The sequence below is a fragment of the Lithobates pipiens genome, unplaced genomic scaffold, assembly GCF_037356315.1.
Source record: "Lithobates pipiens isolate NorthernLeopardFrog02 unplaced genomic scaffold, aLitPip1_a1.2 Scaffold_28, whole genome shotgun sequence".
NCBI lineage: Eukaryota > Metazoa > Chordata > Amphibia > Anura > Ranidae > Lithobates > Lithobates pipiens.
In genome coordinates, this window is record NW_027507789.1 from 58392726 (window position 1) to 58536904 (window position 144179).

Here is a 144179-nt window from a genome sequence, read left to right on the forward strand (position 1 = left end):
TTGAAGCAGTTATAGCTGTAAAGGGTGGGCCAACTCAATATTGAAGGAGGGGGGAGGGAGAGGGAGGGAGGGGGAGGGGGGGAGGGAGAGGGAGGGAGGGAGGGAGAGAGAGGGGGAGGGGGGGAGAGAGAGAGAGAGAGAGAGAGAGAGAGAGAGAGAGAGGGGGGGGAGGGGGAGAGAGAGAGAGAGAGAGAGAGAGAGAGAGAGAGAGAGAGAGAGAGAGAGAGAGAGAGAGGGGGGGGAGGGGGAGAGGGGGAGAGGGGGAGAGGGGGAGAGGGGGAGAGGGGGAGAGGGGGAGAGGGGGAGAGGGGGAGAGGGGGAGAGGGGGAGAGAGAGAGAGAGAGAGAGAGAGGGGAGAGAGAATCAGGAAAACCGAGTAAGAGGCATAAAGAAGGAGCAGCTAGAAGCTTCATACCCAGTGGTGTGGCTGGTGCTTAAAATTTGGGGGGGGGGGTGTAAACAAACTGAATTTTTTTTGAAAAAAATCCTATTCATTTCAGCCACTGTGCCATCAAACGCAGCTACTGTGGCTAACGCTGCCAGTGTTCCCAACTGCCCATCATATGCTGCCATTGTGCCCATTAAATGCTGCCATTGTGCCCCCCGTCTGCTCGGTGTCTTTCCGGCATTTACCCTATGTCTGTGTGGCAGCAGGTGACGGGCGACGAGCGGGGTCCTTCATGCCTCTCCTACCTCATCTCCCGTCCTCTCCTCCTGATAGGCGTCCAATAGCAGAGCCTGTCATTTCAGCCAATCAGGTTACAGGTAACAGACCTGAGCACCTGATTGGCAGAGAGGCGGTTCAGTGTTAGGAAAGTGAATAGTCATTCGCTTTCCTAACACATGTGAGTAGACTGTGAGCACCAAGCATGACGCTCGCAGTTCACCTATTTTTCAGCCTATTTGAGCCTTACTTACCAGCTCCACTCGCGTTGTGCGTTCCACGAAGCTTCTGACGTCACTTCTGGTTTACCTCAGGCACAGGTAAACTGGAAGAAACATCTTAATTCAGAGAACAAAGTGCCTCTGAGTTAAGTGGTACTACAGGCAAGCGGAAGTTGTCCGGCGTGATAGACTGCGCCACAAGCCAACTCAAAAGCCTGCAAATGAAGCGCCTCGTCTTCAATCTCGTGATTGCATTGACTTGGCGCTTCCCATTGACTTGGCGCTTCCCATTGACTTGGCGCCCGAACACAGTGCACTTAGAGGACAATCTTTTCTATTTTTTTTTTTTTTTTAAAGGGCCTTTTTTTTTTTTGTTTTTTTTTGTGACTGTTGGATGGGCTGCCTCTGCTCATACCCTTCACCATCCTCAGCTTGGTTTAGCTGAAGACACCCTAAAATGTGCCTTTACAGCAGCCTCTTGGATTCCAGGATGATTTTAAAGGTATTGAGTGAGTAACTCTTACTTCTACCTACCCCAGGCCTGTATAGGGAGGAGTAAGCCTTTAATACTGTACATGTCCAGGTCCAGGGGACAGCTTAATACAAGCAACCCTATTTCTCTAGCTTGGGACAACAGCAGCCTGGTGCTTTGACATTCCTGCAGCACCTCCACCTCCAGTTTTGGAAATCACTATTCCTTATCCAAGTTATCCCTTAACGGAGCTCCACCCAAAAAGGGATGCTTGCTTATCTGCACCTTTCGGGGGGAGGGGGGGACGAGTACCTGGCTGGGGTCCCCCCACTCACTGTGGTGAGATCCCCCAGAAGTTTGCCCCCCCCTCCTTCCCCCATCACTGGGCCAATCACAAGGCTTCACTGTTGCTTCCCTTACAGGCAATGCGGCAGCAGCACCAGCTACAGTATTTGTAGCTGCTGAATTTTTCTATTTTTTTTTCAAAACAACATCCCCTGGACTGTTTATTGAGCCTTTGAGAAAGTGTGGAAATGCCTGTTGCTTGGCTGTGTGAAAGGGAAAGCTCAAAAAAAAAAACAGTGGCTCCTACGGCAGTGAGCGCTACACATGCACTATATGGTACATTATACTTAACCATTCTCTGCATTTGCTATGTTGTACATTATACTTCTAACAAATGCACCTTATGTGCAAAGATGTACGTTATACTTCTGACCCCTGCAATGCATTCACGATTTTATACATTTTATTAAGCTGCGTGACTAAGTTCTAACTAGTTTGGTTACACAGGATTTCTGCCACTCGTATAAAACCTTTGACCCGTCAGCAGCCAAAACTGGTGTCGCAGTATCAGCAGAAGTATACAAATAGTAAAATGATTTTGGCAAATGTGTTTGTAATTGGTGCATATCACTGTATTCTCTACAAGAGCTGTTGGGTTGCTGCACAATATAAATAGACTGCACTGACTAAAAGTTGTAGCTAGCTAAACAAATACATAAATCATTTTACTAATAAATAATACCTTCTTGGCCATTTTTCTGTCCTTGAAAATGCAAAGTATTCTCCGAATGGTGCCCGTGCTCAGCTGGCGACTTCTTGGGTTCACAATGCAGCAGGGCAGTCACAAGAGTCCTATGTATAAACTACATCCAACGAAACAACTATAAAGTTAAATATATGTATATTATTTATTTTTATTTTTTTAATTGGTTGAACTAGATGGAATTATTTTTAGGCACGCTGTGTGAACATGAACACAAAACATATTGTGGGGTTTCCTCAAATATAACTGCACAACTGGAAGTATACTTGTTGAGTAGATGGGAAGCTTGCTTCAGGTGCATTGTGCATGAACTTGAGCTGAGTTTGAGATACTTTAGAATTGATTGACAGGTGCATTGCAGCTGTAATTGACCGCGTTCTGTCCTTGCATTCATATAGAAAAAGAGTTCTGATGTGAGCAAAAGACCATCAACGCTGGCCCTAAAGCAATCCTGTGATGTCCACACAAAGCAAAGCAACAGGTTTCTTTTAACCACAGCATATACTTATCTTTTTCTTTGCAGTTTGTTACAGCTGCTGAAAGTATAGAAAATACCCAGTACTTTGGGAACATGTAACCTATACAATGTAACAGAGCTGACCCCATCACCAGTGTGTTACATGGAGAGAATCCATAGGGATGTGGGAATTTCATACATTAAAAAATAAATAAAAAGCCCTGTGTAAAAGAAAAAAGTCCACAACTGAACATAGAAGCTTCTTCAAATTCTCTGCAGCCAGCAGAGGCTCCACCATGAGTTATTGTAGGGATGGACCAGCCATTGGAACCAGTGCCCCCTAGTGCCATGGGAGGGGAGTATTGTTCTTTGTGGCTCACATGCGCAGTGTGTACTCTCTCCTGTTGCAGCCAAATGAGTTCATAGGTGATAGAATAAAGTACATACTGAGCATGTGTGATCCAAAAGAACAGGATGGAGCTTTTCACCCATGGCAGTAGGGGGGTGCTGTTCCCAATGGCTGCTCCATGCCTACAATAATTTGGGATGGGGTGGAAGGAGTTTCTTCTAAATGTGGTTGTGGATTTCACTGTTTACATTGAATGTGAGCCCCTGCTATACACATATGGTACAGCATAGTGCATTTTCTGGTAAAGGTGAACTTATACTTTAAATCTATAGTCAGCCAAAGATACAGTAGTGGTGATTTAATGAAGTATTTGCAACACTTTTAGCTATAGGGGCATATTAGAATGTCCTGCACCAAATTCATCAAAGCCATGCAACAGTTTTCTTGCTATTTCTGATATGTGTGAAAAATTCAGGGAGTTCTTATAGGTATTGACACTTTTATATTCTGTTACTATGGCTACAACAAATAAATTAAGAAATCCCACCATATTGTTCTTCAGAAAAATTAAGACCTCTTCCATGTTGGCGTAAAATTGTGTTGCATGAGAAAATTTGGTCTCAGATACAATATTTAATCTGGCACAATTCTACAACAGAGTCTTATACACCTTACCGACATGTGCACGATACTGTTGCACGGACCGGAGACAGATTTTTAAAAAGGTATTTTTATTTTTTATGAATTCCAGGTAATACGTGCCATACAGGGTGCTGTCCTCTGGGACAACGCAACACATTATTAGCTCATTACAATAATAATTTTCCTGATTAGCATCATCATATCAACATTTTACACGGCGCTTTATAGTATCTAAAGCTATCCCTGCACGAAATGCTATGTCCAGCCTAGAGGTAAATGCAGTTTCCATGGTAACGAATTATATCTTCATTTCAGTAATAACAAGTAGGAATACCAGACAATTTTTTTTTCATTTTTAAAGAAACCTCTCATGAGATAGATATATGTAACTGTCCTTGCTGACCACCTTCTGAAAAATAGCTGGTTGCCTGCCTGTCTCTGGCTTCAATACGTTCAGAGTCACTGGCCTAGATCCAGAACTCCGATAAAGCACGTACAACAGAGGTCAGAACTCCTAACCTGGATGCTTGTTCCAGATCAGAGACTAGGCTTGGACGCTACTGAATCATGACAGCCAGGAAACTAGCATTTTTCAAAAGGAAGGCTTAGCCATGGCAGCTTTGTTGTTACTTCACTACAGGTATCCTTTAAACGCCTAACATTCCTAGTTATGTTTATCTGTAACCATTACTGTATATCTATGAAGCCTGATACAGATATGTGTTGAATTGCTGCCCATAGCAAATATTCAGGTTTTCTTTTCCATTCCTTAACGTAGAAATAAAGGAAAAACATCATTTATTTTGGATAGAGTAAAGGAGGGTTATAACCCCAGTCAGTTTTGTTTTGTTTTTCCATCTGTGTACGATTGGAGATATTTCCCTTCATTTCCTGTCCCATAGACAAAACAGGAAGTGAGAGGAAATCCTTCCAAAGTGAGGGAATCCTTGTGTGTAACCAGAACTAGTATCCCCATTGGAAGATAATCTCTATTGCTGTTCTGATGTCAGGCCAAATGTTGGGGTTTTCTTTTACTTTCAGAACAAATAGGGTTTATCTCCTACGCAGACAGCACACAGGCGCAGACAGCAATAAACATACTAAAAAAAAAGAACTTGACTTGGTTGAGAAAATAGTACCCATGTATTATCTGTATAATAGAAACCGTCCGCAAATTTAATTTAAACCCCCACCAAAAAAAAAAACTTCACTGCAACAGTTAAATGCTATTTATGTATACCAACCAGTTCCACGCAGCCTCATCTCTAAGTTTGTACAGGCCACGGTTGCATGCTCACCCCTACCATGTACAATGAAGGGTTAAAATGCCTGCATTGTACAAGATGACCTCAAGGGATCTCTCCCAGACTCAATCTTTGGGGTGGGGGAGGAGATGGCACTGGAGTCAGCTGGAGCGAGGGGATAGGGTAAATAATGTAGCCATTGTTTGGCTGGCAAAGGACAGATTCAGAAACACTGTGCTGCTGTTGCTCAATGTGTCCACACGGGACCTCTATGCTGATCTAGCCAGTGCGGTTCCCCTTCCATTTCTTGTACTTCGTGTGGGACATGAAGTACAAGAGAGCTTGATGCAAGATCATGATGAATTGTGGGAAGTTGAGTTCACATGAAGGATTTGACTGTTCCTGGAGATGGGCTGAAGGACTAGTTTCCAACGGTTGGACATAATGGGGAGGAGCAGATATAGTTTTTTCCTGGGCTAAGAAAGGAAAAACTCACTCCTTCTGCAGGAAGACTGGGACAGTGTGCACCATCACCTACTTGTGTGCAGTTGAAGTGGAGGGATACTATCCTTAGGCTTGAGGCTGCAACCTAGACTGTTGGGAGCCAGTTGTGCAGAGAGGAGACCTGTGCTGACAATATTGACAGAGAAACTCCCTTGTTGCCAAACATCTCGAGTGGAGGTTGCTGTGAACACAGCGGCTGCTCACCAGTCCTGTCTGACTTTACACTACCGCAGCTATCAGGGTGAGACTGTTATTTAGGAACAGTGTACCACTGCATGCAGAATCCTTAATATGACATTATTTTAAGTGCACCAACAAAAAGTTTGGGCCCCTACAAAATAGCAGGCAGCATTTTTTCTCCTGTATTACCTGGCAAATTCACCTGTAAGTAGTAGTGCTGACACTCCTGGTACAGGTTTTTATACTGTCATCACAAAATGTGAGGATAAAGTTTAACTGTGTCTGCTTGTGGCTGGTGACACTTGGAAGCTAGCCCCACCAGGCACAGTTTTCATACTCCATACTTTGAGGACGTCCACAATAGTAGATCCAATAAGCACAGACTTACCATAGATGTAATATATGTGATCACTTCAGATGAAATATTCACTATAACTTTACAAACGTGAAGGCCATTATAGATTCCAGGAAATGGCTATAATGATTTTTTCTGCAAAAACATTAATGGAGTCAGTTTTTCCAATGATTTAGAAATGTCTGGTTAAAAGGAAATGTCCAAGGTGACCTCTGTAAATGAATTTGATTAACAAAGTAAATAGACAGTAAAACCCAACCCAAAGCCTGCAAACTCCAGGATTAACCATATTCCGACTTATTTACCTCCCCTCCATATGTACAGTAAAAATAAAAGTGTTTGAAATATCTTATTTCTGAGACCAGTTACACAATATTTTACTTAATCTAGGTCTATATTGACTGGATGCTGGAAAGAAGCATCCTACCATCCTATTCCATAGATGCAGTCATGCTTTGAAGAACTACAATTCCATGCTCCAAGTCAACATCCACCCACTATAGCAGGAGTCTCCAAACTGTGGCCCAAGGGGCCAAATGCAGCCCTTGGGTCACTATTCTGCCCATTGACACCAACAATGGGGAATTCATGCCCCTGACAATAGGGCGCTATTGCTCTCACTGACACAAACAATGGGGAACTATTCCTCCCCCTACTACCAAAGGTGGGGTGCGGTTTACTCCCACTGATGCCAAAAAAATGTTCTAGTCCAACTCCCCAAAAGTCTGCTGGACAGTAAATTGGCCCTTTGTTTAGAAAGTTAGAGACCCCTGCACTATAGGAAGCAATGATGTAAGGGCAGCAGCACTGCCAACTGACTACCAGGGGGCAGTAACCTGAATGGCTGCCTATCGCATCGAGAGGGAGAGCAGTCCTACATCTATAGTCAGGTAAAAGGGTAAAGAAAAAAAAAACTGAAAAACAAAAAAGGGGCAGACTCAAAGATGGATCGCTAGATCTGTTTTCTATAGTCATGCTATATCTCTGTTTATTGAAAGCTGCTACCTAAAGCTAAAAATGTATGTATTTTCTTTTTAAATGAGCAGCAGTGATGGTACTTACCATAATGGGGGATTTTAATTATCCAGAGACTGGGCGGGGGGAACCACGCATTCATCTAAGGCTCGCCAGTTCCTAAATGTCTTGCAGGACAATTTCAGGGGTCAGATGGAAGACGCGACTAGAAATAAAGCGTTACTAGACCTACTGATTACCAACAAAACAGACCTGATCACGGATGTGTAAATACGGGGAAATTTAGGAAACAGCGATCACAGGTCAATTGGCTTCAGTATAAATCACACAAATAGGAAGCATAAGGGAAATACAAAGACTGAATTTCAAAAGAGCCAACTTCCCTAAACTACGAACCTTGCTAGAAGATATAAATTGGGATAAAATCTTAGGAACAAAGAACACAGAGGTGAGATGGGTTCTCTTTAAGAGCATAATAAATAAGGGCATTAGCCAGCGCATCCCATTGGGTAATACATTTAAAAGAGCCAACAAAAGTCCTGGATGGCTTAATGCCAATGTAAAAATGCATATAAAAGCAAAAGAGAAGGCCTTCAAAAAATACAGGGCTGAGGAATCATCATCCGCATTCAAACTTTATAAAGAATGCAACAAAAAAAACGTAAGGGTGCAATCAGGGCAGCAAGATTACAAGAAATTCTTTAAGTATGTAAACAGTAAAAAAGGGAGGACAGACCATATTGGCCCCATAAATAATGAAGAAGGACATCTGGGCACAAAGGATGGGAGGATGGTTAAAGTATTGAATTTATTCTTCTCCTCAGTCTTCACAGGGGAATGGGAGGGTTTCAGTAACCAAAACTGCAGCGTTTATCCTCGTGACACATCACAGGAAGAACCCTCATGGCCAACAGAGGATAGAATTAGACTTCGGAAACTGAACATTAATAAATCACCGGGATCGGATGGCTTGCACCCGAGGGTACTTGGGGAACTCAGTCAAGTAATTGCCAGAATATTGTTCCTAATTTTTACTAACAGTCAACTGACTGGAATGGTACCAGCAGATTGGAGAAAAGCCAATATAGCACCAATTTTTAAAAAGGGGCCCAAAATACATTCCTAGGAATTACATAAAAGTTAGCCTAACATCAATAGCATGCAAGCTTTTTAAGGGGATGATAAGGGACTATAGATAAGATTTTAGTAATGAAAACGGTATCATTAGCAGTAATCAGCATGGATTCATGAAGACTCGTTCTTGCTAAGCCAATCTATTAACCTTCTAGGAGGAGGTTAGTTGCCATCAACATAAAGGAAGGCCCGTAGACGTGGTGTATGGCTACAAGGGCGAGTTCAGAGGGTTGTGATAAATGGGGAATACCCTGAATGGTCAGGGGTGGGTAATGGGGTCCCACTGGGTTCTGTGCTGGGACCAAGCCTATTTAATTTGTTCATAAACGACCTGGAGGATGGGGTAAACAGTTCAATCTCTGTATTTTCAGATGATACTAAGCTAAGCAGGGCGATAACTTCTCCGCAGGATATGGAAACCTCGCAAGAAGATCTGAATTAATGGGGTGGGCAACTACATGGCAAATGAGTTTTAATGTAGAAAAATTTAAAATAATGCATTTGGGTGGCAAAAATATGAATGCAATCTATACATTAGGGGGAGAACCTCTGGGGGAATCGAGGATGGAAAAGGACCTAGTAGATGATAGGCTCAGCAATGGCATGCAATGCCAAGCTGTTGCTAACTAAGCAAACAGAATATTGGCATGCATTCAAAAAGGGATCAACTCCAGGGATAATGCAATATTTCTCCCACTCTACAAGACTCTGGTCTGGCTACACCTGGAGTATGCTGTCCAGTTCTGGGCACCAGTCCTCAGGCAGGATGTACTAGAAATGGAGCGAGTACAAAGAAGGGCAACAAAGCTAATAAAGGGTTCGGAGGACATTAGTTATGAAGAAAGGTTGCGAGCACTGAACTTATTCTCTGTGGAGAAGAGATGCTTGAGAGGGAATATTATTTAAATTTACAAATACCGTACTGGTGACCCCACAATTGGGATAAAACTTTTTTGCGGGAGGGAGTTTCACAAGACTCGTGGCCACTCATTAAAATTAGCAGAAAAGAGGTTTAACCTTAAACTACATAGAGGGTCCTTTACTGTAAGAGTGGCAAGGATGCAGAATTCACTTTTTACAGTTTTATCCCTATTGTGGGGTCACCAATATGGTATTTGAATGCACTGATTATGTTTATTTTTTCAGCCTTGTAAACATCCCTCCTCTAATACGCCTTCAAATGCCTATGTGTGCATGAACACATAGGCTAACAAAGATGCATTTACAGGCAGAAAAAAAAAAATCTGTAAAAAGTGTTTTTGCTTTTTTATGCGTAATGTGAATTAGGCCTTAAGGTAGAATTTAAAACTCACAAAATAATATACTGCAATTTGTATTGTAGAGCATGCTATGAGTACAACTGGATTGCATTATTTTTTTTTGTTACAAAAAAAAAAAGTTTTCCTCTACATTTTTTTTTCTATTCTTGTGCCATGCACCTCCTCAACACTTTGCATGAATTTCCCATGGACATGCTCCAGCAACAATGTGCCAGCTCGCTGTGTGACAACTTGTAGTCCAACTAGGAGGATTTATGAAAGGGGGGGGGGAAGCAACCTGCAAGGCAAAGGCATAATGAGCTAGTATGCATAGCATAGCATAGCATACTAGCTCATCATGAATAACTTACCTGAAAACGAAGCCCCCGAAGCGGTCCTCCGTCTTCATGTCTGCCGCTGCCATGGATCCCGGAGTGACTTCCGGGTCTTGCTGCTCCGGCGCTGTGATTCACCGGAGCAGCAATGACCTCACTCACGCGCATGCACACGGGAGCCGACACTCGCGGCACATCGCGCGATCTGCGGCCTGCCCAGTGCGACTGCACGCTGCTGTCTACGGCGCGCAGTGGCTGTCTTTTTGGAAATATCTCCTAAACCGTGTAGGTTTAGGAGATATTTCTTGGACCTACAGGTAAGCCTTAATCTAGGCTTACCTGTAGGTCAAAGTGGTTTGTAAGGGTTACAACCACTTTAAAAATTTCTGGCTGGATTCTTGTCAGGTTATTATTATTATTTAAAGGCCGTGGCCTACATTAAGAATCAAGAAGACACCAGAAGTTGCACTGCTGCATGTTTCAGCCCTGTCAGCCCTCCCTATCCCACGTATCGAAAATGGGCAGATGGACTGTCTCAGTCACTGGTGTCTAGTTCTAGGAATGGGCTCTCCATCTTGAGGTGCTCTGGTGATCCCATGGGATCAGTTCCTCAGGATCTACACCTCTCCAGCCTATCCCTTTATCTGCTCCGCAGGATCAAGATGAAAGAAATTTCAGTGCTTCTCCTCGTACCAAACTGGCCCAGGAGGACTTAGTACTCAGACTCCTGGCAAACTCTATGATCTCTCCAGATTGTCTGGACTTGTCTGGAGTCTCAGAGCCTGGTGCACTATCCTGCTACTTTTTTGCTTGCTTTATTGGCATGGCTTTTGAAGCCCAGTGCCTATCAGATTTGGTCATTCCTACCCTCTTGAAGGCTAGAAAGTCACCTTCTCACAAATTCTACCATTGCACATAGCCTATTTTGCATGGTGCGAGCTCAGGAAATTCCATCCTGAAGTATTTTGTGGTATTGGCTGTCCTGAAATCATCAGCCTCATTTCTTGCTTGGAGCATTTGCATGAGGTGACACATCCCTTCCCCTTCTGGGACTCCATAGAACCTCAACTTTGTTTTTATGACCCTTCAGAGGCTACCCTTCAAACTTATTAGGGATATTCTTTTTTGTTGCTCAACTCTTTAAAAAAAAAAAAAAAAAAAGGGGGGGGGGGTGTTTCTGAGGCTACAGGCTTAGGCTGGGCCATACATGGTTTGAATTTCCGCCAGTTTAGCAGGACCAGCTGAGATCTGAACTATTAATGGGCAGGCTGTATGTACCAAGTTGACTGATCAATCAACTTGGGTACAACCAGCCTGTCGGATTCTCTTGCAATAATCACTGTCTTCTCCCCACCCACCCCCGCTGAGGGAAGACAATTGCCAATTCCCTTGTCAGCACTGCCTGGTTTCCTGTGACCTTAGCCTTAAGTCTAGTACACACAGGCAGAATGTCGGGCAACATTCAGCCTGTGTATGGCAGCCAGTCAGACAGAAGTCAGCCCTGCCTGCTGGAAAACCAGTGACCGACCGGCTTCCAATCAGCACTCTAAGCCAATGCCTAGAGTTTTCTGGCTGGGGAGGGGGGGGGGGGAGAGAAAGAGAAACACAATAGTTCAGAGGGGGCGTTCGCTGTACTAACATCGGATTGTCATTGGAGCGTTTTTTTTTTTTTCTTTTTCATTCAACCCCCAAAAAAACAAGTGGTGTGTACTACACTTAACCTAGTGTTACACAAGGAAGATGTTATCCTGAGGCCAAAAGCTTCTTTTTTTTCCCTCTCCTTATGTCCTGCATCATAAAATATCAAGTAAATTTCTCCTTGTTGTGTTAACTGTTTTTTTTATGCACCAAGAGATTCCACCTCTTGACTACAGCTTGATTAGGCAACCAAATTCCCTCTTTACACTTCCAGAGGGTTCCTGCAGGGGCCTAACTGCTTCTCACTTCACCATTTGTTAAGGGGATTGGACAAGTCATCATTCAACTCTATGGTCTAAAGCAGCCTTTGTCTACATTTTTAACACGGAGAAACCCTATAAATAACTTTTATGTCTCAAGGAAATCTTGATTATAATTACTACAGTTCAGGGTACATTAGTATGTACAGTTAGCATATAGTAATAAATACAAACATTATTTTCAATAATCTAGATGAAACCAACCAAAACAAATAATGACCAGAAAAGAAAAAACTGTAGAAATCCCATAGGTCAGGGAGGTCTTCCTCAGACCACCAAAGTAGTCAGTGGGAGTGCTACTTGTATATTGGCGATCAGTGGGAAAGGACCCCCCTTATACTGGTGGCCAGCAGGAGAAGAACCCCAATGCACTATCAAGCCCTTCTTGAGGTTTTTATTTTTATTTTATTTTGTCTTGTCCACCCCTCAAAGTAAAAAGGATGTCTTACTTATTAGAAAAATATGTTTTCCTTTAAGTAGACACTAGTTCTTCTGTAGCAAGCCAAAATAAAATCATAAAACAGCAAACTGATGATAGCTAGGTATCCTATCTATGCCTATATTCCCTGTAAATTATTTTCTCTTCATTCATTAAAAGACGTGGCACCCTTCCCTCATGTTTCGGTTTCTGTGTGACCAATTGTTCTCCATATACCGCTTTGTGGCCAATTGAGCTGCCTGTAGTAGACCAGGGTTTGGCTTTGATTTTGTTAAGTGTCCTACTCCTGAAGGTGGCACTATAACCAAACTATCAAAGCTCTAAAGATCTTCACTGATGGCACCCAGGAGACTGTGCCACTAGCAATCTTGGCGCTGATAATTTTTTAAACTGTCTCCAGATCAGTGGCACCTCTATGGGGGTGTGGACTGCACCAGAGTGACACCTACCAAAAGGGTGACACCTCACCATCCATAGGGGTGCGACAGTGACACCATGTTTTACCACACCAGGTGAAACCAACCCTAGAAATGGCACTGCTCTAGCTCAACTCCTTTAACCACTTAACAACCGGCCCATAGCCCAATGACAGCTACAGGGCGGTTGCTTAACTCTGGGAGGCCGTCATGACGTCCTCCCAGAATTCCGCTCTCGTGTGCACCCTGGGGCGCGCACTCGAGAGCTTCCATGAACACCGGCTCATAGCGGCCGTTTACCACGTGATCTCTCCATCAAATGACGGAGCGATCACTTGTAATCAAACCGGCATGATGTTATGACTCAGATTCCTCCCTCCCCTCTCTGTACCGATCGGTACAGTGAGGGGGGAGAGATCGGTGTCAGCAACGCTGTGGGCTGTATCGGCAGTGCCCACCACGCTGCTCACCTACAATTAACCCCTCAATTCCCTGCAATAAATTGCCATACCTAGCCATATTTGGTGATACCCTGCAATACCCAGCCATAGTCGGTGATATTCTGCAATACCCAGCGATACTCGGCCATGCTCAGCCATACTCGGTGATACCCTGCAATACTCGGTGATACCCAGCCATGCTTGGCTGTGCTCAACCTCTGTATGTTGTCAGGCTGTGGAAGTCTCACACATGTGGTATCGCTGTACTCAGGAGGAGTAGGCAAATCTATTTTGGGGTGTCATTTTTGCTATGTACGTGCTATGTGTTAGAAATATTGTATAAATGGACAACTTTGTGTTAAAAAAATAAAATAATGCATTTTAACCACTTCCCACCCGCTGGCCATCATATGACGTCCTTGACTTTGTGCGGGGATATCTGAATGATGCCTATAGCTACAGGCATCATTCAGATATCAGCTTTTTCAGTCGGCAATTCCCTACACCATAAGAATGATCATAGTGGCTGTTCCGCTGCTTGATCGTTCCTACAGGAGGCGAGAGGGGACGCCAAAACGATCAAAGCCAGAATCTTTTTTTTTTTTTTTTTTTTTTTTAGGCTTCCCAGCCTAGAGGTGAGATGTTGGGTCTTATTGACCCCATATTTCACTGTAAAGAGGACCTGTCATGCCATATTCCTATTACAAGGGATGTTTACATTCCTTGTAATTGGAATAAAAGTGATCAAAAAAATTCTTTTTGGGGAAAAAAATGTCAAACTAAAATAAAGTAAAATGAACAATAATAAAAATTTTTTTTTTTTAAAGCGCCCCTGTCCCCATGTGCTCGCATGCAGAAGTGAACGCATACGTAAGTCCTGCCCACGTATGAAAATGGTGTTCAAACCACACATGTGAGGTATCGCTGCGAACATTAGAGTGAGAGTAATAATTTTGGCTCTAGACCTCCTCTGTAACTCAAAACATGTAACCATTAAAAAAATTTAAAGTGTCACCTATGGGGATTTTTAAGTAGCGAAGTTTGGCGCCATTCCACGAGCCTGTGCAATTTTGAAGGGTGACATGTTAGGTATCTATTTACTCAGCGTAACTTCATTTTTTACATTATGCAAAAACATTGGGCTAACTTTGTAATTTTCTAGCAAATAAATGATGATTTTTACATGTAGAAGAGAAATGTCAGAATTGGCCTGGGTGCTCCAGAACGCCTGATGGTGCTCCCTGCCTGTAGGGCCTCTGTATGCCATCATCATGCCTCTTACTAAATACCTTGGAATGTCTTCTTTCCAAAAGGGGTCATTTGGGTGGTATTTGTACTTTTCTAGCATGTTCGAGTCTCAAGAAATGAGATAGGCCGTCAGTACTTCAGGTGTGATCAATTTTCAGATATTGGCACCATAGCTTGTGGACTCTATAACTTTCACAAAGACCAAATAATATCCACCAATTTGTACTTATTTTTACCAAAGATATGTAGTGGTATAAATTCTGTACAAAATTTATGAAGAAAAATTACTAATCTGCTAAATTTTATAACAGAAACGAAGAAAATTTTTTATTTTTATTTATTTATTTTTACAGAATTTTCTGTCTTTTTTCTTTTATAGTACAAAAAAAAAAAAAAAAAACCCAGCGGTGATTAAATACCACCAAAAGAAAGCTCTATTTGTGTGAAAAAAAAAAAAAAGGACAAAAATTTCAAATGGGTACAGTGTTGCATGACTAAGTAATTCAGGGTCGCTTTAACCGACAATTTCGCGGTCATGCAATGTTGCATCCAAACAAAATTGTGTCCTTTTTTTCCCCGACAAATAGAGCTTTTTTTGCTGCGTTTTTTGTTTTTTTTGCACTATAAGCAAAAAAAAGCGACAATTTTGAAAAAAAAAATATTTTGCTACAATAGCCCCAAAAATGTTTTTAAAAATTGAAAATTCCTTCATAAGTTTAGGCCAATATATATTGTTCTACATTATTTTGGTAAGAAAAAAAAAATGATTGGTTTGTGCAAAAGTTATAGCGTCTACAAACTATGGGAAAGATTTATGGCATTTTTTTTGTTTTTTTAACTAGTAATGGAGGTTAATTGCACTTTTTTGCGGTACTGTGACATTGTGATGGACAGATCGGACACTTGACATTTTTGGGACCAGTGACATATTTATACAGTGATCAGAGATAAAAAAATAAATAAAAAATAGCCACTGATTACTGTATAAATGTCAATGGCAGGGAAGTGGTTAACACTAGGGGGCGATAAAGGGGTTAACTGTTCCCTAGTTAGTGTTTCTAACTGTATGGGGATAGGACTGACTGGGGGAGGAGACATATCGTTGTTCCTACTTAGTAGAACCAACGATGTCTCCTCTCCCCTGACAGAACAGGGATTTGTGTGTTTAAAATACCCAAAAATTTTTTTTTCAAAAAAGTAAATTTAGTCTGCTACATTTCTTTGGTAAAAAAAAATATATATAACCCAAATCAGTGTATACTTAGTATGTGTGTAAGTTATAAAGGCTACAAACTATGATATATATATATATAAAAAAAAGTTACTATCGTAAACCTAATGTACTGACACCTAATTTCTTGAGGCCCTAAAATGGCAGGACATTTTATGCCAGGAAATACCCAAATGCCCCCTTTTTTATACTCTCACCAGATTAGTTCACAATGGTGACACCGTACTACTCTTGTGGGTGATCAGGTTTTTTTTTTTGTTTTTTTAACAGTATTATTGGTTATAAAACAGTGATGATCACTGTTATAAGCAATAGTTTTAGCTGTCCTGAATGGCTCTTGCTCACTATTGTGATCTGTGATTGACTACAGCTAATGACATGGTACAGGGTGCTCAGATTGACCCACAGCTATCATTTGGTGCTTGGGCCAATCACAGCATCACAAAAATATAATTTGTGTAGTGTTGCATGACCGAGCAATGGCCAGGTAAATGTAGCACTGTGCTGAAATGCAAAAAAAATGCCCTGGTTATGAAGGGGATAATACTTTCTGGTCATTAATAGATATAGGACAATGAGTGAGTTAGGGCGGAATTTGTGTTACTGGCAGGATAACTAGGTATAAAGGAAAAAAGGCAGACATCACATCTAGGGACTGCTAAGCTGCAATATGAACTTTTTTTGTTTTCAAATGCAGCTCAACTTTAACTGGTTGCTGACCACCGGCCATCAAATGACGGCCAGGCGGCGCACCTATTGTGGCTGGAGGCAGTCATATGACGTCCTCCAGTTTAAACAGGGAATGCGCTCGATCGTGCGCAAGCATCCCTGTTTCTTCGATGGAGGCGTGTCACGGAGACACCGCTTGCACCGAGGGGGGTGAACAGCCATTGGGCACCACGTGATCTGCCATGATGAAGTCACGGCCGAACACAGATGGTTACACCCCCCACTGTGCTCGGCGCGTGCACGTCGGTGCACGCGCCGAGCACAGTGCGTGCACGTCGGTGGCGGCATGTTCCCGAGAACACTGCTCGTCACCGATGCTGGTAAACAGCCATTGGCTGGCTGTTTACCCACATGATCAGCTGTGATCCTTTCACAGCCGATCACTAAATGTAATCAAGCCACGGTTAACGAGATGTTACCGGGTTCTCCTCCTCACACCGATCGTGTGTGAGGAGGAAATTGCGGTAACATCTCGTACAGTACACACCAATCACACTGATTTGCGCCCCCCCCCCCCCCCCCCCCCATAAAGAGGACCTGTCACCACCCATCATAGTACCTGTCACTCACAGTCCATCAGAGTACCCAAGTACCTGTTACCAGGCCATCAGAGTACCTGTCACAGCCCTTCAGAGTACCCGAGTACTTGTCACCAGGCCATCAGAGTACCTATTTGCAGCCCATGCATCATAGAATATACTTTGGGGGTTTTCTTTTCAAAATGGGGTCATTTTGTGGGTAATTACACTGTCCTGGTGCTCCAGGACCTTCAAAAGTGTGAAGGGTAGGAATGAAATGATATGTGTCGTTTTTGCTCCTAGAACGCCTGAACATACTACTTCAATGTTCGGCCTCTGTATGTGGCCAGGCTGTTTAAAGTCCTACACATGTGGTATCACCATACTCGGGAGGAGCAGCAGAATGTGTTTTGGGGTGTAATTTTTGCTATATACATGCTATGTGTTAGAAATATCTTATAAATTGACAACTTTGTGTAAAAAGATAAAAATAAATGCGTTTTCATTTTTTTTCCACATTTTCCAAAAACTTCTGGGAAAAAATGAACCGTTCAAAAGACTCATTCTGCCTCAGAGATTATACGTTGGGGTGTTTGCTTTCCAAAATGGGGTAATTTTATGGGCAATTCCATTGTCTTGGTACTCCAGGGCCTTCAAAAGTGTAATAGGTGGCTGTGAAATGAGGTGTCATTTTTGCTCGTAGAATGTCTGAAAGTGCCACTTCAATGTTGGTGCTCTGTATGTGGCCAGGCTGTGTAAAAGTCTCACACATGTGGCATCGCCATACTCGAGAAGAGTAGCAGAATGTATTTTGGGGTGTAATTTGTTGTATGCATATGCTGTGTGTGAGAAATAACCTGATATGACAATTTTGTAAAAAAACAAAACAAAAAAATCTTAATTTTGCAAAGAATTATGGGAAAAAATTACAACTTAAAAAAACTCACCATGCCATACCTTGGAATGTCTACTTTCTAAAAAGGGGTCATTTGGGTATTTTTACTTTCCTGATTTGTTAGTGTCTCAAGAAATGAGATACACCTGATGTACTGAAGGCCTGATCAGATGTGATCAATTTTCAGTGGCGGTTATCAGCAGTGGGACTTGCGGTGAGCAATCTGACACTAACTGACTAACCGCCACCACCAGTGACACTAATACAGTGATCAGATACTATATACGGTCACTTACTAGTGATATTGGCCAGGATGGGGTTAACAGCTAGGGTGATCAAGGGGTTAAATGTGTAGTGTGTGCATTATGCGTGGCTTTTTACTAAATATCCCTGCTTTGCAGGGAGAAGAAACAGATTGTTCCCTCTGTACAGAGCTCTGGGCTATGAATGGAAACGGCCAATCAGCAGGTCCCGGGCCATAAATCATTGGCTGGGACTTGCTAACAGAGTCCTGTTGTGTACAATCACAGTGGGTGTTGGCGGGTAAAAGCAAGCAGCGACATATCAGTGCCGCCCATCTGTAGTAAATTGCGAATGGGTGGAGATCACTATAGTAGGAGTGTTTATTACATTGCTTTCCAGCTTCCACAGAGATCAACCAGGTATGACACATACATACCTAACATTGGTCCAAAGCTGCATGTAATTATGAAAAAATATTCATACCAAAACTTCAGCTTTAGTACATCTACAACTGCAGAATACACTGAAGTTATTTAATAAACGAGGGTAACGTTTTCTCCATCATACACATGAGCTGGCAATGTAAAATAAAGAGACATCACACATGGCTGTTTTACTGCAATGTTTATTATAGTTAACATTTTAAAAAATGCTTTGAAAAGCTACATACATGTATGTTAAATTAACTGTTAGAACATATTCCGAGGTCATGTCATTCCAAAATACTATGGTCACACACATTCACACCCTCCCCTGCAAGAAACTCAGAACTGATATGTTTAAGACAATGCAGAATATTGGTGCAATAGAGAAAACACAAATGGGATATATCAGAGAGAAAAATGTGTGCAAATGATCTTTGCAAGGTTTTGACCTATAAGATGAGCTACCTCTGGCACTGAGGCTGGACATGTCCTAAGATTGCTAGGTCTTACACTAGCCTGCAAAGCTGTCACCAATGTGTGCTTTGATACAGATGCCAGTCTTAATGCCTGGTGGTATGAAAAAGTGGGGGAGGGAGGGGGGGGGGGGGGGGGGGGGGGGTCTACACAGTATCCAAGTAACAAGGCACAGCCCTGCCACCTGGGAAATCAGCCCTTATTTCTAGAAGATTAGGAAAGCCTCATAATTGTAAAAGGAGTGGAAAAAAAATATAAACAGGTGAAGGGGTTTTCATTCATATTTTCATGCATACAAAACAACAGACCACGCAATGACAGTCCAAGAAATTAAAAATAATGAACGTGCAGTGATAATCTGGAATAAAAATATGGAATTGTGCATTTCTGTCCCATCAGTTGTCACACTTACAAAACACGTTTATAACAAATAAGATCTATGTCTCCTAGGACCAGCGCCCTTCTGCCAATCATTTGTCCTGTGCAAATTTGTCCCCTATGTCAAAGTAGAAGTTTTCATTACAAATAGTAGCCAGTGTACACTACTAACTTTACCTGGACAGGGATCATATACACTTGAATGTAAAGATGAAATACTAGATGTGAGTAAATGTTCTCTTTGGTGCAAATGGCATATCGTTCTAAGATCTAACCTCTATAGGTGTGCAGACCCGTCCTATCTACAAGGCTGTAGAGTGAACATCAGCTACTAGCTCAGTGCATGCAAAGACTTTGGCAAAGCAGGCAGGAGATTATGTGAAGTATAGGATCTGCATCCTACCCCACTTCAATTAGGTTTCCTGCTCTTGTAATGCTCCTTACACACACTTAAACATTTTATATGGCAGGTATATGTTGGCCATAGCATCCAATCAGCTATTGTATTAAAATCTGCTCCATAAAAATGACAGACGAGTTGCTATAGCCAACAGCTAAAGTGACAATTCCCTGCACATATAGCGAAAACTATAAGCTGCCAAGAGGGTGTCTGGTGCCCAGTGGCCCGCCTCCCAGCCTATGCATCACACGCCTCCACAATAGATTTACTAACCAAATGCCAGCACTGTCGGTAAGTGATAAGTTATGGAGTTTGAAAATCGTTTTACTTAGGAATTTCCTCCCCTGATATGCAATAATTAGTACAAGATATCTTCTAAAAACACAAAACATTTATGTGGTCGTTTAAGTCAGTGAAATAGAAGTCAAGGTCCTGTGTTGCAATTCTGAAGGTCTCTCTGTACAAAGTTGGATCTATAATATAGAGTGCAATGTCTAGGTGGCTTGAGCTCCCTTGCACTGACGTGTCCAAGGATAGGAAGCTTCAGCTGGGATCCAAGCTGAACAGAAAAGACAAAGTGCCACAGCACTGATTTAGGGTCCAAAATGGGTTTATGTTCTCATAGAAGATAATCCAACATGTTTGAGGAGTTTTAAATTGCCCCCTTCATCAGGAACAAGCAATTGATTCTATTGAGATATAGGCTTCTGCAATTGGTTGTTGCAGCCTGATGAAGGAAGATGTATGCAGCCCAAAATTAATTGGCTTTGTATGGAGAAAGTACATTTTAGACTCCCAATTAATGGTGTAGCGTTTTCTCTCTTCTGTATCTTGTGTCCCTGCAGGCATTGAATGGATTAATATTTTTGTTTGGATTCCTGTCTTGATCTAGTCCTATTTCTAAATCAGACTTTAGAGCCTTAACATTTCACTACGCAAATGGGGACCATTATCCAGTCAACTAAGTTTCATAAGCAAGAGAACCTGTCTAAACATGAAGGGATAATGGTCTTGTAAATTTTCCTCAACTAAAGTGGCCTTAGAGGATTGCTCTTTTATAGCCCGATGTAAAGGATTTTAACTGATGAATATGAAAATGGAGATTGTAAAAATTTCAGTCATTTAACCTTCATATATTAGAGTAAGAAGCAATGTTTTTAAATATACAGATGACTTCTGTCAATTACCATGTCGGTGCCTGTTTTGATCTACCATGATAGCTAGCTTAGGGCAATAGGATACACAGGGTCCCATAAATATCAAAGCTCTCCCGGATATGGGGATTCTTACGTGGAAAGTTGTGAGCGTTTGCTCTTTCTCATAAGGTAACTTGAATTTTCGGTAGAGTGGTCCTTTAAGCGGTTGTTTATTAGACCACACAAAGTCACTGTGAGCATGTAGTTAAATGCATATAGTCCACTAGCTCATGCAGTTGTATCATTAAAAAACACCATTGTCTATTTCTATAATTTCATATACAATAGCTAAAAATCCAGGTGATGCAGTTTGCATGATTAAAAAAGTGCAATTTCTGCTTCTTGTGTGTTAAGAAAAAAAAAAAAAAAAAAAAGTTTTAAATCCTAGTCCCACCTCTGACAGTGATAACAGTGGAAGGGCATGGCTAAGAGAAGTATATGGCTAGTCCTGTAGATAACGTTAAGCAAAGCACTCCCCATATGACAAAGCCAGCCACTCTGCAACATCTAATCAAAATAGACTCTCATGGGCATGTAAATGTACAACTTCGTTTTGCTGACCCAACCTCTCCAGCAGGTGGTTGCAAGATTTCACGTGCCTATTGCGTATGAATATCACAGTTCCTATTGCACTGGGAAATATATACTGAAACAGTTGTGCGAGCGACACATGCCAACTCTTCCACAAGTACAGATGTCCAAGGCCAAGTGCTTTAACGTGGTGTTGTCCGAGCTGGCAGGGAGCAGAATGCCATGGATGCCAACCCTACCTGTAATCTATCGCAAACCATCCAATACCCTAGCGCTTTATGCATGCCCTCAGGAGGAGTCGGTGCTCTCTGTCTCAATAGCAGCTGTTCCCACAGCCTCCCGGATGAATGGGAGGCGCCAGGATGTGGGCCATCGCAGGAAGACGGGGGGTCTGAGAGTGTAGAGTGTGGAAAAGTGCTGGCCCCAGAAGGATGGGGAGAGTCGCAGGAGCCCATCTGGATTAGCCTTAAGGTCTTGGGGGTGAGTGAAAGAGGGGAGCACAGACTCGGACAGAGGGAGGGGTTCTCTGTAACAACCAAAAGGAACGAAAGGGAATTAAAAAAAATGGGAGGGGGGAACAAAGAAAAATTAAAAGTTATACAGGTTCTCAATAGTAGGGGATAAAATGGAGATGGGAAATTAATGCTTAAAAATGGAAATGCAAGAACTCAAATGACCATGGACAGACACACAGGAATGACTGTGAGGTGGTTAAATGGAAGGCATAAGTGATGTTTGGAAAGAGAACAAAGAGAGTATTAGTTCCCTAAATCATAAAGGATGACAGCAAGATAAACATAGAAATACACTGCAGCACAGGTGACATTGATTTGACTACACGATTAAAAAATGGGCATAAGGTCCTGGCTGCTTTTAATATTAAAGTTTTCAAAAGAACACCCAATTTACTCTAGCTATACCTCCGACATAAGTGGCTATGTTTAATATATAATCACTCAAGCAGACAGTTTGCCATCAAGAAGGTGACGCATGAGAGCACAGCTCTAATTACATTTTTTTGCACATACTATCGGACATGGTCTTAGAGAGTGTTAAAGGGTGAATCCTTGAAACTTATCAGGGAGGCAGAATAATAAATGGTAAATGATTTAGAATTTGATACACAAGTGGGATTAGGTCTATCAGTTGAGGGAAGGTGAAGTATCTGCTTTGCCAGCTGTACTGATGCAGATAAAAGTTCAAGAACCAGCTACCTGGACACCATGGAACTGGAATGAGACTGGCTCGAGGATGTGGTGGCAGCACTGAGTTGGGAGAATCCACTGTGGCTTGATTCCAGGCTAGTCATGGAACCCCTAAAGACAAGCATAGAGAAAAGATTAAAATCTGCAAAGAAAAGATGCCTGTTTATTCATGTGGCATTAAAGTAGATGTAAACCAAATTACTTAAACCTCAGATCAGGTTTTAAACAGGTTAAAGGTGATTTTCAAGGTTTTAAATCTGCAATTTCCATTAAAATAATACCAGGTTGGAGGTCCTTAGATGAAGATCCTTGTTCGGGCACTTCCTGTGCCTCTCTCTGGTGTCGTCTCCTGTCATAAACTCTCTCAATGGGAACTACCAGTAGCCATTTTACCACTCATTACACAGGCATGTTTCACTTTTCTTATTAAGAAGCCACCCCCCCCTTGAGAAAAGCCAGGCAGGAAGTGGCAGCAAAGAGGGATCAATATTACAGTAATGCAACAAAGGATGTGGGAGGGGAAAAAAAAAAAAGGTAAAAACTAAATTTTATCTAAAGTACTGTACAAGTAAAACCTAACTCAAGTTCTAAAGCATGGTGTATCAAATGGTTGTGTTTTTTTCAGCTGCTTTTATTGTTTGTTGCATCTCAGTGTTGCCGATCTCCTACAGCTATTCCTGTCTACATACATGCAACTCAGCGATGGCTGTTTTTTTTTTTTTGTGAAAAAATAAAAGGGGGACCAGGCCTGCATAATCTGTGTTTTAATAGCCACTTGTAATCTCCATTGCCAGAATGTGTGACAGGGTAAACCTGTATACACACGATCTGAATATCAACTGGTTCAGCAGGAACCAGCCGACATTCAGACAGCATGTATAGTTTCTGTCAATTGGGCATGCAGAAAAACTAGCATCCTATCTGCAAAGGCCAATGGCTGCCAGTGCGTTCTGGTGTGGGGGGGGGGGGGGGGGGGGGGTGTGTGTTAGTACGACGATCTGTACGTTTTTCTCTGCATTGAGCACGCTGGGTACCCCGCATTACAACGCAGAAGACACACTGGGAAACAGACAGTGTTTTCGCCCTACCAAGAGAGTGCCTGAAAAAAAGACCTTTATGCAGGTGTTATTTTAATGAAAGCTGCAGATTTCCAAATATTAAAAATTACTTGAAAATGAATGTGAAAGCATATATCTGATTTTAGTAATCGGGTTATCATCTACTATAATGGCAATGTTTATTATACACAGTACTTTAAAAGTAATAAGCTTCAAAATGCAGCTCTGAATTAACTGTACCTGAAATCCTCAGAGCCAATGATCTCGGTGTAGTACATTACTTTGCATTTGTGGGAGGAGACTTGTAAGGATGCAAGAACATCATCCACACGTGGCAGGCTGCTGGTGGCACAAGCTGGCATGCTGTGGAATTTCCATTGCAGGATGTAGAAACCCGGCCAGCGGGTCACATGAGAACCCTGTTGAAAAAATATGCATTTGCAACTGTGGCAACACACACAATAAATGAAAGACACCCACATTTATAGCGTAAATAATCCCAGCAGAAATATACCAGTCCCTTAGATGTGGTGTCTGCATTTGTTTTATTTTTTATACCATTTTCCTTTACTGTCACCTGGTAACCCTGTGAATATTCTCCCTGCCCCGTGGCGGCTAGACATACTCCTCCACTAGATCTATAGTGGTCACCAGGGCTGGACTTTAAACATGTCTGCTTTTTGCTCATCTCCATTACAGGAGGGGGAGGGGATTTGTAGTACACAAGGAGGATAACAATGTTTTGGCTTCCAGTTCATCTCCCAGGAAGTGACAAAAACACTGCATTTGTCAAGATTAATGGCGTTAAAGAAAATGAGTGAAGCCACCATACCTTTGGACTGGTAAACTGCAATGTGTTTGTCCTTGGGTTTAGTTATCCTTTAATAAAGAATGTTACCTGCACGCTCTCTCCCTCCTTGCAGGTCAGCGAAGACTCCACCATACTGTAATCTCGGCCCAGCTGCCAAGCCTTGTCAATTAACTGCACATTGTTGCACACAGGAGATGTAATGCCGTGAGCTCCAAGAGTATCTCGTTTGGGCACTTGTGGCGACCTCTTTGAGTGGTAAATGTTAAAAACAATGTCCCCTTTACAAACGTCAAAGTCCCAAGTGATAACAGAAGAGGCATCCACTATTTGGATGAATATCTGCAAAGGTAAAATTAAAGTTTAAATAATATCACACAATTTTCAAGAAAATATACACTGTGCTATTACAAAGCATTTACAGTTTATTCATTTCTTAATTTTTCTTTAGATTTTATTGAAAGGGACAGCAATAGAGCTTAATAAGGAGGGGGGGGGGGTCCCCATCAGCATAGCCACATGAAACAACTCACCCAAGATCAGCTGTTAAATCATGTGAGCATCAATAGCAGCTAGCCATACAAATAGTAAAAACTGGAATATTCCTCTCAAGTTTCTGCAATGGAAGCAGATTACCTTTTTAGCTGCACAAAGAGAAGGTTGCTGTTGTAGCCACAGAGGAAAATTATACATCATGCAAAGTAGACTACCCAAAAGGAAGCCATACCATGGGAGGAGCCAGCTTCAATTACATCATAGGTGGCGAAGAGCAGGTGCTGATCCCCTAGAAGCATATGGGGACATGAAAGTATGCCTCCTTGATGTCCAGGGGTGACAGAAAATCCCCCTGATGGAGTGCAGCAACCACTGAGCGAACTGATTCCATCCTGAACCTTTGTACTTTCACAAAGCTGTTGAGGGCCTTGAGGTCCAGGACCAGACGGACCCTTTCCTCCTTTGGGACTACAAACAGATTGGAGTAGAAACCCTGAAACTTTTCCGGCGTTGGTACAGGTACTATCATCCTGCGCAGCAGCAGGCCCTGTACTGCCCCAAACAGGGCCTTCCGACAAGCCAGAAGATGCAGGTTGGAGGGAAGAAAAATCAGTTCGGCGGACAAGAAACTCCATCTTGTACGCTGAGGAAACCAGTTCACAAACCCACTGGTCGGAAAGTAGGGAGGTCCACCGGGCTGCAAACTCCCGAAGATAACCCCCCCCACCCGAGAGTCGGGCGAGGGCAAACCTTCATGTGGTAACACATTTGCTCGCAGGCTTGTTTGGCTTGGGAAACCAGGGACGGCTTTTGTCCCTCAGCAGTCACCTTGTCGGACTGGGAACACTTACCTGCCGACCCGGGCGGACAAAATATCTGCTTCTGAGCGGAAAAGGAGGACCCTTGCCTACGGGGTGGCTCCTTCCCTTTTCTGGACTGTGGGAGTAACGTACTCTTAATCCCAGTAACATTCTTAATAATGTCGCCCAGCGAGGCTCCAAATAGCCTCTCTCCCTGGAAGGGCAAATCCGCCAGTGCTTTCTTAGATGCCTGGTCCGCAGACCAGCATTTCTGCCGAGTCAGGCGATGTAGTACTACTGCCGATACTGAGGCTCTAGCGAGCAAGGGGGGCCGTATCACAGACATACTTAAGGACCTGCACCAACTGGTCCGCCAGCTCCCCGCACACTGGGGAAGCCTGTTGCTTCTCCAATTCACTGTGCAACAATTTAGCCCATTCTGTAAGTGTCTGCGATACCAGGACCGTGGCTAATAGTGGCCGCAGTGCTGACCCCACCACGGTAAACATGGACTGGGCAACCGTCTCAGCCCTTCTGTCAGCCAGGTCCTTGAAAGCAGGAGTCCCTTCCACCGGAATCGTGGTTACCTTATTTAACCTGGATCCCGGGGGGGTCAACAATCGGAGATGTCCATTTCTTCAGGAGACTCTTCTTCTCAAAGGGGCAACGCACCGCCATGCGTTTTGGGACTGAAAAGGCCCGCTGCGGTTTTCCCCATTCCTTGTAAATAAACTTATCAAAATAAGTTGGGTAAGGAAACACCTTAGCCATGCAGGCATGCTTGTGGGACCCAAAAGGGACAGACACCTCTGTAGATGACCCAGCCGTATCCTCCATTTTTAGGGTATCCCGCACCGCTGTAATAAATGCTCCTACAAGTGTCTTTTCCTGCTCTGACCTGGTCACTGAGTCATCCTCACTGTCCGAACAGACCTGGTCTGCATCCTATGATACATCAGAACAGGGGACGCCTGTCACAGCGGGGCCCCGAGTCCGCTCTCCCCTGTGCCATCCACGAGGTGTCTGTGTGGAAAGCAAGCTGTTCTAGAAAGAAACAAGCACCCAGCACTAGAGGCAAAACTACCTGAGGCTACTAGAAAATGGCTGCCTCAGCAAAAACATCTGAGGGCGCTAAGAAAATGCCCGCCAAACTACTAGAAAATGGCTGAAAAGCATAAAACTGTCTGAAGCTACAACAAAATGGCCGCGGAGACCCCACCATGGCCCAGAAACAAGAAAGAGGACAAGCAGACGCCCAACACCCAGCGCAACCACCTGCCAGGACCCAGAGCCCCCATGGAGGACCCCCAGCCAGGTACATGCACCGTACTCCCATGTGCCCAGTCAAACAGCGGCCCATAGCATGGGGAGGAGGAAAAGGACAGGAAGAGAAGAAAGGGAGAGTGAGAGACCCCCTAGTCGACCTCGCAGGGAATGCCCAGCTGCTCCATCCTGCCGAGACAGGTGGAACCATTCTTGCCCCTCCTGCAGGGAATTGCTGGACACATTCCACAAACAGACCCATCACCCAAGCAGTACGGGGTGGCTGCTGGCCATGGCACACTGATACAGACAGCAGTAGCCCGGTCATACGTGTGCCCTGGAGCATATAGCTCACCAGCTGCCCCTGGATTAGACAGGGCATGTTGTGGCCGAACCAAGCAAGCACATAGCTAGGGCCTGCTCACGCTCGATGGCCAGGCTGGGGAGACTACCAGGATCTATATTATCCAGCCTGTCACCCAGCCCGGCTGTTGATTGTAGATCACAGGAATCAAAAAATGCAGGAAAAAAGAAAAAATTCCCAGGACCAATGGTCCCAACGGGAGCAATGTTCTTCTCCTACACTAGGCAGAAGCAAACTGAGCTGCTGGATGCAGTGTGAGGGGTTATAGCCAGTAGGACCGCCCCCTGGGCGGTACTGTGCAAGTGTTGCTGTTTTTAACACTTTCTACCTAGTCCTCTCCTAAAGGGGCGCTATAAGAGCTGCTGTTTCGGTCAATGAAAGTTAGAGAAATAGGATTTTTGTGATGCTTTACAAATATTTACATGCTGCACTGCCTGACAAAACATCACTCGGCAATAATATTTTGGCCTAGTATATTAACCACTTGTCGACCCACTTCTGCAGATCTAGTGTGACAGGGCGGCATGTGCAAACTCAGTCACATATACTGTATATACACGATTGAGCCTACTGTGGTTTAGGAGCAAGCCCCACCTGTGAAGTTGTGGAAACTATTAGGACAAGATTAGGATACTTGGTCATGAAGGAGCACAACACAGTGCCTTGAAAAAGTATCCATACCGCTTGAAACGTAACACATTTTGTCAAGTTACAACCAAAACCTAAATATATATTTTACTGGGATTTTATGTGATAGACCAACACAACGTGGCACATAATTGTGAAGCGGAAATAAAATGAATGATAAACCACCAATGCCGGCAGCCTGGGTTGAATGGGAGTCCTTCGATCGCGGAGGGGGAAGAGAAAGGAGAGCAGTCTGGATGATCAGAGTGCTTGGAACACATTGATAACAGCTTTAATTTCAATTGCCGTGTTCCCCGCTGCTCACTGTCACATACTGCCCCTCCTCCTGGTCCCAGGACTTTGATAGACGGATCACCTGTCCAATCCCAGGACAGCAAAAACATGTTAGAGAAAACCCGCTAGAGTCTGCAAAAGACTTGGGGCGGAGGTTTACCTTCCAGCAGGACAACAACAAACGAGGAGGGTTTAGATTTTGTGGATATTTCCTGGTTCAACAGCTCTCATGATTAGCTGGAAATCATTCAAGGGTATTCCCTTTATTGCAGGGATACAGGGGGTAAAAGAAAGGGGGAGGGGAATGCCTATTTATCAAGAATAATGTACAAGTGAACGTGAGAGATTACATCAATTAAAGGGAGCTAGGGAGGAGGTGGAATCCTTATGGGTAGAGCCCCAAAGGGAGGACGCTAAGGGGAAAATAATACTAGGCCTCCTAATCTGAGTGAGGAAGGGGAGACAATATCACAATTTGGATTAGCAAAGATGGGAAGTGTTATCATAATGGGGGATTTTAATTATCCACACATAGACTGGGCGGAGGGAACCACGCAGTAAGGCTTGCCAGTTCCTAAATGTCTTGCAGAACAATTTCATAGGTCAGATGGTAGAGACCAACTAGAAACAAGGTGTTACTAGATTTACCAATTACAATACAGACCTGATGATGGATGTGGAAATACGGGGCAATTTAGGAAACATCGATCACAGGTCAATTGGCTTCAGTATAAATCATACAAATAGGAAACACAAGGGGAACACAAAGACACTGAATTTCAAAAGAGCCAACTTCCCTAAACTACAAACCTTGCTAGGTATATAAATTGCGATAAAATCTTAGAAACAAAGAACACGGAGGATAGATGGGTTTGCTTTAAGAGTATATTAAATAAGGGCACTAGCCAGTGCATCCCATTGGGAAATAAAAAAAAAAAAAAAAGGGGAACAAAAGTCCTGGATCTCTAATGTAAAAATGCATATAAAAGCAGAGATCGTCATCAGCATTCAGACTTTAAAAGAATGCAAAAAGATTTGTAAGAGTGCAGGTGCAATTAGGGCGGCTAAGATAAAACACGAAATACACATAGCGGAGGAGAGAAAAAAAAAATCCCCAAAAATCCTTTATGTAAACAGTAAAAAAGGGAGGACAGACCATATTGGCCCCATAAAGAATGAGGAAGGAAATCTGGTTACAAAAGATGGGGAGATGGCGAAGGTATTGAATTGATTCTTCTCAGTCTTAACAAGGGAATCAGGGGCTTCAGTAACCAAAACTGCAGTGTTTGTCCTCATGACACATCAGAGGAAGCACCCTCATGGCTAACAGAGGACAGAATTAGACTTGAGAAACTTAACATTAACCACTTGCAGACCAGCTGCCGCAGGCTCGGCTGCGCAAATCGGCGTCATGTTACGTTGGTTCTGCATTTGTCCACTAGGGGCACGTGCCCCCCCCTGCTTGCCCATAGAGCCGATGCGAGTGCCCGGCGGTTGTGATCACCGATGGGCTACCGTGATCGCTCGGGGCACAGGGAGAACCAGGATCAGTGTGTGTAAACGCACACTTTCCAGTTCTCTGAGGGGAGAAGTGACAGATTGTCTGTTCATACGGAATATGAACAGCGATCTCTCTCTTCCCCTACACAGTTTGCCCCCACTTCAGTTAGAACACACACTAGGGAACACATTAACCCCTTGATCACCCCCTAGTGTCAGTGACATTTTTAAAGTAATCAATGCATTTTTATAGCACTGATCGCTGCATAAATGCCAATGATCTCAAAAATGTGTCAAAATTGTCCCATGTGTCCGTCATGTTGCAGTCCTGATGAAAATCGCAGATTGCCGCCATTACTAGTAAAAAAAAAAAAAAAAAATTAATATAAAATGCCATAAAACTATCCCCTATTTTGTAGATGCTATAACTTTTGTGCAAACCAAACAATATAGCAAAAAATAATGCGTTTTTCCACAATTGTCACTCTTTATAGCGCAAAAAATAAAAACCACAGAGGTGATCAAATACCACCAAAGAAAGCTGTGGGAAAAAAAAGGACGTCAATTTTGTTTGGGTACAAAAGCATTTGACACAGTTCCCCATAAACTGTTAGTGTACAAAGTAAGGTCCATTGGCATGGACCATAGGGTGAGTACATGGATTAAAAACTGGCTACAAGGGTGGTGATAAATGGGGAATACTCGGAATGGTCAGGGGTGGGTAGTGGGTTCCCCCAGGGTTCTGTTCTGGGACTAATTATGTTTAATTTGTTCATAAACGACCTGGAGGATGGGGTAAACAGCTCAATCTCTGTATTTGTGGAAGACACTAAGCTAAGCAGGGCAATAACTTCTCCGCAGGATGTGGAAACCTTGCAAGAATTTCTGAACAAATTAATAAGGTGGGCAACTACATGGCAAATTAGGTTTAATGTAGAAACATGTAAACTAATGCATTTGGGTGGCAAAAATATGAATGCAATCTATTCACTAGGGCAGTGATGGCGAACCTTGGCACCCCAGATGTTTTGGAACTACATTTCCCATGATTCCCAAGCACTCTTCAATGTAGCTGAGCATCATGGGAAATGTAGTTCCAAAACATCTGGGGTGCCAAGGTTCGCCATCACTGCACTAGGGGGTGAACCTCTGGGGGAATCTAGGATTGAAAAGGACCTGGGGGTCCTAGTAGATGATAGGCTCGGCAATAGCATGCAATGCCAAGCTGTTGCTAACAAAGCAAACAGAAAAACAGAAATATTGGCATGCATTAAAAAAAAAAAAAAAGAGGATTAACTCCAGGGATAAAGTGATAATTCTCCCACTCTACAAGACCCTTGTCTGGCCGCACCTGGAGTATGATGTCCAGTTCTGGACACCAGTCCTCAGGAAGGATGTACTGGAAATGGAGAGAGTACAAAGGGCAACAAAGCTAATAAAGGGTCTGGAGGATATTTATGAAGAAAGGTTGCAAGCACTGAACTTATTCTCTCTGGAGAAGAGATGCTTGAAAGGGGATATGATTTCAAATACCACACTGGTGACGCCAAAATAGGGATAAAACCTTTTTGCACAAGGGAGTTTAAGACGACACGTGACCACTCACTAAAATAAGAAAAAAAGAGGCCTAACCTTAAACTGCGTAGAGGGTTATTTTACTGTAAGAGCGGCAAGGATGTGGAATTCCCTTCCACAGGCGGTGAAACCACAGGCGGTGGTTTCAGCAGGGGGCATCAATAGCACCTGAAGGACCGTAACATAAAGGGATACACAATATAATACTGACATATAATCACACACATAGGTTGAAAAAAGTCCAACCTATGTAACCCTAAACATACAGCCAGAGCTACAATGGAATGGTTTAGATCAGTGATGGCGAACCTTGGTACCCCAGATGTTTTGGCACTACATTTCACATGATGCTCAACTACACTGCATGAGTATCATGGGAAATGTAGTTCTAAAACATCTGGGGTGCCAAGGTTCGCCATCACTGGTTTAGATCAAAGCATATTTATGTGTTAGACTGGCCCAGTCAAAGTCCAGACCTAAATCCAATTGAGAATTTGTGGCAAAACGTGAAAATTGCTGTCCACAAATGCTCTCCATCCAATCTGACAGAGCTTGGGCTATTTTGCAAAGAATGGGAAAAAAGGTCACTCTCTAGATGTGCAAAGCTGGTAGAGACATACCCAAAAATAATTGCACCTGTAATTGCAGTAAAATTTGGTTCTAGAGACTAAAATACAAATGCATGGCACACTTTTTACATAAAATCCCAAATTGAGAAAATGGACAATTTCAAGGGGTATAAATACTTTTTCAAGGCACTGTATATTAGTAGAAAGCTTTCACTAATCATACCTCATGCGGGGCACCCTTAAACACGCTGGCTGACTGGTAGATGGTCTCGGTCCACAGTCTGATATCCTCACTTTCCAGTTCCTCTGGAGTCCGGTACAGAGCTTTGGGAACCATCCCACCCTCTGGAACCTCGCACTGAAACACAGTACACAAACCAATACATGTAAGGTTGCTGCAAAGTGCCATGTAATGACAGTATTCTAAGAGATGTTTTTTCTGCAGACACTTAACAAAAGACACCATTAACTACATTAAATACATACATTATATTAGCATGAAATACATACCCACTTCCAAATACTGTGTGTACACTTTTTCTCAATGATTTATTGGTTATACTACACACAACCAAACCATGTGTTAATGGTACAAAGTGATTTTGTAAATGATAAATGCACCCTTCAAATTCTACAATGTCCGATTCTATTTGTTTAAAATAAGGTAAAGCATCATTAACCACTTTACTACTGTCGAAAAAAGCCTGACTTGGTAGACTGAGGGCCCTTCTCGAGCCCAGCTTTAACCACTTGGGTACCGCGCTATTGCCGAATGACGGCATTAGCGCGGACCTAGATTTCCGGGACTACGTCTATTGACGTCGTCCCGGTTACGAGCGGCCTGCGCGCCCCCTGAGGGGCGCGCGCGGCGCGCTCTGTGATCGGCGAGTCCGTGAGACTCGCCTGATCACCGATCCGTGTAAGGGGTCGATCCCGACCCCTTATCACGTGATCAGCTGTCAGCCAATGACAGCTGATCATGTGATAGAACGGAGCCGGTAATCGGCTATTATTCCTCCTCGCGCTGACAGCGCGAGGAGAAAAAAAAAAAGCCGATCACCGGCGGCCGTGATCGGGACATCAGTCCCGATCACGGCCAGCAATGAAAGTCACCACATGCCACCTGCCAGTGCCCACCTGCCTCCCGCAGTGCCATCCTGAAGTTTAACAAAGTAAAAGTAAGTGCCCCCCGTCTGTGCCCATAATGCCCACAGTGCCACCCACAGTGCCACCCCACAGTGCCACCCACAGTGCCACCCAATCTGCCTCAAAGGTGCTGCACCCCAGTGCCGCCCATCAGTGCCCAGCAGTGCCGCCCATCAGTGCCCAGCAGTGCCGCCCATCAGTGCCCAGCAGTGCCACCTATCAGAGCCACCTATCAGTGCCCATCAGTCCCATCTATCTGTGGTACCTATCAGTGCCCATCCGTGCCACTTATCCGTGCCACCCATCCGTGCCATCTTATCTGTGCCCATCTTTGCCCATCAGTGCCGCCTTATCTGTGCCTATTAGTGCCGCCTTAACTATGCCTATCAGTGCCCACCAGTGCAGCCTATCAGTGCCCACCAATGCAGCCTATCAGTGCCCACCAATGCAGCCCATCAGTGCCCACCAATGCAGCCCATCAGTGCCCACCAATGCAGCCCATCAGTGCCCACCAATGCAGCCCATCAGTGCCCACCAATGCAGCCCATCAGTGCCCACCAATGCAGCCCATCAGTGCCCACCAATGCAGCCCATCAGTGCCCACCAATGCAGCCTATCAGTGCCGCCTTATCAGCGCACTTCAATGAAGGAGAAAAATGACCCGTTTGCAAAATTTTATAACAAACTATTAAAACATGATTTTTTTTTTTTTTTTTTGCATCTTTTTTTGTTTGTTTAGCAAAAAATAAAACTCCGAGCTGTAACTAAATACCACCAAAAGAAAGCTCTATTTGTGGGAAAAAAATGATAAAAATTTCATTTGGGTACAGTGTTGTATGCCCGCGCAATTGTCATTCAAAGTGCATCAGCGCTGAAAGCTGAAAATTGGTCTGGGACTGAGGGGGGTTTAAGTGCCCAGTAAGCAAGTGGTTAAAGCAGTGCTCTGCTTATTAGTTGTTCATGCACCAGGTGTGTGCGCCAATGCTGATGATTAAGCTCAGATCACTGGCAAATTGCTCAGCCAATCCGAGGGCATCTGGGCCTTTTGATGTGCTAAGCACAAATGTAAACACTACTATGGTTTACATTTGAAAGCCCAATTCTACATCTCACATTGGATGAAGAAAAATACAGTGAATGAAATAAGGGATTGCAGGCAGCAGACTCAAGGTGGGGGGGGGGGGGGGGGGGTGAATGAATGTCTCTACTCTGAGGGTGATCTGTACATCTTTTTCCCATGCTGTCTCTGACCTGTATATTAACACCTTAATCTCCCTAATCCAGCACATGACCCCTTTCACATCATCCCCCCTCTGTGTATGACCTGTACATGAATAATACATTGAAACAAATGCTCCAAGTTTTAACGTCCGCATTTTATATTTTCCTTTCCAAAACATGGTGGCAAAATTAGATCAGCTTGTGGTGTCTACTTTGCAAAAAAAGGGTCATTTTGGGGCATTTGTATTATTCTTGCATTTTTATTTGATTTATCTTCAAGTACCGTATATACTCGAGTATAGGCCGACCCGAATATAAGCCGAGGCCCCCAATTTACCCCCAAAAAAACTGGCAAACTTATTGACTCGTGTATAAGCCGAGGGTGAGACATGCCTGTCCATCCCTGTGTGTGTGTCCGTCCATCCCTGTGTGTCCGTCCATCCCTGTGTGTCCGTCCATCCCTGTGTGTCCGTCCATCCATCCCTGTGTGTGTGTGTGTCCATCCATCCATCCATCCCTGTGTGTGTGTGTCTCCATCCATCCATCCATCCATCCCTGTGTGTGTGTGTCTCCATCCATCCATCCATCCATCCCTGTGTGTGTGTGTGTCTCCATCCATCCATCCCTGTGTGTGTGTGTGTCTCCATCCATCCATCCATCCATCCCTGTGTGTGTCTCCATGTGTGTGTGTGTGTGTGTGTGTGTGTGTGTGTGTGTGTGTGTGTGTGTGTGTCCAGCCTACCTTTGTCCCGAGCCTCCGTCCCGTGCCTTGCCTCCTTGCCTCCGTCCCGTGCCGTGACTTGCCTCCTTGCATCCGTCCCGTGTCGTGCCGTGCCTTGCCGCCGCCGTCCCGTCCCGTCCCGTGCCGTGCCTTCCCTTGCCTCCGTCCCGTGCCCTCTTCGTCGGCGGCCATTGTAAATTTTAAAAGCAGCGCCGCCGCCTTCGCCTGTGATAGGCGGAACACTGAATTTCCCAGCAGCCTGTGTTCCGCCTATCACAGACGTCGTATCATCCTCGTCCGTAGTACGAGGATGATACGATGTCCGTGATAGGCGGAACACAGGCTGCTGGGAAATTCAGTGTTCCGCCTATCACAGGCGAAGGCGGAGCCGGAGGCGCGGCTTTTGAATAGAATGGCCGCTGTCTGTCTGCTCGACACGCTGATCGAGCGGGCAGACAGCGATGACTCGAGTATAAGCCGAGGGGGGCACTTTCAGCCTCAAAAAAGAGGCTGAAAATCTCGGCTTATACTCGAGTATATACGGTAGAATAAACAGTTTTTCAACAGATTTTTTTATTTTTATTATATAGTAAAAAATGAAAACGGTGGTTAGTAGAGCTGCATGATTAATCGTTATCGCAATTTTTTCCCCCTTGCGATCTTGACAAAGTATTTTCCGATTCCTTCTACGCAAAGAATTCTCTCTGCTATGCTGAAACCAACAGCTGTCAAAGAAAAAAACAAAACAAAAAAAACAAAACAAAAAAACAGGCAGTCTGCCAAGTATCACTACATTCTTTATCAGTAGCACCAATTATAAACATTCTAAAGATTTGTACTTTGGTGTGTAAATGAGGAACCTTTAACCACTTAACCAATAAACCTTTTTCTGTCTGACATTTGTTGGTTTCAAGTTAAAAAAAAATTTTTTTGCTAGAAAATTACTTAGAACCCCTAAACATTATATATATATTTTTAGTAGAGACCCTAGAGAATAAAATGATGGTTGTTGCAATATTTTATGTCACACTGTATTTGCTCAGCAGTCTTTCAAATGCATTTTTTTGTAAGAAATTACACTTTTATGAATAAAAAAATAAAATAATTCAGGAAAGTTAGCCCAATTCTTTTTTATAATGTGAAACATTTTACGCCGCGAGAAATGCGAGACACGTGATCTTTATTCTAAGCAAAAAAATCATGATTCTCTTTTTGAATCGTGCAGCTCTAGTGGTTATTAAATACCACCGAAAGAAAGCTAAAAAATTGTATAAAATTTGGGTATAGTGTTGCATGACTGTATAATTGTCGGTTAAACTATCACAGCACTGAAAAGTGCCCAAAACATTTGTTTCTGGTTTGATAGAGGGGAAGATTAAGACCTTCTGTGTTATGTTACCTCCAATGAAGATTTCTCCTTACGTCCTGATTCTAAATGAGGCCAGCAACAGCAGCCCTGTGTATTTCTCTCATTACATGTTAATTTTGCTACTCTTCTCACTTTGATTTCTCTCCTACTGGCAAACACTATGAATTCTTGGGGGATGATCATAAAGCTTGCCATACTCATTACAATCTGTTCAATCTTTGAATAACTTTCTTTAGATTATTTCAAAGCGAAAGACATACCTAAACTATTCAATTAACTAGTAGCCACTCAGGCAGGGCTCTGTAATAGATAGTTGTTGTCAGATTTAAAGATGATAGAACAGAATCGAACGTGTGTGGTGAGCTTAAAGTGATTGGATAACAAACATGTCACATGTACGTGCTCTGTGCAGTAGTTTTGTACAAAGCAGCCCCAATCCTCCTCTCCTCCATCAGTGCTTCTGGCTCCTTCCCCCTGCTGAGTGTCCCCATAGCAAGCCTTTTTCTATGGGGGCACTTGGGCATGCTAGCTCTCAAGCCCCACTTTGTATGTCCATTGACACACAGAGTGCATCTCAGCCCCACCCCCTCCTTGCTTATGTCTCTGAGCCAATGAGGAAAGAGAGCCTCTGCTCTCATGCACATCACTGGATCAAGATAAGGCTCATGTAAGTATAAGGGGGAGCTGCATGCAGAATGATTTTTTTCCTTAATGCAGAGAATGCATTAAGGTAAACACCTTCTGCCTTTAGAACCACTTTAAGTGTTTACTTGTTCTCTCTCTTGCCATCTATATGGGCACCACTATAATCTTGTTGGGAGTTCCAGGCATCTTGAGACATTTGCTTAGTGGGGTATATGGGCCAATTCTTCCCTACACTGATTATGGCAATTAAGCAGAAGGCATTTATACCAGAAGTCAGCTTTGGCCACATCCATTTTTAGGCTACTTACCAGGCATTCCCCACCAAGGAAATCTGGAATCACTTCTTTGTCAATGTAATCCACAAGTCCTCCTGGGCCTTGATAGTCATTACCAGCATAGATAAGGAACTTCTTCCTTGTGTTCTCATCAATAAAAGGACTGACCTGGAACATGCAAGAGTAAAAATTAAGATCAATATTCTTCAGTAAGCAAACTTTGTGTGTAACAAGTTTACAACCACTTTAAGGTATTTAATTTCTGTAGTGAGTATATGATGAAGATCTAAAAGGGAAAAAACAAAACAAAAAATAAATAAAAACATACCAATGTCCACAGAACAGGAAATACTCGAGGAGCCCGCAAGATCAACAGTCGCCCCAAAGTCTCTGGATAGTTTGCTTCCACCACTTCAATAATGCGCAATAAAGCCTTGACCCCTGGCCTCCACAAATGCCTCATATTGAGTCCTTCCAAATCCACAAGGCAGGTCCAGGAGCTGCAATTTACAGCAAAATAAATTGGATTGAACATAACTACTGAATAAATAATTATAATTCTGACGTTATAACAGTTGACTTTTTTATAATGCATCTGAGATCACCTGATCATGACCAAATTTAGCCATATAAGTGCCAGGTCAAATGCTCTAACGACTGGATAACTAGCACCTAAACCCATCTTCTACAGCTATAATGGATGCAACAGAATCATCTCTATGATGATCACATATGTCTGTAAAACCAAAAATGTTTTTCTGTAGTCTTGCTTTTTAGTTAATTGTACCTGCCAGTAGGAGACAGTACATCAACTTCCTCTCCTAGGGTCATAATGCAGGCTACTTGTCACCCTCGAATATGCTCGCTCCCGATATGGACTACCGGCTGATGTGTCAATTCCACCTTCAAGCTGAACGCTAGGAATTCAACAACTTTGTAAAAAGTCCAATGAGGTGCATTCCACTGTCTGGACTTACATCTAACCTGTTTAACTGTGCTCCAGGAAGATCATTTCTGCAACACTAACACGGGATGATTTGGTCTCAGTTCCTTCAAGTGTAGAGTCTATGCAGCCGCTATGCCCGCCTCTGCCCTTCTCCTGCCTGTTCACAGAAGCCTTTGTATTATATGAACTCATTCACAAAATACAAAGGCTTCTGTGAATGGGCAGCAGAGGGGAGGGGTAGGCATAGCTGCTCTGTGTGCCTCTCCTTGCACAATCCCTGAGCGTATTCCCCAGGCATACAAAAACTTGTCAGATGTAAAGAATAGAGATAAGTCCAGGAGGTGGAATGCACTTTTTACAAAGTTGCAGACATGCATGCCTGCACTCTATGGTACAAAAGGACCATGGTTTCACGTGGAGCTGGATACAGTCTAATGGGCAACCATGGCTAGGACTATGAGCTTTTATTCTTTATTCACTTTATATGAATGGAAAACATTTTAAACAAGTTTAACATTTAATAGATTAAAGTCTTCTCTTATACCCCAAAAATTTTATAAAATTTGGATTTTTAAAACAGCTTACCTGTAAATTACTTTTCTTTGAAGTAGATCACGGGACACAGAGCCATAGTAGTTACTATGTGGGTTATAGGCCACCTTCATGTGATGGACACTGGCATGTCCTAAGACAAAAAGTCCACCCTCTATATAACCCCTCCTACTACTGGGAGCACCTCAGTTTTATAGCAAAGCAATACACGTGTATACCAAAAGAAGGGTGGGATCTCTGTGTCCCGTGATGTACTTCAAAAGAAAAGGATTTTACAGGTAAGCCGTTTTAAAAATCCTATTTCCTTATCATACATCACGGGACACAGAGCCATAGTAGTTACTATGTGGGGTGTCCCAGAGCAATGCCAACTGAAGGGAGGGAGACAACAAGAGTAGGGCACTAAGAGACTAGAGGACTTATACTGCAGCCTGCAGTACACTGCGCCCAAAGGCAATATCCTCATGACCTTTTACATCTTATTGGTAGAATCTGGTAAATGTATGGACTGAAGACCAAGTTGCGGCCTTGCAGATTTGAGCCATGGAGGCTTGGTGATGCACTGCCCAGGAAGCACTAACCGCCCTGGTGGAGTGCACGTTAATATCAAAAGGTGGAATTTTCATCTTTAAACCATAAGCTTGAACAATCACTTGACGAATCTATTTAGAAATAGTAGACTTCAATGCTGCCTGTCCTCTTTTAAGACCTTCTGGCAACACAAACAAAACATCTGTTTTACGAATCTGAGCGGTCACCTTCAAATAGACCTTGGCTGCTCACCACATCAAGAGAAGTTGGTGACCTTTCTTCCACAGAAGGAGGTTCTTGAAAAAAAATGAAGGTAGAACAATATCCTGGTTTAAATGAAGGTCCCGAGGTTTCAGAGGAGATCTAACCAGAGGATTAATCCGCATTACCCCATGAATAAAGCTACAAACCAGAGAGAGTGCAAAGCAAGTGGTCATTGAAAAAACACAGATAAGGCTGACACCTGGCCTTTGATAGTACTCAAGGCTAGCTTCATTTCTAATCCCATCTGTAGAAATTCAAGGATACTAACTAACTATGACATATTTCCTGGGGTGCCAACCCCTGGATTCACACCAGGAGACATATGCCTTCCAGACTCTATAATATATGACTCTGGAGGCCGGCTTCCTAGCATTAATCAAAGTAGATACTACTGAACCTGACAGCCCACAGTCTTTCAGAATGTGGGACTCAATAGCCAAACAGTTAAATTTAGCATTTGTAAGGTAGGATGGAATACCGAACCTTGAGAGAGAAGGGTGGTGGGTAGGGTCTACAGGTCCCCTACTGCCAACTTTATGATCTCTGCATACCAAGATCTCCTAGGCCACAAGGATCACCTCCTTCCCTTCCTGCTTGATCCTGCGAAGAAGGTGCGGAAGCAGTAGAACAGGAGGGAACACATAGATCAGTGAAAGCTGATCCCACAGAAAAACGAAGGCATCTGTTCCGCATGCCAGTGGATCCTTTGTCCTTGGCACAAATTTGTCGATCTTTCTGTTGAACCTGGACGCAAACAGATCCACGTCCGGAATTCCCCATCTTTGACATATTGACAGAAAGATGTCGGGGTGAAGAGACCATTCTCCTGGGAACAACTGTTGGCGACTCAAATAGTCCGCCTGCCAATTCTCTTGGATTGGGCCCTGACCGGACAATTCCGTAATCTGAGTGTCCAGGGCCAGGCATGCTGCCTGAATCTCTAGAATATTGATGGGCAAGGTCATTTCTGTTCTGGACCATATTCCTTGGACTGATGCTTCTTCCAGGACCACTCCCAAGCCCAGAAGGCTGGCATCCGTTGTCACCACCTTCCAAGTAACTGGTAGGAAGGACTTCCCTTTCTGAAGATTCTTGGATATCAACCACTGAGGCTTTGATGCACTTTGGGGGGGAGGGGATAAACGCATCGGGAAGTCTAGAGCTTGGATCTTTTTGTTCCAAGTTGACAGGATACTGTTTTGCAGCAGTCTCAATTGAAACTGCGCATAAGGAACGGCCTCGAATGAAGCTACCATCTTTCGCAAAAATCTCATGCAAAGTCTATTAGGATTCTTCTTTGCTTTGACCACCTGAATCAGTTCCCTTATGGAACTAACCTTTGCCTGGGGTAAGAACACCCTCTTCTAAACTGTATCTATTATGATCAGGGCCCAAGTACTGCTATCTCCTTGATGGTTTTAAAGGAAGATTTCTCCATGTTGAGAATCCAACCTAGGTATTCCAGGTAGCTGAGCGTGGTGACCAAACTATGGTTTAGGCGGGCTACCAACTGATCTATCAAGAGTAGATTGTCTAAATAAGCCAGAATCGTTATCTCCCGAGCCCTTAATCTGGCTAAAGGGAGGCCAGAACCTATCTTTCTTTGCATAGATCTTTCTGGTGAGCGGGGAAATTAGTTACATGCAGATAAGCATCCTTGATGTCGAATGATGCTAGCAGTTCTCCACCTTGTAGAATGGAGACCACTGATCAGATTAATTCTATGCGAAAAGAGCGGATATTCAAAAATCGATTTAATCTTTGAGATCTAAAATGGGTCTGACAACCCCGTTTGGTTTTGGTACCGTGAAAAGGTTTGAATAAAACTCTAACCCTCGCTCTACCATGGGGACCACTGATATCACTTTTTGAGACAAGAGATGATCCAAAGCCAGAAAGACTTATTTTTTCCTGGGTCTCTGGGAACTTTTGATTTGAGAAAACAAGGAGACGGGAACTCTCAGAACTCTAGTCGATAACCTCGAGATATAGAGTTAGCCACCCATTTGTCTCAACACTGTTCCTGCCAGACCCTTGAGAACTGCAGAAGCCTTCGCCCCACTTGAGTGAGCAGGAGCGCCCCTTCATAAGGAAGTTTTGGTATTTTGTTTAGCGGGCTTTCTCTCCCAGGGCCTCTTTTAGCCCTGGGGTTGACACAGAGGTTTACCTCTTGAACTTGACTTGGCTCCCACTCAGAATACATCCCCGATGGATCAATCCAACCAGCCAAAACACTTTCAGGGGAGGATGCCATTGTCTTAGAAATGTTTTTAGGCTTCCTAGTGGCTGTAGAAGTCTTTCTAGAGCCCTTTTTTTAGGCGCTTTTACCCCCCTCCCCCTTTGGGACCATAGCCCAATGGACAAAGCAGAGGTACTACCAGAAGGAACGCATCCACTACTTGAGCAATAGTCTAGCCCTGCTATTAAAGCTCAGCCTGATGCAATAGTAAATGTGTCAAAAGGAATGCCTGTGTCACCAAACCTCTTTCATGCCCCTCGTGTCCCTCTGCAGCTTGTAGCAGCATCAATGATGCTTTTAAAAACACACTTTCCCACGCTGGACGTTGGACGCCAACGCCATGCTAAGCTCCGCCCCCTCCATCGCTTATGACCCCCCTTCTCTCTTTTTAAAAAGAGCTTCCCTGCGTTTGCCATGATCCTATGGGATCGCTCTTGTGAGGGGGAAAAAAGGTGGAGGGAGCCTGGAAGCCGCCAAGTACAGCAGCGTGCCATTCGTTTTCTTTTCCTCCTATCGCTTCTTCTTTGTGAAGAGGGGGGAAAATACCACAGGTGGGGGCATCTACTGGGGAGGAAACCCCCCCCCCCCCCCCGACTTACCGGAGGTCTGCTGCTGGCTGGAGGAAAGGAAACTGATGTTCTGGACAACAACGTGAGCTCTCTGAGGAAGCGTGAAAAGGTCTGTGCTCAATACAGCCCCCAGTCGTGACATATAGGCATGACAATATTCACTAATTAAAGGAGACATTCGTAAGAAAATTTAAAATATTTCTTAGAAAACGCCTCTTACCTTTCCCGCTGTAGTTTTTTTTTGTGGTAAAACCAACACACTCAAGCTTCGCCCTTCACGGTGGGTTCCGTTAAACATTCAGGAGCTGGGGACCCCTCGGGGAAACCCACAATCTTGGCCCTGTAATAGCACCACCGCCAGTAAAACTTTATGGCTTCAATACCAAAAGTACTGGATTCCGGGGTCCAGTTCTCTAATAAGAGAAGCTTTTACAGGCAAAACCTTGTTTCTTCAAATACGAGGTCCGGGTACCATTCAATTTGGCCAAAAAGACTCTTTGAATGGATCTGGCTGCATGGCTAGCCCCAGCAAGGATTTCTCCAGTGGAGCTCAGCACAGCATAGCACATCTTCACTCGTGACCAACACCTTAGACACTGGTGAAAAACCTGAGGTACTCCCAGTAGTGGGAGGGGTTATATAGAGAGTGGACATTTTGTCTCAGGGCATACCAGTGTCCATCACCTGAAGGTGGCCTATAACCCACATAGTAACTAGGTGGCACAGTGGGTAGCATTCTCACCAAGTAAAAAAGGTCGCTGGTTCGAATCCCAACCACGACACTACCTGCCTAGAGTTTGCATGTTCTCCCTGTGCCTGCATGGGTTTCCTCTGGGTACTCCGGTTTCCTCCCACACACCAAAGACATGCTGGTAGGTTAATTGGCTTCTGTCCAAAATTGGCCCTGGTATATGGGTGTGAGTTGGGGACCTTGGATTTTGGGCTCGAGGTTAGGGACCAATGCGAGTGTGTGATGTATGTGTGGAGCGCTGTGTAAATTGATGGTGCTATATGGGTACCTTAGATAAAATAATAATAATAGATGGGCATCTTAATGAGGCACAATGCACAGGGATAGGGAAAATTGTAGACATGCACCCACACTCACTCAGGATGGACTGGTGTCTTTATTCAACCTTACCAACTATGTAACTATGGCTCTGTGTCCCGTGATGTATGATAAGAAATTTTGTCTAGGTGGACAGACTCGCAGGATACTCTGGAAGCCAATTGAGAACAATGAGGGGGGGCGGGGGCACACATGTTGGATGGCCTTACCCTGGGGGGGGGGGGGGGGGGGATCTTGGGGACATTTGGTTCAGCTGATTTCTGGATATGCCAGGCAGGGGTTCTATACCACAGGGATCATACCGCATACTGCCTTTTTTGCTGAAATTTAGTGCACTCCACACTTTAGTTTTTACTTTTTATATTTTTTGTTTCGTTGACTAAGATTTAAAAAAATATATATATATATTTACCATGTTACTTTACCACGATCACTATACTCTTTATATATAAGGTTGCCATAAGGGTAGGTCATGCATTTAGTTGTAGTTGTGTTCCTGTACGACTTGACCTCTTAAGCATCATTCTGGGGACCTGAATGTAATGTACTCTTGCTGCGATTTGATATTATGGTATTTACTTATTCAGTTACGACAATGACTGTTTTTGATATGTGAATGGCAAATAAAAAAACCTTTATTTTTTATTTTTTTAAAGTTTTCTCCTATAAATATTCTTTAGTCAAAAATCTAACCTGCAGTGAAAGTAAACATGGTTAAAGTACACATTTTATAACCAAATCTACATTTGTAATTTACAACAGTAAAGCAATCAGATTTTATATACATTTTTTTCTTCCTCCAAATATCTGTGAATTATGGCCAGTCCATAAAACAAACTCCTTTCAGCTGCAGATGCTTATGAGCCACCTAGTGGTATCAGCTGTTGAATACTACTACAGTGATTTACATATAACCCTCATTACACTTCAGGCGTCCAATCAAGTATCCCTAGTAAAAATGCTGTATTCAGAAAAAGTGTTTTAACCATAAACCTCTCAAGTCGTTATTGACCATAGTCATTTTCATTTTTCAGTGATTTGCCTACTGATTAAGAATTCATTTTGCCATTACTTAGGATACCCAAGGTAGCAAATACATTATTTGTTTCGCAATATCTTGCAAAGTTAATTAATTTCCAATGCAATCTCAAACCAAAAAGGAAGAAAATGTGCTTGTTTGATTTCACCCTTTTCTTTTCTATACCCAGTGGCTTCTCACAGCCCTTACAGGCCTTTGTTCCTCCCAAGATCTTCTGCTATCATCTAGCTCCCATGTCATGTCCTCCCATGCTTGCCTTCAGGACTTTTCCCAAGCATCTCTAATGCCTTGGAATTTCCTACCCAACCCACTTTTAGGCAAGTCCTAAAAACTTCTCTTGAGAGAAGCCAATCCTACCTCCACCTAACTGTACTCATCCCCCCCACAGTTACTACCTTTTGTATCACTTGACCCTCCCTTTTAGATTGTAAGCTCTAACGATCAGGGCTCTCTGATTCCTCGTGTATTGAATTGTATCGTAACTGTACTGTTTGCCCCAACGTTGTAAAGTGACGCACAAACTATTGGCGCATTATATAAATCCTGTAGAATAATAAAACCGCATCCACAAGCACAACTCAAGCACTTGCCGGTAATGCAAAGTGGGAAAATGAATTATGCCTTGAGACAATATATATGCCAAAAATTAACCCTTTAAACTAGTGTTCCAGCCACAAACCTTTTTTTTTAAGTCAGCAGCTACAAACACTGTAGCTGCTGACTTTTAATAAGGACACTTACCTGTCCAGGTAGCCCGCAATGTCAGCCCTCCTGAAGCTTTGCGACTTCACAGCCTGCTTCCTACTGCGCATGCGCGAGGCGCTTTGCGAATGGCCAGCTTGTCTTCTGGGACACACACAGGTCCTAGAAGCCAACAGGGGAGAAGGAGGAGGGCTCGCCACAGACTAAAACATGACCCTCTGGGCCGCAGACGACCTAGGACGGAAGTACACTTAGTACTTCAAAAAAGGTACAAAAAAATTTAAAGATATCCAAAAAATGAGGGGTGGAGGGGGTGGTCTTTAGTTTAAGACCACCTTTCAAAAGTGAGTGGAACTCCGCTTTATTATCCACAATGCTTCCTAAAATGGTCATTATCTTGCTGGAGACCTGACATGTCATTCTTAATCAAATTGAGCAATAAAACATAACAGGAATATAACATGCCTGTAACGTTATTTAGAAAAATGACAACCCTTTATGTGAAGAAGCACTTAGTTTCCCCAAAATAAAGAAAAAAGGAGAGAAGGTATAGATTGTTTGCTAGCAGGCATGTTCATGGCAAATTTGTACTTGCTTAGTAAGTTAATTTGGGGTAAGTCAACCAGGGTGGCAATTTCAGATACCACAAGCTTGGGGTTTTATTGGAGGAACTTTAACACTTGTAATGACAATGACATGTACCACACATCATGGCTTTTAAAGGATTAAAGGGCCAGTTCACATTTACTATCTTTAGCCAAAAAAACATTCCCAAACATTACAGCATTCTCAGTACATTAACATTCAGCGCTTTATTTAGTAAAAGAATACCTAATTTTAAGATGCTAATTTTTTTTTGCCCTTCCCTCTCCATCCTGCAAATGAAACTTAACACTTGGCTTCATTCCCTATCCTTGCATGTAGTGTCTACTCTTTCACTCTTGCAGAATGTTCAGCTGCATCCAATGTTCAGTATGTCCTACCATCTGCAAGACAGAGCGGTGAGTGCAATGAAAACAGTGGGGTCCAGATATGGTCCCCAGGGTAGACACTAAAGGATACTAATCCAGAAACCATTAGGTAGCCATATGCAATCAGTTAGATCTTTATAGAAGTGTCTGGATAAAAATAAATGGTTAAAAAAGAACAAACTTCTCTAAAAGGCAAAGTCCATCACATAAGGATACTAGAAAACCCTGGAGTCTGAGTGGGTAGGGTTTATACGAGTGTGCCCCTTGGGACAGCCTCAACAAAATTGTTGCCAGTGTCCAATCACCTGAAGGTAGCCTAGTAAGCATTTTTACAAAATGGACCTTTCCTTTTAAATGTACCAAGAATGCTGTAATGTTTGGGCAATAAAGGTGAACTAACTATGAAAAAACATCATGGCTGCAGCTTTGAAAACACCAAAACAAATTTTTGTGAAATAGAATACAGTCCTCAGTGTGTAAGCCACTGAACAAACCTTACCTGATCGGTCGTCCAAATATTTTGGTATTTTCTTCACAGCGTCTTAGTCCTTCCTCATTAATGGAGAGCACCTGTCAAAGGATCGAGCGTTAAAAATAAAGATCGATGTGCCCCCATCAGCTATAAACTACTTTAAAAAAGTATAGACTACAGCTGCTGACCTTTTTGTGCCCCCTCCTGCTGAACCACCCAGGAGCCTCTTCAATCTACACCTCAGGCCCAGGCCTAGGCATGTACAGTATATAATTTAGGTACTTCCTGACCAGCCGTCGCAGTTTTACTGTGGCAAGTTGGCTCGGCAAATCAACATTACCTTCCTTTGTTTCGCCTTTTGGGCACTAGGGACGCGCATCATGTGCCGGGCGCGATGAACGCCGGGCACCCGTGATCGCTCATGACAGAGCGAGAACCGGGATGTGTGTGTGTAAGCACACAGATCCCGAGTCTCTCAGGGGAGAGGAGACAGATCGTGTGTTCATACCAAGTATGAAAACCGATCTCTCTTCCCCTGGTCAGTCCCACCCCCCTTACACTTAGAACACACCTATGGAACACAGTTAACTCCTTGATCTTAGTATTAACCCCTTCCCTGCCAGTGACATTTATACAGTAATCAGTCCATTTTTATATCACTGATCACTGTATAATTGTCAATGGTCCCAAAAATGTGTCAAAAGTGTCCAATTTGTCTGCCGCAGTCCCGGAGAAAAAAAAATTAATTCGCAGATTGCCGCCATTACTAGTAAAAAATAAAAAAAGCCATAAATCCATCCCTGATTTTATGCTATAGCTTTTGTGCAAACCAATCAACATATGCTCATTGTGATTTTTTTTTTTACCAAAAATAATTAGAAGAATACATATGGGCCTAAACTGAGGAAAATTTTTTTTTGAAAAAAAAAAAAGTGGAATATTTATTATAGCAAAAAGTAAAAGATGTTTTTTTTTTCAAAATTCTCGCTCTTCTTTGGGTTATAGTGCAAAACCCCCCCTAAAAAATGCAGAGGGGATCAAATACCACCAAAAGAAAGATTTGTGGGGGGGGGGGGGGGGGGGGGGGGAGGATGTCAATTTTGTTTGGGTACAGCATCGCACAACAGCGCAATTGTCAGTTAAAGTAGCCTGGTCATTGAGCAGCCAAATCTCCCGGGGCTGAAGAGGTTAAAGTAGAATTCTAGCCAAAGATATTTTATTTGAATAGATTTGCCCTTTATGCGGGTCAACATTCCTATAGACTTGGAGATGCAAACCCCATTTGAAGCGAACAAAAGTCAATCAATACAGACTCAACCTCTGGTGCTTACTGGACTGCACAGTCATATGTAGAGTACCTGCACAATTGCCATAAAAGGAAAATGGGATGAAGACCAATAAAATAGGGGCGTTCGAACAATCTCTGACTGTATATCTATTTCGTTAACTACAACAACTTACATGCCTCAGAAGAGACTCTTCACCTAGAGCTCTGACCAGTCCTTTAGTGTCCATCTGTCCAAGCCTAAGCATATATAGAGGTCGGCCATCTACAAGGTGATACAAATATTACAGTGATTCAATTGAACAGAATTCCCAGCCTTGGGTAAAAAAAAAAAAAATATTTATATATATTGGAAATCGTATTCTCACCAGTCACTTTTTTTTACCATAGCCTAATTGCTCAACAACCACAAAAGTCACTGTACCTTATTAAATGTTTACAGACAAAACAGAAAATTGGCTTCAGCCACTGCACAATACATCTGTAGAAATGAAAACGTCCTGCTGGAGTGAATACAAAGTATAATCAAAGTATAATCCATAAATAAGGAACACAGAAACCTTTGTCGTGATGGTGCCAGCCTCCAGCATAAAAATCCTGCAGAACTTGTGGGGGGTTCCAGGTGCTCAGCAGGTAGTCAACTTGGTGCTGCTTACGCCAGGTGAGAGACTGACAAAGGAGTTCCCTGGATTTGTCAATGTTAAAGTCCCGGGCACGCAAGAATCTCAGGATGTGTTCATCTTTGGGGATCTAGAAACAGATTGCATGCAAACGTTAAAGGTTACAGCTGTTTCAAATGCTAAACTAGAAAATAGTTGTGTCTCTTTAGCAATGGTAGGTCAAAAAAGTGTATACAAACTCAAAAGGTAAATCTTAAAACAGAACTAAACCCCATCATTTAACAATTTCCCAAAGCAGTTACATCCAAGGCAAACCGGGAATGAGAACGGTCACATTTGCTTGTGCCATCAACCAAACTGTTAAGCCTTCAAATGGCTGGAGCCTTAACTAATCCTTTGTGTATCAACATGGCAACTACAAATCAAAGGCGAAGATGGTAGTAGCTTCCATGGCTGGCGAGGCGGGTTTAGCTCTACTTTTTCCACTCCCTATACAACTGCTCAGGTACAGTGGTGTAAGCATGGTCATAGGCTGAAAACTAACCACCAACTACCATTGTAGAGGTAGCATAATCAATTTTGTATGTGTTCCTGCAGGAAGACTACAAGCAGTTGTGTTGTAACATAGAATGCCTGCCAGCTTCCCCTTTTTCACCCCAGGGCCATGCCTATCCATTTCAGCAAAGTCAAGACCACTGCTATTTCTAGATGACAAACTCACTGCTATCCTTTCAAATCAACATGAAAACATCTTGAATACCCGGCAACCCTAGATTGACTACACCTACGCTGCCACCTTTTGACAGCACACTTTTATCCCTTTAACTCAAACGTGACATTGACAGGGTTCCCTCCCCAAACTTTTTTCCCTTTTTTCCTCTTTTTCTACTGCTTGCTTCCTACATATTCTCCTTAAATAGGTATTCGGTCCCCCGAGCTGGTTCTTCAGCAGTCTTCGGGGTCCCTGGTGCCGCCATGCTGTGGGAAGCCGGCTGCGATTCTTTGCTTTACTGCCAGGTCCCCTCTGAGCTGCGCCCTGTGAATGGTCCCACAGCCTTCTGGAAATTGTGAGGTGTCCCAAGAGGCTGCAGGCAGAGAGGAGATCCAGGTGGAAAAGGGAGCAGGTACCTGTCAAAACCAGGTACCCGCTCTCTTGAAAATGTGAAATGTGAAACTTCTCTTCATGCGTGACGTTTCTGATTTCACTCCACGCATATACCCTCAATCTCATCCTCACAACCAAATCAGGCTTCTCTCAATATAATAAAGTATACACCTGAATAGAGAATACTTTCGGGGTGGCCCACCCTCGGTGTGTTGTCAGGATGCCATTAGCGCCATACTTCAAACTGCGGCTCTATTTGAATCATTACTTGCTCAATAACAGACGTTCTCCTCCTTTTTTTAGTCTCCGACTACTGATCGTCATGCCCTGGGCGATAACTTTACCTGCATTGCCCAATGGCGCTTTGTTTGCATTTGAAAACTTCAATAAAAGTTATGTAAAAGAAAAACCAGAGTTTTCAAATCTATAAGAGAAAACCAGAGTTGCATGGTACATCATGACAAAAATAAAAATGGGCAATTCTTTTAGAGAATATCAAAATCTGCCCCTTTTTAAACCACTTCCCGACCGGCGCACACCGATGTACGTGGGCAGAATGGCACGGGCAGGCATATTGGCGTACAGGTACATCCAGTTTCCAGTGCCGGTCGGGACCCCCGTGAGTCTGGTCGTGGGTCCCGCGGACTCGATCGCCGTGGGCATACCCGTGATCGTCTCACGCGGCGGCTGAACGAGGAGATGCCGTTGTAAACAGCATCTCCCCTTTCTGCCTAGCAACAAGTGACACTGATCTCTGCTCCATGTGATTGGAGCAGAGATCAGTGTTCACTAAAACAAAGTCCAGCCCCCCACAGTTAGTAACACGCCCCTAGGAATGCTTAACCCCTTCACTGCCAGTGTCATTTACACAGGAATCACTGCATTTGTATAGCAGTGATTGCTGTATAAATGACAATGGTCCCAAAAATGTGTCAAAAATGTCCGATGTGTCCGCCATAATGTCGCAGTCACAATAAAAATCACTGATTGCCACCATTACTAGTAAAAAAAAAAAAAAAAAAAAATGTATAAAAAAGCCATAAAACTATCCCCTATTTTGTAAACGCTATAACTTTTGCGTAAACCAATAATCGCTTATTGCGATTTTTTTACCAAAAATATGTAGAAGAATACGTATCGGCCTAAACTGGGGGATATTTATAACAAAAAGTAAAAAATAATGCGTTTTTTTCAAAATTGTCGCTCTATTTTTGTTTATAGCGCAAAAAATAAAAAACGCAGAGGTGATCAAATACCACCAAAAGAAAGCTCTATTTGTGGGGAAAAAAATAACGTCAATTTTGTTTGGGAGCCACGTCGCATGACCGCGCAATTGACAGTTAAAGCGATGCAGTGCCGAATCGCAAAAAGTGGTCTGGTCTTAAGCCAGCAAAATGGTCCGGTCTGAAAGTGGTTAAATGTGACCAATTGTTACAGAAAACCATTTCACAAGAAAACACAAAAAAACTTTTCTGAAGGGCAAAACGTGTCAGGAAATTACACAGATGTTCTCTATAAACTAGGGAATGCGGTATGAATATGGCGATCTGGACATTTGTTCCGTTAAACCCCACCAAAGAACACAAAAGTTGCTACATCTTAGGAATAGGGAGAACTTACTTTGCCTTTGTGGGTTTCCTGCAGCCATTGTCGCAGGCGGATAAGGCAGCTCTCCTGCAAAGGTGTGAGGTCTCCCAGGTAACGTTTAATATAATCTGCGTCCAGCTTGTCTGTAAAACAAAAAAAATGTAACCCAAAAATGCTGAGCGACTGACCGGCCCAGATAGTGTGGTCTGTCTCACTAGAAGTCTTCAACTCTATACAATAAGGATTAAATCCCTAATGCTGGCCATAAATGGAATCTATTCATGATATGGTTTGTAAAGCATTTTGGACTTTCCATTAGAAAAAAAGCAGGCATTATTGTTTGATTTTTTTTTTTTTGTGTGGTAATCTATAAAGTATTTGTGAACCCCTCACTATCATAGGAAACTTTTACACATTAGAAATCAAACTGTATTTATTAAAAAAAACAATATCTTAATTAAAATCTTTACATGGCAGTCACATTATCACGCAGCCTCCATTCCTCACTGTTCCCTATAGGGCACAGGTAGGCATGTCTTTGGGTGTCCATCCTGCTTGGAGTTATAGAATGCCATGTCTTTTAAAAAAAAAATGAAATATCTGCTTTAAAAGCTGAATCATGGGCACGAAAAACTTACATACAAACATTCTTCAAAAGCCACAAGCAACATAAAACCACTTTGTGTGCATCAAATGCCTATACAAACCCCGATATCATCACATAAAAATAGTAGTGACATCATCATTATGCTGCGCAGTCTGTGCATAGAGCAGGGCTGTGGGAGAGACATAGCAGGCCACACCCACTACAGGCTGCCTTCCAGAAAATAAGGAAGGGGTGGATACAAGACCAGTCACCCTAAACAAGGAAAGAGCAGCGGTGATGGGTCTTTATTACAGGAATATCCAGCACAGATGCAAAGGTTCACAATGGATTACTGCACAGATTTGAAATACTTGAAGACTCAAGAATACACATCCCTTTTCTATTTAGACAAGATCTGCTTATTCTAGAGTTCAATTTCAAAAGGCGTGAATGACAATATCTGCTTATTACAGAGTTCAACTTTAGAAGATTTTAATAGAACTTTGGAATTTACTTTTTGTTGGAGGGAAAAAAATCTGTCCCAGCACTAGACTTGTAGTTTAAGATATCAGGGACGTACCATCGGGAGTGCTGCTTAGAGGCTCAGGAGGACTGGATGAAGCGGGGTGACCATCCCTGCTGTTGTGCCCATCAGTAGAATTTACAATTGGTATGTTCAGAGCAGGAGATGTGGAATGGCTTGAGGTAGAGGTTAGACACTCCTGTTGCTTGGTGGTAGGAGTCCATCGGGGCATGCATGTTATGCCTTCCTCCTCCATTTGCTTCAAGTAATACTCAATTATTTCCTTACCCTGGGAAAAAAAAAATTATCAAAATGACAGAATGAAAAGTATCTTCAGAGCATTTTCACTGGGAAATCAGGAATATATACCTTCTTTATATTGCTGGTATATTGCTTCATAGCAATCTTTTCCACTGTGCTTTCAAATCCAAAAAACGACTTGATGTCTAAGCTTGCCGATTGCTCAAAGCACGTCCATTCTTCATTGTCGGGGTGTACCTGGAATGAAAAGTAATTTTATTTTTACCACCAATGTTTTATACTTCCGCTTTTCAGCTAAAACCAAGCAAGCTGCAAATTTATAATATGTTAAATCAAATCAGTCACTAAAAAAAAAATAAAAAAATAAAATAAAAAGATATTATAAATTACATTTTACATCTATCTGTTCTAAAGCCTGTTCACTGAGCCTTTGCACTGTTGCCGTCCAAAGCAGCCTGCAGGATATTTACATCCAACACACCAGTGCTGTACGTCATGGTTCCTCCTGAAGGTCCCTACTTAACTGTGTCCCGTAGTGACATAGGGTCTGGAAGGAGGAACTACAGGTTGAGAAGGGGGGCCCAGGGATCAAAGACTCCTGAAAGTGTGTTACATGTGAAAATCCTTCAGTTGGATTTGCACAGCAACAAAGTGAAGAAATGAAGCAACAAGATATTTGGAAAGGGAGCTCAAATATATAGCAATATAACCAGACAGGATACAGTGAAGTCTGTTAAAAGGAACCAAAAATTACATTTAGTAAAACTACATTAAATAACATTTAGTAAAACTATATTAAATGACATAAGCACTCAAATAATGAAAACCAGTATAAAAAAAAAAAAAAAAACGGAATGGGAAAGCAAAGTGGCTTTGCTGGGAAACTCATCATTGCCTCAGCAGTGCGCTAAACTCTGAGCGCCCATTTATACCACAATGCCATTTCATTTTTGGAGAGATTTCCTTATCAGTGCCCTGCTGCTGCCACGCCTGACAGTTTATTATGAAACCAATCCCATTAGACCCACTCAGAACAGAGGCAAAGACAAACGCACATGGATTTCTTCAGAACAGTAGGCATGTGCAACAAAGTTTGTTATAGTCCTTTGCAATGTACATAGATCACCCAGAGTGGAATGTTTTTTTCATAACAAAACTGAGAGTTACACTTTAATTATAAAGGTGCATACATGGCGTAGGTTTCTCATCTTAAAGAGGGAGTCCACTGGAAAAAAAAAATATTCAAAGACAGCAGCTATAAATACTATAACTGCTGATTTTTAATAAATGGGCACTCACTTGTCCCAAGGTCCAGCAATGTCGGCAGCCAAGGCCGATCGATCGCTCGGCTCTCGACTGCTGCCATTCTAGGTGAGGGAATCAGGAAGTGAAGCATTGTGGCTTCACTTCCCAGTTCCCTACTGCGCATGCTCGAGTCGTGCAGCGCAATGAGAATGGTCCGCGCTGTCTGGGATCCGTGTGTGTCCCAGCAGACAGTGCGCCGGGACAGCAAGAAGCAGACACCCATGGGAGTCTATGCCTGGAAGTGGGTGAAAATACTTAGACAGGTATCTGCACCCCCCCTCCCCCCTGAAAGGTGCCAACTGTGACACCAGAGGGGGGGTTCCGATGAGCGGAAGTTCCCCGCTTTAAATATGAAGTATAATAAAAATTTAATGATTTTACATATGGTTTTTACTCTCCACATTTGGCCTCTATATTCCTATTCTTTTTTTTTTCTATTCTGGGAACAAAAAGCATGCTTTACTGCATATACACCGATTTTAGTGTTGTGGTTTAGTAACACTTAAGCCCCGTACACACGATCAGATTTTTCTCAGACAAAACCTCTGACTTTTGTCTGAAGGGCTTTGGCCAGGAACTTGTCTTGCATACAAATGGCAAGGAATTGTCGGCCAACAAACACGTAGTGATGTACTATGTGCTTTTTCAGCTCTTTGGGCTCCTTCGTGTTAGTAGAAATTTGGTGAGTGTTGATTCACGCTTCTCATTTCGCACTTTTCAGTTAGTTTCTGAATGGCAGTTCGTCAACTAGCCATGTTGCAGAATCGGAGGAGATAATGTGTTATTTATTATTGGCCTTGGAGTTATTCCTTTGACCCAAGTCCAGTCCAGGAATTGGAGGAGGAGGAGGAGGATTTCTTGGACCAAAAATTGGTTGCTTTATTAATCATGACCAATTATGTCATATGCTTTTGCTACAGGAGCTCTAGGAGAATAATCCAGATGATTTTCAGAATAGTCTCCGGATGACGGACCCCTGGTTTCACCAACTCTTGGCATTGTTGACCCCCTATAAGCAGGACACATGCATGAGGCTTTTATTTTATGGTTGAATAATGATTTGATTTGGTATATTTTCTAGATTTTTGGATGCATAGAATGCACTTTTTGCTATTGGCAGATAGCATATCTAACTTTTTTTTTTGCAGAATGAAAAAAAAAAATGTGGAGAAGAATACTTGGCTATGTGTTTTACTTGAAATGACAATTTGGGAGTAGGCAGTTACATTTAAAAAAAATACAATGTAAAATTAACAAGGGACACCAACATAGTTGTATCTTTGATCTTAAAAACTATGAGATAATGGTGTTTTGGTAACTTGCACCCAAAAAACTAAAACAAAAAACAAACAAGACTTTGAAAATTTGTTTGCCATAACTCCATCCTTATTACCAGCAAAGCAGCTTCATTATTATCCTATTAAAGAGAATGTGCACTGCATTTTGAGATATCATAACTTGGCGCATCACGAATGTTAATGCTCCATTACGAAGGCTAGTTTACAAGACCGACTGCTTCCAGCTCATCCTGGCTTCCGAGCATGCGTGTTTGTACTTTGGACTTTTGTCCGACAGACTTGTGTACCCACGCTGGGAAAATTTTAAAGCCTGCCATCCAACATTTGTCCACGGAAAATCCGACAGTTGTCGGATGGAACATACAAAATGGTCGGATTTTCTGCCAGCAGCCTGTCATCACACATTTCCCATCTGAAAATCCGATCGTGTCTACGTGGCTTAAGTGTGAAAGTCTTCGGCACAGCGTTTTACTCCTGGCATCTATGCTGAAACCAAGCCAAATCCAAAACTTTATGGCCTCAAAGTGGCTGCATTGCTCACAGCAATCAAAAAGAATTTACATCACATTTTTCAAAACTGCACCTGAAAAAAAATTCTGCTGTTATGAGTAATATATCCTCCTATCAGTCAGAAAGGACATAGCAAAACTAAACTGCAATGATATCACTCTTAACCCTTTCCCGCTGAGCGTACGCAGATATGCGTACTCGGCTTCCGGGGGTTATACCGGGATGATGCCCGCACCTGCAGGCATCATCCCGGTACCGTTTTTTGCAGCGGGCGATTGGCTATCCAGGCATAACAACCGATGCGGCTAAAAGCCGCTCGGCTGTTATGCCGGAGGAGCGGGAGGGGACGTCACTTCCCGTTTACTCGGCTGCCAATGGCGCCGGTTTTAAAAAAATATCCGGTATTCAGAATCGCTGTTTTCGGCGATCTGGATACATTTAAGTATAAAGGAGGGGTGGGGGGTCTTTTAGACCCCCGATCCCTCCATAAAGAGGACCTGTCACCACATATTACTGTCACAAGGGATGTTTACATTCCTTGTGACAGCAATAAAAGTGATCAATTTTTTTATTTTTTTTTAAAAACTATTTCGTCATTTTAAAATAAATAAAAAAAAATTTTTTAAAGCGCCCGCCGTCCCCGCGAGCTCGCGAAGCAAAGAAAACGCATCCGGAAGTCGCGCCCGCGTATGTAAACGGTGTTCAAATCACACATGTGAGGTATCGCCGCGATCGTCAGAGCGAGAGCAATAATTCTAGCACTAGACCTCTGTAATGCTAACCTGGTAACCGTAAAAATTGTTTAAAGCGTCGCCTATTGAGATTTTTAGGTACCGTACTTTGTCGTCAATCTACAAGTGCACGCAATTATAAAGTGTGACATGTTTGGTATCTATTTACTCGGCGTAACATTATCTTTCACATTACGCAAAAAAATTGGGCTAATTTTACTGTTTTTCTTTTTTTATTCATGGAAGTGTCCCTTTTCCCAAAAAGTTGCGTTTAAAACACCACTGCGCAAATACCGTGTGACATAAAATATTGCAACAATCGCCGTTTTATTCTCTAGAGTCTCTGCTAAAAAATATATATATAATGTTTGGGGGTTCCAAGTAATTTTCTAGCAAAAAATATGGATTTTAACTTGTAAACACCAAATTCCAAAAATAGGCTTAGTCATGAAAGGGTTAAACAGATTTATATCCAAACTCCGCTTTGGTGCATACGAACTAATCAACTGAATACGATGAAAACTAAAAACTTACAGTGTAACAGCAATACTCATGGACCACAATACGACTGGCAAAAGTTTCATTATGAGCTTCTATTTGCAGAGTCCGTTCTCGCCTGTTCAAGGAATTTTTCTGGATGAAGTAGACATAGTCTACTCCTGCGATCTAGAGAAACAGAAAAAAAATACAGATGCCATCATATACAGATGCACCATATAGAATTCTACATTTTCTGGGAAAGGAACTTACAACCAGCATTTCTCTGCTGAGATACTGAGAAACCCGGAGAAAGAAAAAAAATACACACACACACACACACACAGCACAAGAAAAACATCCCAATTATTTCACCCATTACCGGTTTTACAAGTAGCTGATGTAAATTTGTAGGGGTCTCCAAACTGCGGCCCCAGGGGCCGGATGAGACCCTTTGCTTGCTTTTATCTGGCCCTTGGGCCATTATTCTCCCCCACTGTCAGCAACAGTGGGGCATAATTCCTGACACTGACAACTGGGCACTATTCCTCCCGCTGACACCAATAAAGGGGGACTATTCCACTGATACCAACCATGGGGCACTATTCCTCCCTCTGACACAAATGGTGGGGAACTATTCCTTGCACTGACACCAAAGATAGAGCACTCCCCCCCCACCGACACCAGTGATGGGATACTATACCTCCCACTGACACCAAATGGTGGGGCACTATTCCTATTCCAGTATCAAAAAAGGGGGACACTACTCCCACTGACACCAAGATATGTTCTACTCCCGCTAGCTACAGTCCGGCACTCCTAAAGTTTGAAGGAGAATAAACTGGCCCTTTGTTCAAAAAGACCCCAGTCTTAGAGGCAGCAATCATGTTACGTTGTATTATAAGGTCCTTTAGCAAAATGCCAGGGTTGATGATCGAACACTGAGATGAAGTTGTTTATGCACCAGGACAACTGTCAAAAGGAAAGAAGGCGACCAACAGAATAGCTAAAAAACAAAAGTGCGTTTTGCACATTTATAGTGTTGTAGATAGATTACATATTCTTTACTTTGGATGAATCAGGAGGAAAAACCTCAGCTGGCTGCTCTGTGATTTTTATATCTGAAGATAGGGTGCTTTCATTCTGCAGTGTAGTAACCACATTTGTTAGAGCCGGTTCACACAGCGGGCGATGCGAGGCGACACGACTCGCCTCGCCTCGCTCTCGCAAGTCACCCCCGTTCTGTACAATGGAACCGTTCTGAAAGGAGCGGCTCGAGTCGCTCCGACTCAGAAAAAAGGTTCCTGTACTACTTTTGGGCGACCTCGGGGCGACTTGCATTGACTTCTATACAGAAGTCATCTGCAAGTTGCCGCTGAGGTCGCGGCAAGGCAAGCCGGAGTCGCCTCGCCTGCAGTGTGAACCGGCCCTTATTGTGTTTAAAAATAAATAAAAAAATAAAAAATAAATGAAAATCTCCACAATGGGCAATTAGGAGTCCTGTCTTTATGGCGAGGAATTGGATTTAATACCAAATCACTGCACATGTTAACCTCAAGCTACTAAAAGTATTTAATTGAAATACCTGCCACCAGAGGCAGCTTCAATACCTTTTAAATATGGTCACATACTATTCCCATCAATGAATTTGACTGGTCGCATCAATCACTCAATCAAGAAAGATATTATAAAAAATGGTGTATAATTGTTTAATTCATTTGTTTTTTTCTTATAACCCACAAAGATCAGGCCATATTTTACTGCCCATTTGTGCAGAAATCAATATAAAACCTGGGGGGGTAAAACTTTTCCCCAGGAATGTAGGTATAGACAAACCTTATCTACAAAACAGCAAATACACATTCTGCAATCCCGCTGTGCAAAAACTCTAAAAAACATGTGGCATATAAGAAAGGCAAGATGCATTTCCTTAACTTCCAAGGAAAAGCAGATGGAGGAAGTAGACAAGTTTGTTCTTATGAATGGTCTCTTCCTACTTGGCATTTCAAAGATTTCTATTCAGTGAAATTAGAAAAGCTTTTGGTAAAAAATGGTTTCCATTTTGTATTGTTTATAAAGTGATAATTTATACCATGTTTTTATTACTTTATTTAAAAATGTAATGGGTGCTCCCTAATAATAAGGTCCAGAAATACTTGCTTGCTTGTTGACAGCTCTAACTAGAAACCCATATTTATGCATTTTAAATAGGACTGAATAGAATGGGATCAAACTACAGAGGCTATCTGTAGCAGAATAAAGTATTTAAAGCCTCAGGGTTTGTCCTTACATCAGCTATTTGTTAACCCCCCCCCCCCCCAAAAAAAAAAAAAAAAAAAAAAAACAGATAAAGTTCCTTTAAAGCATTTTATACCGCATAGTGCATGTGCTGTGTTATCTGAACCTATATAACACCTAAAAAACCTGGCTGATCCTGTCTGGCTATACCCTCCCCTCTGTAAACTGACCACAGTGTACCATGGCTGCTGAGCCCTGAACCCGTGGTCAGATTACATGCCTCCATCATCCACAGCCCTGCTCTCTGTCTCCTGTATCCTCTTACCCCTTCCTGCCCCTTTGCTCTTGTCAGCGCACCCGCCCCCTCCGCTCGTGCTGCTCTCATATTAAAATTAAAATGCTCCCACCCCCTCTGTATTGCAACAATAAGTTCCCGTGTCTGTGTTATATAATTAAATATGCTTTGCTCTGAGGAGCTAGCTGTACTAACTAAGCAATCTTAGTACAGCGATTTCCCTGCCCCCCCCCCCCCCCCCCCATCCACGCACCAGTCAGTCATCGCTCGCAGCCATTGGTTTTCCAGCATGCCTGTTTGACAAGCCATACAGAAGACAGGCTGCTGTACACACTTAGCCAAATGTCAGCTTTTTTTGGTTAAACTGTGCCGATACCAGCAGATTTTCGGCCTGTGTGTACCAGCCTTAAGTTTAAAATCTAATCGAATCAGGTTTACTACAGCAAACATTCATGATTTTAGAAGGGAAACCTCACCTTTTTAAGCAGCCGGGGAGCATCTACATCCAGTTTGCACCGTCTCTCCACTGTATGCACAGCTCCATCCTCGCTGAGGAACTCATTCATGATATCGCTACCCACAAACATGGGGATGAGATGACATGTGGGGAAACGACGCTCATAGGCCTGAGAAAGAGAAGCAACAACATTACTTTATTTACTGAATAAAGCGAATCCTTCACAAAATTGCCGATTTACACATTTTAGGTTTAGCTACATCAATTCCTGAACTGAGTGAAATCCACAAATCTAAAAATTGTGTCAATTGCAAAAGCGCAAAAAAAGGTTTTTGGAAGAACGTGAAAAGCTATCCATACCAATGATAAGCACATGACATATTCAGAGACGATTTAATGCCTGCTCTAAGCAATAAACATGACTACTTGTATACATACAACTGTATAAAAAGGAATAAACTCGATATCTGCACTTTCTTGCCTGCAATCATTGCTTACTGTGTAAATGGCAATTTTACACACCACCACATGCAGTCAAATGCTGCTCTCAGAATATATTTGTTGCATAGTTTTCTGGTACCAAACAAAGATGTATTGATAATAGAAAAGAGGGTTATATACATAACAAGCACAATGTTCTCCATAGGCATAACAACATAACGTTACATAGCTAGCAAGCCCTTGCAGGGGTATATTTTGCATACTTGGTGTTAACTGTAAGACACAGCCTAAAATCTACACATACTCTGGCAGAATTTATAATTTCTTGGCCATTTTTCAGAGAATATGAATATAACACAAAAACATTTTTTTCACTCATGGTTAAGCTGGCCATACACCTATAGATTATCTACAGATTTTCTATGGTTAGATGGAAAAGGTGGGAGATTCCTCCATCCACACAGTTTAGCAAACAATGAGAAATCTGTTGCACCTTTTTCCATCTAACCATAGAAAATATGCAGATAATCTATAGGTGTATGGCCAGCTTTAGTGTTTGGCTCAAGCCATTTATTATCAATCAACTGTGTTTACTTTTTTTAACCACTTAAGGACCAAGCCTCTTTTTGAGATTTGTTGTTTACAAGTTAACAGGTTTTTTTGCTAGAAAATTACTTTGAACCCCCAAACATACTTTTTTTTTTCTAACACCCTAGAGAATAAAATGGCGGTTGTTGCAATACTTTGTCACACCGGATTTGCGCAGCGGTCTTACAAGAACACTTTTTTTTGGAAAAAATACACTTTTTTGAATTAAAAAATAACAGTAAAGTTAGCCCAATTTTTTTTTTATATTGTGAAAGATGATGTTAAGCTGAGTAAATTGATACCCAACAACATTTCACGCTTGAAAATTGCGCCCGCTCGTGGAATGGCGACAAACTTTTACCCTTAAAAATCTCCATAGGTGATGTTTAAAAAGTTCTACAGGTTGCACATTTTGAGTTAGAGAGGGGGTCTATAGGGCTATAATTATTGCTCTCGCTCTACCGATCGCGGCGATACCTCACAAGTGTGGTTTGAACACCATTTTCATATGTGGGCGCTACTCACATATGAGTTTGCTTCCGCACGTGTTTAAAAATAAATTTGTTTTTTTTTCAAATTTTACCTTTTATTTTTACACTGTTCTTTAAAAAAAAAAAAATTATATTGTGTCACTTTTATTCCTATTACAAGGAATGTAAACATCTCTTGTAATAGAAAAAAGCATGACGGGACCTCTTAAATATGAGATCTGGGGTCAAAAAGACCCCAGATCTCATATTTACACGAAAATGCAATAATAAAAATAAATAAAAATTTGTCATTAAAAAAAGGCCCTTTAAGAGCTATGGGCGGAAGGGACGTTTTAACGTCTCTTCCGCCCTGCAATGGTATGGAGACGGGCCATCTTCCCCTCACTTGCCACTGACATAAGAGGATCCGATCGCCTCTGCCGCTACCGACAGCTCCAGGAGGGGGGCCCTCTCCAGGCGCAAATAAAAGTGATCTTGCGGCGAAGCCGCCGCAGAGACCACTATTAACCGGACTGCTGGCCGAAAAAGAGGATACCGGGGTTATGGCAGCTAGCTATTGCCATAACACCGATATTCCTCTTCAAAATGAGGACGTATACTGGCGTGTGGCGGTCCGGAAGTGGTTAAATCATAATCACAGCAGAAACTACCTAAATTACCCTGATGATTTTGGCCTGATAACGTGCACACAAGTTGACAAAAAGGGGGTTGGAATGGCTATTAAAAGGTAACCATCCTCACCTGTGATCTGTTTGCTTGTAATTACAAAAAACTACAACCTCTTTAGAAAAGTGATAAGCAATTCAGGTACTATAGTTCTCACCCACATTATTCATTAGGAGGAGCCAGACTGAACACGTCCACCGATTTTCATCTCTATTATATGGGGGCTGATGGGATTTGTAGTTTACTGAACGAAGGGAGCATGTGCTTTCAGTTCAGCTCACAGATCAGCATTTCTCAACCCTTTTTTAGTCAACACACCCTTTAAAAATCTGCACAATCCGATTCCTGAGACATTCCGTTCTAAAATATAAAAACTAGTTTTACATGACACAGCAACATCTATCAGTAGGACACCCAACATTAGAGGTGATTTGTAAATACACCTTTGCACACTGCTACTGGCTAGTAATGTAAGGTTCCTCTTTTCCTTCAGCAATGATGCAGAAGGGCAAAAAAGGGATGCTGTGCAGGCATCTGATCAACTGATAACAACACTGGTTGCTAGGACTCTTGCAGTTGGAAGGTTGTATTGGCGCACAAAGAAAACTTGTGCCTTTGTGTAACTAATGGGTAGGCTTGATTCATTCAATGGCTTGTATACAATTTTTAGGCAATTTTTTAGGCCTCTGGTCAAGGCACCACTGGAGGAACTGGTTGAGAAAAGCTGTCACTGATAGTGGTAAGGACACTGCATTTCTGGTAAGATCAATATGTGTTTTCTGTATTAGCCTGAAAAGAAAACGAATGCAGTCACAACATTTAGAAAACAAACAAATGAGCAGCAACATAACATTTTTATTTTTGGGATTTTAGATTGTTTAACTAGGAGTTCAGCCTTTCGGCTTAAAGATTTGTAAATGAAAGGTGTTGTAAACCCTCAAGGTTTTTCGCATTCTATGCATCAAGGTGAAAAAACCTTTTGTAGTGCAGCAGCCCCCCAGAGCCCCCCTTTTACTTACCTGAACCCGATTGTTCCAGTGACAGGGATGAGCAGAACAGCTTCAGCCTCTGTCTCAGGTCCTCATTAGCTGGATTGATAGCAGCAGGAGTATTAGCTCCCACTGCTGTCAATCAAAGCCAGTGAACCGGGGCAGAGTCCTGCTGTCTGTGTCGATGGACACAGCAGCAGGACTCGGGAGCGCGCCTGCACGAGTGCCCCCAGGAAATGCGGGGACTCAGTGGGAGCACTTGAAAAGAGGAGGAGCCAGGAGCGCTGCTGGGGGACCCTAGAAGAGAAGGATCAGGGCCTCTGTGCAAAACCCTTGCACAGAGATGGCAAGTATGACAGGTTTGTTAAAAAAACAAAAAAAAAATACAATCCTTTTAAAAAGAGGAAGTAAACTCTCCCAACTCTGATGCTTCTTTTCATTTAGTCCATTATAATAAGTAATTATCAGACTATAGCCACTGTAATCCAGCCCAAATCGCATATTACTTAATGTTTAAAGAAACTTTAAAAAACTTGTTTCCAGGGGTTAGGCAGCGCCATCTTAAGTATTGTTTTCTGAGTCCACAGTGGGGTGAATTTCCGCCCTTACATTGAGCACTTCCTGTACTGTTAACCAAACCTTCTCAATCCAATGTTTCTATGGCAACCCTGCTTCCCTGTTCATAGCTTGTCTATTTCATAGTATTTACTTGTGCCGATGTCTAAGGTTTCCCTTTGTCTGACTTATCAGCTTCAGCTGATAAGACTGCAGTAGTGGCCACGTTTAGACTGTATGTGAGGTCACATGATCATATGGTGTGTAGGAGGAAGCTCTGAGTGATTAGCAGAGTTCAGTGTTGTGTTGTAGGAAGTCCTGATAACAGATAGATAAGAGAGAGTGTGCTTTAAATCAGGGGAGATCTGGGCATACTCAGTGACTTCATTCTACAGAACAACAAGGATTACACCAATACTAAGCAAGTAAGGAGATATCTACAAGCAGTATTCATTAGGGTTTTTTATGCTGATTTACATGGGACAAAGTTGTGGGGGAGGGTTTACAACCACTTTAAGCTTATTGAGCCTTGTGTAAGAATAGGTGCACATAAGGCCCCATGCACACGAGACGCTGTTAAACGTGTGCTCAGAGGCAGTTGGACACTTTTTTCAACTGCCCCTGAACTCATTCAATGTTATCCTATGTGTTCATGTACGGTCTCGTTTTTTGCCGTTTTTATGCAGTTGTGTTTAACCTAGTTTTTCCAGAAGCAAAAAAAATGGGTTCAGACGCAAAAGTTTTCCACGTTTCAGACACCAAACATGGCAAAACGCGGTACCGGCTTTCGTTTATAAGTGTTTTTAAAGGTAACTTTTTTTTTTACATTAAAAATCTCAAAAATGATGGCAAATGATGAAAAACCATTAAAAAAATATATTTTAAACAATTGCAAGTGGACAATCCACAACTTGTGGCATGGCAGGTGGCAGGTGACGTGGCAAGTGGACAATCCACAACTTGTGGCAGGTGACGTGGCAAGTGGACAATCCACAACTTGTGGCAGGTGACGTGGCAAGTGGACAATCCACAACTTGTGGCAGGTGACGTGGCAAGTGGACAATCCACAACTTGTGGCAAGTGACATGGCAAATGGACAATCCACAACTTCTGGCAAGTGACGTGGCAAGTGGACAATCCACAACTTCTGGCAGGTGATGTGGCAAGTGATGTGGTAGGTGACGTGTCAAGTGGACAATCCACAACTTGTGGCAGGTGACGTGGCAAGTGACACCCTAAATACAAGTACACTGCTGCTCTCACAGCTGCTGCTACTCACTCTGGTCTCACAAAATGGCTGAAATAGTTAATACTGTTTTTTGAGCTTGGGGAGGGTCTATGATGTTAGCGTAACTAAACACTTCTAAATGCAAACACAGTAAACTGCCGCTAAATCGCGGTAAAAATCAGGGCAAAACGTGCGTTTCTAAATGCCGGTTTCAGCTTTTAAAAACATGTGTCCAGCAGAGTTTGCACCGGCGTCTTGTGTGCATGGGGCCTAAGTGTGGGTTCCACGTGCTGCATTTGCACAGGGACAATGGCCTGTTCATTTGAATGGGCTGCCGTACCTGCGAGAAAACACAGGAAGAAGGTCCTTGCACATTTTCAAAATCACAGCCACAGAGAAAATGGAATGTTGCTTTTGCACCATGAGATTTCCTGCACCCGAAAACACATTGCACTGTATATGAACCTGGCCTAAGGCTGTTGCCAGCGTTCTGATAAGAGCATGTGCGATGCCCTATAACAGTGATGGCGAACCTTGGCACCCCAGATGTTCTGGAACTACGTTTCCCATGATGCTCTTGCACTCTGCAGTGTAGTTGAGCATCATGGGAAATGTAGTTCCAAAACATCTGGGGTGCCAAGGTTCGCCATCACTGCCCTATAACCTCCCCAGATAAGACTATTGCAGGTGTTTGGGTACAGCCGAGCTAACAAAAAGGGTATTTTATTTATTACAGGATATAAATGATATAAATGCATTCAATTCAGTGAGCTCTACTGGTATATCTAAGCAAACAAGCAATGTAAGCGGTTCATTATTTTATCTGAGCTAAAGCTGTTCTGTAATTTCTGCCATCCTCACAGGAGCCGTCCAATGCTGTCACTGGCCCCTCTGGCATTGTGTTCAGTACAGACTGGCTAGTGTATGTCAGCAGACATTGTTCTGGGGGGACTATTACCCATGCAGCTTTTTCTGTCCTTCAACTGTTCACTTGGCTATGCTGCATGTCACTCCGGGCACTTATTCTCCTTGACTAAATGGGGTCAAAACAGGGAAAACAGCTGTGCTACTTTGGCATGCAGAGTAATCATAGGCAGTGCAGTGTAATTTGAAATAAACATAGCTGATCATGTAAGAACTATATTAGATAGGCCCTTCCAGCAATTTTCACATCCATTATTTTTCCATTTAAGAGAACTCTGAGAATTCTAGTAAGCATTATGTGTCTAAAACACCCACACAATATAATCACATTATGTTACAAAAACGAAAAGCCTTTCCATTGTGTTCTCAGTGCTTCTATATTCCAGATAACCACACACTCACACAGCCCGATCCAGCAGTTAAAGCGTACGGATAGTCAAACCTTTTTTGGTTTTTGGAAAGACTAGGGAAGGGTTAATACCCCCTCTTACTCCATAAAGAGTCAAGTACCCTACATAGTCCCTGTGCCTTCCTCCATAGCCCACCCCTCTTCTGGGAGTGTCTAATTACTGGCTGTGCTGGCCCAGCTCCTCCACATAACATTTTATCTAACTACCAGGAGAAGAATGAAGGGGAATGGTATACAGTTTCACTTGAGTGAGGGCTCAGTCTGCTGACATCACATCCAGGATGTACCACCCAGCAGCAGTCTCTTGGGTGTCTACAGGAGAGAGGCTTTTACGTGAAATACAGTCTTAAAGTGTTACTAAAGTCAAATATTTTTTTATTAAAATAACAAACATGTTATCTGCATCTGTGCAGTGGTATTGCTCATAGCAGCTCCGATCCTCCTCTTCTGTGGTCCCCAGCGGAGATCACCACTCCTCCTCTTCTGCGGGACTACCATAGCCAGCCGCGAGAGGCAGACCCCCTCATCTTCCGAGATGTGCTCCATATACTTACACAGCTAATGCTCACCTGCCCCCACTTCCTCTGATTGACAGCAGCAAGAGCCAATGGCCCCTGCTGGTTCTCCAATGCAGTGTAAAGAGGAAGGGGAGAAAAGATGCAGTCCTGCACAGCACTGATTTCTCCTCTCTCATCCCCTTCACACAGGGGGAGGGGGGGGGGGGGGGGCACAGAGAAAGTGAAAACTTGTTTTATCCTAATGCAAACAATGCATTAAAAGGGGTTGTAAACCCTCAAGGTTTTTCACCTAAATGCATTAGGTGAAAAAACTTCTATAGTGCAGCATCTCCCCAAAGACCCCCTTTTACTTACTTGTACGCGATCGTTCCAGCACAACCGCTGTCTCGGGTCCTCATTGGATAGATTGAAAGCCATTGGCTCTCGCTGTTGTCAATCAAAACCATTGACATGGGAGCCGGGGGCGGCCTGTCAATGGACAGCAGCAGAACTTGAGAGCGTGCTCATATGGGTGCCCCCATGAAATGTGCTCTCCGTGGGGGCACTTGAGGAGGAGGAGAAGCTAGGTAGGAGCCAGGAGTGCCACCGAGGGAACCCAGAAGAGGATTAGGCCGCTCTGTGCAAAACCCTTGCACAGAGGAGGTATGACTTTTTTTATTTATTTTTTAATAAATAAACCTTTACAACCCCTTTAAGATAAAAAATGTTTTTAGGTTAAGTAACACTAAGGAAAGATTTTTGCTTAAATGAATTGTCTAGTAACACTTCCATCTGTAACCTATGAGAAATACTGGACAAGCATGCAACAGAGCACAGTTGCAAACTTACAATTTGCATGCTTAAGCTTCCACAGAGATTCAAAATACTGAAGCAAATGAATTAGCATGAAAGGCAGCATTCTCAGTAGGTCAGCACTGGCACATATTGCAACATTTTTATACCGGTTTTATTTTGTACTATCCAATAATGATAGCCTTAAACTGAACGCCCTGTAAACCTGGACTTAGCATAACCTGGGAGTACAGCCCAGTATTTAGGATATAACACAAATCAAGTTTCAGCTGGCTAACAGTGCTCTAGTCAGACTTGTAACACTTTAACATGTAACTTCACCTTTAACTAGGTAGTTTAGCAGCGAGTACACTGACCCATAAAGACCTCACCCATAAATAAACCCAATGAACTCTTTTGTGCTTCCTTTTCCATCTGAAATGTACCTAAGAAATGTTTTGAAATAGGTGTTCAATAAATGTGCAAAAATACCAGTTGATCCTGCTAGAAATCGAGAGCCGTGATCTCTGCAACCTCATCATCAACGTCATCATTAGGACCTAGTCATCTCTTCTGTGGACTACAGAACAATTCTCCTTGTGTTATGGAAAAGTGGCGAGGGTGTGGTGTTCTGTAGTCCTAAAACATTTTCACTCCAAGGGTGACAACACTGCTCCTTCCATAGATACAGGACAGTGAGTGAACGTCATCAACCTAGGACACGAATACTAGCTGATCACCGGGTGAAAATAAAAATGGAAGAGGAAGAGGAAGAAGAACACACCTAAAGAAGCATCCAAGGATGGTAAGCTGCAAAAATAGGATTTTTTGTACTCACCGTAAAATCCTTTTCTCTGTAATTCACTGACCGACACAGCTCCTCTCTAAGCCATTGGGTTGTTATGCCCTATTACTAGGAGATACTAGGCATTAGTTGTAATGCAACACTCAGAACTGTTAGTTCCACCCAGGGGGGCGATCCCTTGGGCAACAACCCTCCAGCCTGCCATGCAGCCATCAGTACATCAACAAGCAGTACAACGTAAAGATAAAAAGGAGGGGCGGGTGCTGTGTCGGTCGGTGAATTACAGAGAAAAGGATTTTACGGTAAGTACAAAAAAATCCTATTTTCTCTTATATTCACCGACCGACACAGCTCCTCTCTTAGCCATTGGGACGTCGCCAAGCAGTGCCAAACGAGGGGTGGGAAAACAGCATAAACTTCATACACCATGGCAAGTGGGAACTAGTGAAACTTTACCCACAAAAAACAACAGCGCATGGAGAAATCCACCACAAAACCAGGGTACCCTCAACAGGAGTGACTACCCACAACAACAACAAAAACTGCGGAATGTAATGCAACAGCACATTAACTTAATGGTACTGCGTTTTTATTGAACAAACAGGAAAAGAGAAAATATATTGCATATTCAATTGCACCTATATGGCCACCTGCAAAACTTTGAGGCCAAAACAGGCATCAGCCGATGCACTGACGTCTACCTTGTAGAACTTGGTAAACATGTGGACAGACGACCAGGTCGCCGCTTTACACAACTGAGCGACAGACGCTTGGTGTCGGAAAGGCCCAAGATGTTCCGATTGCCCTTGTGGACTGGGCCGTGACCGGAAAGGGGGGCACCTGCCCCTTCAAGGTGTAGACTTGTACTACAATCTGTTTGATCCACCTAGAAATGGTGGCCGACGAGACCGCCATGCCTTTCTTGGGACCAGCCACCGAAACAAACAGCGAGTGACTTCCGAAAGGGAGCAGTGGTAGACAAATACACATTCAGAGCCTGAACCACGTCCAGAGCGTGAAGGGCCACCTCCTTAGGGCGTTTCGGCTTAGGACAGAAGGATGGTAATACAAAGTCCTCATTAATTTGTAAAGCCGAGACCACTTTCGATAGCAAAGACAGTTGCGGCCGCAATACCACCTTATCCTTGTGGATAACCAGATAAGGTGACTTGCAAGACAAGGCCGCCAGTTCCGAAACCCTCCTGGCCAATGCGATAGCCACTAGAAAGACCACTTTCTGGGAAAGAGTCAACAGGGGAATCTCCCTGATATTTTCAAACAACGTTATTTTAAGCGCCGATAACACCAGGTTCAAATCCCATGGGGGTAAGGGTGGACGCACCAGAGGGACTACATATCGTACCCCCTGAACGAAGGTACTCACTAATGAGTGAGATGCCAGGGGTCACTGAAAAAAAGACAGCCAAGGCTGAAATTTACCCCTTAATGGTGCTTAACACCAATTTCTGGTCTACTCCTTGCTGAAGAAACAGCAGGATCCTGGATATAGAAAAAGGAGCGTGGATGTCATCCTTTCTCCTCACATGGAGATGTAGGCCTTCCAGGTACGATGGTATATCTTCCAGGAAGAAGATTTTCGTGCCCTTAACATAGTTGGGATCACTGAGTCTGACCTCAACAACTGTCTCTCAATAGCCATGCCGTTAAAGCCAGCAATGTTAAAGCAGGATGGAGAATCGGACCTCAAGACAGAAGGTCCTCTCGCAACGGCAGTCGCCAGGGAGCGTCTGCCATCAGACGCACCAGGTCTGTGTACCAAGGACTCTGAGACCAATCTGGGGCAACCAGTATTACTGGAATCCCCTTGGCTTCCACTCTGCGAAGCAGGCATGGCAACAGTTTCAGTGGAGGAAAGGCATAGATCAGCTGGTACTGATCCCACGGAGCCACCAGTGCATCTGACTTGTCTGCCCATGGATCTCTTGTCCTGGACACAAATCTTGGCACCTTCCGATTGAGACAGGAGGCCAGAAAATCCACGTCTGGTGTGCCCCACTTCAGGCACAGTAACCTGAATATCTCCAGATGCAACGCCCATTCTCCTGGGTCCAGCATCTGGCGACTCAGATAATCTGCCTGCCAGTTCTCCACTCCCGGGATGTAAATGGCCGACAGGGCTGGTACGTGTCGCTCTGCCCACCAAGGTATGTGAGCGACCTCCCGTGCAGCGGCTGAGCTTCTTGTTCCTCCTTGGTGATTGACGTATGCCACAGCCGTGGCGCTGACTGGATCCTGATCAGATGCCCCTGAATTCTCATTGACCATGTGGAGAGGCATAGCCTGATCGCTCTCAACTCGAGCAGATTGATCGGCAACTTGGATTCTTCCATCGACCAGAGGCCCTGTGCCAACTATACCCCCATCACGCCACCCCTGCCGGATAGGCTGGCGTCCGTTGTGATCACTGTTCACTTCAGAGGCAGGAACGATTTTCTGGACTGAATCACCGGGGACCTCAGCCACCAGATTAGTAAGTCAAAAGCGGAGTGATGACCACTAAGCAGTTTTACTGCGGATCTGAGAGCCTGCATTTTGTCTGAAGGGAGAAAAAAAAAAACTGTCGCTTCCGTGGAATCCAGCAGTAAGCCAAGGTACTCCAGACGTTGGGTCGGTACAATCACCGACTTCTTTAGGTTCAACAGCCACCCAAATTCTCGCAGGGTCTGCATGGTGATCGCCACATCCTCCTCTAACTCTGAGGCGGAAGATGCCCTCTGGAGAAGATGGTGTAGGTATCCCATGATCGCGATCCCACGTTGCCGCAGCAACGTCAAAACTGGAGCCAATACCTTGGTAAAGACTCGGGGGGGCAGATGCCAGACCAAAAGTAAGAGCCACAAACTGGTAGTGGGCTTCCCCGACTGCAAACCGCAGAAACTTTTGATGCCGAAGGCATATGGGTATGTGCAGGTACGCATCCTGGATGTCCAAGGATGCCAGGGAGTCCCCTTGATGGAGTGCAGCGACTACTGAGCGAACTGATTCCATTCTGAACATCTGCACTTTTACAAAGTGATTGAGGGCTTTTAGGTCCAAGATTGGACGTACCCCTTCCTTCTTGCGAACTACAAACAGATTTGAGTAGAATTCCTGGAAACGCTCCGATTCCGGAACCGGTATAACCACCCCGCGATTCAGCAGGTCCCTTACTGCCCCCAAGATGGCCTCCCGATGAGCCAGGGATATGGGTATGCAGGAGTGGAAGAATCTGTTTGGCGGCCAAGAGAGAAACTCTGTATCAGATCATGGACCCATTGGTTGGATAACCGAGAGGACCACCGGACTGCAAACTCCCGAAGGCAACACCTCAACCCGAGACATGGGTGGGGGCAAACCTTCATGCGTTAGCACTTTTATTCGCAGGCGGGGGACTTTTTGTTGAAGCTGCGGGAGGACGAAAAAGCCATTTTTGAGTGGAAAAAGAGGACCCTTGCCTATGGCGTGGCTCCTTAGCCTTCCTGGCCTGCGGGAGTAGGGTACTCTTACCACTGGTAGCATTTTTAATAATATCATCCAAAGAGGCTCTAAAGAGCCGGTCACCAAGGAAGGGAAGATCCGTCAGAGCATTTTGGATGCCTGGTCAGCAGACCAGCATTTTAGCCAAATCAGGTGCCTCAGCACCACAGCTGACACTGAAGCCCTTGATAACAGAGGGAGAGTATCCAGGGCCACGTCAGACATACCTAAGGCCTTGCACTAGTTGGTCTGCTAGTTCCATGCAGACAGGAGAAGCCTGTTGCTCTCCCAATTCACGTTGCAAGAGTTTTGCCCACTCAGTTAGTGTCTGCGACACAAGTGCGGATGCCAGTACTGGTCGCACGGCTGACCCCACCACCGTAAACAAGGAACGAGCCACTGCCTCGGCCTTCCTGTCCGTGGGATCCTTGAATGCAGGAGTCCCCTCAACCGGGATCGTGGTTACTTTATTTAACATGGATACTGGGGGGTCCACGACTGGAGGAGTGGACCATTTTTTGAGAAGGCTCTCCTCAAAACGGTAACGCACCGCCATATATTTGGGGACCAAAAAGGTCCATTGCGGGCGACCCCATTCCTTGTAAATGAACTGGTCAAAATAAGTCAGATACAGGAACACCTTAGGTGAACGTGCTGGCTTGCGGGACCCAAAAGGAACCGGTACATCAGCAGAGGGATCTGCTGGCTCCTGAATCTTCAGGGTATCACGCACAGCTGTGATAAACGAGCCAACAAGTGCTTTGTCGTGCACGGACCCGGACGGGCCTCATCCTCACTGTCCTGGTCAGCGTCAGAGCAGAGGTCACCAGCTTCAGCAGGACCAGAATCTGCATCAGAGCTCTGCCCAAAGGACATGGAGGGACGGGCCGCTTTAGTGCACCTTTCTTCCCACGCCTCCATCTTGGCAACAAACAAATTAAGGACCGCCGTTAGGGTGTCCATGGGCACTGCACAGTCTGCAGGTGACCCAGTTGCAATCGCCTGGATTTCGGGGGAAGAAACACCAGTTTCTGAAGCCATGCTGACCCTACCCTGTCTGCCACCTGAAGGGGACATAGGACAGTGACAGTCCCACCCTCCTTACTGCCGCTGGCTGAGGGGCTCTTTCCTGCTGGACTCACCACCCTGAGGGGTTCAGCGCTATCCAGCAAGTAGTGCCTGTAGTCCCTGTGGGCTCCCAGGTGCAGAGGAAACAATGCTGTGTCGGTGGCAGCAGCTGCTCGGAAGTGTGTTCAGGCTTCAATAAAAAGGCCGCCCAGCGTCCAGTACAAAGACATAAAACCGAGGGAAAATTGCTGTGGGAGCTCAGGAGCACATGCTGACGCTAGAGAACACTGAGAAAACATGTTCAGGTTTCAAGAAGACGGCCGCCAGTGTCTTGAATAGGAGATCACTAGGAAAATGGCCGCTTAAGACCAGGATAGCATGCTGCCCTTGACAACACCTAAAATGGCCGCCGAAGCAGCTCCATGGAGGTACAGGGAGAAAACAATGGCAGTGAACACAGCGCTGTACAGGACATCAGCAAAACCTCACAGACACCTTCCAGGGGCATGAAGAACAGGACCCAGGACACCACTAGCCAGTGCAGCCCCCCAACCCAGGTGAGATTCTCTGCCTAGATAGACACACACACACACAGCTCAGCAGCCATATGCAGCATCCCCCAGAGGGCGGGGGGGGGAGATAGGGACAGGGGAGAGGGGGAGGTGAGGGCCCCCCGAATCGACCTCCCAGGGAATGCCCAGCTGCTCAGACCTGCCGAGGCAGGGAGAGCTGTACTTACCAGTCCTGAAGAGCTGGGAGATTTTCCATCCCAGACCCACTCACTGATCAGTACAGGGTGGCTGCTGGCCCGGCATACTGTGACGCAGACATCAGTAGCCCAGTCATATGTATGCCCTGGAGCATAAAAGCTCACAACCACCTCTGGAGCTGAGGTTTTGTCATGGCCTGCCGAGCGCGTATTGTGTAGTTCCCTCTGAGGTGCAGCTAGTATACAAGAGCAACCTTTGCAACACTTACAAGTGACACTCCTACTAAATCCCTGAACCGAATGTACAGTACCATTTATTTATCTGTTGTAGTGTATTGCCCACAGATGGAATAATGGTTAGCTGGGTGTTACATTCATTCAAATGAAACCAATAGGATACTGTACAGGAAATAGGACTTCACTTTTTACTGCTGCAAAATCCTTTTTATAACAATTGCATGAATGATGTATAAATTAGATAATACACGCAGGCCCCTTTCACACGGGCTGTGTCAAGTCCGATTAGCAGGGGACCCATGAAAAGATCCTTTGCTGAATCTAGCAGAATGGAACAGATTTGTGTCCATTCATGTTTTTGCTGCATTTAAAACCTGGTGCTTTCCTGAGCAATACCAGATCTATGGGTGGCAGGATGTAAACCAGAGGTGCCCAACCTTTTGGAGAGTGAGGGCCACTTAAGCAACTTGTAACCGGTCACGGGCCACGATGAGTGGAACAGGCGGATGACAGATCCGTAACCACTCTGCATATGCAGACACAGACCACTACACTATATGGGTCCTCTGATCTGATCTGCCCAGATGAAAGGGGGTGAATCCCGTTCTGTTTTTTTTTTTTTTTGCGGAGCAGAATGAAGGTAGGCAGGTGTAAACTGACACAAGTCTCTTTACATCTACTGCTCCATAGAGGTGAATAGTGGGTCCGATTGAGCTGGAACAATCATGTGAAAGGGGTCTAAGGCTGCTTTTACACTGATGCGCTGCAGTTTACCCACACTACAGATGCAGGGCAATGCACCTGTGGCTTTCCTGTGGGTTAGCTGCACCTTGCCATAGACTTCCAGTATATCCTGCAGGAGTGGTGCAATTTCTGAAAGCTCACCAAACCCGCAGGTAATAACAGAAGTCTATGGCTGAGTGCAACTAACCCCACAGATCAGTTTGAAAGCAGCCCAGTAACCACTGCAGAACATATTTTTCCATATATACACTGGCGTTTTAGTAATAAAATTACCTTTAATAACAGTTTTTTATTCATGTATTGCTGGCTGTTGCTGTCCTAGGCAGAGTGCATGGTATCTCTCCTCCTGTGACAGGAGTTGGCGCTATACAGGAAGAATTGGCTTAAGCAGCTCTGCAGCTGCTTGCTCCATTCACAACACTGATGATCTGGAATGGTGAATCGGCAACCCACAATCTGGGCTTTCCCAATCTGCCATTCCACAGCTGGAGTTCACGGGCCACAACAGAGGGCTCTGCGGGCACTGGTTGGGCACCCCTGATGTAAACAAACTTTGTTTACATCCAATTCCCTCTGTTCTGTCATGTTTAGGTATGAATAAAAGTGAAGAGAACGCAGACCTTTCCCAAACGTGGACAGACCCGGAGGTAATCAGATGTAAACAGATGCAAGCCCATAGACCAACATGGAGCTTTCCAGAAGCACCTGATCAGATTGCCCGTATGAAAGGGGCTTACTGCTGAGTTTCAGCTCTGGCTGCACAGCTCAGAGATCATAGGCTTCTCACTGATTGCACATATATGCAATTTTTAAAGCAACAACTGGCGGATAATAGATTTGAAACTGCATTCCACACATTTGCTTTATTTTAGGACACATAGGGCACAAAAATAAGGCCAGTAGAAAATGTGATTGTGTTACAATATTCAGTTATCCATTAAAAAAAACAATGGAAGTCAGGCATGTCCTTACAGCGGCACGCTGCCTGGTGGCGTTGAATTGGAAACGTAGTTCCCCCACCCGAAGGAGCTCTATATTATAGGATAAGGGACATAGAATTAATGGAGAAAATGACAGCGAGGATGCAGGATCACCTGAATGCACATAATGTGGTCTGGGAGCTGTGGCACCGACGGGAGGAACAAAGAGATCCGGATACGGGCACAAGCTGACGATCAGCCATTCTACCCCCCCCCCCCCCCCACTCCTTTTCCTACTCTCTTCTCTTTCCTTTTTTCCCCCTTTTAGGAGCACTAGCACTCCAACTGACGTTACAAATTACACGGTTTGGTTAATAACTACTTGAATAATTATCTATATAACCAGATACATGCTGTTTAAAACTGGATCACCAGATTGAGAATAACTCTGAACTCAGCAAATGTTACAATTGTGTATGTTAAATAGAAAAAAAAAAAAAAAAGTATATGAGTTTACTGTATAAACTGAACGTTGCACTTAAAATGCATCTGGATTACTACTAAATAAAATGGTTACTGACAAAAAAAAAAAAAAAAACACAATGGACTGGACAGTACGATTTTAAAAGGAAGTACAGCCAAAGCTTTTTTGGCCATACTTCTCTTGTGGGTTACAGGAATACAACTACTTTTTGTCCTCCTATGACCCACAGTCAGCTGCTCGCTATCAGCTGACAGGTTGGAGACGCTCCAGGCTCTGAAAGTATCCTGATCAACCCCGCTGCCTAGTCGACAGCTTGCTCCACCTTTCAGCACATGGCTGAGAGCTGGAGCCAGCCACTCCCTCCCCCTTCCCAACCCAGTGCTCAAGTGAGTGCTGGAGAGGCAGAGTGGAGAGCAGGGACTATTATCTGAGAACTGAGCAATCAGCGGCCATGAGATCACTCAGTTCTTGGTCCTACAGCCGACGTGGGACAGATGCTGGAGCATTGAGGTGAGCATGTGTTTATTAATCCCATGCTGCTCTTTTAAATGTATTCCTGAATGGACACAAAGGATATTTGTGGGGATGAAATGTCTTTGCAAACCCAGATTATGTATTGTAATAGTAGCGGGACATTATCCCTGCTCTGTACATACCCTTTATAGACAGCAGAGCTGTGGAAGGGACCCAGCAGGTCTTCCCACTACTGGCAGCCTGCAGAGAACTACAGAAGTGGGCGATACAAGACCAGTCACCCTGCACAAGAGGAGAGAGCAGCAGTAACTGGTGTTCATCACAGGAAAAGTCAGCATAGAGGCAAAGTACTGGAAAAGCGTCATGCTGGAATGGTGCACAGATCTAGAAGGAAAACATAATTGGTTCTCTATTCAAGAATATGCATGCTACTTATATTTAAAGTGATTGTAAAGTCTTGTTTAAAAAAAAATATATATATTTTTTAAAAACATGTTATAGTTACCTGCTCTGTGTAGTGGTTTTGCACAGAGCAGCCTTAATCCTTCTCTTCTCGGGTACCTTATTGGTGCTGCTGGCACCTCCCTCCTGTTGAGTGCCCCTACAGCAAGCAGCTTGCTATGGGGGCACCCAAGCCAAGTCACAGCTCCGTGTGTCCACTCAGACATGGAGCCCTGACCCGGCCCCACCCCCTCTCTTCTGATTGGCTAACTGACTTCGATTGACAGCCTCTGGAGCCAATGGCACCTCTGCTGTGTCTCAGCCAATCAGGGGGAGAGTCCCAGTCAGCTAAGAAACGTGTGCACATCACTGAAGAGAGATGGGGCTCAGGTAAGTAATTACGGGGTGCGGGGGAGGCTGCTCCACAGTTTTTTTTTATCTCAATGCATTGAGGGGAAAAAAAAAAAACTCATTCTGCCTTTAATCCATTCTTTTTTTTCCCCCTAGACAAAAATTAGTAATTAACCCTTGCAGTGTAGGGTGCAGATCCACTGCAAAGGATGATTTTTAGTCACCCAGAGTTGGACTTTAACTGTATTGTTATTGCAAAGGGGCTGATTCAGCCTGGAGTTCAACTTTAGCGTTAAAGTTTTCAAAGGCTTATTTAAGAGAAAAAACCCTCTTTTCTATGTTTAAAAGGATGCCCTAAAGGAAACCGTTATTTAAGCTTCAAACCAATGCTGGAGGTAGCAATGCCCACTCCACAGCGCAGTGCTGGTGTGCGAGATACGGCAAATGGTTGTTCTGCCCTGAACCATCCTCCCTTCCAGGAGCGGTTTTGTACATAGTTGTGGCCCTGGGAAGAGACCAAGGCATGAATTCTCATATGATGATGCCCTATAACCACACCAGAGAAAAGCTACACAAAAGGAAGCCTTTGGTGTCAACAAAAAGCCTGCAGCCATATTAAACAGAGAGTGTGCTCTACTGGCACAGGCAATGTAAGCATTTCATTACTTTTATTCCAGCTAAATTAAGAGTTGGCTAAGGCTGTGCTGTTTTTTTTTTTTCCTGCCATCCACACAGAGCTGTCAAATGTTGTCACTGGCCCTTCTGGCATCATGCTCGGTACAGACTGGTGTATCGTTCAGAAGCTGTTATTCGGAGCTCTTTTACCCATGCAGCTTATTTTCTCTCTTCCACTGCTCACTTGGCTATGCTGCACGTCACTCTGGGCACTTATCCTCCTTGACTGAATGGGGTCACATTAAAGAATGCAGTTGTGCTGCTTTGGCAGGGGAAGCAAGTTCAGTACAAATTGAAAGTCAAACAGAAGCAATCATGACCACGTCACAGTAAATAGGGTTATTTCAGATTATTTCTCTAATTTTCTATTTTTGAATCTTCCCAACGGAAACACAGAAAGAAAAAAAAAGAAAAATAAAACCCCAACAGATTCTAATACATTACCATTCCAGTTAAGGCTGTATACCTTCTGTCATGTACAGTTCTACAGGCTCCTCTCCTGTACTGAAATTGAGTTTCTCATAGTATGCATTGGAGGCTGCAGCAAGTCAGAGCCTGCCTCATTTCCAGGACATCCAGCATCATCTAGCCATTCTCTCCCCAGCCCTACTGCCCCTGGTCTACTCTTTTTTCATTTATCGGATTTCAATGTTCAAAATCATGGGGTAGTCTCAGTCGGCATGCAAAGCCAGCTTGCCTAGGATCCCCCCCCCCCCCCCCCGCTCCTCTAGATGGACATCCGCCCCTTTGAGGAATTTTGATATTTGCATAACCTCAAAGAGCCAACCCACTGCGTCCATCAGGACTGAGGGCTCTTGGAGGAGTACTGAGGCAGGGTGCTGCGATTTTTTCAGAAAACCAAATACTGCACCCTGCTGGCGCCTCCCACCAATCATGGTTGGTCTGTAGTGAATAGAGAAGCACAGAGACCCAGTGATGACATTAAAGCCCTAAGATTGCTGATTGGCACCATCTTGAATGTGATGTCAGCAGCTACAGCAGACTCAGCTAGATAAAAAGTATTCCAGTGCTCTATGAATTGGGGGGGGCGGCTTTAAGAGCAATAACAAAAAAATAAATAAAATGTAAGCAGCGCTGTACATATATAGTCACATCAGGCCCTGCCCTCAAGGAGCTTACAATCTAAAGTTCCTAACTCACATTCATACTTACACATGCTAGACGTTAATGTCTAAATCGCCCTATTTACATTGCTTGTGCAAAAAAAAAAAAAAAATAGTTCAATTCTGTGTATCTTTTATATTTGCCAAATAGTTCAGCTTTAGACCGTGGTACAAAAGTACTGCTACTATGGGCTTCATGCAGTACTCTTTTTTTTTCAATGCTCAGTCCTGACAAGTGGAGGCCTATCAGTTTGTTTTTCCAACAAACCCACTGCTGGTCAATAGCAACATACATAAAATCAAGTCAAGAACTGGCAAAGGCATTAACAGGTCCTCAGCCAGCCCACATCTCCTTCGGGAGCGGACAGGGTTAAGCAGGCTGCTCATTTCCTATACTGCATATAGACGGAATAGTATGTACTGCATTGTGTCTCACAATAGGGCTCTCAGCGGATCTGACTCAGGAAGCCAAATTATTCCACTTGTGTTGTCAGAAACACAGCTAAGCTTCCCCCTCAGCTTCATCCACCGTCAGACTTTTTCAAGGCACACAGAAACAATTTTACCATCATGATCTCTCATCAAACAAAGCGTAAACCACAGACAAAAATACAATGTACATATCTTCATGTGGTAATGTATGGGACTGCACTTTTAGGGCTTGTTTACATCTGCCCCATTGAGTTGCATTGCCCAACACAGTTACAATGCAAGTACAAAGCACTTTGCCCTAGGCCATACTGCTTCAGGTCACACCATTGCTTTGTGTTGGTGTGCACTGAAAAAAAAAAAACAGCACATTTCATTTTTGTACAGAGCATTCTAACACACTATAACGCAATGTAATGCTGCCCATAGAGTTATATATATATATATATATATATATATATATATATATATATATATATATATATATAACCGCCTAGAGGCGATTCAGTTCGCATTGTGCGCTATACAAGTATTTCATTCATTCATAATATATATATATATATATATATATATATATATATATATATATATATATATATATACACATATATACATACACACACACATTTTTTTTTTTTAAATACAGCATGCGCAAAATGTAATCATTTTAAAGAAGCGGATTATTTTCAATAACCACTGTATATCCGAGCTATGCATGCGCAGCTCAGGTCACATTAATGGCACCCACTCTGTGTCCCGATGAAGGTACTCCCATGGACAGGAGTGATTTAACCGCTTAAGGACCACGCCACATACATATACTGCGGTAGGACGACCCTTAAGCGCAAAATCACATAATTTCTCTTATCAGATATGGGGTGCACTGCCGGAGCCCTGCTTTTGCTGTGATTGGACACTGGTAGCAAAATTGGCGGGGCAGCTAGCTACCCACGATTATTCACAGGAGAGGCAGGAAAATGGAGATCTTGTGTTTCTGCCAAGTAGAAACACAGATCTCCGTTTTGCCTCCAGTCACAGCATGCCGTCAGTTAAAGCCACGCAGTGCGGTATCACAAAAAAATGGTCTGGTCAGGAAAGGGGTAAAACCTCCCGGACCTGAAGTGGTTGATCCCGGCCTGGCCACTCAAGCAGCTGGAACGAGCAAACCCAGAGAGAAGACCAGGTGAAAATAGAAGTGCCCAGGATCAGCACATTGCAGAAGGGCTTCGTTTGACAGGCAAGCACCATAATACGCCAACATCCACTGCATGCTAGGACATTATGGCATAAACCTCCTGGGGGCCCATAAATATATATATATATATATATATATATATATATATATATATAAAAAAAAAAATAATAATAATAATAATAATAATAATAATAATAATAATAATAATAATAATTAGAGGATTTGACTATCATTTGAAAAATAATCAGCGACAGAAATAAGTTCTACAGAAAGAGCCCATTCTGGGTCACATGGGGTATTCTGATTAGCGGCAGTTTCATGCGATTCTGACCATTGTAAAGCAAGATCTTTAGGCCTCATGCACACGAGACGCAGTTAAACGCGCGTTCAGATGCAGTTGGACAGTTTTTTCAACTGCACCTGAACTCATTCAATGTTATCCTATGTGTCCATGCACACAGTCTCGTTTTTTTCCGTTTATATGCAGTTGCGTTTAATCTCGTTTTTCCAGAAGCAAAAAAATGCGTTCAGAAACAAAAATTTCTGCGTTTCAGACGCAAAACGCGGCAAAACGCGGTAAAACGCGGCAAAACGCCGCTACCGCGTTTAGCCGCGTTTGCGTTTATATGCGTTTTTAAAGGTGACCTTTTTTTTTACATTAAAAATCTCAAAAATGATTGCAAATGATGAAAAACCATTAGAAAAATATTTTAAACAATTGCAATTGCAAGTGGACAATCCACAACTTGTGGCAAGTGACGTGGCAAGTGGACAATCCACAACTTGTGGCAAGTGACAGGGCAGGTGGCAAGTGATGTGGCAAGTGGACAATCCACAACTTGTGGCAAGTGACGTGGCAGGTGAAGTGGCAAGTGACGTGGAAAGTGGACAATAGACAACTTGTGGCAGGTGACGTGGCAAGTGACCTGGCAGGTGACGCAGCAAGTGACTTGGCAGGTGACGTGGCAAGTGGAAAATCAACAACTTGTGGCAGGTGACTGGCATGTGACGTGGCAAGTGGACAATCCATAACTTGTGGCAGGTGACGTGGCAAGTGACGTGGCAAGTGGACAATCCACTTGTGGCAGGGGACGTGGCAAGTGACGTGGCAAGTGGACAATCCACTTGTGGCAGGTGATGTGGCAAGTGACGTGGCGAGTGGACAATCCACAACTTGTGTCAGGTGACGTGGCAAGTGGACAATCCACAACTTGTGGCAGGTGATGTGGCAAGTGATGTGGCAAGTGGACAATCCACTTGTGGCAGGTGACGTGGCAGGGGACGTGGCAAGGGACGTGGCAAGTGGACAATCCACAACTTGTGGCAGGTGATGTGGCTGGTGACGTGGCAAGTGGACAATCCACATCTTGTGGCAGGTGACGTGGCAGGTGACGTGGAAAGTGGTGTGGCAAGTGGACAATCCACAACTTGTGGCAGGTGATGTGGCTGGTGACGTGGTAAGTGGACAATCCACAACTTGTGGCAGATGGCATGGCAGGTGACATGGAAAGTGGACAATCCACATCTTGTGGCAAGTGACGTGGCAGGTGATGTGGCAAGTGACGTGGCAAGTGGACAATCCACAACTTGTGGCAGGTGATGTGGCAAGTGATGTGGCAGGTGATGTGACAAGTGGACAATCCACATCTTGTGGCAAGTGACGTGGCAGCTGACGTGGCAAGTGACGTGGCAGGTGACGTGGCAAGTGACATGGCAAGTGGACAATCCACATCTCGTGGCAAGTGACGTGGCAGGTGATGTGGCAAGTGACGTGGCAAGTGGACAATCCACAACTTGTGGCAGGTGACGTGGCAGGTGATGTGGCAAGTGACGTGGCAGCTGACGTGGCAAGTGGACAATCCAAAACTTGTGGCAGGTGACGTGGCAAGTGACGTGGCAGGTGACGTGGCAAGTGATGTGGCAAGTGGACAATCCACAGCTTGTGGCAAGTGACGTGGCAAGTGGACAATCCACAACTTGTGGCAGGTGACGTGGCAGGTGACGTGGCAAGTGAACAATCCACAACTTGTGGCAGGTGACGTGGCAAGTGACGTGGCAGGTGAAGTGGCAAGTGACGCGGCAAGTAGACAATCCACAACTTGTGGCAGGTGATGTGGCAAGTGACGTGGCAGGTGATGTGGCAAGTCACGTGGCAAGTGGACAATCCACAACTTGTGGCAGGTGATGTGGCTGGTGACGTGTCAAGTGGACAATCCACAGCTTGTGGCAGGTGGCATGGCAGATGACGTGGAAAGTGGACAATCCACATCTCGTGGCAAGTGACGTGGCAGCTGACGTGGCAAGTGACGTGGCAAGTGGACAATCCAAAACTTGTGGCAGGTGACGTGGCAAGTGACGTGGCAGGTGACGCAGCAAGTGACGTGGCAAGTGGACAATCCACAGCTTGTGGCAAGTGACGTGGCAAGTGGACAATCCACAACTTGTGGCAGGTGACGTGGCAGGTGACGTGGCAAGTGAACAATCCACAACTTGTGGCAGGTGACGTGGCAAGTGACGTGGCAGGTGATGTGGCAAGTGACGCGGCAAGTAGACAATCCACAACTTGTGGCAGGTGATGTGGCTGGTGACGTGGCAAGTGGACAATCCACAGCTTGTGGCAGGTGGCATGGCAGATGACGTGGAAAGTGGACAATCCACATCTCGTGGCAAGTGACGTGGCAGGTGATGTGGCAAGTGACGTGGCAAGTGGACAATCCACAATTTGTGGCAGGTGACGTGGCAGGTGATGTGGCAAGTGGACAATTCCCAACTTGTGGCAAGTGACGTGGCAAGTGGACAATCCACAACTTGTGGCAGGTGCCGTGGCAAGTGACACGGCAAATGCAAGTGTACAACTGCTCTCTATGCTGCTGCTGCTCACTCTGATCAAAATAGCAGAAATAGTTAAAAAAAATGCTTTGAGAGCTTGGGGAGGGTCTACATGATGTTATCTTTATAAACGCGTCTAAACGCAAACGCGTCTAAACGCGTCTAAACGCGTCTAAACGCGACATGCAAACGCGGCAAAACGCGCGTTTCTAAACGCGCGTTTCAGCTTTTTTTTAACAGAGGTTTCATCTGCGTCTCGTGTGCATGAGGCCTTATGTTCCTGCTCTCAGGAAGCACACAAGTGTTTTCGGAACATGCTGTTCAGCACAGTCTTGCAAAGATAAAGCTGGCCTCCCACATTCCTCTTCCGGAACCACCCACAAGCATTTCCAGACTGAAAATACTTTCCAGTCACCACTGCACACATTTGAATGCTGTGTTAAATTAAAATCATTTAGGAATGCAGTTTTAAGGAATTCCTACAGCTAGCACGCAAGATCATTTGTCACAACTGTACAGCTGGTCATACTGCAGACAGGTCTAGCAATGACAATCCATTCACAGTACATATTTCTTAAAGCTCAACTCCAGGCACAAAAGTTCATCTATTTCTCAATAGGCACAAAGGATATACATTTATTTTGTGTGCAACAAATGCCTTTACAAATCCAGATATTATACAAAGGATCAGTGACATGATCACTGTGCTGTACATAGCCTGTGCAAAGAGCAGAACTGCGGGAGCCGCACAGCAAACCCCACCCACTACAGGCTGCCTGCAGAAAACTACAAGAAGGGGGTGGAGACCAGACCAGTCACCCTACACAAGGAGGGAGAACACCGATCATTACAGGAAGCTCCTGCACAGAGGCAAATTTGGACACTGAATTACTGAGCAGATGTGGAAAAAATACACAAACCATTCCAAGATTCAAGGAAAATACACATGACACAGGCAATATATTTGCATATCCCGGAGTTCAGCTTTAAAGAGGAAGTAAACCCTGATGAGTTTACAGTGACGTCATCACTGTTCCGGCCCTGTGAGTGGCCAGAGCAGCGATACCCGGAAGATGATGGACACTCCGTACTACAGGGGACAGCGGTGACATCGCTGGCTCCTGTGTCAGGTAAGTGACACATAATGGGCTACTATGCAATGCATAGTAGCCCATTATGCTTTACCTTTGCAGGGAGACAAAGAAGTAGTAAACCCATCAGGGTTTACTTCCTCTTTAAGTGGTTAAACTTTTCTCATTTACACACAAAGTCTATTACATTGACACATTGTTACAATGTTTATACTAAGTTCAACTGATAAAGAATGTTTTGATTCTTGGTAGACTGCCCAGTTTTTCTCTTCCTTTCTTTTGAGGGCTGTGGCTTCAGAAGAGCAAAGAGAATTCTTTGCATAGAAACAATTGTGAAAAACGTTAGTTTTGGAACTACATTTCCCATGATGTTCAAGTACCCTTCAGAGTGCATGAGCATCATGGGAAATGTAGTTCCAAAACATCTGGGGTGCCAAGGTTCGCCATCACTGGCTTAAGCTTATGACATCATGCACAGCTCTCTCACTCTAGTGAGAGTTTTTCCCGGGAAGGAAGGGGGGGGGGGGGAGGGATGAGTCATAAGGCGGCCAATGAAAGCTGTAGAGCTGGGAGGTGTGTGTCTGTGTAAATCCTTGAAGTGAACAGGCTGCACACAGTGAAAATGGCTGCAGCCAGACTTAGTGGAGGGAGATTTCTGCAGCATATTTGGCAAGTACAGAATCACAGTATATATAAAATAAAATGCAAAGTGGTTGGAGTGCAAAGTGAAGATGTATTTATTACAAAATTATGTGAGCAGACTGCAAAAATTGAGCGAGATAGAGCGAGATAGAGCGAGATAGAGCGAGATAGAGCGAGATAGAGCGAGATAGAGCGAGATAGAGCGAGATAGAGCGAGATAGAGCGAGATAGAGCGAGATAGAGCGAGATAGAGCGAGATAGAGCGAGATAGAGCGAGATAGAGCGAGATAGAGCGAGATAGAGCGAGATAGAGCGAGATAGAGCGAGATAGAGCGAGATATCTATCTATCTCTATCAATTTAGCAGAGACCCCAGGAAATAAAATGGCAATTGGTGCAATATTTTATGTCACACTGTATTTGCCAAGCACTCTTTCAAATGCAATTTTTTGGGGAAAAAATACACTTCAATAAATAAAAATAAAAAAAATGAAACAGTAAAGTTAGCACAATTTTTTTTTTTGTTTTAATGTAAAAGATGATGTTACGCCACAAGAATCGTGATCCATCTTCTAAGCAAAAAATTTGTGATGCTCATTTTAGCCAGAATCATGCAGCTCTAGTAGGGACTGATATGAATGCACAATGTATATGTAAAGCGCTGTGTAAATTGATGGCGCTATATAATTACCTGAAATAAATAAAAATTCTATTTGGACACAGTGGCTGCGCAAACACAGCTGCTGGTCTCAATTTGACATCCATGTGGGTGCATTTCCCGTATATGCACTGCCTGCGTTCAGAACACACACCCACACAGCTGCCAAATTGGGGCCAGTGGCTGTGTCCGTGCAGCCATCGTGTCCAAATAGACAAAAATGGAACTGCCTGCACACGGATGCACAGCTGTATGGATAGGTACACCTGTATGAATGAGGCCTAACACTTTCCGAAATGTTTCATATATTCTTCCAGGGATTAAATCCTCAGGGATATATCCTAAACATTGCTCCAATTTTTTTGTATTGGATGAATTAGGTACATTCTTAGGATTATTATAAAAAAGAAAGCACTTTCTATAAATATATCAGATTGCAATTCATATTTTTTTTTTAGCTGCAGAAATTTGTAGGTCATAGAAAACGTGAGAAAAACGATATTGTACTTCAACATCCAGAAAACTAGATCACTTTCCATAAAGAAGGCTAAAAAATTACTCAAAACATCCAAAAACTGAACATAAATGAAATTTGCATCACCAAAGCTGAAGAGATTACATGGCAAATCATTACAGCAAAAAGCCTTGCAGTCTGAAAACCAACTGAAAATCTTTGTAAATCTACTTTCCTGGCTGCATCAAGGATTTACATGACATCAAAGCGTGTGGCTCTTGGGCGAAGACCCTAAAGGCCTGTAATATTTTCAGCGAGGACAGAAATAACTCAGCTATAGGAGTTACGAAAATCCTCATTGCAGAAAAGAACAGTAGGAATTAGGCATGCCCACACAAGAGTTTATATTAATAGACACGCTTAGGCATAGTCCTTTCACAATCATATTTCCCTGTGAAAAGAGCAGCTAGAATATAGGTACGTTCACAGCTAGCAAAGTTCATCACATAAGCACTGAATTAAGGGAAATTCCATCTGGTATTCAAACAATACAAAAGCATTAAAGCTAAACTCCAAGCAAGACGCTAAATGTAAAGCTTGAATTATATACTGTAAATGGGAGCCATTATACATGTAAAAAGGATTTGTATTTCTCCATCCAGTTCTGAGATTAACACAGCTCTACCACAACCTTATTTTTTTAAGTTGCAGTAAGGTTGTCCATCAAAAAGCATGCGATGACTGGTGAGCTCAAGTACAACTAATTGGATCCTCCTCCCCCAACCACTCTGTAGTGTACAGGGACTGAAGTAGCGAGTCGAATTCAGGTACTTATAAGGTTTGATTAAAAACATAAATCCCAACAACCTTTAAAGGAGTTGTAAAGTCTCAAGGTTTTCCCACCTTAATGCACTAAGGTGAAAAACCTCCTGTACTGCAGCATCCTCCCAAAGCCCCCCTTTTACTTACCTGAACTTGATTGTTCCAGCATCAAAGACAAGCACAGCAGCACCAGCCGCTGTCTCGGGTCCTCATTGAGTAGATTGATAGCGGGCCGAAATCCGCTCTTTGCTGAAAACTGTTCACAGGAGTGCAAAGCAAATTACACTCCTGCGATCCATAGGAGGAGCTCAGCCAAACGAGCTTTGGCTATACTTCTTTAATGTGATGGCACTCTACCATGTGTAGATGAATTAAATGCCAATGACCTTGAAGCCACCCTTTTCTTAGCATGATCCTTTCTAAATTTATAAGTCCTCTACAGTCCAACAATTCTGAATTATTGTTGCGGTGTGTGACAACCAGTTTTTGTGCCGTTGAACTCCAAGATCTAAAGGAGGTTGCAATGCTCTACTCTGAAGTTTATTTGGGGGGTACACACACTTTATCTGTTAGGGGAGTTAGCTTAAAAACCTTTATAGTGCAAGGCACGGCATATATTTGTGAGTGCCAATCGCTTCCACAGGGTACTGTATTGTACTGTATTGATCAGAAGCCAAACCCCTTTTAATAAAAGAAAAACATTTTTTCAAATACTTACAGCCATAATCATTTCAAAGCTGTATTTATACACCCGGACGGGTGACTGGTATTTCTGCACCATGGTGACTGGTTACTTGGCACTTTCAAAACCTAAAAAAGAAAAATAGCAAAAAAAAATTATTTTCAGGGATGAATCCACACAAAAATGAATATCCATATTATCTTAAAAATATATAAGCATAGTTGTGAATCTGAATGTATATCTAATGTCAAAACTTTTTTCCAGTTTTGGATAGATTAAGAGATTTTAAACCACTGTCAGATGTTTGCAATCTCGGTCTCGTTAGATTTGCCTATACATCCTATCCTGTAGGCTCAACAGGAAGTGAGAGGATATGTGGGAAATCTTCGTAGACAGTTGTCACTGGAACAAGTCTCCCCATTGATAATTTCCCCATTAATTTTTGTTCTGGGGGCAACGAATTTTTTTTTAAATTACCCCTCACTGTCAACTTCAGGGTCATTCGAGAGCACAAATCTATTCTAAATATTTAAAAGTACCATTCACACTGCGTTTAGGAGTGTTCAGTTTAGCTGCGTTTAGAGAATATTTTGCACCCAGGATGATTAGAAACTCTGAATCCATGTAAACACATCTACACCCAGTTTAAAGCACTAACATTTAATCACACATTGTTAACACTTCCCAGAAACCTTCTCTTGCTTTTACACTAAATCCAGGAGTGCCAGTATGACTCAGCATAAGTTATGTAAGCTCCACATTTTAAAGTGTATTCTTTCATACAGTATTTTCTTATTAAATATAGAGATTTCTAAATTAGGGAGCTCTGCATTTGACTTAATCTCATCACATCTCCCTGCTTAAGTCTATATCCTGCCATTTTGTTTCTTTTAAGATTTTGTTTTAAATAATGGGGAAATGTTAGAACGTCTGTTGGGTGGGGGTACTATACAGGACAGTAAAGCCCCCCATACACACAAGCAGAATGTCAGGAGACATTTGCCGGTTCAAAAAAACAAAAACAAAAAAAATCCGACATTCTGCCCGTGTGTACGTCAATTTGTCGGACATGCATGCTAGAAAACCAGCAGCCGACCTACTGCCATTGGCTGAGAGCGCTGATCGGAGTGTTCTGGCAGGGAGGCCGTTTCCCTGTCAAAACACAACAGCTCAGTGGGGGAGAGCGCTGGACTAACCTTGCATGGTTAGTACAGCGGCTCCAACCAGTGTAGTATGTACCCGGCTTAAAGAGGAAGTAAACTCTTCCACTCTGATGCTTCTCTTCATTTAGTCCATTATAATAAGTAATTATCAAACTATAGCCACTGTAATCCAGCCCAAATCGCATATTACTGTTTAAAGAAACGTGTTTCCAGGGGTTAGGCAGCGCCATCTTAAGTATTGTTTTCTGAATCCACAGTGGAGTGTATTTCCACCCTTACATTGAGCACTTCCTATACTGTTAACTAAGCCTCCTTCTCAATCCAACGTTTCTATGGCAACCCTGCTTTAACTGATAAGACTGCAGTAATGGCCAGGTTTACACTGCATGGTCACATAGCATGCAGGAGGAAGCTCTGAATGATTCTGCAGCCTCCTGGAATATCAGTGGTGTGCCATAGGAAGTCCTGATAACAGATAGACAAGCACATAGAGAGTGTGCCGTAAATTAGGGGAGATCTGGGCATGCTCAGTGACATCATTCTAAAGAACAAAAAGGATTACAATACTAAACAAGTAAGGAGATATCTACAAGCAGTGTCCATTAGGGGTTTTTTATGCTGATTTACATGGGACAAAGTTGTGGGGGAGGGTTTACAACCACTATGCATTATGTCATATGGCAGACTGAGGAATAAAAACAGATCTGCATAAAACCATAAAGTGTTTTTCATCAATGTACACTATGACTGTACTGTGAGGTTACTTCTCCATTGAGAACAAAGTCCATAGTCTTTGTTGAACAAGGAAGGAAAGTTTAAACAGGATCTATTGTCTTTTGAATGTCTTTAAGATGTATATGTGAAAAAGGGACAGTGTGTGTAAATATTCTTGTGTTTTTTTATGTAAAGTTGGTAATGTAATTAAACATTTGTACATAGAACAGCCATATTTGCTCATTAAAAAGGGATGTTTTGTTTTTCATACTGACTGCTGTAAAGATAAGGCTTATTGAGTGAAAACAATAGCTCTCCGATGGTGTCCAATACCCAAAATGCACCTGGAAGTGAGAGATGTGGAATTCCAGCTTTACTATTTGTTTGGGCCAAGCCTTGTATTCAGTGATAAAAACACAAAGCTTCTTCTGCATGGCTTAGGCAGGCCACACAGTTTAAATTCCTGAAGAACCGGCCCAGATTCTAACTGTATGGCAGGCCAAATGTACCAAGTTGATTGATCAACTTGGGTACAAATCAGCAAGCTGGGTTTTACCTGCGATTATCTCTAGCAATAATCACTGTGTTCTAACGGGGAGGATCCCCTCCACGCCGGGAGAAGACAATGATCCGGCAGGAGGGTTTCCCACAGCAACACTGTCTGGGTTGATGGGGGAATCAAACAAATTTCTTTCCTGCAACCCATTGTTGCAGGAAAGAAATTTGCTCCAGGAATGGCCGGCCTAAGACCCATTCAGACCAACTCAATTGAAATCCAGCAGCAGCATTGCTATGGACTATTTTATTTTTTTTACCCAACATGAACTTTTCGGAAGCATTTACACCTGCAAATACACCCTGCGTCCAATGTTAGAACCGCAGGGGGAGTTCCTGAAATTAGTTGTGAGAGGCAGCCCCATTGAAAGCAATAGGATGCTGTCACCTCTTGCAACTAATCGGGGTAACTTGCATGTAATCACCCATGCAGTGATCATACACCGACTTACCTGCTTCCAGGGCCAATCACTTGCATGTGACCGCTGCATGAGAGATTACATGCAAGTGACAACAATTAGCTAAAAGAGTCGGCAGCCTCCTACTACTTTCAATGAGACTGCCTCTTACAGTTTATCGCAGGTATCCCTGCGGGAGTGTGTGAATGCACCCTTGTGACATAATGAAGCTCAGAACAACTAATATTAACAATGCGAAGAAAAACACATTTGTAGTAGAGAGGGGAAGGGTTAGAAGCAACAGTTTTTTATTGCTGTTCCTTTCCTAGTGAATACCACACCCCTCCTTTCTTGTACCGGTGTCACAGAAATAAGAAAGAGAAAAAAAAAAGGGAGGAAAATGTCCCCAACTGGACATTTGGCAGCAAAAGAAAAAGGTGTTCCAAATCATAAAAAAAAGTGATTTAGTCATAGTGACATATGCCCTATTGAACAATATTATGTGTCGTTTCATTTTAAAGGTTGGTCTACTTAAAGTGTTTCTGTACCGTGTCTCCCCAGTATTATCTAATGTCACTAGTCAAAACATAACTACATGTGTAACTTCAGAAGCCAAGAATCAGACCCTTCAGTTTCCTATTTGACAGCTGCCTCAATGCTTTGTGAGTTGTCAATAGAAGCGGAGTCCATCAGAGACTCTTGCACCATGATATTTGTGGGGGAGACTCTACATCACTGTAAATGTGGGGCCACTAGCTTTATGAGCTATTCTCACCAGAGTCCAGATCTGTATGTAACATGTAGCCAGGTTAGGCTATTTAATGCAGATCACCAAACAACGCACGTCTGATGAGCCGTGTTGATTCTCTACAGCACCAAGTTGCTGCTATGAATGTGTCTGTTTCATCAAAGTAGGTGTGATAAAGCCTGAGCTGATGAAATAAAAGCAGGCACTGACAGGAAGGGTGGAGTGCATTTTTGAGGGTTTAAATTGTTTTTACACTTTTGCAGCCAAACTGGGAGAACATTTACTTTTTCATACATTTCCATTCACATAAGATAACTTAAGCAAATAAAAAAGGTAAGCAGCTGCTCAGCAGGAAATCGATCGACTTCTGTACAAACACCCTGACAGGTTTTTCACAATCGATCAGTGTTGCCAGCTACAGCCAGCAACACTGACCAGTGTATTCTGATGGTGGGGAAGTCTCCCCGCCTTTAGTATACAAAGGCTCAGCAAGGAGGATTCCCCCATTCACACTGTGTGTGGATGTTGGAATTGGGTAACGTTTTCTCCATTCAGCCTTCTGGTTGAAAGGAAAAATAAAGGACTGATTTATTGGCTTCCCAGGCCTTTTTTCCAGGATGGCATCTCAGGAGTAAGAAAAGGTTGTCATTGGTCAGGACAGTCATGTGGCCATGCTAACCAATGATTGATGGCCATTGTAAGCAGCCTCCGGGGCTGCATGGTGACATTTTAATGGTGTGGTCCATTATACTGGCTGGTGTGGGTGTCTGGAGATGGCATTTACAGCAGCTAAGTGCAGCAGGGACCAGTCAAGTGAGGAGGGTGTTTGTGTTTAAAGGGTTTGTTAACCCACATGTGCAAATCACTGCCAGCCCCTCTTTTAGAACCTGGCATAGCACACTCTATAAGTCAGGGGTGCCCAACCACTGGCACCCTCTGATGTGGCCCGCCACGTCTTGCTCTGAGAGGGCAGGTCGGCAAGCCCAAATCGTGAGTTCCCAACCCACCATCTCCTAGCATCAGCGCGAAGAACGGAGCCATCCGCTAGAGGAAGCAGAGCCAATGCTTCCTGTAGAACGTTGGCTCCTTCACAGGTGGAGTGATACCAAATGTACTCCGCCTGTGACAGGAAGCATCGGCTCTGCTCTCTACTGCAGCCTCATGCTTCTGTCATACTGATGCTCAGGCATGGGACAACAGCCATCAGTATCAGCCAGCAAGACCAGTATCAGTACCAGCCAGCAAACCAGTATCAGTACCAGGCAGCAGTACCAGAAATCACCAGCAGTACCCACCAGCAATACTGTTCAACAGTACCAGTACCCCCCAGCAGTACCAGCCCTGGAGGACAGCCAGCAGCAACCACTAGCCATAACTGCCTGGGGGACAGCAGCAGCCAGCTGCAGGAATCCCGAGGAAGAAGTGAAGATTGAGGTCAGTTAAGGTGCAGGTAAACTGAAGTGCATCAGTGTGAAAGCAGCCTTAGGACCCTTTCACACGATCAGTCCGATCGGGTCCACCTGTCCGTTTTTTAAGTGGACTCAAATGAACTCTCCATTCACCTCTATAGAGCGGCAGATGTAAAACGGACTTGTGTCCATTTACACCCGCCTATCTCCAAAAAAAAAATCTGTCCCCTTCTGTCTGGGCGGATCGGAGGGCCCTTGGGGTAGTGCGGGCTGCATCCGTGTCTACATATGCAGAGTGGACACAGACCTGCCATCCGTCCTTTATGCTCATTGTGGCCCGCGACCTGTTACTAAGTCGCTAAAGTGGCCCTCGCTCCTCAAAATGTTGGGCACCCCTGCTAGAAGTCTTTTATAAAAACAAGGGTTGTAAATATCTATTTAGGGCGATCTTCAAGCCGGTCACATGACTCGTGGCCACTGTATACATCCGATGTATGACTTCTGTAGGAGAAGCCGAGATTTCCCTGATGTCAGCTTGGGAGATCACATGGCCGCTCAGCCCCTCTGGCAGCAGCCATGGAGACCAGCCTCAAGTCAGGTGACCAGCCTGAAGATCGTGTTAAAACTGTATTTACAACACTCGTTCTTATAAAATACTTCTACAGTGTGCTATGCCTAACTATATTAGAGGGGCTGGCAGTGACATTTTGTAAACTTTTATTTGTAGTAATACCGGTGGGTTTTTGGGGGGAGGGAGGGGTGGGTGCAGAGACAAAGACATGGAGATGACAGGCAGCAGGGAGGGACGTACACTGACCACTCTTCATGGTCAGCGCAGAGAGGGAAATGCAGGAAGTGGCAGGTTCAGGTTTTTTTTTTACAGTTTAGAGAGGGGCAGATTACACAGCACAAGCACTGTGCTGTTATATCTGCTTTAAAGGGACCAGGATCTGATCAAACACTATGTTCACCTTTTCATTTTTTTGTGACAAGGTGAACTTATCCTTAAAAGCACTCAGATTTGGGTGGTACAATATCTGCTAATACACTTTCCCTCACTTTTTCCCATACTTTGAAATTGTTCACAATAGCTTGCTGCCCTATGTATAAATCTTTTTGGTATGCTGTGTGAATATGAACACAAACAAATGGTTGTTTATCAGATTTCACAGCAAAAAGTAGAAAAAAAAATTATATATATACATAATTGGGGCTCTGAGTGAATTTCTAGCAAAAAGAAATTATGATTTTTACATGTAGGAGAGAAGTGTGGCAATTAAGTTAATGGAGCTTTTCTTTTTATAACTTGCAGTACCTTTACTGCATTACATATTATGTGTTTTTATTAGTATTGCAGCGTTTTAGGCATGGAACCGCCTTTTTATACTATGACATGTATGTGCCTAGGGAAGATGAGCAAGTGCCTGGCTGTCAGTTGAGTACACCTCTTTCCTAGAAATTTTTTTACTTGGACAACCTAAGGCTCTTGCCAAATAATAAAACACAGCTGTCATTCATTCATTCATTCCGGAGGCATCTTGTGGCTGATGCATAATGGTCAGCTAGGAATCTGCAGGGCAATGTTTATGTAGATACAGCTACACTTACAGGAATATATTATAATATATATATATATATATATATATATATATATATATATATATATATATATTAAAAAAAATTAATTTTCTTTTACAGAGAGCCATTAATACATTGTTACTTGTGAACAAACATTGCCCTGCAGATCTATAGCTGGCCATGCATCAGCCACCAGATGCCTAAGGAATGAGCTGAGCGAATGACAGCTGTGCTTTACTATTTAGCAGGATTTTCAGGTTGTCCTAGTAGAATATGTGAGTGTCCAAGGAGCGGGGAGTACACAACTGACAGCCAGGCAAGTTCAGGTCATATTCTGAAATGTCTAAAAGCACCACAATACTAATATAATACTATATCCAATGCAATACTAAAGGCTATAAAAATACAAACACCACATCATTAAGCACTTCTCTTTACTAAACTGACGGCGCATTATAAACATAATGCAAGATTAGAAAAACCAACTTCCCTTCCATAAAAGCAAAGCTACTTATTTGATATTTATATAAGTGTAACTGTCAAAAATCCATCAATGTTTGAAGTTCTATTCCCTCCCAGCATGGTGGCGAGGGAAAACCACAAACCAGGAAACCATGAAAGCTATACTGACGATACAATGTACTGGAGGGATTGGTCACAGAACAAATAAAGTTAACCCTGTACTAAATTATAGCTAGTCTCCTACTGTAAGTAAGAACTGGTTACTGTGCTCTGTTTTACTGCCATTTTACATAGCAGTGGATCAACATGCATGAAAGCGGTCACATGCAGGCTGCTGGAATCTCACACAAGTTCTTTTGTTGTTTGGAGCTAAACTTTTTTTTTTTACAGAAAAGTTTGGAGCTAAACCTTTAAAGAATTAAAGACAAAATGTTTTTTTATTTAATTTTGGATATAGTAAGAGAGGGTTACAACCCCTGTCTGTTTCTTTCTTTGCCGTGTCCCATTGGGGAGATTTACTTTCATTTCTTGTCCCAAAACAGGAAGTTAGAGGAAATTCCTCCAAAGGGCAGGATTTCCAGGCAGTCACCAGAACTAATGTCTCTATTGGAAGATTTCATCTCTATTCCTGTTCTGTTGACAATACAAAATTCACACTTAGGTAGGCAAAGTGACTAAGTGGCTAGCACTGCTACTTACCAGCACTAGGGCAGCCGGCTCTAATCCCAACCACAGCACTACCTGCCTAAAGCATGTCCTCCCTGTGCCTGTACGGGTTTCCTCTAAGTACTTAGGTTTTCTCCCACACGCCATAGACCCATAGGTGGGTTAATTGGTTCCTGTCTAAATTGGTCCTAGTAGGTATGTATAGGCCTAGGTTCATATTGGAGCGATTTGGCATGCGATTTGACATGTCAAATCTGTGCGGAACTGACTTTGCGGCACCTCTCCGATTCCCAAAAGTAGTTTCTGTACTACTTTTGGCAACTTCAGGTGCAATTTCAATAGACATCTGTTCAGGAACCCGCACAGATTTCTGTGAAATCGCCCCCGAAGTCGGACTGACATGCGGGCATGAAATCATGCAATTTCAGCTAAAGTCACACGATTTCAATCCCGCAGCAGTGTGAACATAGGCTAAATGCGAGTTAGGAACCTTAGATTGTAAGCTTCTTGGAGGGCAGAGACTAAATGTGCAATTTATATGTAAAGCGGTGCGTAAATTGGCAACCTGTATAATAAATAACAAATATCAGTAAACAGGACAAATAAAGAGGTTGAATCTCTCTAACTGGGACAGAGACCGCAATAAAAACATGACAGATGTTCTAATACCTCTCCATAACAAAAACAACAAAGTTACGTTTTGCTATTAGTCATACTTTAACACAGAAGTCATCTTCCAGTCACAGTTTGTGTCTCCTTAAACCCTGACTGTTCCTTTGAAAAACAAGTTACACATCTTAAAATTGTCAAACAGGAATTTTATAATTATTCTACAGAATCCTTTATCAACCAGAGTTCCATGGAACCCTAGGGGTTCCTCCAAAGTTTGCAAGGGGTCCCTTGAGCTACAGTGGTGTGAAAAAGTGTTTGCCCCCTTCCTCGTTTCCTGTTCCTTTGCATGTTTGTCACACTTAAGTGTTTCGGAACATCAAACCAATTTAAACAATAGTCAAGGACAACACAAGTAAACACAAAATGCAATTTGTAAATGAAGGTGTTTATTATTAAAGGTGAAAAAAAATCCAAACCATCATGGCCCTGTGTGAAAAAGTGATTGCCCCCTAAACCTAATAACTGGTTGGGCCACCCTTAGCAGCAACAACTGCAACCAAGCGTTTGTGATAACGTGCAATGAGGCTTTTACAGCGTCCTGGAGGAATTTTGGTCCACTCATCTTTGCAGAATTGTCCTAATTCAGTTACATTAGAGGGTTTTCGAGCATGAACGGCCTTTTTAAGGTCATACCACAACATCTCAATAGGATTCAGGTCAGGACTTTGGCTAGGCCACTCCAAAGTCTTCATTTTGTTTTTCTTCAGCCATTCGGTGGTGGACTTGCTGGTGTGTTTAGGATCATTGTCCTGCTGCAGAACCCAAGTTCGTTTCAGCTTGAGTACACGAACAGATGGTCGGACATTCTCCTTCAGGATCTAATGGTAGACAGCAGAATTCATAGTTCCTTTTATCACGGCAAGTCTTCCAGGTCCTGAAGCAGCAAAACAGCCCCAGACCATCACACTACCACCACCATATTTTACTGTTGGTATAATGTTCTTTTTATGAAATGCAGTGTTCCTTCTACGACAGATATACTTGGACACACACCTTCCAAAGAGTTCCACTTTTGTCTCATCGGCCCACAGAATGTTGTCCCAAAAGTCTTGGGGATCATCAAGATGTGTTGTGGAGAAATTGAGACGAGCTTTGATGTTCTTTTTGCTCAGCAGTGGTTTTCTCCTTGGAACTCTGCCATGCAGGCCATTTTTGCCCAGTCTTTTCCTGATGGTGGAGGCATGAACGCTGACCTTAACTGAGGCAAGTGAGGCCTGCAGTTCCTTGGACGTTGTTGTGGGGTCTTTTGTGACCTCTTGGATGAGTCTTCGCTGCGCTCTTGGGGTAATTTTGGGCGGCCGGCCACTCCTGGGAAGGTTCACCACTGTTCCATGTCTTCGCCATTTGTGGATAATGGCTCTCACTGTGGTTCGCTGGATTCCCAAAGCTTTGGAAATGGCTTTATAACCCTTTCCAGACTGATAGATCTCAATTACTTTCTTTCTCAATTGTTCCTGAATTTCTTTGGGTCTCGGCATGATGTGTAGCTTTTAAGGATCTTCTGGTGGACCTTACTGTGTCAAGCAGCTCCTATTTAAGTGATGCCTTGATTGTGAACAGGTGTGGCAATAATCAGGCCTGGGTGTGGCTAGAGAAATTGAACTCAGGTGTGGACAACCACAGTTATAGTATGTTTTAACAAGGGGGGCAATCACTTTTTCACACAGGGCCATGATGGTTTGGATTTTTTTTCACCTTTAATAATAAACACCTTCATTTACAAATTGCATTTTGTGTTTACTTGTGTTGTCCTTGACTATTGTTTAAATTGGTTTGATGTTCCGAAACACTTAAGTGTGACAAACATGCAAAGGAACAGGAAATGAGGAAGGGGGCAAACACTTTTTCACACCACTGTACTTCTGTCTCAGATAAGTTCCCACTGACACCAGTGACCTTTTTAGCTATCATTAAGGGGAATGCCTTCTACTGACAACAATGAAGTGAACATGCTTTCCAGTGACCACCAAGCTAATGTAGCCACAGATATAGTAATTATTAGCAGGGGTCCCCAGAGAATGAAAAGTTAAAGAGCTCCACCAGGTTAGAAAGCCTGTTGTAGGAGTGTCTCCATTGTACATGCTGCAGTATTTGACAAAAGCAGACAGCAACAACCATTTACAACCTGGTCTATAGACCAACCACCACCTTTTGTATACAGTATACACTATACATTTTAGCGACTCAATGAAGTCATGTCTCAAAAGATTTGTTATTGTACACACAATATACTTTACCTAAAATAGGAAAAAATAAAGATGAGTCCCGGGCTATATAGAGGCAGTTGGCAGGGCTCTTGAAATACAAGGTTCAATGCAACACATCTACAGAGAAAGCAGATTAGGGAAAGGATTAGTAAAGTCACAACTGCAAAAATAACAAGGTTCAATCTTATAAAGATTAGTTTGTTTGGAATACAGAGTGCACACAAGCTACACATTCATATACAAGCAATCAGGTAGGGGTACATCTAGATCTTCTACACTGCAGTCTAACTATACTGTACTTCCATTTTTTACAAACATTCGTCCCACCCAGATTATACACACAGCTGCTCTTTCCCACCCCCATTACACACACTGATCTGCTGGAAATAATATTCTGCTGAAGAGGAATGCCTGAGATGCAGCCAAAATTCCACATAGTGTACTTAGTGAGCAGTAACAAAGTACCAAGCCAAACCAGGGTTACTAGGTGATGCCTACACATGTTGATGTTCCTACAGAAAGCCAGAAACAGCATACTTTCACTAGAAGGCAGGTTACCGTCAGGAAGGAAAACCTCAAACATTTTGTAATGCTAAAAACAAAACAAAAAGGGAAGGTTATTGGTTATTCATACATCTATGCTGAGGTATTATGCAGGCTATGGTTAAGTAGCTGTCAAGGTGATCCAATGGCGTCAATCATGTGTCACTGATCTGGAACAATCTCACAAGTCAGGAGTCCTCACTTCATTGCCTGTATGCTTACTCATGGTTTACTGACCAAGTCTTAAACTCCAAGTAACACCACTAGACTTTTTTTTTTGGCTCTGAAGTCAGCAATCTGAACTTGCCCTTTTCTTCCAATCAGCTCACTTCACTGAGCTCTGCAGAATCTAACTTCAGCCCACTGCCCTTTTTCTGACCCTCAGACAGGCTTATAAAATCAGCACTAGTACATATGTAGAGAAGAGAAGACTGCAGATACAACTTATGTAGGAGGATTTGTTTCATTTCTGTGAATCACCTGAGAATAGTCCTTTCACTGGGTATATGTAAGGGTTTACAACCACTTTAAGAAACGTTCATCAATTCCCTTTATTTCTGTGCAGTAGGAAGGAAACAGAATTGCACATTTTAACAAAAACTCTACAGAAAAAGAAAAAAGTGATTGTGTCATGTACTGACCAAGAACCTAAAGTAACATATAGTGACTTCGCAAACATAGAACAACAACACTGCTGTTCACCAAAATATCTGTGCCATTTAACAGCAAATTTGAGCCAGTGGCCATTATGTATGCTTCTCCTGTTTGGCTCTGTGCAACTTATGTCACAGCGAGGAGGGGAGAACAAACTAAATATTTTAGGGCATTATCTCCCTGCACATTACCTTTGCTTCCAAAGCAAAAAAGTGTTAAAGTGACCCAGTTCCTTATACAAAACCTACTCAACGCTCCCCTGCCGAGCACCAATCTAAGGGGTCACCTCTATGTCGAGCACCAATTTAAGGGTATATTGATATACCCTTAGATTGTGTGTGTGCGTTTATATATTACACACACACACACACACACATTGATATACAAGAATATAAAAGGAGTTAACACAATTTTCACTGTCTCTGGTTTTCTGGTTCAAAAACTCAATTTTATCACGGAACGCATCAGCATTATGGTTGCCCTCAAAGGGCCAGTTGCATCCGTAAGACGATGTTCAGAGCACCCCACCCCCATTACATCAGATGTCAAGAATCCCCCCCCCCCCCCCGCCCCAGGTGTCTGGATGTGAGCAGAGGATGTGCTGATACAAAGCGCCGCTGATCCTGCACAAAATCCGTTGCCATCCTCCGTACAGAGGGTATCGGTGAGCCTACACAGTTTCCCTGCCTGTCCCCAGACACCCTCTGCCTCCTCCCCAGCCTAAATTTTGGAGCCTGGCCGGCTGATTGTGCGGTTATATGGCCCATGGCTGGCTCCACACATCCAAGGCCGACCGCCATCTTGAGGCTTACAGGGCCTCCGCACTCAGGTGCCGCGATCCGTGGACCGAGCGGTCGCCCCACGTTCCCACTCCTGTGGCAGTATCCCCGGAGGAGGCCGATCAGGTGCACTGCATCAGGGGCTGCAGTAAGGTCCCACACAGCTGGCTACATGCACTCGTGGCATGCCGCCATCTTGAGGCCTACAGGGCCTGCTCAATCCTCCTCGCCAGGTGCAGCGATCCTTGGGAAGAGCAGCCGCTGCACACACATCCATCCCAGTGATGCCATCCCTGGAGGGAGCAGAGAGAGTGCAGCATTTGGGGGCTGTCACCTGACTACATTAGGCCTCGGGGAGCACAGCACTGCACCAGCAACCCCTGCATGAAATTCTCCTCTGCAAGCCCCAAGCTCTTAAAGGGGCAAACCCACCATACTGCAGTTTAGCCTGATAATCCCGGAATGCCTGCTCATGCCCTCAAAAAGAAAATCAGCGACCAAAAAGGCACCTGCACAGCCCGCCCAGTGTCCCAGTATCATACTGGATCAATTTAAAGCGCTATTAGACATGGAAGAGGCAGCAACCCCGTCGGCCTCTCCACCTCCTCAGGCAGCACCATAAGCAAGTGACACTACTGTTATCCTCGAGGCCATAGAACAGAGTAGAACCCCCTTACTGGTCTACATTGATCACCTGGCTGAAGAATGTAACCTCATCAGAACAGATTTGGACAAAATCAGGGACAGACTTTCTGAGTCACGGATCAATAGCCCGCGATTATGATGCCCTACTCACATTGCAGTGCACCGTCCAATCCCTGGTGGCTAAACCTGATGATGCGGGAAAACCGCCTTTGGAGCAATAATGTCAGGTTCCTAAATCTTCCGGAGGGGAACCACCCAGCTGAGTTGGCGGAGTCCTCCACCAAGGCCCTTGCTAGTGAGATTCCTCAATTACAGAGGCCGTGATCGCATCCTCCAAGAAGCCCGCAAACATCCCACCCTCCCTTTCAAGCTTACAGTGGTACATCATTACCCTGACTTCTCAGCGGACTTACAAAGATGTCGCAAAACTTTCACTGATGTCAAAAGATGACCCCAGGAACAGGATATCAAATATTCTATGCTGTACCCAAGTCGCCTGCGAGTTCAACATGACAGTGAGGTTTTTCAAATCCCCTGATGAGGCTGACACCTGGCTACTATCTTTGCAGTAATCTTAGTGCTTACTCTCCACTTTACAATCCTGGCTGTTTTTGTTCCAAGGTTTGTCTTCACGTTTCATGACTGCTTGGTCATTTCAGCATATTATGGATGCAGCTCTCCTGCAGAGGGGTCTTTTTCCAACTGTCCAACATCCTCCCTCATCCCTGTGACCACCTAGCGGGAATGCCCGGATGACCTCTAGGCATGCCCCCAAATTGGGGAGTAGGCTGGCCTATTTTGCTGCCTCATGTTGCTCCCGAAGCCTCACTGCAGGTCCCTTCCATGGCTGGTGTCTGGTGCAGCTCACTCCCCCTTTTTGGGGTGATGCACTCTCCTGATCTTACCTAATCCAAGCTAATCAGAGCTACAGCAAGACAAACCATAGTACCTTCCAGATGATACTGTGCCCACGTCGGGCATCTATGGATTATCCGGTCTCCCTCTGGATGTGATGGGATACACGTCCCCTCGCCTGCTGTTACAGGCTGGACACTGTCAGGGATATACCCTGGAACTTTGAGCCTCACGTAGGCGATTTTTGTTTGCTACTAAAGTTTAGGGATTACGTCAAGACTTCCCCGAGGAGTGCTTCATCTACCACGGCCCTGTGTGCAGGACTTCCCAGTGACGTGAAGGTTTCATTTGTTTGTCTGTTATGGTAATAAGCCCTACATCGATTTTTTGGCCTTTTTTTAAGGCCACTGAGCATGGATTGTTTGGTGTATGGGTAGGGTGTTATGTTTTTTGGGGAGAGGAGTTTTTCTGTTTTAAAACCTCACATATATATTCTGCTGCTCAAACGTTCCATCAGCTCAAGACTCAAATGACTGTACTAAAAACTGGCATTTTCACATGCAATGGCTCGCTGGTTTCATCCTACTCCTGTTCCCACCTGGCATTCCATGATGGCTAAATCAGATACTGAATCTCTGACCATTCTGTCATGGAATGTTAGGGGGCTCAACTCCAAATATAAAAGATCATTCCTGTTCCAATATTTAAAAATGCATAAACCTCACATAGTGTTGTTGCAGGAGATGCACCTGATGGAAGCAGGGTCCTGGCTCTTAAGAAGCCATGGGTGCAGAGAGCGCTCCATGCGACTTACTCTTCATACTCCTGTGGGGTGTCTATTCTGATAAGCAAATGTATACCATATGTAATTCAAGATGTTCATTTAGATCCCCAGGGGAAATATGTTAGTGTTAACCATCTACAACACAGTATATTATTGTCAATGTATATCTGCCTCCTCCTAGTCAGATGTAGGTCTTGCACTCGTATGAGAGGCTGGCTCCACATTGCCCAGCTCACATTTTGTTCATGGGGGACTTTAATGCCACATTATCACGTGACCTGGATAGGACCTCCCCTCAATCCAACTTTAGCCCAGAATTGGGTACCTGGGATCAAGCCACTGAATTCACCGAGACATGGAGAGGATTGCATCCCCAGGATAGAACATACTTCTGCTTCTCAACTACCTTTAAAACCTCCTCCCGTATTGACTTGGCTTTTGCCAATGCAGCCCTTCTGAATGACATTCAAGAGGCATGCTGCTACCTTCCCTCTAGCCTCTCTGACCATAGCCCGCTCAAATTGACCATTAGGACTAGCAGGGCGCGTAACAGAGCCCTTTGGAGGTTACAACCCCACTGGATCAATAATGAGTCAGTCCACGACAGAGTTTCCCCTCAGCTACAGGAATTTTGGGCACATAATGCTGTCTTGGGATTCTTTCAAGGCTCACGGTAGGTAGGGGACAGTATATTTCGGCTGTGGCAGTGATGAAGGCGGAGCTTGGGAATACAGACTCTGAACTTCAGCATAGGGTTGATGAGGCCTTGAGCCAATACTCAGCCTCGGCTACAGTCCCGAACTTTGAACATCTCTCCTCCCTTAGGAGAGAATTGTATCTTCACGTCTCTGAAACCATTAGGATTGGCATACAATCTAGCAGACAGGAGTACTTTGAACATGGGGACAAAAATAGCAGATTACTGGTGCTATTAGCACAGCAGGATAGACGCCTTGCGGTTATTTCTGAAATCCTTACGACTGGTGGCGCATTGGCCACCACGCAGGAGGATATCCTGAATTGAAAAACTGAATTCACCAAATTCTATACCACACTGTACATTTCCTCATTGACAGAAAAGTTTGACCCTGCACCATGATTTCTATGCTGGACACCCTGGCATTGAGATGGCTTTCTGACACTGAAAGCAACCTCCTAATCTCAGAAATGACCCCAGAGGAAATTACACTTGCCACACAGTTTTTCCCGGCAAGTAAAGCCCCAGGGCCAGATGGACTGCCCCTGGAATACTATAGAGCCCACACTGAATTGCTTGCCCTTAGACTGCCAAAGCTGTACAAAACCTGTTTACAAATGGGTTCTCTACCTCCCTCCATGAAAGAAGCCCATATTTTTCTTATCCCCAAGCCCAATAAGCACCCTAAATTGCGTGCCTCCTACAGGTCAATCGCACTCCTTATTTGCGATCTAAAGATACTTACTAAATTAATGGCCACTAAAGTTATAAAATCCCTTGTTGACTCTGATCAAACGGGCTTCATGCCCGGTAGATCCACGGACATCAATATATGCAGATTATTTGCCAATATCCATACCCCACATGCCAACAAAGTTACCAGAACTATCGCCACCCTGGATATGTTAAAGGCATTTGATACGATATTGCTTCTTTGCAGCAATGGCTTTTAGCTTTACTGCCCTTACCTTTCCCAACTTCCCTTCTACAGGTGCACACTTACCTTAATCCAATGACCTTGGTTCCACCATTTGTTTACATCCAGCACTTTAAAGTGATTGTTTTTTTGTTTTTTAAACAAAGCTTTACAAACATGTTATACTTGCCTCCTCTGAGCAAGGGTTTTGCACAGAGCAGCCCAGATCCTCCTTTTCTGGGGACCCCTGGCAGCGCCCTTGGCTCCTCCCCTCCATCGGGTGCCCCCTCGGAGAAGCAGGAGCCAAAGGCTGCTGCTGGAACAATCAGGCTCAGGTAAGAAAAGGGGTGGCTTTGGAGGGCAGCTGCAGAGCAGAAGGTTTTTCACCCTAATGCATAGAATGCATTAAGGTAAAAAACTATGAGGGTTTACAACTCCTTTAAGTCTTCACTGTCCTAGCCCTGCCTCAGCATTCCAGCCAAGTAGACTTCTTTGGAACCTTCTCCGATCATCTACCACCTCAGGACATCACCCTAAAAGTCTATGGGGCTGTAATGTGCAGGTGTGGCCAGGACAGTCAAGACTTGCAGCTCTGGATGTAAACATAGGAGAACTGTGGCCATGTGATTGAGATAAGCATGCATCTGTGGAAGGGGAGGGTGGCTTAGGTCAGGTTAGGGGGCACAAAGGAATAATGTCAGATGGGTGACTCTGCCACTGGCTAATTTGTCAAAATCACTAGTGACAAGATCACCAATAAGCTGCCCGTTTGTCCCCAGGAAATTGTAGCCTCTGTAGCTGAGGCACGGAAGATGTCACTCCTACCGCTAGAGTTTGAGATTTAGCCGGATTCTCACCAAAGGCAGAGCACCCTACCACTGCATCAGGTTACAGAAGGAGCGATTTTACAGGGATATACAAGTAGCTTTCTGCTGATCCTGTTGCTGGCTATTTGTCTCTAGCAGCAGAATCGCCCATCTGACATCTGTTGCTCACCTAAATGTTGATACAAACTTACTGAAACAGAAACAGCTTTCAGTAACATAAGTAACCACAAACTTTCCGCTTAGGCCTCATTCCCACAGGCACCATCAGTTTAGCCATGTTAAAAATGTATCAGTTCTTATCCATTCCTTCATCTATCTTCTGTTCATCTCTGTTTTAATCCATCTTCCGTTAACATCCATTTACAGCTGTTAATTTACCAGTTTGCATCCGCTTCGATCCATTTACAGCAGTTTCTGTGGATGTCATTACCCAGAAACCATTGCTCCTCCCATGTTGCATTGCAGTTTTCAGTGAGTGACTTGTCCTTGCTGTGTCCTTCCTTCGTCCTTGTGCATGCTATCTGCGTTGTACGATGGATTACAACATTTTTTGGGACAGTATGACATTGTTTGTCATATTTGCCTATATGTAGAGAAAGGAGCGCAAGAAAAACAGATTGTGACTAACAGCTTTTCCTGGGAGACGTCTCTGGCCATGGTTCTTGGGGATGTACGTTCAATGTACTTCCTATTGTCCAACTACTGCCCGGGTCATAGGTTGAGTTTCCAGATTAAAATAATAATAATAATAATAATAATAATTTCTTCCAAACGGATCTTAACTGATCGGACGTTGATGGACATTGTCCGTTAAAGTCAGTTAATATCAGTTTTTTTCACGGATCTTGACGTAGCCTTGTACCGTATATACTCGAGTATAGGCCGACCCGAGTATAAGCCGAGGCCCCCAATTTACCCCCAAAAAACTGGGAAACCTATTGACTCGTGTATAAGCCGAGGGTGAGATATGCCTGTCCATCCCTGTGTGTGTGTGTCCATCCATCCATCCATCCCTGTGTGTGTGTGTGTCCATCCATCCCTGTGTGTGTGTGTGTCCATCCATCCATCCATCCCTGTGTGTGTGTGTGTCCATCCATCCATCCATCCCTGTGTGTGTGTGTGTCCATCCATCCATCCATCCATCCCTGTGTGTGTGTCCATCCATCCATCCCTGTGTGTGTGTGTGTCCATCCGTGTGTGTGTGTGTGTGTGTGTGTGTGTGTGTGTGTGGCCTTGTGTGTCCAGCCTACCTGTGTCCCGAGCCTCCGTCCGGTCCCGAGCCTCCGTCCCGTCCCGTCCCGTCCCGTCCCGAGACTCCGTCCCGTCCCGAGACTCCGTCCCGTCCCGTCCCGAGACTCCGTCCCGTCCCGTCCCGAGACTCCGTCCCGTCCCGTCCCGAGACTCCGTCCCGTCCCGTCCCGAGACTCCGTCCGGTCCGGTCCCGAGACTCCGTCCGGTCCGGTCCCGAGACTCCGTCCGGTCCGGTCCCGTCCCGAGACTCCGTCCGGTCCCGTCCCGTCCCGAGCCGAGCCTCCGTCCGGTCCCGTCCCGTCCCGAGCCGAGCCTCCGTCCGGTCCCGTCCCGTCCCGAGCCGAGCCTCCGTCCGGTCCCGTCCCGTCCCGAGCCGAGCCTCCGTCCGGTCCCGTCCCGTCCCGAGCCGAGCCTCCGTCCGGTCCCGTCCCAGGATCACCGCTCTTCGTCGGCGCCCATTCCCCTGTTCAAATGCCGCGCCTCCCTGTCTGTGATAGGCGGAACACAATTTCCCAGCAGTCTGTGTTCCGCCTATCACGGACATCCTCTTATCCTCGTCCGTAGTATGAGGATGAGCGGATGTCCGTGATAGGCGGAACACAGACTGCTGGGAAATTGTGTTCCGCCTATCACAGACAGGGAGGCGCGGCTTTTGAAAGTTAGAATGGCCGCTGTCTGTCTGCTCGACACGCTGTTCGGGCAGACAGACGGCGATGACTCGAGTATAAGCCGAGGGGGGCACTTTCAGCCTCAAAAAAGAGGCTGAAAATCTCGGCTTATACTCGAGTATATACGGTACATAAAAAAAAAAAAAACACTGAACGGATGGTAACAGATAGTCATCCGTTTGCCCATAGGAATACATTTGTCCTCAGTTGATGGATGGAAGAAAAACAGACGGTTCATTCGTGTGAAAGGGACCTTACTCAAAACTTCCCATTTCATAACAATAGAAACATTTCTAGACGCTGCTGTAATTTTATGCTGTAACTCAAAAAGCAGAAGAGAACCGTAAAAAAAAAAAAAAAAAAAAAAAGGCACTTTAACAAAAACAAAGAACTTAAAGTGGAAGTCCACTTTTTAACTTGTACCTACAGGCAAGCCCTATAAAAAGCTTACATGTAAGGTATAGTGAATATCTCCTAAACCCGCACAATTTAGGAGATATTCACACAGGAAGCAGCCAGTGACATCACCGATGTATGCGCTCTGAAGGGACGGGATACCCGTGCAGTACCCTCAGAGCTTGTGCGCCATTTATAGAGCTGGAAGCCCACAAACCTGGAAGACCGGGTGAAGATAGAGGGATTCCCTCACCCACCTCGAATGGGTGAATCTGCACTTTTTTTTTCAATTAACCTGCTGATTGAATGAAAGAAAATGTATAATGTATAGCCTGCCTTAAAGTGGTTGTAAACCCTTACAACACACTTTTTGTACAATAAGGCTTACCTGTAGCTACCCTGGATATCACCTAAACCAGTGGTCATCAACCCTGTCCTCAGAGCCTACTAATGCCGGCCATACACGGTTCGAATTTCGAAAGAATTTTCTTTCGAAAATCGTATCTAAGAATTTTTGTATGAATTTCGCACCATTAGTGGGCTGCAGCAACAGCCGATTTTCATGCGGAAATAAAATTTGAGGAATCGGACACGTTGGAAATTTTTAGAAAAACAAACGATTTTCTAATCAATGATGGGAGAATCGTGCAAGAAACGTAATAAGAAAAGAAAATGTACGGAGAGAAAAGAAGATTCCCAGCCAAGAAAATTCTTTTCTGTAGCAACATGAGGTGAAATTGAAGGCTTGGTCGGCCGAATTTCGAAAATCAATGGTGGCATCATCGGATCACAAAAAAAACAAATTTTCTGATTTTGAAAAGAAAATTAGTTCGAAATTCGACCGTGTATGGCCTGCATAACAGGCCAGCTTTGCAAGATAACTGAAATACATCACAGGTGATATCATTTGCTGCTCAGTAATTGCAGTATTCCAGTCTGCATCTCCCAAGGTAATACAAAAAACCTGGCCTGTTAGTTGGTACTGAGGACAGGGTTGATGACCTCTGACCTAAACGGTTTAGGAGATATCCCCTGTATTTGCATGTGCCGACGTCATCGCACATGCGCACTGAAGGGTACGTACGTGCCCTTGCTTCAGTTAGTATGTGCCGTTACTGGCGGCGCACACATGTGGGAGTGACATCATCGTGACTCTGGCCAGTCACAGTGCCGGAGCCTGTGATACCCGGAAGTAACTCCGGGAGAGATGTTGCCGGCCGGAGCAGTGAATGAGGACCACTGCGGGGGCTTTGATCTTGATCTTTATGCCTTGGTCTTGCATTTTTTTTTGCTCGGGTTTACAACCACTTTAAAGTCAGTCTGTTTGAAGTCAGCATCACAACGACACACATTTAACCTCGTAAATCCCTCTGTAAAAATCAATGGTGGCAGCTGTATCCACAAATTTGTCACATGAGCAAACATTGCTCGTTAGCTCCTTTGTCAAAGACATGATAATGCGAACACCAGAGAAGGATGTAATATTGGGGCTCATGCACCTGGGAATTCTGTAGAGCCTATAGCCATACATCACCATACATCATAAATTACGCCTGTATTTGCAGCACCTGGGAGCCACATCTGCAACATAATTCTGCCCATGGAAATGTATTAAACAATATGCTGTACGGTATGTGTGTTTTTGGATGCATCTGCTTTACCAGGAGACTTCTCAGTTCAAGGATTTATCTCCATACATGTGCGTGTGTACATGAGTGATAACTTACGTGTGTGTGTTATGAGTAATGTACAGATCATCTTGCATGCATGTTAAGAGATATTATTTACCTGAGGATTTGAGGTTGGAAAAGTAGATGTAAACCCTGAATGAATGACGTGTATCAAACAAATGCCATGTTGTTAACATAAAACACTATTTTCACCCTTTCAGGCCCATAGTAGAAATGCAAAAATTGCTCTGGTACAGGGGTGAGAGATGAAATGGTTAAAGCTAACTAAGCAGACAGCTAAAATACACAATGGTAAAGGGGAGCTGTAGATGCCAGAAGTAATTAGGGCCGATAGGGTAAACCAAGTTTAAATAATGGGGTACAATAGGAATTATATAATTGTATCTTTTTTGGGGGCTGCTTTAACCAACATCATATGGACGCTCATCTCTGATCTGCACAAGAATAAAACAGGATAGATACAAATGTAACAATGTTATATTGTATCCTGATTGTTCCACTGGATAGGGTTTATAAAAAAAAAAAAGGTTACTTTGTAGCTCTATCACGCCTCTAAACAGCGTTTATTCACTTGACCTCCGGAAGATTTACCCCTCTAAGGGCCGATTTCCACTGGTACAATGTCCAAGATCGGTTGTTATTCGCACCGCACTGAAAATCACATGTGACGTCTGTGCGATGCGATTTTAGCCATACAGATAGCATGGCTGTATTCACATCACGTTCAGAACAAACTCGCACAGGACCCTTTTTTGGTCCGCAGCAGAACTTTTAATTGACACTCCCAGCAGTTGGCATAGGGCAGTGTGAACTGTTGCCAGGAGACAAGTGATGTGGGAACCCGCAGTGGATTCGCAGGCTTCTCGCATCGCTGTAGTGTGAACCGAGCCATAATGACCAGGCCATTTTCTGTTATATGGCACTGGCTTGGCCACGCAACAGTGTACCCAACTACAATTTATATCATTTTTTCCCCACAAATAGAGCTCTCTTTTGGTGGAGTTCGTCACCACCACACATTTTTGGCGCTATAAACAAACAAAAAAAAAAACAACAATTTTGAAAAAAAAAACATTAATATTATTTACTTTCTGCTATAAAACATGACCAATTAACAAAAAATAAAATTGAACTTCTTCATAAATTTTGGCCAATATGTATTCTGCTACATATTTTTGGTAAAAACAAATCCCAATAAGCGTGTATTGATTGGTTTTGTGCAAAAGTTATAGCGTCTACAACCTATAGGCTATAGACTGAAATTCTATTTTTATTTTTTTTAAATACTAGTAAATCAGTGACGCATGGTCGCCGCAACCCACCCAATCTACATGTAGTACGCCGGACACATGGGTTTCAACGTGTTTTGTTTCTAATTGGATTAAAATAAAGGTTGGGCTCAGGGCGCAGAGCACTGTGCCCCAAGCCCACCCAGTTGTGTGACATTAGCAAATTAACATTCACTAATGTCTTCCTGTTTTTCCTCCCGCCCAATGAGGAAGCAGGTCTGAAGACCCCATTGGCTGGATTCCAGGACTACCGATTGGCAGGGAGGAGACCACTGGGACTCAAGGAAAGAGACGCAGGGATGAAGGCAAATGTGGGGGGCTGGCAGGTGATGGGCGAGCGAATCTGTGATCGACCGGGGGGGGGGGGGCTGGAGCTGGGGGTAGCGCCGAACCCCCAAGAAATTTGAGCACTAGCTGCCACTGCTAGTAATGGTGGCAATCAGTGACTTATAGTGGAACTGCAATGCTGAGGCAGACATTCTGACATTTTGTGGGAACCAGCGACACCAATACAGTGATCAGTGCTAAAAATATGTAATCACTGTACTAATGACACTGGCTGGGAAGAGGTTAAACAGCTAGGGTGATAAAAGGATTAAATATGTGCCTAGACTGTGTGTAACTATCAATTCCCCCATCAGGACAGAGCCCTCCCTTTTTTACATAAGGCAGAGCTCCGGCCTGTGTTTCTTCTTGGCAATCAGTGGGTGACGGTGGACATCCATTGGCAGGCACCTGCTGATTGGCTTCTTTTGTAACACATCTCAGTAGAAGTGGCTCACCCCCTACCTGGAAGTGCAGAATACTATAACTATATATATCCACACACAAACACACACACGATTTTGCACAATGCAGCCGCCCTGTAGCAGTAAATCTGCTATAGGGCAATCAGCAAGCAGTTATAAACAATGTTCCTTTGTATCTCTATCACTCCTCTATATAGTAACTTTATGTATCAGTCACTCCTGTGTCAGACAGTTGTTTTTTGACAGCAGCAGCTATTACGGGTGATTTTTAAATTTTTTTTTTACACAGCAACTCCCAGCTATCATTTTGAAAGTCAGGAATTTCCAGCAAATGTGGGGGTAGCGGTAGAAGAGCAGACGGACTGGGCATACTCCATAAGCTCTTTGTACGTCACCGTTTGAGTGTTTATAATACAATCTCCACAATTAAAGAATTTTTAGACCAACTTGCCTTTTATTATTTCTAATGACGGAGTTGTTTGGGTTTCTAAATTTAACCCAGTTACAATTATAAACCAAAAGAGACCATGACTAATAAATCAATGGATTCCCTAAATCAGAATAATTCATTATTTGAGCTTTTCCTGAAAGTTAGTGGAAGGTGGAAGGTGGAAGTGATAGCCATATAATGCCAAGGAGGAGAAGCAGAACTTTGTTTACTTTGAAAACTTTCCATGTGTTTATGCTTTTAAGAGGGGTGTTTTCCTTCATTTTAAGCCCTTATGCAGGAAAAGCACATCAAACAAGGGTTTCCCGCACCTCCTTCTAGTGTGAATGAGCCCCGACACCTGGCAGATTAGAAAACATCACCAAATAGTTCAGCTGAGTGATTACTCATTATGGACGGGGGTCTGGCTATGAGAACACAAGGGGGTGCGCAGTGCTGCCATTTACATTAAAGGAACAAACCTGCACTGCAGCAAACAGCAACACACTAATCATTGAAGTCACGCTCCTAAAAAAAAAAAAGGGCCGGGTGCCGTTTCAGGGCCAGTTCACACCTGCAGCTGTGTTAGAACGCGATGACAGAGGTGGCACTGCAGACAGCACATTGCATTGTTTACCTTTTTTTTAAATGTCACAAAGTGACAATTCGCAGAGTGCTTTTTTTTTGATGTGATGTAGATTGGTCTGCACCAAAAAAAAAAAAAAAGAAGTATTTTTGAGTAGGGATGGTGTTGGGCAAGGCTATACCGCACAGTGCCAAGACACCTAGTGTGACCAGCCCTTAGCCATGCTGGGAGTACTGGCAGCCCATTCAAAATAAATGCGCTGCCTTAACAGGTTAGTAAGCCCAGAACCCTGCATTCACTATATCAGGTGTCCCGCAGAACATGCAATATGCAATCATTTTAGTAAATATAAATGCTAAATAACTTTTCCCATCAGCAGTAATCTTGTATCTTCTATCAGTGCCTGGTTAAAGCTTGTAGGAGGAGTTTTCATACTGTACTGGCTGGCCTATCAGGATGCAGGACCCTTGACCCTCTCTGTACAGTGCTGATCACTTGCACACTCCCAAACACAAAAAAACCACTAGCAATACTGACCAGGCTGCGCATGCGCAGCCCGATTCCAGTAACTCTGTTTTATGTGGACATGTTTTGGGGGCAATGCAAGAAGATCTGTGCATACAAGATCAAACAACCTTTACACACAGTGCAAAGGATTAACCCCTTAGGTTCCACAGAGAGTATAATAGGCATGCTTCACTGCATATACAGACTGATTTTACTGTTGCGGGTTTAGTAACACTTTAAAGATGTAGGAGGAATTTTTATTCTCCTCTGACTGTCCTATGAGGCTGCATGACCCCTGACCCTCTGTCCGGACAGTGCTGATTGGCCCTTTGCTAATCACATGCACTCCCCCCCCCAAAAAAAAACAACAAAAAAACTCTCTAGCAATATACAACAACAAACTGAACATGTGCAGAGTGCCTCCTAGGGCTCTGTACTGTCTGGAGATGGAGAAGAGGGGAGGCTCAGAGAAGACAGGATCAAAACAGCCTTTTTACACAATGTAGAGGATTAACCCCTTACGTTCCACAGCAAGTATAACAGGCATGCTTTACTGCATATTAGAGCTGCACGATTAACTGTTAAGAATCGAAATTGAGATCTTTTTCCCTTCCCGATCCTCAAAATAGCATGTCACAATTATTTTTAAGTGCAGAGAGTTCTCACAGCTGAAAAAAAAAAAAAAATCCAGGCAGCCTGCCAAGTTTCATCACAACACACCAACGTACCGCACATACAATCACAAAATTGTATGGAAAATACCGCTTTCGAAACAATCGTACGATAATCGGATCATTATTACAGAGCTTTTGAGAGCCGATCATGACAGTTCATCCATCATTATTCTATCGGACATGCATGAAAAAAAATTAGCGTATGATTTTTTTTTAATCAGTACAGCTATCTTTCGAAAATGCATTACAACACATGACATCACTTCACATTTTTTTCTGTCGTATGGGAATTTTCGTGACTATTAAACTCATCAGATTCGATCTGGGCTTAAGTAGAAACAAGGTATCTTTTTGTTCTTTTATCAAAAGGAAAGAACTCTGGCGTGTAAAGGAAGGAAGTTTAACCATTTAAAGACCAAACCTTTTCTGACATTTTTTGCTTACAAGTAAAAATCATTTTCTGCTAGAAAATTACTCGGAACACCCAAACATGAGAGATAGATAGATATATTTTTTAGCAGAGACCCTAGGCCTAGAGAATAAAATGGAATAAAATTCTTGCAATATTTTATGTAACACCCTATTTGCGCAGCAGTTTTCCTAACACAATTTAAAAAAAAATAACAGCCTCCCCTGTGCACTCTCCCTATAGGGCGCACGCGGAGCGCACTGTGATCACCAAGTCAATAAGATTTGGGTGATCACCGATTCGAGTAAGGGGCCATTCCCGGCCCCTTACCATGTGATCAGCTGTCAGCCAATGACAGATGATCACACGATCAAACACTGACACGCTGTGGAGAAAAAGACTTATCTTAAAGGGACATCAGTCCCGAAACGAAAGAGGTGATTATGCCTCATTTATAGAGTCTAACACTGCCCACAAGTGCCACCTATCGATGCCCACAAGTGGTACCAATCAGTGCCACCTAGAAGTGCTGCCTATCAGTGTAACCGATCAGTGCCGTCACATCAGCATACATCAAAGACAGACAAAAATTACCCTTTATAAAAAATTTAAAACAAAATGATTTATTTTTTTTAAATTCTGGGGTTTTTTTTGGTTTTTTTTTTGTAAAATCGCACAGGTGATCAAATACCACCAAAAGAAAGCTCTATTTGGGGGAAGAAAATAATAAAAATTTAATTTGGGTACAGTGTTGTATGACCGCGCAATTGTCATTTAAAGTGCATCAGCGCTGAAAATTGATATGGATAGGAGGGGGGTTTAAGTGCCCAGTAAGCAAGTGGTTAAAGTAAGCCTCAATTATTCTCTTCTGGGGTTACCCACAGATGCTTCTGGCTCCTCCTGCCTTTAGAATGCCCCAATAGCAAACTGCAAATTATAGTATAGCATGCCGCTATAGAAAGGAAAAAAAAAACTTCTGCCTTTAGACCCACACCCTTCCTGCCCAGGACTACATGTCCCACGAGGCATTGCTCCTCTCACATTCACAAGTTCTCAGGCACTTACTGACATGTATGGACGGTGTACTGAGCTGTATGTGAGCTGCACTGTATTTCCTATATAAACAAATAATGCATTCTGTATGCAGCCCAACTAATCGGCTGGCCAAATAATCGATTATGAAAATAGTTGACAACTACTTTCATAATCGATTACTCAATTCAGCCCTAATACACTTCAATGAATTAAAAAAAAAAAAAAAAACGAAAACAGTAAAGTTAACCCAATTTTTTTTGAATAATGTATAGGATGATTTTACACTGCGAGAAAATCGCGATCTTTACTCCAAGCAAAAATAAAAATTGCGATTGTCATTTTAGCCAGATCGCACAGCTCTACTGCATATACACACACTGATTCTAATGTTGTGGGTTTAGTAACAATTTAGAGTGGAGTTCCAGTAGTTTGTTTATTAAAAGTCAGCAGCTACAACGGGGGGTGGTTGTCGGGGAATCGCCGCCTTCCATTGGGGGATTGCCGCCTTCCCGTCCTCCTCCCACTAGGGGTGGCGTTAGTTTACCGCCCCCCAAAATATTGAGCACCAGCCGCCACTGGCTCAAGCTGTAGTAAGAAAAAGCCGGGACACCAAACCCAGCAGAGCGGTGTAAATTATAATTATACAGGATTTATATGGCACCAACAGTTTACACGGCGCTTTACAACATAAAAAAAGGGAGACACTACAGTTACAATACAATAGGGTTAAGAGGGCCCTGTCCAGAAGAGCTTACAATCTAATATCCCAGGACAGAAGCACCCAGAAGTCCTATGTGTGTAGACAGTACACAGCCCTCTGGCACTGTACACAATACACCCCATACACAGTCACCTCAGTGTCCCTCCACCTTCATTATATAACCCCCTCACACACACAGCACAGGTCACAGACGGGGCACACGCTCACACAGGCCGCCACACTCAGCCTTCCTCTCACCTTGAGCTTCTCCTCTGGCTCCCCCGTCCGCTTCCCCGGACTCCAGTTCCCCCCCCAGTGTAACCGGCCGCCGACGGCTCCGCGCTGCGCATGCGCCAAGCGGCCCGGGGCGTGACGTCAATGACCAGCACACCACGCCCCCCCTCCCCTCTGTCAGCAGCTCGCTGCATTCCAGGACCGGATCACGTGACGTCCCGGGCGCCGAGCCACAGAGCCAATGGGAGGAGCTAGTAGTATGTTAAGGGTGACGTCAAAGTGACTAAGCCGCGGTGACGTCAGAGATGTAAACATGAAGACCGAGTGACAGTGGATGCTGTCAGCACGGGTCATGGTATCGCTGAGGTGTTTATGAAGCTGCATGATCTCGGGCTGTCAGCCTTATTCTTGCTTAGGGGTGTGGATGGATGGAGCTGGAACTGTAGGCTAGGTTGACTCCTTTCACGTTGCAAAGCTGCTGTGAGCTGTGGAAAAATGAAATAATTGTCACTGTTACGCTTCAAATAAAGTTGAATAGAAATAAAAACACAAGCTTTGCGATGGACTAAAACATACATGGCACAGGTCCCAGTGGACCGCGCGGATAACACACCGACCTGCGCAGTAAGACAGTTTTACCCAGCAGGAAAGTGTGAACCAGGTTGAAATGTTACATTTAGCAGGCGGTCGATCTCGTTCACATTGAACATGGCTTTAAAATAGTGCGACTTCATCTGAAATCGCACGATTTCAAAGTCGCATTTCAGTGCGACTTGAAAGACATTTGTGCGGCTCCATGCACAAGATGTCTATTGAAGTCACATCCAAAATCACCAAAAGTAGAACAGGAACTACTTTTCCAAATCGGTGCAGCACCGCAAAGTCGGCATTACGCCGATTAGAACAGTACCATTGCTGGCAATAGGCTGCGACTTATGCAAATCGCTCCAATGTTGATATGAATTTTTTTTCCCTAAGCATTGGGTTGATGTCCATTTTTCCACAGCAAAACCTAAAATACTTTGGTTTCAGTGAGCTGTGCTGCATGGTAGATTATTGCACTGTGTAAATGCAGTATGTACTATTTTCACATATTGACCACTTGCTTACTGGGCACTTTTACCCCCTTCCTGCCCAGGCCAATTTCAGCTTTCAACGCTGTCACACTTTGAGTGACAATTGCACACAGGGCAGCTATCATGGGGGTACAACCCATACACTTGTAAGGGGCCCAAGCATCTGGATGGGCCCAGCCAACTGGCAGGGATATGAGAAGGCAGGGGTGGGTGCAGAGGAGCTTCGTGAATGCTTCTGTATGTGTGTGAGTCAGCAGCTACTGCTCTGTGTTATTGAGCTCACATCGGGCTCTTTGTTGCCACCTCTGGCCATTTCCTGCACCCCTCGTGTGTGCTGCCTGTACTGTATGCTGGACTGACTGCAGCTCCTATCTGTGTCTCAGCCACATGTGGAAACAAGAGCTAAGACTAGGAGGACCACCTTACAAGTAAGGGCTGTTGTACAGGTGAGGGGGGTGGCTGTGTGTGTGTGCCTTGTGGGTTTCTACCATAACGGAGGCCCTTTGAAGCTTCCTGCGGGCCCCCACTGAGAGGGACAGGACCAACTTTTGTGAGGGTGCCAAGATCAGATTTTGTTTTGGGTGGGTGCAAACCACCCCTACTTGCCTCAGTTGTCTCTTGGTTGCTCTGCATTGGGCCAAATGTTCATATATGGGCCAGTTGGCGGGGCAAGTTCAGGTCCTTCAGAATGTTCATGCACAGTACCATGGGCACTGCGGGATTAGCTGGGCCATGGGTCACGACTACCCTCACCCGTTCTACCACCTGGTCCTCGATTTGAATCTTCACCTGGGTGATACCTTTTAGCAGTATAGGTAGATCATTGGCCACTTGGAGAGACAGCCAACAGGAGTCCAGCTGTTCCCAGGCTCCAAATCCTTGTATGTAGAAGTCATATTCCATGACAGTGACCTCTGAACTGGTGTTGATAAGACATGAGGCCTCTTGCCTGTTGACTAGGGAGGAGAACACTGGGCTTGGATCAACCACACCTTCAGCTATGTTAGGACTTGGAGTTGTCTGTCCCAGGGGTAGTCCCCCCTAGTAGTTTAACAATGGCCTGGATGGGTTCCTGAATCCAGATCAAGCACAGTTCTTGGATAGGTGTCCATAACGGCCACACCTCCAACATTTTCTGTGCTCTTGGGGCACCCTGCACCACGGCTTCTTGCCTCTATGGGGTTGGGGTGAGTCCTTTTTAGAAGATGCTACCTCCAGATCTTGAGCTTGATTGTGACCCAGTAACCTTATGCGAGCATGAGCAAGAGGGGGGGAGCCAGGAGCGCTTGAGGGGAACCAGAGAAGAGGAGGATTGGGGCCGCTCTGTGCAATTCTATTATACAAAGCAGGTAAATATAGACACATTTGTTATATACAGTGCCTTGCGAAAGTATTGAACTTTTCAACCTTTTGCCACATTTCAGGCTTTAAACATAAAGATATAAAATTTTTATTTTTTGTGAAGAATCACCAACAAGTGGGACACAATTGTGAAGTGGAACAAAATCTATTGGATATTTTAAACTTTTTTAGCAAATAAAAAAACTGAAAAGTGGTGCGTGCAAAATTATTCGGCCCCTTTACTTTCAGTGCAGCAAACTCACTCCAGAAGTTCAGCGAGGATCTCTGAATGATCCAATGTTGTCCTAAATTACTGATGGTGATAAATAGAATCCACCTGTGTGTAATCAAGTCTCTGTATAAATGCACCTGCTCCGTGATAGTCTCAGGGTTCTGTTGAAAGCGCAGAGAGCATCATGAAGACCAAGGAACACACCTGGCAGGTCCGTAATACTGTTGTGGAGAAGTTTAAAGCCGGATTTGGATACAAAAAGATTTCCCAAGCTTTAAACATCCCAAGGAGCACTGTGCAAGCGATCATTTTGAAATGGAAGGAGTATCAGACCACTGCAAATCTACCAAGACCTGGCCGTCCCTCTAAACTTTCAGCTCAGACAAGGAGAAGACTGATCAGAGATGCAGCCAAGAGGCTCATGATCACTCTGGATGAACTGCAGAGAACTACAGCTGAGGTGGGAGAGTCTGTCCATAGGACAACAATCAGTCGTACACTGCACAAATCTGGCCTTTATGGAAGAGTGGCAAGAAGAAAGTCATTTCTCAAAGATATCCATAAAAAGTCTTGTCTAAAGTTTGCCACAAGCCACCTGGGAGACACACCAAACATGTGGAAGATCAGATGAAACCAAAATCCAACTTTTTGCCCACAATGCAAAACGATATGTTTGGCGTAAAAGCAACACAGCTCATCACCCTCAACACACCATCCCCACTGTCAACCATGGTGGTGGCAGCATCATGGTTTGGGCCTGCTTTTCTTCAGCAGGGACAGGGAAGATGGTTAAAATTGAGGGGAAGATGGATGCAGCCAAATACAGGACCATTCTGGATGAAAACCTGTTAGAGTCTGCAAAAGACCTGAAACTGGGACGGAAATGTATCTTCCAACAAGACAATGATCCCAAACATACAGCAAAATCTACAAAGGAATGGTTCACAAATAAACGTATCCAGGTGTTAGAATGGCCAAGTCAAAGTCCAGACCTGAATCCAATCGAGAATCTGTGGAAAGAGCTGAAAACTGCTGTTCACAAACGCTGTTCCAACCTCACTGAGCTCGAGCTGTTTTGCAAGGAAGAATGGGCAAGAATTTCAGTCTCTCGATGTGCAAAACTGATAGAGACATACCCCAAGCAACTTGCAGCTGTAATCGCAGCAAAAGGTGGCGCTACAATGTATTAACGCAAGGGGGCCGAATAATTTTGCACGCCCCACTTTTAATTTTTTTATTAGTTAAAAAAGTTTCAAAAATCCAATAGATTTCGTTCCACTTCACAATTGTGTCCCACTTGTTAGTGATTCTTCACAAAAAATAAAAATTTTATATCTTTATGTTTGAAGCCTGAAATGTGGCAAAAGGTTGAAAAGTTCAAGGGGGCCGAATACTTTCGCAAGGCACTGTATATATATATTTTTATTGCCTTTACAACCACTTGAAGCAATGCAATCTTGGTGGGAAGTCTGCTCAACCAGGTGCACTCATGGTTACAGCAACGTCCCAGCCAGAATGACAGCATCTGTAGAGAGGGGCAGAATAGGGCCTGGGTGCCTAATTGTGAAGATGTCCTGAAGAATTGGGACCCTTAGCTCGTCAGGAACCCTTCCTTATCACTAGTGCTGTCCCTAACAGGTGGTGTACCTTTCCCTGCACTACTCATGCGCATAAAGCATGTCAATCCCAGGAGCTGGGGCCTTAATAAAGTTTGTCTGACCCAAGATGGCTCCCAGAGTCACATTGAGCAACAGCATCCAACCAGATCACTTCCCCAGTGACCCAGGAAACTTTAGAGGAACCAGATTCTTCCTGACTGCCTCATCAGCTGAAGAGTCACTGTGGTTGAGTGCCACCTGCAGTGGAGGATGCAAACTGCACCTGCCTACACAGCCCAACAAACATGATATGAAAGCATCCGTCATAGCCCCTGATTCCTTAATATGACTTATTTTGGCCATTTTTGGCCACATCTTGGGGTCTCAAAGGTTGGTGACTTTATGTATGTTTCTTGGCCAATAGGGCATGCCCTGGCCCCTGAAACACATTGGCTTTATGTATCATTTCTGGCCGCACCTTGCTGTCCTAAATACAGTATATTGGCTTTGTGTGCATTTTTTGGCTGTATTGTGGCTCCTGAAACACAATGGCTTTGTGTACATTTTTTGGCTGCATCTTGCCCCCCAAATCACGTTGGATTAGTGTACACATTTTGGTTGTGGTTTGGTCGCTGAAACACATCGACTTTGTGTACAATAATTGGCCACGTCTTGGTTCCCAAAGGAAATTGAATTAGTGTGCACTACTTGCCTGTGCCTCTGAAAAACATTGGCTTTTGTATAGGTTTTTTCACTGTCTTGGCCCCTAAAACATGTTGTATTATTTTACATTACTGGCCGCATTTTGGGCCCCCAAACTCATTGTTTTTGTGTACATTTTTAAAACTGGAGTAAACTTATATCTGGACTTTGGCCTTATGGTGTGGCACTTTATTTCTAGTTTGTTATCCTCTTTAGGTGATAAAGAAAAGATAACAGCCATAGTGTATGGTAAAAGTACAAGTTAGCAGTATCAGCTTCCATATTTCTGTCTAATAGTTTGCTTTGAAAGCTGACAGGACATATCCTGGGCTGTTCTTGTAGACACACAGAAGGCACCTCTGTTAAGTCATCTGGGAGCCCCAGATACCCAAGTGGTCTGGTGAGTATCAGATTGAATTGAATCAGACAAAAACTTGGACTTCCCCCTCCAACCTCTGTGCCTTCTTATTAGTCCACTATCTTGAGGAGAAGTCTCACTGGCCAATAGTTAGATTTAGAGGAAATCTGTCATGATGGAAATATGGAAGCTGCCATTCCTGATCTCCCATTAAAAAATGATAACTTTAGTAGGTGTCATGCTGAGCCTCTGACATGAATGCTTCTGAGATCATTTACTATATGCTTGTCAAGGACAAGTAATAAAGGTCGATAGCATGACAACCAGGGCTGGTTTAAAGGTGAAGTTTAGCTTATTTTTTTCCTCAACAGCTTTACTTACATTACTTACCTGTAATAAAGTATATTGCACAATGTGCAGGCTGTTGGATTCTATAGAAGTCTTCACTGCAGAGCAGCTCAGTCCTCTTCCTACTGCTGAGTTTCCAGCACTGTTGGGATTAACAGCTTCCGCTTTACTAAAGATGATCCCATAGGTACATTTACTTGAATGGGTCAGGATTGGCAGGCGGTAGCACCCAGCCGAGCAACGGGGGGGGGGGGGGGGGGGGTTAATCCCTGCTGCAGCATGTAGACACTTTTGGCTGCTGCCTCAGCCTGATCTGATTTAAACCCACGATTGCTTTGCACTGCACATGATTGTGACATGGTAGTACAGCAATTAGAGGTTTAAATCAGGTGTGAGGAGGCAAAACTGTGCTCGGTGATCTTTGATTTCTCTTAAGTTGGTCAGGTAGATCTCCACCTCTTTATAGCGGAGTTCCACCCAAAATAGGATACTATTGTTATCTGATTACCCCCCCCCCCCGGTGCCACATTTGGCACCTTTTGGGGGGGATGGGTACCTATTTTTTACAAGTACTCTGTCCCCTCTTCTGGGAGACCGGTTGAATTACATCAGCAGCTTGGTCCCCTCCTCCTCCCTCCCCTTCTGCTGGGCCAGTGAGAGAGCGCAGCATGCTTCGTGCATGCGCAGTAGGGACCCGGCTGTGAAGCTGAAAGGTTACACTGCTGGGTTCCCTTACCTGCAATGGAGGCGGCAGCACCCGTGCAGCCATTGTAAACATCGGCTGTGGTGCCATCATCACAGGACTCCAGAACAGGTAAGTGTCCTAATGTTAAATGTCAGCAGCTAAAGTGTAACTGCTGACTTTTAATTTTTAAAGGGGCAGGCGGAGCTTTAAGGTTGCCACCCCCTGCCATAAAGAATAGCGAGTGATGTCCGTGTCCACTCTGCATCAGTGGAACATCAATTAAAGAGTACTTCTCAATGGAGGAGAGGGGGGTATCTACTCTACATCAGATCATCTTTAATGCAGATAAGCCCAGGGACTTAAAACGGTTGACCCACACAGTGCTGAAATTTCAGTGGCAGGAAGAGGACAGGGCAGCCCTGCAGTGAAGATTTCTACTGAACCCAATAGACTGCAAATCCCAGAACAGCCTTCATTACAGGTAAGTAATGTAACTAAAGCTATAGCAAAAACATTTTTTTTAAGCTAAACTTCAGGTTTAACCATAGTAAAAATATAGCAGTTACCTGGGGCCCAAGTTCAGACCCCTTTCACACTTCTGGATTCCAAAGACACAGTGGGGTTTATTTACTAAAGGAAAATCCACTTTGCACTGCAAGTGCTTTTGGAAGTAAAGTCGCTGTAGATCCAAGGGGGACATGCAAGGAAAATAAAAAAACAGCATTTTAGCTTGCACATGATTGGATGATAAAATCCACTCATTTCAGATCTACTCCTTAGATTTAGAGCGACTGCACTTTCAAGTGCACTTGCAGAGCAAAGTGGGTTTGCCTTTCGTAAATAACCCCCAGTGCCTAGCCTACATCGCACTGTAATCAAAGTAACAAGACTTTCTCAAACTCCACCTATTAAAAGACCAGGTTTGAGAAAAAGGGTCCTGCAAAGTCTGTGTTGCACCGATTGGGACGCTCCTATTGCCAGCAATAGGCCCCGGTTTGACCTGTCAAATCGCATCGATGTGAAGGGGGGCTAAGTCCCACTGCCTGGAGCTATAATTAGCACAAAGGGCAACTTATTTTTGACCTTCCCTACATCACTTTGTAGCAGTCTATGTCTCTGAGATCTATTAGCATTTATTGAAAAAAGTTATATTTTGGTTGAGTTGAGTTTAGCTTTGAGATTTGTCCTACAATAAGTATGCAGATCAGAAATGTCAGAGTAAAATCAAAAGTCCTGATCTGTATACTTTTTCTAAGTCAGTGACTATAAAGTGGTTGAATTTACATGACCCTCGGGAATTGATATTTTCAATAAATATAAGCAACTGCTGCCTCTTAAGCCTTGTACACACGATCGGATTTTCTGCAAACAAAACCTTGGACTTCTGTCCGAAGGCGTGTGCCTGGATTTTGTCATACAAACGGTAAGGAATTGTCGGCCAACAAACATAAGCATAGTGACATACTACGTGTTTTTTCAGCTCTTTAGTGCCATCCTTTGGGCTCCTTCTGCTAATTTTGTGTTAGTAGAAATTTGGTGAGTGATGATTCACGCTTTTCATTTTGTGCTTTTCAGTTCGTTTCTGAACGGCCGTTCGTCCACCAGACATGTTGCGGAATCGGAGGAGATAATGTGTTATTTATTATTGGCCTTTGAGCAATTGCTTTAACCCAAGTCCAGTCCAGGAACAGGAGGAGGAGGATTTCTTGGACCAAAAATTGGTTGCTTTAATAATCGTGACCAATTATGTCATATGCCTTTGCTGCAGGAGCTCCAGGAGAATAATCCAGATGATTTTCGGATTTATCTCAGGATGACGGACCCCTGCTTTCACCAACTCTTGGCATTGCTGCCCCCTATATTAAGGACACATGCATGGGGCTTTTATTTTATTTTTGTGTTGAATAATAATGATTTGATTTGTTATATTTTCTATATTTTTGGATGCATAGAATGCACTTTTTGGTTAAGTTCTATTGGCAGATAGCATGTCTAATTGTATTTGTTTTCTTTTTGTAATGCACAATAACAAAAATTGTGGAGAATAATAGCTGGGTATGTGTTTTACTTCCAATGAAAATTTGGGAGTAGGCAGTATTTAACATTTAAAAAATACAATGTAAAATTAACAAGGGACATCAACATAGTTGTATCTTTGATCTTAAAAACGACGGGATAATGGTGTTGTGGTAACTTGCCCCAAAAAAAAAGAAAAAAAAGCATAATAATATCATTCTTGATACCACTAGAAAAAAAAAAGCCTTTGAAAATTTGTTTGCAATAACTCCATAAGTATCACCAGCAAAGCAGCTTCATTATTATCCCATTAAAGAAGAAGAGACTATGCGCTGCATTTCGAGATTTTATAATTTGCCACGTCATGAATGTGAATTCTCCATTATGAATGCTAGTTTACAAGACCGACCGCTTCTGGTTCCTCCTTGCTTCCGAGCATGCGGGTTTGTACTTTGGACTTTTGTCCGACGGACTTGTGTACACACGCTCGGAAAATCCGACAAGAGACATTTTGCCTGCGATTCAACATTTGTCTGCGGAAAATCCGACAACAAATGTCCGATTGAGCGTACAAACAGTCAGATTTTCCGCCAACAGATTGTCATTACACATTTCCTGTCTGAAAATCCGATCGTGTGTACGCGGCTTTACTCAAGTAGTATTGGTAAGTTCACCTTACCGATGCCCAACTCTTCTGAACAACTTTTTGTCCTGGCAGGAGAAAAGCAGCTTAAAAACAAAACAAAAAAAAAAATGCACCTAAAGCTGTGTTTTGCAAACATGTTTAGGCCTGTTAAGTGTTTCATTGCCATTTTTACACTCAGTGTGCATGAGGCCTTATGGCTCTATTCACACTTGTGCGACTTGTCATGCAACTTTCAAAGTCATATGACAAGTCATCCCCCATGCTTTCCAATAATAACCATTCATATATGTGGGACCTAAAGTTGCAGTAACTTCAAAGTAGTTCATGCACTACTTTCTAACTTTCATGAGGGCCATAGACTTCAATGTTAACCCTCAAAAGTTGAATATGAATGTTATAAAAGGGCGGAAGTTTTGGGATTTGAAATTAGGCACAAAGTATAGCAATCAAGTGCCTCCATCGCTGTTCAGTGTAAATTTAAAAGGCGTTGGGACTTTAAAGGTGCATAATAATGTCAGTGATAGGTAGTAAAGTAAACACATCAATAATTCATATATGGACATATCGTACTGGAAATAGTAACATAATGCAATATTACACAATAATGTTGAGAGCAAGATTTATTATTCAAAAGCCTCATCAACAATGTGGTATAAAAACATTGTATTCCATTATTGCATGAATTCATTCAAATATTAAAACATATTCATCATGATTAGGCTGGATCATAACACATTGAGAAATTACGGACATAGGTTAAAAAGCTGATTGTGTAGATATATCTCATTATACAGTAAAAACATTGGTTCATAGTTGGCAATGGATCATATATAAAGTCAAAGATATATGAGCTTGATGTAGCAAAGAAATTGCATCCATCTGGCTTGAAATGTGTAGTGAAAAACATTCCCCTTCCTCAGGAGCAGATGCATTCTGTGGGGCAGTGCCATTCGTTTGAATAAGATGGCTGTTCCCTCCATTCCTCTGCCAGCGACCCCTGCTCCTGAAAGAATCCCTTCCTCTTGCTGATGATCTTCCACGCTTTTCTTCTCTCCAATCTCTGATACAGAGATGCACCAGCAGTTTAATTTTAAATTGCACTGAGCTTTTGCTATATTTCCTATAAAACTTCATCCTTTGCTGGTATGTAGATATGAGATGGACGAGGGACTATGAGATGAGTAGGGTGTATAGAGCAGTGCACGTGACTGTAGCTAATGCAGACATTCATGAAGGAGCACTTTGGTGCTGTATAAATCTATGAAATGGTGCTATAAGGAGAGATTTAGGGTCATATGCATTTAGGTATATGCGCCCCGAGCACAAAATTCCTGCATTAGGGTATACATCCCAATACGCATATCTGTGCCACATAGGCCCCTGGGAAAACACCGGGATTCGATGTCGATGGGCCAAACTGCACATGTGCATATAAGCCTTACCCAACCTGTAAGCAAAAGGCTTAACCACTTAAGCCCCGGACCAATTTGCAGCCAAAGGACCAAGCCCCTTTTTGCAATTCGGCACTGCGTCGTTTTAACTGACAATTGCGCGGTCATGCGACGTGGCTCCTAAACAAAATTGGTGTCCTTTTTTTCCCACAAATAGAGCTTTATTTTAGTGGTATTTGATCACCTCTGTGGTTTTAATTTTTTGCACTATAAACAAAAATAGAGCGACAATTTTGAAAAAAATTCAATATTTTTAACTTTTTGCTATAATCAATATCCCCCAAAAATATATAAAAAAACATTTTTTTTCCTCAGTTTAGGTACGTATTCTTCTACATATTTTTTATAAAAAAAAAATGCAATTAGCGATTATTGATTGGTTTGTGCAAAAGTTATAGCGTTTACAAAATAGGGGATAGTTTTATAGCATTTTTATTAAATTTTTTTTTTACTAGTAATGGCGGCAATCAGCGATTTTTATTGCGACTGCGACATTATGGCGGACACATCGGACATTTTTGGAACCATTGTCATTTATACAGCAATCAGTGCTATTTAAATGCACTGATTCCTGTGTAAATGACACTGGCGGTTAACCACTAGGGGGCAGTGTAGGTGTTATGTATGACATTATATGTTTTTTTTATTGTAGGGGGGGCGTGGCCTGCCATGTGACATCACTGATCGTCCTATCCTATAAAAGGGAACAGACGATCGGTGACAGCCACACAGGGAAGCACGGGGAGAGGTTTGTTTACACAGACCTCTCCTCGTTCTTCAGCTCTGTGACCCGATCGCGGGACACCAGCAGCGATCGGGTCCGCTGGTCCCATGGCCGGCACGCTCCCGACCCATGGCTGGGCACTTAAAAAGCAACGTACAGGTACATGCTTGTGCCCAGCCGTGCCATTCTGCCGACGTACATCGGCGTAAGGCGGTCCTTAAGTGGTTAAAAAGACTGCAAAACTGATTCAGCAACATACAGTGCCTTGAAAAAAGTATTCATATCCCTTGAAATTTTCCACATTTTGTCACATTACACCCAAAAACAAAAATGTATTTTATTGGGATTTTATGTGATAGATCAACACAAAGTGGCACATTACTGTGAAGTGGAATGAAAATGATAAATGGTTCCCTCTTTTTTTGACCTATAAATAGGGATGGAAGCAATTGATCTTACCAGGTCACCACCTCATATACAGTAAAGTCCCAACTGTTTTCCCTTTCCTTAAGGATAAATGGTTTTCAAAACCCCCTTTACTCTGATACCCCTAACTCAGGGGTGTCCAAACAGGGGGGGCCAGATTTCATAAAGTGAACATGTGTGAGGGCCGACCATTTTGTCTCACATTCTTTGAACCATTAAAATTCAGTCTAAGCGTATTCGTTTGAGCACAAATACACTGCCCAACAAGCATTCTCTTACCTTTGTGGCTGTGTGTGAGTAAAGAGATGAGCTTGAGCGTGTTAATTGGATATACTGTAATTATTGGCGTATAACACGCACCTTCACTTTAAGAGGGAAGTTTCAGGAAAAAAACAAAACTTGAATTTTAAATAAAGAACTATGAAGCAGAATAAGGGTCAGTCCCCATCTGCAGCCTCACAAGTGCCATGAATTCAGCACCCCTATTGCCATAAATGCAACCCTACCATTGCCATCAGTGTAGCCCCCCCACTGCCATGAATGCAGCACCCCCATTTCCATCAGTACAGCACCCACCAATGCCATCAGTACAGCCCGATTGATGCCCATCCATCTGCAACCTTGGAGGGGGGCGGGACGAGCGCCAAAAGGTGGCCTCTTTAATACAAAGTCCCGCCTCCTATGATGGACAGAACAGTTGTCCAATGGCAGCGCAAGAGACGGGACTTCTTATTACAGAGGCTGCTGTGTAAACAGGAAATTCTCCTGTGTGTATGGCATTCGTCTTGCCTCCTCCTTGTCCCCTCAAATGCAGTCATCATATATATATTTTGTGGCCCCGGCCCTGGGAGATCGTTGGGGGGGGGGGGCACAAAAGATATATACGTCAAAATTACCAGGCAGGACGTTCAAAATCGAAACATTGGCTGTGATTGGCCCGTGGCCTGAATTTTGGACATGTCTGCCCTAACTAAAACGTTGTGGAACCAATTGCTTTCAGAAGTCACCAAATTAGTAAATAGAGTTCACCTGTGTGTAATTTAATCTCAGTATAAATACAGCTCTTCTGTGAAGCCCTCAGAGGTTTGTTAGAGAACCTTAGGGAACAAAAAGCATCATGAAAGCCAAGGAACACACCAGACTGGTCAGGGATAAAGTTATGGAGAAGTTTTAAGCAGGGTTAGGTTATAAAAAAAATATCCCAAGCTTTGAACATCTCACAGAGCACTGTTCAATCCATCATCCAAAAATGGAAAGCGTATTGCACAACTGCAAACCTACCAAGACATGGCCATCCACTTAAACAGACAGGCCGGGCTAGGAGAGCATTAATCAGAGAAGCAGCCAAGAGGCCCATGGCAACACTGGAGGAGCTGCAGAGATCCACAGCTCAGGTGGGAGAATCTGTCCACAAGACAACTAATAGGCTGGCCATACACTATACAATTTTCTTATTCAATTTCCTTTAGATTTACATTCAACTATGTAGTGCAAGGGCCTGTCTTATTGTATACAAATTGAAAGGGTTTAGGTATGACCTCATATTATATGGTTTTGGTAAATCTAAAGGAAACAAGAACAAGAAAATTGTATAACGTATGGCCAGCCTTAGTCATGCACTCCACAAATCTGACCTCTATGAAATAGCGGCAAAAAGAAACCCATTGTTGAAAGAAAGCCATAAGAAGTCCCGTTTGCAGCTTACGAGAAGCCATGTGATCTGGTCAGATGAGAAAAAAATTAGAATTTTTGGCCTAAAAGCAAATGCTAGGTGGGGCAGACACACCATTCCCCACCGTGAAACATAATGGTGGCAGCATCATGTTGTGAGGATGCTTTTCTTCAGCAGGGACAGGAAAGCTGGTGGGAAGATGGATGGAGCCAAATAGAGGGCGATCTTATGCCGCGTACACACGATCAAACAAGCGGGTGGAAAAGTCCGGAAAACTCAAGTCCGCCAGACAATCCCCCCGTGTGTAGCCTCCGGCATATTTTTTGACCCGAAAGTACGGCGGACTTAGAAAGAAGTTTTGCACTCCAATCTTCCCGCCGGACTCGCATTTCGGCGGACATTTCGGCCGTGTGTATGCCAGTCCGCCGTACTTTTGAAATGAGTGGACTTTTCCCGCGCGGAGAAAAGTCCGCTCATTTCGAGCGGGTCTGCAGGTAGACGGGGCCCGCGAAGGAGACACCGCTGGCCCCGCCACCTGGTATGGACTTAAAGGGGAACCCCAACGCCGAAAAAAACGGCGTGGGGGTCCCCCCCAAAGTCCACAACAGACCCTTGTCCGAGCACGCTACCCGGCCGGCAAGGAAAGGAAGGGCGAGCGAGCGCCCCCCTCCTGAGCCGTACCAGGCCGCGTGCCCTCAACATGGGGGTGCCCCCACCCCAAAGCACCTTGTCCCCATGTTGATGAGGACAAGGGCCTCTTCCCGACAACCCTGGCCGTTGGTTGTCGGGGTCTGCGGGCGGGGGGCTTATCGGAATCCGGGAGCCCCCTTTAATAAGGGGGCCCCCGGATACCGGCCCCCCACCCTATGTGAATGAGTATGGGGTACAATGTACCCCTACCCATTCACCTGTAAAATAAAGTACAAAAAAAAACCACAACACACAAGATAAAATAATTTATTGCACAGCTCCGGGGGGTCTTCTGTCTTGGGGGGTCTTCTCGCCGGACTCCTCCGCTTTCTTCTTGTAGCTCTTTTACTAGCGGAGGAGCCCGGCATTCTTCTTCGTCTCCGCGGCCTCTTCTTCCGTCTTCGGGGGTCTTGTCCCTCTCTTCGGTTCTTCTGCCGGGCCACCGCGCCTTCTTCTAGCTCTTTTACAGGCGGTGGCCCGGTCTTCTGTCGCCGCCGCTGCCTTCCGTTCTTCTGTTCTTGTCTTCTTCTTCTTCAGATGTTGCCTCGCCGAGTCCTCCGCTCACAATGACGGGGAGCGGGCACGCGGCGACTTATATAGGGACAAGGGGCGGGGTCTTCGGTGGATGTCACATGGGTGGATGTCACATGGGTTGATGTCACATGGCGACAGTCCCAGCATCCTCTGGGACTGTGACATTGTAAGGGGGCGGGGTCACCATGTGACATCCACCCATGTGACATCCACCGAAGACCCCGCCCCTTGTCCCTAGAACGGAAGGCGGCGGCGGCGACAGAAGACCGGGCCACCGCCTGTAAAAGAGCTAGAAGAAGGCGCGGTGGCCCGGCAAAAGAACCGAAGAGGGGGACAAGACCCCCAAAGTCGGAAGAAGAGGCCGCGGCGACGAAGAAGAATGCCGGGCTCCTCCGCTAGTAAAAGAGCTACAAGAAGATAGCGGAGGAGTCCGGCGAGAAGACCCCCGAAGACGGAAGACCCCCGGAACTGTGCAATAAATTATTTTATCTTGTGTGTTGTGTTTTTTTTTTGTACTTTATTTTACAGGTGAATGTGTAGGGGTACATTGTACCCCATACTTATTCACATAGGGTGGGGGGCCGGTATCCGGGGGCCCCCTATTAAAGGGGGCTCCCGGATTCCGATAAGCCCCCGCCCGCAGACCCCGACAACCAACGGCCAGGGTTGTCGGGAAGAGGCCCTTGACCTCATCAACATGAGGACAAGGTGCTTTGGGGTGGGGGGGCGCGTGGCCCCCCCTTCCCCAAGGCACCCCCCATGTTGAGGGCACGCGGCCTGGTACGGCTCAGGAGGGGGGGGGGGGGCGCTCGCTCGCCCCTCCTTTCCTGGCCGGCCGGGTAGCGTGCTCGGACAAGGGTCTGTTGTGGACTTGGGGGGACCCCACGCCGATTTTTTTTCGGCGTTGGGGTTCCCCTTTAAGTACATACCAGGCGGCAGGGCCAGCGACGTCTCCTTCGCGGGCCCCGCCTACCTGGAGACGTGCTCGAAATGAGCGGACTTTCCTCCGCGTGTGTGGGCGAGTCCGTTCATTTCAAAAGTACGGCGGACTTAGTACGCCGTATTAGTCCGCTGAAAAAGTGCCGTGTGTGGGCAAGTAGCCCGTTCGGAAAGTCCGACGGACAGTCTGGCGGAAAGTCCGCCAGACTAAGTACGTCGGACAGACGGCTACGTGTGTACGCGGCTTTAGAATGGCCCACCTAAATCCAATTGAGAATCTGTGGCAAGATTTGAAAATTGCTGTTCACAGGCACTCTCCATCCAATCTGACAGAGCTTGAGCTATTTTGCAAAGAAGACATACCTGAAAGGTGGCTCTACAAAGTTTTGACCCGGGGGGCTGAATACAAATGCACGCCACACAAATGTGGAAAATGTCAAGGGGTATGAATACTTTTTAAAGGCATTGTATGTAAAAAGAAGCCTCAAGCTGTGATGTGGCACATTGCATGTGATTTGCACTGCATTTCTGTGCAAATCACACATCTATGTGGTGCGATTTAAACCATTCATTATGGCTCAAAGTGCACCACATCCACACCAATATGATTCAGGACCCTTTTTTTGCAGCACAAGAATAAGATCGCATGGGAGTTTACATGTTCTGATTCAGGCAATCCCATTGCGATCCATTTTGGGGTGTTGTTAATTTAACGTTGACACCCGCAGATCGCACGAAAGCGATTTCAGTGCGGTGCGGGAAACGCACAGGATTCACTATGTTTCCCACAATGCATATGCAAACGTAGGCTCAAAGAAAGCAAAGTTATATATTGTTTCATTTTAAATACAATATACAATTTAAAATGTACTTTTTGAAGAAACATACACAAAATATGATGCCAATCAACTAAAAGTAATTTTTTTAAAAGTTCATTTGATTTTCTAATCAAATGAAAAAAGTCCATTTACTCCAACTATCATTTCTGTTTCGTTCATTGATAGACTCAGCTCCTTTTTAATTCTTGACCTTAGGGTTATCACGCCAATTCAGGAGAGGACTAGGCAGAACATGTAACACATGGGTGGCACAGTGGTGTAGTGGTTAGCACTCTGACCTAGCAGTAAAAAGGGTCGTTGGTTCAAATCCCAACCACAGCACTACCTGCCTGGAGTTTGCATGTTCTCTCTGTGCCTGTGTGGGTTTACTCCGGTTTCCTCCCACACTCCAAAGACATGCAGGTAGGTTAATTGGCTTATGTCCAAAATTGGCCCTAGTATATCACTTGGACGGTGGGCTCCTTGAGGGTAGGGACCGATGTGAGTGTGCAATGTACAGGCATAGGGACAATTGTAGACACTCACTCAGGTTGAACTGGATGGACTGGTGTCTTTATTCAACCTTACTAACTATGTAGCTAAAAACAGCAAGATTGCACAGCACCACCCTGGGGGCAGTCCCTCTGGCTATAACCCCTCACCTTGCTTCTTGCAGCTCTGTTTTTTCTGCCTAGTGTAGGAGAAGGACCTTGCTCCAACAGCCGGCTGGGTGACAGGCTGGATAATATAGATTCTTGTACTCTCCCCAGCCTGGCCATCAAGCGTGAGCAGACCCTAGCTACGTGCTGGGTCAGCCACGACATGCACCTTTTGCTCCAGGGGCGGCCGGTGAGCTATATGCTCCAGGGGAAACACATATGACTGGGCTACTGTTGTGCGTGTGACAGTGTGTCGTGGCCGTCAGCCACCCCGTACTGCTCGGGTGATGGGTCTGTGGTGGAAAGCGTCCAGCAATCCCAATAGGAAGGGTAAATAGGGCTCTCCCTGCCTTGGCAGGATAGAGCAGGATAGAGCAGCTGGGCATTCCCTGGGAGGTTGGCCGGGGGTCCTCTGAGCTTTGGAAGGGCTGCACTAGCTGTTAGGGTCCGTTTTTGTTTTACTGCCCCTTTTTACTGTGCTGTGAGGTGCCTGAGTAAATTTACCTCAGGAGAGGCCGCCACCATTTTGCTGAGGCAGCGGCCATTTTCCTGTAGTCTTATGCAGTGTATGCTGCGCTTCTGCATGCACGTTCTGGGCCTCATGGTAGCCACTTTTGAGGCGGTGCCATAAGCTCAATTTCACACTCGAGTCTTGCAGAAGGAGATTTTGTCAAAATGGAACAAATCCATTATCCCTGGATTGTCAAATTTGGGTGAGCCAGTTAGTCAGGGATTCCCTTCTCTGGTGTTTGAGGTCTCCGGGAGATCGTTCCTTCCTCTCAAAACAGAGCCTTTGGTCATGGGAAGAATCCCAACTGCCGATCAATGTGCTTGAGCTTCGGAAGATTAGACTTTGCCCTCTCCACATGGTCAAGGAGGCTACAAGGGTGTTCAATCAGGATCTAGTCGAAAAACACCATGGCGGGGGCGTACGTCGACCATCAAGGAGGAACAAGGAGCCCCGCTGCAGCAGGGGAGGTTGCTCACATCCTCCAGTGGGCAGAGCGACATGTGCCAACCCTGTCAGCCATATATATCCCAGGTATAGAAAACTGTCAGGTGGACTAAGTCGTCAGATGTTGGACCCAGGGGAATGGTCTTTGCATCCGGAGGTATTCAAGCTCCTTTGCCTAAGGTGGGGCACACCAGATGTGGACCTCTTGGCCTTTCGTCTCAATCGGAGGGTGCAGGACAAGAGACCCCTGGGTGGACACGTCAGTGGACCCATGGGGGCATTATCGGCTGATTTATGCCTTCCCCCCACACTCCAGCTTCTACCACATCTGTTGAGCCAAGGGGATTCCAGTAACTCTGATTGCCCCAGATTGGCCTCGGCGTCCTTGTTACGCCGACCTAGTACGACTGGTGGCGGATGTTCCTTGGCGGCTACCGCTGCAAGAGGACCTTCTAGCGCAAGGTCCGATACTTGATCCTGCTTTACCATCACTCGTTTTAACGGCATGAGGGCACGGAAGTCTTCTTCCTGGAAGATTTACCATCGTACATGGAAGGCTGACATCTCCATGTGTGAGGAGATGGGGTGGTGTCTGTGCGCTTATTCGGTTTCCAGGATCCTGCTGTTTTTGCAGCGAGGAGTGGATCAGAAACTTGTCTTAAGCACCATCAAGGGACAGATATAAGCCTTGGCTGTCTTTTTCCAATGCCCCTTGGCGACTCATTCATTGGGCGACTCAATCAGTACCTTTGTGCAAGGGGTTCGACACATAGTCCCTCCAGTTTGACCACCGCTACCTCTGTGGGATCTGAATCTGGTGCTATCGGTGCTTCAGAAAACGCAGTTTGAGAACATTAGGGAGATTCCTTTGTTAACACTCTCAGAAAGTATTTTTTTCTAGTGGCTATTACATCTGCCAGGAGGGTTTCTGAGTTGGCGGCCTTGTCATGCAAGTCTCCCTACCTGGTCATCCACAAGGATAAGGCAGTGCTACGTCCGCAGCCCTCTTTCCTTCAAAAGGCGGTTTGGCATTCCATCTAAATGAGGACATTTTGTTACCTTCCTTATATCCTAAGCCAACACACCCAAAACAGATTGCCTTACATTACTTGGACATGGTCCGGGCTTTACGGGTGTCTGCTATGGCTCCCTTCTGGAAGCCAGACTCTCTGTTGTCCCGTGGCTGGTCCAAAAATAGGTCTGGCGGTCTCGTTGTCCACCATTTCTCGGTGGATCAGACAGATCGTGGTTCAGGCCTATGCCTTAAAGGAGTGGATGCCCCCTTTTCCTGTCACAGCTCATTCCACCAGAGCAATTGGGGCCTCCTGGGCTTTCCAACATCAAGCGTCTGTCTCCCAGATGTGTAAGGCGGCGATTTGGTCGTCCATTCACACTTTCACTAAATTCTACAAAGTTGATGTAAGCGCATCTTAGGATGCTTGCTTTGGCCACAAGATTTTGCAGGTGGCGGTTTAAGGTTGCAATTACACTTTTTTTACGTTACTAGTTTGTTGTAAACGCATCTTTTGATGCACAAGCTGGCCGCAGGTTTTGATGGCGGCCGTTTCAGATGGTGACTGCTTTGTTGAGGTGTTCCCTTTGTTGTGGGTGAAGTTATGTTTTACTGTTTCCACCCCTCATTTTTTTAGACTGCTTGGGGACGTCCCTAAAGTCAAGAATTAAAGGAGCTGTGTGCGTCAATGAACGAAAGAGAAAATGGGATTTTTGTACTCACCGTAAAATCCTTTTCTCTGAAGTTCATTGATGGACACAGCACCCACTCCTCCTATTTATGTTTGTACTGCTTTTTGACAAACTGAGCTGCAGGAAGCAGGGTGAGGGCAGTGGCGTACCTAGAACCTTCAGGGCCCCGATGCAAGAAACCATGAAGGGCCCCCCTGAACCCCAGCCAGGGCCCTTCCCTCCGAGTCCGGCGGTGGAACTCCAGGGCGTGGTCACAGGTATGACCTTTCTGAGCCCTGTAGTTCCACCACTGGCATCAGTAGTTTTTTTTTTATTATTTTTATTTTTTTTATTTTTTTAGGTGCCCCATTGGGGGACTGTCCCTAGGCAGGATGGGGTCCCCGTCCCCAGAAGAGATGAGGTCCTTTTCTCCAGGGCAGATGAAGTTACTGCCCCCAGGTGAGAAGGAGTCCCTGTCCCCACGTGAGAAGGGGCCCCTGTCCCCAGGGGGAGATGGAGGGGGTATGTAATGGTGTGTGGGGAATGGGATCCTCTCACTCACCATGACCAAGCTGTAGGCCGCGCACTCATCCATGTTGGCCTGGGCTCCATCCAGTGTGCTGGACGGGCGATCAGCATATCTCCCAGAAAGACCTTTCATCATCTGTGTATGACGGGGGAGGAGGGGGGCTGGCAGACAAGCCTGCAGTGTCCTCCGGGGGGCTCTCATAGGGCTGCACTGCATCTGTGTGCTTATAGTTTGTTTACCCGGGAGAAGTATGCAGTGCAGTGTGGGCCGGACTCGGGGGGGGCGGGACTCTGGCTGGAGAGAACAAACATCGGACTGAGCGGCAATGCATGGAGGAGGAGAGGGGTACTCTGAGGAGCCGGCCGAGGACACAGGTCATCCGGGGAATGCACAACTAAAGAGCAGCAAGTGCACTGGTACCCCTAGCTGCCTATGCTGTTGCATGGGCCCCCTGCATCACAGGGCCCAGTTGCGGTCGCGACTGCTGCACCCCCTATAGTTATGCCCCTGGGTGAGGGGTTATAGCCAGAGGGACCACCCCCTGGGCGGTGCTGTGCAGTCTTGCTGTTTTTACATGTGTTATATGTTCTGCCTAGTCCTCTCCTGAAGTGGTGTGATAACCCTAAGGCCAAGAATTAAAGGAGCTGTGTCCGTCAATGAACTTCAGAGAAAAGGCCTTTACGGTGAGTACAAAAATACAATTTTTTCTTTTACTATTTCATTTTAAAGTATTTTTAATATTTTTAAACAACTTCTGTCATGCCTCAAGCATACAGTTTATAGTGTTTGTTGTTTACCTGTTAAATTTGGCTTGTGCTCCACCTAGTCATCAAAACGTGCAACCCTATATTAATGGACTTTTTTTAAATTAGTGTTTGAATCTGTACAGGTGCCATCATCCCTCATGCCAGCATGAGTAGATGAAAGAAATGCAAAGCTCAGCCATCACCTTAGCACATGTCAAGAGTGGAGAGCTTCATCTGTGTCTTGCCTAAGTGGCAATATTGCTTGCAAGAACTTGATCTACTTGTACACAGTATCTGCCACAAATCCTTCCTAAACCCAGAAGCAATCAGATTTTCTATTGATCAACTTTACCTATTAAAATGTAAGGATCCCAACACTGAACCTTGGTGTACACCACTGATAACCTTAGACCACTCAGTGTATGAATCATTAACCGCTACTCTCTGAATTGTCTTTTAGCCAGTTTTCTATCCATTTACAAACTGATATTTTCAAGCCTGTAGACTTTACCTTACACATGAGCCGTGTTTGGGGAACTGTATCGAACGCTTTTGCAAAATCCAAGTATATCACGTCTACCGCCACCCCTCTGTCCAAGGTTTTACTTACATCTTTATAAAAAGAAAACGGAAAATTTATATCAAATACTTACCGTAATTTTCCTTTCCTGATGGACTCCATGGCAGCCTACGTATGGGTTAATCCCGCCTTGCATACCTCATAGGACCCCACTCCCATAAATCTTTGCTTCTGAACAGAGACTGTGTTCCATAACTTACTCCAGCAAATGGGAGGGAACTCCTGCTGCCATGGAGTCCATCAGGAAAGGAAAATTACGGTAAGTATTTGATATAAATTTTCCGTTTTCCTGACAGACTCCATGGCAGCCTACGTATGGGAAATAACTAGCCATACACACCCGGGTGGGAAATTGCTGGTTAACAGAAAAAAAGGTTGAATTGGCACCATCAACAGATAAGACATTTAAACCAAAATTAACCGAAGATAAAGAAGCCGGCTCAACACAATAATGTGTCATAAAGATATTAATTGATGACCATGAGGCCGCTTTACAGATCACTTCTGGAGAAACATGACAAGCAGCCGCCCATGATGTTGAAACGCTCCTGGTAGAATGAGTTGTCACCGCCTCTGGAGGAGCCAAACCCTTAGCTTTATAAGCCCCTTGAATAGCCTGTACAATCCAAGCTTGGTTCTCCATGGTTCTCGAAGAAGCACGCAATCCCTTATTCTTTCCATGGAAGTAAACAAAGAGGCCTGGGGACAACGACACCTCGTATAATATTTCTCCAGCTTGAAATTGCACGGGGAGGCAAACAGGTCCACTTCTGGCAGGATCCCCAGAGACAGAATCCATGTGAATATCTCGGGATGGAGAGACCACTCGTTGTTGTCCAGGGAGAACCTTGATAGGAAGTCCGCCTGGACATTCTGAATTCCGGGGAGATAAACCGCCGTCAGATTTGACTAGTTCATCTGAGCCCAAGACATGATCGGGCTTACTTCCTTCAGCAGAGAGAGACTGCGGGTGCCTCCTTGCCTCTTGATATAAGATACTGCTGTCGTGTTGTCCATCCTTAGGAGAACCGAGGTCCCCGAAATCAGGTGAGAAAAGGCTTGAAGAGCACGGAGAGCAGCACGAAGCTCTAGAACATTGGATACTACCTCTTGGGCTGGAAATTCCCATACGCCCTGGGCTATTTCTGACAGACACAGGGCGCCCCAGCCCTTGTTGCTGGCATCCGTCGTTACTGTGATCCAAGAGACAGGAGCTATGGAATGGCAATTGAGGAGGTTCTTTCGTTGGAACCACCAGAAAAGACTCTCCCGCATGGAGGGGGTTATCCTGACCAGATGGTCTCGAGACCCCTGGTCCCATTGTAGAAGAAAACCCTTCTGAAAGGGACGCATCCTCCATTGTGCCCACTTTATCATGGGGGCTGTGGATACCATAGTGCCAATTATCTTGAGGCACTGCGAGGCTCTGAGAAGAGGAGAATGCAATGCAGGCTGAATCCTGTCTCAGATCACTGGAATTTTCTCCACCAGTAGGGAAATGGTACTTTCGACCGTGTTGAACTGGGCTCCGAGAAAAATCAAAGACTGAGTTGGGTCCAGATGACTTTTTTCCCGGTTCAGCAGCCAACCGAATTCCGTGAGTGTCGAGATGACTTGAGTTCGATGTAACAGTAGCTGTTCTCTGTCTTGGGAAAGCAACAGTAGATCATCTAGGTAATGGTGTAATCGTATACCTTTGATCCTGATTAGTGCTACCACAGCCAGTAAGAGCTTCGAAAACACTCGAGGCGATGTTGTAAGCCCGAACGGGAGACATAATTGAGTATGTAATTCGCCCACTGCGAACCAAAGGTACCTCTGAAACTCTTTTGCGATCGGAACATGGAAATAAGCATCCTTCAAGTCTATGGAAATCAACCAGTCGCCTGGTTGTATTGACTGACGTATTGTTAGTAATGTCTCCATCTTGAATTTTTCCTTCTTGATGAAGGAGTTCAGATGCGTTACGTCGATGACTGGTCTCCAGGAGCCATTCTTTTTGAGGACCATAAAAAGGGGGGAGTAGACCCCTTGAAATCTCTCCTCGGTTGGGACCGGAATGGCAGCGCCTTGGGCCGACAGGGAATCTGTGTAAGACAGGAGTACCTTTCTTTTTTCTTCCACAAGTGGTAGGATTGTAGGAACAAACTGATAAATGGGCGGACTGTTGAACACCCAGGAATGACCTGAGGAAACCGTCTTGACAGTCCAATGGTCTTGAATCGAGGCTGCCCAGACGTGCCGAAAATGGAGTAGCCGAGCCCCTACTTGCTCCGTCTGGACAGGCCCCACATCAAAAGGACTTAGAAGCCTCTCTACCCCCTGATGTAGTTGACTTAGAGGATTTTTGGCCTGAAGAGTTCTTCTCCAGTTCTTCCTATATTCCCGACCAGGCCTGTAACGGCGAGCATCTCTAGCACGCTCTTGTTCTTGTCTGGGCTGAACTTTCCTCTGACTCAAGAGGCGACGATCCTGGGGTAAGAACCATGATTTACCCCCAGTAGCACGGGTAATGGCAGAATCAAGTTTATTCCCGAAGAGGGAGGGCCCCTCAAAGGGAATATTACACCATGCCTGTTTAGAGGCAGGATCTGCAACTCACGGACGAAGCCACAAAGCGCGCTTCGCAGTAACTGAGGAGAGCATGACACGTGCCACTAGGCGGATAATATCAAGGGATGCTTCCCCCAAAAAGACTGATGCTAACTTCAGTTCATGTACTGGTGAACTCCGGATAAGTTCTTCTGAAACACTTCCCAAAGCCGCACCAACATCATCCGTCCAAGACTCCATGGCTTTAGATAATGCTGTAAGAGCCAGAGCTGGCTTACAGGCTATGCCTGCAGTGATATAAATGCGCTTTAGGTCGGTGTCAATCTTCCTCTCTAAACCATCCTTGAACGAAACGGTATCTTCAAGAGGGAGTGTAACATGCCTGACCAGACGCATCAGTGCCGCATCAATAAGAGGGGCTGAGTCCAGATATTTAACGTCTTCACTTTTAAACGGGTACATTTTGGCAATCTTGGAAATCAAGGAGTTCTTCCTCTCCACTTTTCCCCATTCGTCTGAAATAATCTCACCGAGCTCACCCAAGAAGGGGAAATTCGGGCGATCCTTCTTAAGGTGCTTAAAGTACTTCCTCTGTTTAGAGGGTGCTTCAACTGGATCTTCCCATTTTACAGCATCCTTGACCGCTCTGACCAGCTGCGGAACAAGAGAAAAATCAAAACCTGCAGTTGATTCATCAATCTCACTGTCCGAAGACTCACTTGGAGAGACACTGTCTGGAGGGACCCGGAATTACAGGGTCTGCATCTACATCAACTGGAGCTGTAACGGAAGGAGGGTTAAACATCCGATCAGACTCTGCTTTGTTCAGAGATTCTTGAACCACCTTCCTGACCAATGCTTCCACTTGCTGGTCTCCAGCTCCTCTTTCCTTCATAGCTCTGGAATAACAAGACTCACAGAGAGATTTACCCTCTGGAACGTGAAATTTACAACCCCAGCAGGCTTTCTCTGAGCGACTGGAACGGTGGGTTGAATGACGACCAGATCCAGATCTTGACCGATCTCTATGGTGTCTGGAGGGTGATCTAGAGCGTCTAGAACTTGACGTAGAATGACGATGTTGTAACCTAGACTGGTCAGTATCTTTGCGTGCCGACAAATGACGTTCAGACCTAGAAGGGCTAAATAGAGAAGAAAAGACTACAGCATGAAAAAACAAAAGTAATTACCCAAAATAAAACCAGCAGAAGGAAATAATATTCCTACCTGCAGCGCAAGGGTTGGCCACTGGGGGGCGATGATACGTCCATAATGAAAAAGTCTGTATGCTGTAGAGATTCGAAACACCATAAGCATCCAACAGGAATCAAATAGTAAAGCTTACTGGCGAACAGAACATACCTCCAAGCAAGAGCAATCCCAACCATAGCTGTATCTGACAGCTATTTAAATGTTGGCGCCAATGGTGACGTCACCACGCCCCCCGGCGTCGGTCAGCGGAGTTCGCGCGCATGCGCGATCACCGCCGTCTTCCGAAAACTGCGCACGTTCGGACCAAGCCTCGATCCGAACGAGGCACGCGCCTGCGCAGAACGAACGGAAGAGGTGGCGGACTGGAACGCAGATGCGCTCCAGCCGCCATATGTACCAGGAAATGGTAAAAAAAAAGGAGATGACAAACAACACACAAAAACAGGCTGCCATAATGATAAATGATTAAATCAATACGATACCGCCACGGCACGATCCCGATCCATCCTGACTGGGGGTACTCCACCCACTGCACGAACGGGACATCAAAATAGAGGCCTCCTGCTAATAGCAAAGGATGTATGGCCAAATTGCCGCTTGCCTGCCAATGGCAGGTTAGTAAGCTCTTCATGGCATCGCATATATTGCCCGTCTCCACCCGGCTAATAGCTGGGACTGCTGGAATCCATAATCACCCTCAGGATCTTCGTGCAAACAGGACTGGACCGGAACTCTTCATAAGGTAAGCAAAGACCTTGGTCCTAGGAGGAGGACAAAAAAGGAACACAGTCTCTGTTCAGAAGCAAAGATTTATGGGAGTGGGGTCCTATGAGGTATGCGAGGCGGGATTAACCCATACGTAGGCTGCCATGGAGTCTGTCAGGAAATAAGATTTGTTTGACAACTTCTGTTTTTCATAAACCCATGCTGTCTGTTGCCTAAAATATTTTTTTCCAGCAAGAACTTATCTATATGGTCTTCTATTTAACTCTCCAGTATCTTCCCAACTATGGAAGTTAAACTAACAGGTCTATAGTTACTTGGTAAAGACTTTGTTCCCTTTTTAAATATAGGCACCACTATAGGCAAAGAATAGCCCTCACCCTTGGAAAATTAAGTGTTTATCTTTCCTGTATGTGTTTTTTTTTTGCTTACAGCTAACATCAAATGAAACCATGTTATGGTCACTGCTACCCCGATGTTCTTTTATACGAATATTGATAATAAACTCTGCATGGTTTGAGATTACCAGGTCCAACAGAGCATCATCCCTAGTTGGAGCCTCAATAAACTGGACCCTGTTTTTCTATAGATATAGTATGGTAAGTGAACAATGTCTGTTTGGGACAGAACGGTTACTGGAAGGATCACCATGTGTAAAGGATATAAAACAGACAAAAAAAAACCCAAAAACAAACACACAAGTGCAGCCACCTGGTAAGGTGAAGTACTTTATATTTTGACTTGGATCTACCTGAATCAACCCTGGGGGGGTCCATTTAAAGCCCCAAAATAGCATTCTTTACAGTGCAGCCACAAGTTACAGGTGTCCAAACAGATCTAAAAGGTTTAGAGATCAACAGTGCTATCCTTATTTCTACAGTTGCTACAAATTATATATACTTCACAGCAAGTATGGCAAAAAAATAAAAAATAAATCACACCTTGAGAAGCTTCTGTTGTTAGGGACAGATTTATGACATCTGTCTGTTTATCAAGCAACTGCTGGATGTGCTGATACATGCAAACAGGGATAGCTCCTCTCAGCTTGCCATTGCTTAGTACAGGCTGAGGGGCTGCAGCTGTTCACATGCACCCTTGATCCCAGCCACAAGAATTTGCCAATTCTCGCTGCTGATGTCAGCTGTATGATCCTATTGTGTGTGAAGGAGGCCTAAAGCCCCATACACACTATCAGATTATATGCTGAGATTTTCCTTCAGATTTACCAAAACCATATAATATGAGGACAAACCTTAGGAGTTTCAATGTGTATGCAATCAGGCAGGCCCTTCTACTACATGGTTTTGGCAAATCTGAAGGAAAAACTCAGCAGATAATCTGATAGTGTGTATGGGGGTTAAGAGTAAACCATACTTTAAATCTTTCCTTGGTAAAGTGCTGAGCTACAGGGAGGGCTAGAACTACTGTTGTACAAGGAGGATGGCTCCTTGGCTGGCAACCATTCAGGGGTAATCACCATCAGGACCGCTGATAGAAATCATGGGGGACCCCATACAGCCCCACCCCTACACAGACAGGCTAGGCTAGGGTATACATAAAGGCTGAATTGCGGGCATTGCCCATTTAAAAATACGCACCACATGGAGCTGAAAAAAGGACGTGGTTTAAATTACACATGGCTTAACCAGTTGCCGACCGCCGCACGCCGATGTACGTCGGCAGAATGGCACGGGCAGGCATAAGGGCTTACATGTACGTCCCTTGCCTCCCGCGGGTCGGGGGCCCGATCGGGCCCCCGCCCGGTGCCTGCGGCGGTCGGTATTCGTTCGGGAGCGATCCCGGACGAGGGGACGGCCATTCATTCATGGCCACCCCCTCGCGATCGCTCCCGACGAATAGAAATCCCCGGTGACATCACTTCCTCTCCTGTAATGTAAACACAGGAGAGGAAGTGATGTATTCTCTCCTCCGTGTCGGTAGTTTTCGTTCCGACACGGAGGAGAGCGGATCGGTGAGTTGCACCAACACTCTACACACACAGTAGAACATGCCAGGCACACTCACACCCCCCCTTTACCCCCCGATCACCCCCCCAATTACCCCTGCCCCCCAGTCACAGTGACACCAATGTCATTTTTTTTTTTGCATTGGTGTCATTTGTGACTGTAATAACTGTTAGGGCAGTTAGGGTTAGCCCCCTTTAGTTCTAATGTACCCCCCTAACCCCCCCAATAAAGGTTTAACCCCGTGATCATTCCCCGTCGCCAGTGTCACTAAGGCTGGGTTCACATTGCAGCGGTTTATGAGAACGAATGTGATTCGCACCGCACTGCAGTGCAAATCACATCCGATCTCTGTGCGATTCGAGTTCAGCCATTCGCCGCACCCGCCGCACCCGCCACACCCGCCGCACCCGCCGCAAATTCGCACGGGACCCTTTTTTTGGCCCGCAGCAGAATCGGATCGCATGGGTGTTCACACCATGCGATCCGAGTTTGCAGATCGCACTGCGATATGCGAACTGATCTGGGGGTGTCAGTAACATTTCACTGACACTCCCAGCAGTTCGCATAGGGCAGTGTGAACTGCCGCCGGGAGGCATGCGATGCGGGAACCC

General features: G+C 44.3%; 1 protein-coding gene and 1 long non-coding RNA gene across 3 annotated transcripts; one reads left to right on the plus strand and one right to left on the minus strand.

The window, feature by feature from the left end:
• Positions 1-18565: 18565 nt before the first annotated feature.
• SEC14L1 (SEC14 like lipid binding 1) lies at positions 18566-115858 on the minus strand. 2 transcript variants are annotated; one of them, XM_077459272.1, is made up of 18 exons: positions 115730-115858; positions 98420-98506; positions 87854-87945; positions 59947-60096; positions 56995-57126; positions 52725-52853; positions 52413-52644; positions 51280-51389; positions 48495-48684; positions 48111-48199; positions 46677-46747; positions 37624-37795; positions 37329-37463; positions 32142-32276; positions 24522-24773; positions 23864-24042; positions 22575-22676; positions 18566-21886 (listed from the first exon to the last, which is right to left on the minus strand). In XM_077459272.1, the coding sequence occupies exons 3-18, from the start codon at positions 87914-87916 to the stop codon at positions 21649-21651; spliced, it is 2379 nt and encodes a 792-aa protein (XP_077315398.1). In that variant the 5' UTR covers positions 87917-87945; positions 98420-98506; positions 115730-115858; the 3' UTR covers positions 18566-21648. The 2 variants fall into 2 exon arrangements, with proteins under 2 accessions (XP_077315398.1, XP_077315399.1); XM_077459273.1 differs by having other exon boundaries at positions 115736-115788.
• Positions 115859-120950: 5092 nt separating this feature from the next.
• On the plus strand, positions 120951-124093 carry LOC143934856 (uncharacterized). The gene is made up of 2 exons (XR_013263389.1): positions 120951-121054; positions 123621-124093. It is a non-coding gene; the product is annotated as an uncharacterized LOC143934856 (long non-coding RNA).
• Positions 124094-144179: the final 20086 nt, after the last annotated feature.

Bases quoted from the DNA above. Each gene is read 5' to 3' on its own strand.
- SEC14L1 (XM_077459272.1), bottom strand. From the start codon at position 87,916: ATGGTGCAGAAATACCAGTCACCCGTCCGGGTGTATAAATACAGCTTT. The intron at 48,200-48,494 runs GTTTCTGTGTTC...ATCACCTTGTAG, and splicing joins CTGGCACCATCACGACAAAG to ATGGCCGACCTCTATATATG. The intron at 24,043-24,521 runs GTAACATTCTTT...TTTTTTCAACAG, and splicing joins AGGAGGGAGAGAGCGTGCAG to GGTTCTCATGTGACCCGCTG.